The sequence below is a fragment of the Phaethon aethereus genome, assembly GCF_964289735.1.
Source record: "Phaethon aethereus genome assembly, chromosome: 9".
Taxonomy (NCBI): Eukaryota; Metazoa; Chordata; class Aves; order Phaethontiformes; family Phaethontidae; genus Phaethon; species Phaethon aethereus.
Window position 1 is genome coordinate 23,463,203 of NC_138585.1, and position 144,179 is coordinate 23,607,381.

Genomic DNA, 144,179 nt, shown 5'->3' on the forward strand with positions numbered 1-144,179 from the left:
TGTTCTATGTAATGAAAGAAAAATCCAGAAGTTGGCAAGAAGCTCAAAGTGCGGAGGCTTAGGGTACTAAAGAAACTAATACATATTTTTAAATAACTATTATTTTTCTTGAAAGCATTAGTATCTGAAAAACCAGTGAAGTCAAGCTTTCTCAGTTTCTAGAAGGAAAAGCCCCACCTTTACGCCTTTTATTAACATTTCTTTCATACCTACTATAGAGCAGAAAACAAAAGAAAAAAAGAAAAATTTTAATTTCAAAAGATTCAATTGTAATTGGAAATTTTTTAATTTACAAAAAAGCTCCAATGTTTTCTTCTTCCAGCATGGCAAGCAAATGCTGGCTCTAGAACTCTTTGGACTGATAATGAATTGTTAAATAGAAAATACTGAAAAGATCAGCTCGACTTCACACAATGTAATTATGGGAAAAATTCACGCTGGTAAATCACTTATGATGATCAATCATCTATCACTGTGGCAATTTTGAGTATTACCTTACAGATGAAAAGCTGCCTTTACTTTCCCCAGTTTGAAAACAAGTAATTCTCACTGAATCCCAAAGTATTATTGACCTGGAAGAATTCGGAGTTTTTTTCATGTACTTTTGTACCTGGATGTGCAATTGAAAGCAAAATAAGGATCACCACATATATTTTAACAGACAGTGTTAAAAGGTATAGAGTCCTCACGACGGCATTTACAAATAGACAGAAAGTGGTCACTCTAAATGAAGAGTTTCATATTTTTCATTGAGAAAAACACCAGTAGAAATAAATGCATGTTTTCATTGGTTAGGAAAATCTAAAAATGTATACCTGTCTATTTATTTATATATATGTATATCTTCAGCTGGACCTGTCTGGGAAATAGAAGTCTGTAGTGAATACCTTTTCTTATCACACAGAAACTGCTCACAAGTCATTAAAAACCACAACACCCTGTTTGAAGGACGCAGTCATGCTTCCTCTTCCAATTTCTATTTTCCTTTTCCATTTTTTGAAGACTTCAAGATCTGTAGCTTCAATTCCTTTATCATCATCTCTAACTTTTCTCTTGCCTCTCGTTCTTGTCTCAGTTCATCTTGAAGCTCTTGTCTATCTGCCTCTGCATGGTCCAATCTTTGTCTCAGTTCTGCTAGCTGTAAAATAGAGAGGAGAGACAGAGCAAATTTTAGCAAACTTATTTGTAAACATCAACTATTCGTTTCAAGATGCCACTGATGACCACCCTATGCATCAGATAAAAATATTTCAGTTCACTGGTATTTACCAGCCCATCTTCTACGGTTATCAAGAATTATGCAGTTACCTACTACCTCAATAAGCATCATACTATAATAAAAAAATAGGAAAGTCTAATTTTTAAATATATATAAATTGTAGTTATATGAACTGTCACACTAGACCATTTCAATAACACATATCATCTGTTAGGACAACTGTGAGGATGTCTGCATCAGACATTTCAAAAATCCCAGAATAAATAGCATTTTTTAATTTCCCAGGTCCATTTCTCTTACCTGACAAAAATATTACGTCTTCATTTCAAAGCCTGAATGCATTTCTAGAACAAACAAAACCACCAACACTGTTTTCTGATATCCTTTAGTATAAATGAAAGAGAATTACCAGAAATGAGATTCAGAAAATCTTGAGCATAACTGCCTATGCATTTATGTGTGTCTTCAAATATGAGTGTAAGCCCCGCCCCCCCCCAGTTTTTCGTGAAGTATCTTGTGTTTAACACAGAAATTAAATACATTTTTCATCTCTGGAGTACAGTAAAACTCAACCTTGCTAGAGTGTCATCAGAATTTATTTACTGTGAGATCTGGAAATGTCTGACGAATTTTTCAAGTGCAAGAAAGTTATTGTCAAATTGCTTATGTGTATGCTACCAGCAGTTAAAACAGGGAGGAGACTGGAATTCAGTTATCTTCTCTACCATTGATTTAAGGGGTTATTTCTTATAAAACGACCTCACAATCTAAAAAATCCATCTGCCTTCATAATGATAGGTATCCATCTGACCTGAATCATCACCAAGCACACATCTCACTGAAAATGAGGAAAACAGCTCAGGAGAATGAAAGAAGCAGGAGCATACAGGATCCCTGGCGTTCGCCAACTGCGATAAAATGCCCTGGGCAAAGGAATTGCCGTGCTGATTTTAGAGAAACACCACATTCAGTAGACCTTCATCTCCACTTGTACAGTCAGAAATATTTAAACAGTTCTTAGAATAATCAGAAAGATTTAAGTGGTTCTTAGACAGCAATATTTTACTTGCAAATTAATGCAAGTCTTCTGACTCTACTACTTGGACTAAGTGAACTGGTGCAGTACGGTAATGCCCACTGCCTGCATGTTACAGCACGTGCTACATAAACACGTCTCTCGTTCGGTTTTGACTTCCAGCTCTAAGGAAAGGTTCCAGCACTGGTGATACTGCCCTGTTGTGACTGACAGGGTAAAGCAACAATTAAACTAGACAATTCAATAAAGAAGTCAAAAAGGGAGAGAAGACACTTAGTGCTTCTTCAGGCAGGCCTAGAAAGAACAGACATTTAAACAAGTTCCAAATCCCAAATCATGTTTAATGTACAAAGAGGGTTCCTCCCGGTCCACAGTTCTCAGCCTGGGCAACTGACATCAGATTAAAGCTTTTTTTAAATGCCGTATACACAGCTTGGGGAAGTTACCTGTTGCCAGGACCTCTGTTTAACTCGGGTACTTCTGACAACTGCTTGGAACCTAGGGTCCAAAATCTATTGTGAGATGCGATAAATGGAGAAAAAGGTTCAAATCATTATGTTGTATATATCTGCAAATAGCTCTACCGCACAGGCATTAACAGAGTAAACTTTCATGCAAGGAATGTATTTATGTTTTTCAAGTCTAACTTCAAAAGAAACAATCAACCAGTCTCCTTGGGGAGCAATCAATGTTTTTTACCCTCTAGAGAAAGCAAGCCGTACCAGCCATATAAAACACACTATACATGATTATCTTCATAAATTAGAACATGTTGTTACTTGCAGTAATAGGGCTTGTACCAGATGTTTAGTAAATCAGACCTTAGTCAGAGAGGATTATTTCTGGCAGCAAAGGCTAGCAATCTGTGGAGTGGGATGTCATGAAATTAAATTCATGAGAAGGATTTATGATACTAGTCTCTGCCCTACTCTCCAAAAATACCAAAACCTGTCTCTCAAGTACTGCCTGTTTCTTAGTTTGAGACACTAAGAACAGGAAATATATACAGCTATGATCAAATGACCACAAAGCTTTACTGAGCTTAAGTTTCAGCTTTTGTTTGCTTTAAAAAAACACGTGAAGACTAGTTTTCTGTGACACAGTACAAAATACATCAATATACATTTAATCATAACTGCAACTGATTTTGAAAAGCAGCATTCCAAGCATTCATGTCATTTTTCCCACTGGAATGACATGAATAACCTCCAACAATGAAGAAAGCAATAGTAGAAGTTAAAAAGAAACAAAAAATATTGCCACAGGTTTTGACGTATGAACTCAAGAAGCAGGAACGGAAGACAAAAATATGATTTTCATTTCCAAGGAAACTCTTGACCAAATGCTTTCACAGAGCACAGAAGGGAGGGGGTGATCAGATGGTGCGGAAGATTCTAGCACCAAGGAATAGAAAAAGCAGCAAAGTATGCTACTAACCTGACAAAAAAGGTGGTTGAGAGGTTTGGATTTTTTTTTTTTTTTTTTTTACATAAAAGGAAGAAAAAGATGAATACCTTGTTTCTATAACTAACACTTGACAGGTGAAGTATTTCTGTAAGTTGCATTCTACCTCAGTTTCAATCAAGGGACAGGGAAGTAAATATTGCTGTCACCGTGACCTATTTTGGTATTAGTCTACGGTATCAGAACACACGGAAAAGATGAAACCTTAAGGTGGCTACGCAATAGCTTCACAATTTGCTGATACACTAAATACAGTTTGGTTTGAAACAAACTTTCCCTTCTCACCTGTGCTGCATATTCAGCTTCTTTGTCTTTTTCTAAATTGGAGTCACAGCTACATTTCTGCTTCATCACTTGGTCCAGTTTCTTCTCCAAGTCTCTCTGCTCAAAATAAAATTCTTCCATTCTTTGAGCATGCTCTGTTTGCAAACATTCAAGTTCTTTTTGTAAATTCTGCTGATCTTCAGTTAATTCCTTCATAGCTTTAGAGTTGCTTAACATTTCCACTTCCTGTCAAGAAAAATCAGGATCACATACACCTTGGTTCTAAGACCAGAAAAGTAAAAAACTGAATTTAAACGTGCATCTTGAAACAATGAGGCAAAAAAGAGCACATTTATCTACTGATAACAACAGCCTGATAACAGTATTTGTCTACTTATCAACGGTAGTCTTGAATTCTGTAACAAGCATTTAAAATATGCAGAAATTATTTATACTTCCAGGTACATGGAGCTTCCAGAATCAGATTCACAACTTTCAGCAGCGAACCTCAGAGAGCAGCAGCACTGATTTACTAAAATATACTTTGAAGATGAAAGATGTATATTATCAGAAAACAAGGATAAATGTGCTTGATTTCTTTTTCCACTAGCATTTTGATATTTTTTAAAGTCTGAATTATTATCTTTTTAACTTATCTACAAGCTTTACCTCTAACAGCAGAGCAACTTAAAAGTAGCAGCTCTAGGGCCCTATATAAGCTTGTAGATTCTGAGCTTAAGGTTAAATAAAATAAAATAAAAAATTAGGTCTGGTCTATGAATGTAAGAAGCAAAACAGTATTTATCTTAATGCAGAAAACAGAAATGAGGCAAAATCACAAGTGAACACCAGCTTCTCATGTCATCCATTATTAAAAAAGATGAATAAAATCCCCCTAAAAACAAGGGCTTATATCAATTAGAAATAAGAAGGCAGTGTTCTTTTTTATGCAGTGATAAGATCATTCCTAGAATACTGATGTCTGCATCTTCAAAATCCCCAAACATGAGAAATTTTAGAGGACTTAAACTCTATTTGCCAAAATACTTAAATGTTTGGAAAACATTTTAAAGTGAAAGTAGTTTTCATTTGGATAAAATAGAAGGAGCTGCCTGAACATAGTAGTTGCAAACTGAAAATACACCAATTATTAGTGGACTCGAACCTAATAAGCATAAAGATATTAAAGATTTGGTGTCTGGATTCAAGCTGGGGGCGGGAGGTGGAATTATCTGTGTGTTTTGATGTTTCTAAATGAATGTAATCTGTGATATTGATTCTAGAACCAACAAGCTAGCATCAGTTTTCTGATGACAAAAGTGAAATGCACTCAGATTGGCAATGTACCATTTGAAGCTGCTGTTTCCTCCGCAAGATAGTATTCAGTTTTTCTTGCTGTTTGATGTAGGTTTTCATTACTTCTTCCATGATCCTTCCCTTGTCGTCTTCACAACTGATGTCTTTCATGAGAGTCGGGGACAAGGTTCGCACATCATTCCCTACTTCAACACGGCTAGAGTCTCTAGTGATTCTGGAAGAAATACGTTCAGATTTTCCACCTCTTGCAGAACGAGTTGACACAGGTGGATCTATAAAGAAAGGAAGAACACAGCATAATAATCACAGAAAATTAAACATCCAGAGTGAAAAAAAAAAAAAGGCAAAGAAAATAAAAGCTTATAAAAATGTCAAAACAATTTTTGGAAAACTGAAGTGACATGACAAAATACTAGCTTGGTCTTGGGCTTTCCAAAATTATATAGTTAAATATTGGAAAGACTTCAACGTAATTTCTACTACTCACCTAAACATTTATGCTGCTCCACAGCAGTTTTCAAGTCAATTTTTTCCTGTTCTTCAAGAGAAAGCTCTGGATAGGAGGCAGCTTTTTTGTGCTTTCCACTACTGAGCTTCTTCTCTGACTGTCCAGGTGAGGATTTAATTATTTCCGAAGCTTTGACTGTTGTTTTTGCAACATCCTTATATTGTGATGCAAGAGATACATTTGGAGCAACCACTTTATCACACATATAAAGGTAGTAACTGAAACAGTAGAACAGTAAAATTAAGAATGAAAGGTAAGGCATAATAAACGATGACTGGTAGAGAGCAGTAAGTTTAATTTAACATGATTTCAAACTGTAAAAGTTTTAATGAAAAATAAGCATGTCCTTTCTAAATTTTTCCTATGCAAAAGAAAATCCTAATGACCCACTTAATCTTTACTGAGTAGATTATCTAGATAAAGTTTTGAGGCTATCAAACAAGAGGATTTTTCAAACATGGCTCGTTAAAAAAATCATATAAAGTCTTTATTTAAATACAAAGAGTGAAATCAGAATGCCACTGAATCCAGACTCTAGCATTTTCATAATCCTTATATTAGCAATGGAGGATGAGGGAAGAGATCCGTGTAGTGGGAATGAACATATCACTCTTTAAATAGCAAAGCTGTGTACTGACAGTGCTGGGGCATGTCTGAGACCAATGTCGGACCTTCTTTCCCACATATATTGACCAATCTGTTCGGATTGTCACAGCTCCTAGGAGCATCCTGCTGTACCGCCCTAACTTAACCACTCAGCTTTTGTCTGGTACAGAGGGAATCGAGTGCCAAATGTGTTAAGGTCAGTGACAGGAAATGGAAATCAGTGTCACGATGCTGGACTCAACATCGCTGCCTTTAACACCTTCCTCTCTCCTAGTTCTGAAGGAAGGCGTCAATGGAAACAGCAAACCGAGGGACCATCACAGAAGGTCCAGCATTCATGTGTTCGCGTGGGAACTAGTTTGGTGGGTGCGTGTTGCTTTAATGCAACGCTGCTAGGCAGAAGTCTGATCTCACCCATACATGGCGAATGCATAACCACACGGGAATGAGGGTAAGAGGTACGTCAAGAAAAACTGTTTCCCTCATCCATGCAGATGACAAACTTTGTACTATGTTAAGGAAATGCACTTGGTTTCTAAAACCAGGAAACTAATCAAGAGACAGTTCAGCTGTAGCCATTGTTCCAGTGTGGAATAAAGCCTTCAAACACCTTTTACAAGTCTTTTTCTAAAGGAAACGAAGTTGCACTCATGGTAAACAGGCCCTATGCAGCTTTCCACATGCACGCATTATGTTGTTAATAGGAAAAATTAAAAAACTTCTGTCATATCTACTCTGAAAAGGGAAACTGTAATTACATGTCAACTGTATTGCTACTGAACTCTCATAGATCACAGCTCGAGTCCCACACCAACAATCACTCATAAGCAGTTCACTACTATTTACACCAAGAAATGCATAAAAAGTCAGGGTTCAGCTATTCTTATGCAATCCCTTGGAGTCCTCCTAACAGTTCAGGTTGCAAGTACTTTTTTTTTCAGTTGAAATTATCTTTAAATAGCCAAAAGTATTTAACCTGTACTTATGGTGCTTATAGTTCTGGACAGGAAATTCAGTTACCTGGGATGGAAAAAGGAGGGTGCCTGAGAATCAGTTTCTGCTTCTTGCTTGATAACTGGATACCACTGTGATAATTCCAGGCTCTGCTGTGAATCTGCCTAAAGAAAAGGTAATAAATTGGTAACTTGACAGGTACATGTTATTCACATTTTCATAAACACTCCTCAGTGGAATGGCATTTTTTACACCACTAGTACAGACACACAAAGGTGGGTAGCACCAGACAAACTGGGGTACTGGAAAATGGAGAGTCTTTGGCAGAGATACGGGGTGATGCAAGCAACAGAAGTTTCTTCCATCTCCACTCTCCTATTACGGGCAAAGTAGCAAGGAATTTAAAAGAAAGTCTCTTCACAAACATATACAAAAGCTCTGCTGAGTTTCCACAACTCTGCCAGAGGCATGCTGCAAATGCTTGGGAGAAACAGAAAGCAGAAACTAGGGTTCCCTAAAGGCTGTAGGAGCCTTTTGCAATAAAGTACCCATATCATAGTAAGCACCTGTTAGATATTTAATTATGAAATAAAACCTGTGAATAAAATGGAACAATTATTGGTGTTCCAGAGACAGAACTTTCATTAGTTGTCATGAATTTTTATTACTGAAGTGGGCAAAGCTGCTGCAGTAACATGACTACTCTATTCTCTTTGCAGTAACAAACAAAATTAAGTCAGGTGCATCAGCATATATAATCTTAAAAAACTTCTCTGCATTTTGTATTTGGATAGCAATTCCTGTTCTGTTTGTCTCAAGAAACGTTTTTGGAATTACTCTTCAGTCAAAGTTACAGGTGATAGTTTGTGCTCCACTGCAAAGTTATTATTAATTTCAAGTGAAAGATGTCTTCTCATATATTTAAACAAGACTCATAGCTAAGAAATTGATTCTTAATTTCATTGTATTAAAATAGCCTTGGGAAGCAGATTTTCAGGTAAGGTGTGGTTGGTTGACCCCAGCCAGCAGCCAAGCAGCCATGCAGCCGCTCCCTCACCACCTCCAGCAGCAAGAAAACCAAAAAGGACAAAAAGGACAAAAGCAAGAAAGCTCACGGGTCAAGATAAAGACAGTTTAGCAGATGATGGAAAGAGAAAAAAAAAACAAGCGAAGTGAAGGGTATCGCTCCCCACCTCCCACAGGCACCTCCAAACAATGTCCACCCTGGATGCCAGAAGCCCATTTCTTCCCCTTCTACCCCGGTTTTTATTGCCGAGCATGGCATTATAAAGCACCAAGTATCTCTTTGGCCCCTGACAGCCTCTTGCCCACCCCCAGCCTACTCGCCGCAGGGGCTGAGCACCACACGGAGAAAGCCTTGACACTGCAGAAGCACCCTTCAGCAGCAGCCAAAACACTGGTGTTACCAACCCTGTTTTAGCCACAAATCCAAAACTTAGCACCAGCCAGGCCGCTACGAAGAAAGTTAACACCATTCCGGGCAGACCTGGTACCTTTGGAAATTTGCTCATTTAAAAAAAAAACAACTTTAAAGCTAAAAAAAAAATTCCTACTGTACCAAAGGCTTCACCTAGCCTTCCAAGAGCTTCACAATTTCTCGTGTACAAGATACATCATCAGAAAAGTTCATATTTACACACCCTGAATAAACTGTCGCAAAACTTAATCTCTGGCAGTGAAGAGAGTACCCAGCTACACACGTGTGGCTTGTGCCAAGGTCTGCAGAATCGAATGCCACTTGACCATGAGAGAGACCAAATCCCACCTACAATATCCTGCTCGAAACTTCCAGCCCACTAAATTCAGCTCTAGCAATTAAACTGAAATTTTCCTCCAACCCTGCAGTTCCTCAAATCAGTTCCAATGCAGACAGAAAGGAAGGAGGGCACAAGGAAGCTAAGCTCCAGAATAGTAAATTCATAATCAAACCTTTAAATAGTAAAGACTTGAAATACAGCAAACAATCTCTAGAAAAACAGCTTCATCCTGACACCTGTCAAGTTTTTTCTACTTATTCAGATCATTCCAATAACTGAAATAATGTACATATAGTCTTCTACTTACATTACAGCTAGTACACAGTAATCCAATTTTAACGTCTGAATCACATCTTGTACATGTTTTAGGACTCATATTTTAACAAGTTTATATATTTACATATTAAATTATATATCAAGTAATCCGTATTTGCAAGTTATTAGGCCAGATTTTTGCATTCCCACCTATTTCAAATGGAAACCAACTGTACTGTCTACCCATTACTGTGCATTTTGCAAACGAATTACGTAACTCGCAATCAGATTTTCACTTCGGAAAGAAAATGACAGATAATCGTAAATGAACATGAAGTCTTTTTCTAACATGATTCCTTCCTCATCATCTAGGTTAATAAAACAGAGATAAAGCATCTACTTCAATATATACATATGTATTTCATTACCTAACAATCTGTTTAGTTTAGATGCTCTTTAATTCTATAAATGCGATATATCCAAGTAAACTTAAAATTGAATGACTTCTACCTAAACTGTTTGAAAGGGCTACATGAAAAAGGTGTCATATTTTTCTTCTAAAGCTATTTGTACACAGCTGTTCTTTAAGAAAAAAAAAAAGTAGTGGTTTCAGCCTAATAATTAAGCAGGTTGTTTTAGCAGAGATGGCATTTATAAAAATACTCAGAATAAATGCTAACTCTCCACATTGCCTGTTTTCCCCCACACATGGTGACGAACTCAAGGAAGTGGTTTGAGAAGCAAGACAAAGTTTTAGTGCAGAGCAATTATTAGAAACTGTCGCAAAGTCAAAGGGAACGAGGATCTGGCAGCGCGGAGATCAGCAGAGACTTAGTGACAGCCGTTCCCGTGCAGAGCGGGTGGATGTTACACTGCAGAGTCCAGAACTCAACAGAAAATGAGAACTTTGGTGGCAACCAAATACACACCTTGCAGCTTTCTTATGAGCACCGAGAACAGAGCGCCATTAACCTTGTGAGCACAGCAGATGAGGGCCTGCATTGTCTGCTCTTAAAATACTGCAAGCAAAAGTATACGTGCACTGTGAGGTGAATAAACTCAGAGTGAAATGCCGAGGAGAAAGGGAAGGCACAGGACCTAGGATGCTCCAAAGACTAGGGGATTTAATTCATAATTTATTATTACCAGACGGACAAAGACCTAGCCAAGGGCAACTGTTCTTCCCGAGTCCTCCAAGATAACCTCAAAGATGCGTCGGCACTTGTGACAACTGACTCAGCAAAGGTGGTAAGAAAGTGACAGAACAGCAAATGGAACATCCTGCAAATAAATTTCCCTGGGAGCCTAAGAAAAGGTGATGCCTACACATTGTACCCAATACCTCTCTCACACCATGAACATGAGGGAAAGCGGACTGAAGCAGCCCAGGACTTCCCCAAGACAAGGAAACAGAGGCTGTGTTCCAACATTCCCCTTTAAAATCTTCTAATCTTTTGTGCTTTCCAGATGAATATCCATGAGACAAAAAACAGAAAGAAGAACCCTCCCTACATTTTGTCTTTGTTCAAGCTTTCACAGAGTTTACCTCTCATTCTGATTTCATATGCAGCTTTGTAAGAAAGAACTATACAGATCTGCAACGGAAGACTCCAGAAAGAGTTTTTGTATTTCATTTGCACTGCTTCAGTTCAAATTAGCATTACTGCTTATTTCAGCTGTTTTTTTTTTCATCTGTACACATGAAACTGAAAGATCTCACAGTCTGAAGTCTGCTACCGTGAAAAGGGAAGAAGTATTATAGGTTTGAGTATGGAAGACTATTTCCACTGACGCATCCACCATACTATAGGCGATTACCTACACCGGCACAGCAAGGATAAAGACCGCCATGTCTTCAGATTAAAAGCGAAGTCTCCTTGCTATGAACTTCAACTACGAAGTTGCATCTTGCAACTAATTCTTGGAAGCCTGCCATATTGCAGACTTTTGCGGAAATTTTCTGCTAAAATCCCTTACTGTGGGCTGGCACAACTGTAAAAATACCTGTTACCACAGTAAGCCTTTCTGCAATACTGACCTTTCAGGAGTTTATGCTGGAAGTTGTCAACTTACAACACACCTTTTTGGGCTCAAGCACCTGGACTACTCTTGCTGTTGTTTTGAAATCCACCACAAACATCCAACAAAATGGATATATAATCAAACCTCTAGCCATCAAACAGACATACAAATGAAAATACACACAGTCATGGGGTAGGACCCATTTAAGAACCTCTTAACCAAAATATTGTACCTTCTGTGAACAGAAACATCTATGATGTTCAGTATTTAGCTGGTACTTGTCTTCTTATTTAAAGTAGAAGGTCTCTAAGGGACAAATAAGCTCTGTATTTTTGAACCACTGCGCAGACTTGCAGCAGTATTTTAGGAAAAAATACAACATCTATTATTAACCATTGTCAAGATACTGGCCTAGAGCTCATTACCTGGGCTGCTTAAAACCCCCTCTTTTTGACATACTTCTCTGTACAACTGGTTTAAACAGAAAGCTATTGCTGAACAAGCAAACTTTGGGCTTCTAAATATCAATGCACGCAAAATCATGAGATGGGTGGTTAGCAAACCAGGTCACCACACACAGCACGTGTGTGTGCTGGAGTAAAAATAACAAATGAAGAATCAATTTGTGATACTGGATTTTCAAGCTCCTTTCTGCTCTGCTCAGCTGCTGCAACGTACACCACATAAAACATACTCAAAAGTCAAATGGGAGAATGAAAATCTCCACAATAGCTCTGAATCTTCCAGAGACCGCATACTTCAGAACAGAACAAGAACCAACAAAGCCAAACGAGCCCGAATGAAGTTAGTTCAGCCCAAAGAAATTACCGCACCTTTTAATGAGAAATGTATTTTCATGGTGAAGCTCTCTCACAAATCTAACTTAGGCTTGATTTGACAAGCATTCCCATTTAAAAAAGGCAAGCAACGCACTTCCAAAACAAGTATTCACGTGTGAGCACAAAGAGATTTGGGAGTTTTACAAGAGTAGGTGAACTTACTTTGGACCGAGTTCTTTTCTGATTTTTCTCGCTAAATTTCTCCTTCATTGCCTCCAAGAGATGCTTCAGTTCCCGCTCCTCCGACGTCCCTAAGTATTTTTGGTTAATATGCAGGTAGCAATGCCACTTGGCCGATTCAAACCCCCAGTGGCAGGTCCTCTTGTCCGGGGATCTGTGTGAATGCATCACAAACGTCTGGGGTGAGAACATACCGTAGCACTCCAAACACTGGATGCACGGGTCATCTGGTGCAAGGTAGAACTGAGGTGCAAACAACCCCTGGCACTTGCCCAGGCATTCGTGCTCTACTTCAAAGGCACTGCCAGACTCTTTCAGTTGGGCCAAGGTGTTCTTACCAGGGAGAAAACTGCCATTTTGTGGAAAAGTGCGAGGACGTAGTAAAGCATTGCATAGTCTCTGAGCATCAGTCAGCGTAATTAGCCCACAGGACGGAGCATTAAATGGAAGAATTCCCAAAACCTTCAGAATATGAAGCTGGTCAGAAGTGCACCTTGAGCAGTATATATACAGTTCGTCACACACCGTATTGATCTGTTGCAATGAAAAGTCTCGGAGAACCGAATTCAACACCTGAGGCAGGCAAAGTCTTTTTTCTCCTCCGACTTTAAAACAAGAGATGGATTCCCCTTCCAGTATCGTCTGGGTGAGTTCTGTGGAGCTGTCCGGAGGAATGAGCAGCGGACCAGAGAGTATTTGCGGCGATGGAAGAGGCAAGAAGACGGTGGGTGACATACTTTCCTGGGAATAACGAGCTGAAAAAGCTGCCGGTCCACCCAGTGAGCTCTGGCTGCTTAAGTGGAACTGCGCCAAGGTGTGTTTCAAACCTGGATTTAAATTCAAAGGCTCAGATAGTGAAGTACTATTTGGCTTGGCGGTTTCCCCATCAGCCTCCACAGGAGTTTCGTCATACTCGTCCAAGTTTTCCTTCTTTATTGTTGGCAATTTATTTATTACAACTCGTACTTTGCTATTTACAGGCATCTCTGTCATTGCTTTTTTTAATGGAGGACTCCCATCCTCCTGGAACCCACTCCTTTTTTGGTCTGAACCGAGACCCAGAGGGAAGTTTATTTGTGGGCCTTCCATTGCTAAGTACCAGAACTTTAATTACATGAGTCTTGAATGCGCATTTTCCTGCTTGTTCATACAAAAAACAATTTCAGGTGATCTTGATTACTTCAGGCACACTAAGTTTTGCGCTCCTTTCAGTAACGTTACTTCTTCAGCCTCCAACAGTAAAAACTGTAACCCATTCTGCAGGTAATACTATAAAATTAATAACAGAGAGGTTACACAAATTTTTCTTTTATAGTTATTTGTTCAATTTTCTCGTATAAAAAACCCACTGCAGTATTTACGCAAAAGGTTTTTCTTCATACCCCACCTAGGATTTTACACAGTAGTCTTATACAGCAATTTAGTAAAAAATGACGAGTTGATGCAAGAGTGTCCATCCTTGATCTTTTTTTTTCCTTTCAAAAATATACTGTCTTTTCAAGAAAGTCTCTACTTAAAGTAGAAAAATGGTCCCCATTTGAAGAACGCCAGTCTCAATGCAACCTATCCAAAACGTAGTTTAAGCTGTACGAAAATTTTATTCAGCGCTTTCAGCTCTTGGCGATCAAACGCAATCTTAACGGCTTGCTTTACCGTGCTGCCAACTTTATGATTTCACCACCGCCACGAGCGTTACTATGGCAGTTTGCAAATAAAGCCCCGAATTACAGGCTGATCCAAAACTGAGCGTCCCCGGAGAGTCACCTTTAGCGCAGACATCACCGGTGCGTGTCAGGATTTTCCCACCCCGAGTTATTACTCAGAGAGGCGAGATCCAGGCCACCGGCTACAGGCATGTCTTGTGCGACCGCAGGGCTCTGCCCGCTGGCCTGCGGAAAGAGGAAGAGGCCAGTCACCAGCGATCCCGAGCGCGAGCTCGCCGTGCCAACGGAGGGGTACGCTTCCCGGTTAACCGGGAACGCCGCCGAGCCGGGAGCTTCCCTCGGAAGCCGTCGGCCCCGTTACAGCCCCCGGCAGCCGGGCGAAGCTGGCAGCGGCGGCTGCTGCCTGACGGCCGGGGAAGGACGGGCCCGCCGGGGAGCGCAGGGCCGCCCCGGCCGGGCCCCGGCCCCTCGCGCCGCAGGCGCCGCTCGCCCCCCCGCGCCGGGACTCGCTCCGCCCCGCCGGCCCCGCTCCGGGCAGCGCTCGGCCCCTCCCGCGCCCGCCGCCGGTCTCGCCCCTCCGCCTCCGCAGGGCCGCCGCCCGCCCCCGCTCTCGCCGCCGCCCCCGCGTTACGCCCGCCCGCACCCCCCCCTCCAGCCCGCCGCCGCCGCCGCCGCCGCCGCTCCCTCTCCGCCGGGGGACGGCGCGCCCCTCCCCCCCCGCTCAGCCCCATCCCCCTCAGGCGCTCCCCCCCCCCCCAAGCCCCCTCCGCCCGCCCCCCCGGTAACTCCCCGGGCTCCTCACCCGGCGCCGCGGGGGCTCCGGCAGCCCGGGGAGCGGAACAGGCGCCGCGCGCGCACCGCCCACCCGTGACCTCACTGCGGAGACGGCGGCGGCGGCGGCGACAGCCACGGAGACGGCGGCGGCGCGCGGGCACGAACCCGCCGGCGGCGCGCGCCGCCCCCGCCCCCTGCCGCCGCCGCAGCCCCGCCCACTGTCTGGGGCAGCGGCGGGAGCGGCCGCCCCTCCCCCGCCCGCCTCAGCGCCGGGAAAGCCTCCCCTCCCCCAGCCCTGCCCTCCCGCCGGCCGGAAAAGGGGGAGGGAGACACGGCGGGGGGAAGAAAAAGACAAAAGTGGTATTTCTGCTCGTCCGCCGCCGCCTCCCCTCAGCCCACCCGGTCAGGCCCAGCCCCGCGCCGCGCCCCCACCGTCAGCGCCCGCCGGGGCGTGCGGGGCCGCGAGGGGCGGCCGGCTGCGGCGGGGAGCCCCGGGCGGCGCCGCTGCTGGGGCGGGGAGGCGAGAGCAGCCATGGCAGAAGGGGAGAAGGAGCCACGCGGGAGCGCGGGCAGCAGCCAGGGCGGGCGAGGAGGCCCCGACGCTGGCAGGGAGCCGTCAGGCGTACCGCTCCCCTGGGGCGCGGCGGGCGTCCCTCCTCAGCCGGGGTCCCCGCTCAGACATCCCACTACCAGGGGACGGGGAGACGTGGAGAAGGCAGGTGAGCCTGATGGTGTCTGTCCCCAGAGCGGTTTCACAGACCTTTCCTTCCAGCCGTCGTGAGGCACCGGGAGCGAGGAGATGCAGAAGCGCAGGAGACGGTGCCAAAGTCAGTCATGGGGCCCGGCTGGGATGCGGCACGATCGCTTCCGCGAAGAGGGGTTAACGTGAGGGGGTTCTCCTGCTTCAGGCTTGTTGCTGGCAGGGGCACATGCTCTTCAGGGACTGCTTAGTCTTTGTACAGCTAGTTTAAATATTACAAGTTTCTTCAGTCTGCAAGGAGCCTAAAGCTTTCTGGTTTACATCGTCTTTCTACAGACAGTGCTTCAGCTGAGATTAAGGCACAATCCAATTTGCCGTTGCTTTTCACCCCGTAGCTACATATTTTGATGCAACATGAGTGTAAAAGCGTAGCACGTGAAAATGGGGCGGTTGTACCACCACCAAGCACTGCTTAACAGGGACCAGCACTGCCCTGGGCCAGTGGGCTCCCTTCCGTGTCATGTCCTAATGCCACGGCGGAAGGATTAGCAAACAAAACCCGCCTGGCTGCTGAGCAGAGGGGTTTGATAGGCTTTAATTCGTGACTTCACACCTCCAATATGCTGAGATTTCCTCTGGGCTGGCAGGGCTTACCGATGGAGTGGCCCTCGAGAGTCACTGCAAAGCTGCTTCGCGAGTCACCTTGTTACTCGCTCGTAAAACACCGCATCAGTTGCAGCATCTACAACAACGGCTACACTACCTACATTTCCTTCTGATGACAGCTGGGCAAGGAATGAGTGATCTGGCATTATTGATGTTATTTTGCATGCAGGTTTTGCCCTTGCTGTTAACCTTAGATGGTCACAGCTGTAGCTAGGAGCTATCCTCCTCTGTTTGCACAGCAGCTAGTGCAATCTTTGGGACCTGCGGTGCTTTATATTGCAAAAATAATAAATTGCTGACAGTTTAAGTAGTAGAATAGGGTTTAGAATAGCTGTATAAATAGCAGTGCTATTCACTATAGCTATAGCTTTTAGCGGTAACTCCGTGATCACAAAGACAATAATGGCTATATTTATTTTTTAAAACCTAAAGAAAACCACTTGACCTTTCTGTTATTAAAGAACTCGGGTAGAGATGAAGGAATCATAAAACTGAAACAAAGCACAACCTCGATTTTTACATTCAGCAGAATGTGTCATAGGACAAGGATCATTGTTTTACTGTTGCCATATTGCAGCACTGTAAGGCAGACAGCTTTCCTACAAAGGAAGGGGTACCAAAAAGAAGCCTTCATTTTGTTGAGGGATGTAAACCTCCAAATGAAATTGGGTGTTCTTTCTTGCAGCTGTTTGAAATAGATATTTCATAGAATGCCGACAGAAAATCGTAACTTCTCTTTTCACAGGCTAGAGAAAACAGAGAAGGGAGGGAAGGCACAAATTCCTTCCATTCCATGTATGCCAAAGCAGGGCTAACAGTTTTGCAAAAATTGGAACCAAGATTTAATCTTGTGAAAGAACACAGGTATTGGAGAAATGCATCCCCCTGCCCAATACTCTACTAATTGTCCTTTTCCATCATCATTTTATTCCTCTACTTTTATCGTAAATCACTAAATGCTTCCTCAGGGAGCATTTATCATTATAATGGAAGGGCATTTTTCCTTACTTCTTTATTTCCATTCTAGCTCCTTTTGCCAGACTTCACCTGTGTAACTACTCCCCAGCAGCAGAATACCAGCAGAAACACACAGGTACAAAACCATCAGGCTCTATGCATTATTGAAGTTTCATGAACTGAAGGATGATCAGGACCAACACCTATTTCCCAGCCACTTGAGGTTCACCACAAATCAGATTTGTGCAATCAAGGAAATTTCACAGAGGTTGGACCATAAACCTACTCCTGTCTCATCTTTGCCTCCGACAGCATTTGATCTAATTTGGCAACACACTGGTTAATAAATACCGGTCATTCCACCTCAATATGCAGTTTACTATCTAGGCTTGTTTCAAAGCAGGGAAGTATTAGAAACACATTTAATTTAATTCCAGCATTGTGCAGCAATGGTACTTTTCATAAACGCTCTTCTTTAGCCTGCAGCAACACAACTACACAGGACTCTGCAAGCATCATCTCACTCTGGCTGCTACATCAAATTCTTCTGCAGCATTTACAGCCTTAGACCAAAAAAAAAAAAAAAATTCTTCATTTAATGATTCTGCAGGATTTTTATAAATACTAGTATTTTTCCTCCATTTACAGTTAAGCAAACATGAGGCAAAGCAGGCATCAGGGTACAATTGCAATCTCTAGCCTTGCATGAAAATGGAAACAGCATTTGTACAGGGCAGGGAGATTCAGGAAAGTGATGGAGAACATGCAAAAGTGCTGTCGTGTTTGATCTCAATTGTCTGTTTAATTCTTTATTCTTCTGCAATGAAATGTTTGAGGGTAGGAGAAGAAAAAGCTTTATGAGGAAGTAAACACGTTTGTGAAGAATACTAACACTCTGTACTTGCTTATTAAGCAGATAAAAAGTTTGCTTAAAAGCCACACCAATATAGCAGAATAAAACAAGATTTCTGAATCTGAAAGGCATGGACCAGCGATACAACTGTCCAGACATTCTGGATTTCTGTCTTCTCCATCCTCTAGGAGTTTGGGATCTGATAAAAAAAAATTCTCTTCAAATACCATTCAGTGAAACACATTATGTCATGTTTCCATTTTAAATTTACTGAAGAAAATGCAAGTTATATAAACACCAGAGCTGGACTGATCGATGGACGTAATGACAGCAATGGATGTAGGCAGATATTACATCTTTTATTAGAGCTCCTGATGTCATGGAAGCTTAGGAATTCGGTGACATTTTTTAATTTGGGTTTTTCAAGTTCTGCTGCACATTTTTCATTTCAGGATGCAAATTCTGGTAACTATTGTGCTGTAATGATAGTGTTGCTATAGAGCTACAATAATCAGGCAATGTAAGACAAAGTTTGTAGGTAGAAGATTGTCTAAAAAAAGATAACTCTGCCTCCAGCTTCTACTGTAGACTGTGAAAGGCAGTTCCAAAGACACTGTGCAACTAAAATGTGAGTTGCAGAGGTCTGTAAGATAGTGCAATTTATTATAACAGAGCACAGGAGGAATCTTTCTTTTATTAACTCCTCTGAATTTTCAAGAAGTGCTGAAGCTCTTCGGAAGCTTACAAAATTAACATTTTAGGGTGTCTTAAAATGCAGTTCACAAACACCACCTTCATTGCTTGGTTTCAACACCTTAGGTTTAACACCAAGGCAGCCTGTACAGAATTTTTGTCTTTACTCTCTTAACTTTTCTTCTTGTAGTGACTTATTTTAAAAATAAACGTTTACTTTACAATTAAACAGACTACAGAAGTTTCATTTTCAGCTAAAATTTTAAAAAGTGAGGGAGATGTAATAATATATGGGAAACCAAGCAGCTCCCTAGAAAGTACATAATTTTTTATTTGATGTATTTCTAAGATAATACCGAGCAGGACACGCTCACAAACACAGACCTAGAAAAATATCATGAACCAAAGAAAGGGTGTTTAGAAAAAGAGTAAGTCCCATCCTCCCCACACACACATATCCCTTTCTATTCCTTGGGGGACACCTTTGGCAGTCGCTGGGGTCAACAGCTCTTCCACTCGCACACTGGGAAGAGGGGCAAGTGAGACAAACTAATCTGCATTTCTAAGTGCAAATAAAAATAAATCCTTTGAAACTACTGCATATAAAGTGCCAAATATATTAAAATAAAATGATCTTTCAGTTGAGCCGGTTAACAAAGTTGTTTGTCAAACTGCTAAGCGTGTAAAGAACTTACTCATAAAGCTGTGACAAAGATTCAAGCTGCATATTTATGAACAAAGGGGGTTTTCTACAGAAAGAAGCACTTAAAAAAAACAAGTTTCCATATACACAGTTTCTAAAAGATGCTAAAGTGCACAATTTAACACTGAGCAGAGAACAAAAATTGTGCATTTTCTTCTCTGAAGATATTAGCTTGAGCATTTTAAAGAAAAAATTTCGTGTTAGTGGTGATTTTTAAAGGTAAGTTGTTATACTTAAGACCACTCTTGTGAAGCCTGCTATGACAGATTAAGCAACACAGACAAGATACTCTATTAGAGATACTATAAGATCTCTAATCAGGTAAAGTACAAAAAGTTGGTAAGTTTTGGCATGCACCGCATCATACGGGACAAGTTAATTTGGACACAGTTCTGTACAAAACACTACAGCTAATGAAGAACCCGAGCTATGACTTCAGTTTCTACGTCTAAAACCACAGTCAAAATTCAGCTGTTCGGCTCGATGCTCCACCACCCAGCGCAAGAGGGATATAAGCCCAGACACTTTGTTCCAGCTTCGAAGTAAAATGTGGACACAACAGATTTCTGGTTCGATTTATACCTGAAAAAGCCCACTTCCCACAAAAGCCGAACAGATCCAGGAGGCAGATGCTTCTCTGCCTTTAATCGCTGGTGATTAAATACATAATGGTAAGGTCACATATTTCAAGTATGCAGTTCAGATCCCTTTATCATAAGCAGAAAAAAGAAGTCTTTAAAAAATAAGCAAACACTATTTGAAATCTTCTTTAAAAAAAATAAAGCAAGATACGGTAAATGCCCTTCTTCTGAAAGGTGCTCCAATCCCCAACTCCCTCTTCCCAGGAAAACAACATTAATCTGTAGGCAATTTCAGATACCCTTCTTGCTTAAACTACTTATGCCATCCATCATGAAGTGAGGACGCATGCCTAGCAGTTAAGGTATCAAGTATATATAGGTTATAGAAGCTATTAGTTTCTTTTATAGAGCGTCTTAACATAAACAATTGCTCAGACTGAGCAGAGAGCAGTTGGCCACCAAACTGAACAGAAATAAGAAGGGTGCGTGGGGGGAGGTTAAGCATTTAAGATATGCAACCATCTGTAGCATTTGCTTAGGACTGCCAATACATACTTGTAATACAAGCCAGATTGCAAGAGGAAATCTCTTTTAAAATACAGATACACAGACACTGAAATACAGATATATTAAAATACTGCATCTGTAGCAGGGTATGAGGCAATTACCTTTGTCTTCTGTGTCAGAAATCTGAGAGAATGTGGAGGAGGAGTTGAAGAAACAAAGGAAGAAAGCACGCAGAAGTGAGCACACCAGACGAGAGTGTTGCTCTGAACTCCACATCCCCAGCTCTAGCAGCTGAGATGACGTCTTAGCAGTTCCAGCTGAAAGAGGTCCCTGGCCAAGGAAGCTAGAGTTGCATTTCATATTTTCCTTGAAGATTTCTGTATCTGCACAGCTGATTGAAGCCTTACTACTTACTCGTTTCATCGCTGGTGTTGGAATGAAAGACAGAACCTACAAGGACCCTTTTTTGCCGCAGGGCGCGATGAACGCAAGGCTGGCGAACCGCACTGGAGAGGCACCTGCACTGGAAGACACACTTGGGGAACACAGGCTGAAGGAGGTACTTCTCAGGTTGCTATGGTCCATCCCAGTGCTATCTTCTAGAAGAAATTAGGTTAGAACATCGCTCCTGTGAGACCTGGACCATTAAGGGTCAGACACAATCCCAAGCAAAGCCCCACATTTTGCAGCACTTGTTTTTGAGGTTAAACACACAGAGGCCCAATATAAATGTTTTATTTAAAGTAAAAAGTGTGCACAAATAAAGGGAATGATTACACAACAACATTCAAGACCATATTCCATATGAAACAGGAGAACAGTAGTGACAATATTAACTAACAGAGCACCCATAAGAATCCAACTCGTATACAAAGGGAGGTTACTCCACATGAACACATCATGCTTCCGATGCAGACACTTTCTCCAGAAAACAAAGCCTACTGCACTGGACTATTTACACCCAATGTCCCTTCTGAATATTTATGACAGTCGCTATATGCTTAACAATGAATAATTGTTAATAACATGGCACTTTGGAGAAAATTAAGAATGGATTTACAGTCATTTAAGATGTTTGTCACTTAGAAACATTCTTAATGGTTAGGTACGTAAAAAGAAAAAGTATCTTTTCTGTGACATTATCTATTAAAAAAAAAACACCTTTTGCTTTAAGTACAAAAGACCATGTTTTACTCCATTACTCTTCTACGATAAATAGCAGAAATGCCCTTCCTTACATAAAGCCATTTTACTTAATACCCCATATGAAATTAAGTCACTTTAGAGACAAGGCTTTTCTTGTTTGCTTTAAATAACTTCCAAGTTTAATATCAGTTAAGTCCTGATGTCTAAACTAGTCATGTGGGTGTAGAAGTCAGAGGCCAAACAATTAATCACAATTTTAAACCTACAGGTAAGCAGTTCACCTGACATGAACTAAACATGATGAAGTTATTAGCTGCTCTTTAGAAGTAGGTTTACTCCAATATTTTACATTTGAAAACATACAACTTGAATTCAAGGGAACCTGGTTTTTAAAAGTGCGGAGGTTCAATGCTTCCCTGAAACTGCGGCCCCTCCCATCACTTCCCAGTTTTGAAAACTCAGCCCAATACTTTAGAGTTTCCCATTTTTTCTTTTTGCAAAGAAAAATATGAACTAAATACCACACCATGACACGACTGTGTATTTGTGCAATCTCTCTCCTTGAGGCTAACGTGAAAGTGAAAAAAAACATACACTGGAAGATTTGTGCTATGAATTTAGTGTTGCCGTACAAGGATTTTCAAGGAGAGACACTGACCAAGCAGAAGTCTTACTAAAAGCTTCAGATAAAGTTTGCTAACTTGTGCTTACAGATGCTTAGATCTGCTTTCAGTAACACTTTGCTTACCTCACAGCTCTTACTTACATAACACAGATTCTTTTCTTCAATGTCTCTCAATCCCTTTTCCCCAAAATAAAAAGTGGTACATTTGGCATTTCTTCAGCCTCAGACATTCAAAACTATTCCTTAAACATTAAAAATAAGAATTATCTGTGCTATACATTACACTGTTTACTAACATGAAATGTAAGAATCACACCTCCCAAAAGTCCTAGTTTGTACCGTTCGTTCCATTTATTCCAATTCCTTTACCATTAGCTTCCGAGTCTGCTACCAACATTTAAGGTTTGATTGTGATTACAAATCTGTAAGTGGAGAAGTTAAGGGAGTCATTGTGGACAGCACCTCTTTCTTTCCTAGACATGCTTTTTCCACTGGCGAAGTGGAACGCATTTCCAACAGTATGGCAGTAAGATTAAAAAAAAGGAAACAATGCCCGTATCTAGGCCATAGCTGTAACGTATGCGGTTCTGGTACAGTTAAGACAGCAAGTGTAAAAGCAATAAATAATAGTAGGAGGTTCTACACCTGTCAATATTAGCCGCCCGTTACTGCTAAATTACACTCTACAGATTTTAACTTTTCAAAGTATTAATAGAATTCCATTTATTTAAACTGACACTTTATACCATGTACAACCCTCGCTGAAAGGGACAGGCTCAGAAAGGCACTCTGTGTATCAATGTACAATTCCTAGTGTATAATTTCAGAGCAAAGTCTATTGATTCTAATATTGAGTTAATCATCTCCTTTAGGATAGGATCAATACACCCCGTTTAAGCAGCCATTCTTGACCTATTCAGTTTAAAGATCTGCTCTCCCTGCTGTCATTTCAGTCTGAAGGACAGTAACATAGCTCTAAGTCTAGGAGAACAGGGAAATCAGAGAGAAGCAATTTAAAACTACAGAAGTCATAAGGTCTTAACTTGTCTTGCTGGAAAAATGGAAGTCCTTTAATTATATTTTATTACATACCCTAATGCAATTTGTATTCTTAAAGCAGTAAGAAAACTTTCCTTTATCAGAACGCTGTATTGGCAGGGTATACAGCCAGGCCCCCTCTCTCAGTCAGGAACCCCAGAGATCAACTTCTATATTAAAATTCAAGTTTGGCAAGACTGTTGGAAAGTTTGACATTTTAAATCTGGCAGCCAAAGGTTCAGCGTAACAACTGTCCTGGACAACAATTAATATAAAAAGAAAATTAGGGAGTAATTCACACTAGGTGGTAAGGTGTTCAGTTACTCATTTTATGCAAGTGCATCCAAATGAAGAGATGTTTATCCATGCAGAAACAGACAGAGTAACAATTGGCACAGTCCAGAAATAGAGAATTCAGACACATTCCTCAGCTGACATCAGAAGAGGATTTATATATTCAAAGCCTTCAAATTCAGACTGGTCAATCTTCTTCACAATATCACTATTAAGATAAAAAAAACAAACAGTCATTAGTTCAGAAAAATTAAAAAGGCAATGATATTAACTGATAGTTTGTCTTAAAATTTAGACCTGTACAGAAGATTGCAATTGAGAACATTTCCTGTCTCTTTTTTGTCCCTCTCTATCCTTACAGTTACCACTGTTTTCTTCCTAGCCTCTATAATGGTAGCAGAACACAAAACCACCCAGAAGCAGTGACTGGGCTGCTCCCATGCACATATTCTCCCTACAAAGCAAATCTGCAAGGTTTGCAGTTTTAAAACTTTCCCAAAACAGCCAGTTTTGTAAAAAACTGAAAACATTAGGATGTGATAGAGACTGCACCGGCATCAGCAACTTTTCTAAGTTTTTATTTGTACATTATGCATTTAGAAAGGGATGAAGGAGGAAGTTGGATCTCAGACCTAATTAAGGTGCACAGATAACATTTAATATTCACTGTTCGTATTTACATACAACATGAACATGATACAAAACCCTAGAAAAAGTCCTAAAACACAAACAGCAGTGACTCAGTCAAACTAGAAAGGCCCTTCCCTTCTCATCCCAAACCAGGGCCCCTCAGGAGTCAGGAACCAAAAATCCACTACCAAAATCAAATGCATTATCAGGCATTTTAATCACTACTTTTCAGCCAGGGTAATTTCACTTGACTACTAACAACTTAAAATACCCAAACAGGCCAAAGAAAGCATATTCTCTTGTTCAGAACACCCAAGATAAATTTAATCTAAATCCAACATTCATGGCTTAAACTAATGCAAAAATAAACCGCTTGACAAAACAGGTCTTTTCCTTCACACGTTCATTTCTTGCAGATGATACCACTAAAACTTGTAAAATAGCACTTATTCATCTTTCCCTGAACTAAGATTCTTTATAGCAACTTTCCTACTGCTAGCTGATTTTTTTATCATGCCAGAGTACAATACTCAATCCAGCCATACAAAGTCTACTATGAGGACACATAACAGAATTTTCTCCAAAGTAACACAAGAAAATGTTGTTTACTGCTTTACGTATACTCTATGCACTGCAACTACAGCTATTAAATGAAGTTTTATAACTCCTTCACTAACTTATCAGAACCTCTTAAATTCTATATTACTTACTCATCATCTGGAGTGAGCTGCACAGGTTCATTGGTGAATTGGGAATCAAAGTTATCCAGACCAAATTCTCCAGATATATTTGGTTTAAATGGAGGCACCACTTGCTTTTGCTCCATCTAAGAATAAACGCACTTAGTGATACCAAGAATGAGTTACAACCTGTTGAATGATTTTTAAACGAGGCTGGAAATTACTGTTAAGTTTCTTTGGTATACTTTCTACAATCGTTCTATTAATCTACTGTACTTGACGTGTGTAAAAGGGTTAAAAGATTCTGTATCATCATTATGGTGCATCGTAAGTTAAGAGCTTAAGATTTTTGAAGTATTTATGTCATCTCTCATGCTCAAAACAAGTTGTGAAGCCACTACCATATACAAAGAAAATAAGCCAGGCCAGCAGGCATCCACATACCAGATCCCAATCAACATTGCGAAAGAAGGGATGTCCCTGGATATCTGCAAATCCTGTTTGAGGATGGCAGCCTAAACGTTCCTTTGGATCCTGTGCAAGGAAGAAAATATTTCTAAATGGGTGCCATGGGCTATGCATGAGTTAAATACAAATGTTACTAATTCATTGAAAAATGACACACCAGAGTTACAACGGGCACTGAAGAACTAAGTTAACATTATTTACATTGGAAACTGTTCCAATTTACTGTCTGAAATAGGTGAGAACATATGGAAGCCTTTAACAGAGCTTTATAAACACCCATGCCATCTTTCTTCATTTTTATTCAAACCTGTTTGGAAAGAATTTGATTATTCCCTCCATCCCACCCCTCCCTGAGCAGACTGAGTATGCCTGGCAATCACACTGGGGTAGTAACTGCAGGTAAATATGGTGGAAAGAAGGTTATTTTAACAAGATAATTCCACCTCCACGTATGCATATGCACACACTACCAAGGAGTTACGACAGAAGTAGTATTCTTGGACAGTAATACTTTCTTAGAACAATTTAACCAAATCTGTTTTCTCCAATACCTCTTTTTCTCCCACTCATGCCACACTAAATTAAGACCAGCACGTGCTTGGACTAGTCCACTATCACATATGCACCTTTTGACTCTCAGGCTAGTTAGTTACCAGCAAACACTGAACACGTACCACTTCTGCACTTCCCTGAATGAAGTCATCAGGAGTTGTCAAAGTGATTTGCTAAGCTGCTTCTCTAAGAACCAAAATAAATCTGTTAAGTTTGTCCAATTCTCTGGATTAAAGAAATCACTTGAAGCATTTCTATGCCTTTAATCTGAAATTTACTCATGATCCCAGCCTGACAATCTGGAGCGTCAGGTTTTAAGCATCTAGAATAGGTCTCCCAGCCCCACTGAAATTCTGCTTTAGGCTTACACCTTCTCTATCCTGTTTCTGTATATGGCAGACAAAGTACATCTGCTACACATCAATTAGTCAATAGGTTTAAAAAAAAAAAAAACAGCTACTCATAAGAAGTTTTAAATAGTCCTCTTTATCTCTTACTTTGTTGAGGAAACTCTTTAGAACACCTGCTGCTTTAACAGAAAGGGATCGGGGAATTCGGATCTGTTTTTCCAAAATTACTGCAAGAAAAAAAGGACTGTATCAGCCTCTGCATCTTTAAAAGTTAGATTGAAAGTAAGTAGAAACAAAGCACTGAAGTGTAGGAATACTAATGGTACTTACCTTGGAAAAGATAATCTTCTGTGTTCTGATCAGGATTGTCAGAACTCCCAACAATATCAAATGGTGACCTGCCCGCCATCATTTCAAACATAAGTACACCAAGCGCCCACCAGTCTACACTGAAGCCTAGAATTCAAAGGAGAAGACACCACTGAAGATATTTTGGAGAAAAAACCTACCAACGCTTTTGGGGCCAAAAGACAGACATGTTTTGAGAAAAGAATTAGTTCAAAAATTTAAGTATTGCCAGACTTTCTGATTATCTGAATAAGAGAGAGGTAACAATTGTACTAGACATTACTTGGTTCATTATGTGTGCAACAGGAGGGAATGCTGTACAAAGAAAAGGAAATGTAAAAAAGTTTAAAGGTTGGTGTTAGGACCTTAACAAAGGTTTAGATAATATTTAAGCTTAGTCATTACTAACCAACAGCGCATTATCCACGGCAGGGGATAAGGACAAGGAGGAAGTATGTGATTCTTAATAGCAGCAAGACAGTCATTTATGGAGCTAAGCATATCTATTCTATTATTCACTGCTAAAGAAAAAATTCCAGTAGCTAGGCTGGGACTGATATAGTCTGGTTGGCCTAGAAAGTTTGTGATAAGAAAGATGTGAAGCCAGTCTGAAAGAGACATTCAACTAAAATAAGATTGTAGATTTTAAAAATATTTATACTTTTTTAAAAATAGGAACTAATTGTAGAAACTGTTATAGCCTTAAGGGAAGAAAACAGATCAAAAAGATCTGCTTGGCACAGTACTGGAAGCTTAGGAAGAAAGGATAAGTGATAGGACACATACAGAGTAAGCGTTCTATACTCTCTTAATGTCTCTTGCTTCAGGAATTTTGTGGACTTCCTGAACAAGCAATTGCATAGACAATTTTATTTTTAACACTGAGATTTGTGAAAGAGATGCCTACTATCCAGGCCCTTGGCAATGCATTCATATCTAATACTATCATTGCTGCCAAATATAAAGCTCCAAAACCGAACACAATTCAAGACTGCAAGTGTATCATTAGCAGTACCTGAAATAGTTACAAACAATAATAAATTTGGGAGACTCAAGCTATTTTTCAAGACTGATAAAAAGAATTTAAGATGTGGAAGGCAAGGTATCTCATTTGCTTGGTGTGATGCTTTCCATCCTCTGAAGAGTGTTTGTTTTTTCAGACAGGATTTTGAATTAAGATTGATCACATGTCTAATGGAGATTTATACTTTTCACTGCTAAACAACTTGAGTAAGTAGTAAGAGACAAGGTGAAAGTTATATGGTAGCAGTGAAAAATTCAACTTACCATAATCCTCTCCCCGGAGAATTTCAGGCGCAATATAGTTTGGAGTTCCACAGAACGTACTGGTTGTATCACCAGGCCTCAGACCCTCCTTTAAGAAAACATGGGAAGAAAATACTTTACAATTAACCAAAGATCCCACAATCCTCCCTCTGCTAAGAACTTCATTTTGAGTTAATTTAAGCATCCTGAATAAACTGCTTTCGTTTTAGTAAAAATATACTTAAATCTCTATGTAAATGAATACAAACCACTACTTGTTTCAGAAGAAACAGAAGTAGGTTGCATCTAGAGTCTCAAAAGGATGGCATGTACCTATTGACGACAACATCTTTTAAGGTTTTAGCTAGTAAACTCCACCACACCTCCAACAATAGGCAAATGGGAGTAACTCGGGCACGGTGCAACAGCTTATATGACTGGGGTGTTGTAATGGACAGATATGAGCTTTTCAGAGAAGGGCATGGGATGCAGAACGGGGGGGTTACCCAAAGAAGTTGTGCAGTCTTCACCCTTGGAAGTTTTCAAGGTCAAACTGAATAAAGCCCTTTGTAACCTGGCCTGATCTTCTAGCTTACCCTGCTTTGAGTGCGAGGGTGGATTAGATTTCCTGAGGCCCTTTCCAACCTGTATTATTTCATGCTTTTCAGTTGCTTAGATCTATTTTAAATGTTATAGTTTTGGCTAATAGATTAGCATAATGGCAATTCCATGGCAAAGTCAAACCTGTGGCTCCAGCATCTTTGTAGTGACAAAGTTTTTCTAGAGAAAATGGAAGTGTCATAGAATCCAAATGGGAGCAGAAGGGACTGCTACATTTCAACCTCTTGCTCTCTTTGAAATCAAGCTATCTGGACTATTTCAGCCTACCCCTCCTAGTCAAGTTGATAGAGCAGCTTTATAAAAACACAAACTGTACATATAATGTAGTCTGTACACTTGGGCTGTATACTCATGTCACTTCTACAAATGGAGAAAAGAGAAACACCAATCTGCACTGTGCATAAATGAATACCTTGAGATTTCACATTTTTAAGTCTCTTCATCCTTTAATTTATGACAATTTCTTAATTGTTGATTTTACTGCTTAGCAAGGAACTAGAGCTTACCTTGCACATGCCATAATCTGTGAGTTTAATATGCCCTTCGGAATCTAGTAGCACATTATCCAGTTTTAAATCTCTGTAGATTATCCCTCGTTCATGTAAATAGTTCAACGCTAGACTGATTTCAGCGGAATAAAACCTAGTGTAGAAAGAGATACTGATGACTCAAGTATTCAAAACCCAAACCACCGTAACATAATCTTGGTAGTATGATACTTTTCTAAATATTATCCCAGGTATTCTATTATTTTTCACAGAGAAGTGGGTAAGTTGTTTATAATCATACAAACGTTTCTACCCACAGTCACTTCAAAAATTATTTTTAATTAATATTAATGTCTACTGAAGTCATCCCTTTCATCTCACCACCTGAGATGAAACATATGCACCAAGAACTCAGCATTTGCCTGGACAGTTAAAAAAAAAAACACAAAAGTGTTTTTCTAGATAAAAATTCAGATCAGACTGAATGCATTAGCATTACCCTAGATGACAACAATACCTAAGTGCTTCCTATTACAGTCCCTCCTTGAAACACAAATAAGGTAGCTTGCAGCATTAAAATGAGGATGCAGTTTAACATCTCTTAAATCCTTAACATCTGCAGAGGATTTGCTAGCTCATCATCATAATCTCTGCACTACTGCACTGTGTCAGAAAACCAACTGTTTTGATGCAAGAAATCTGGAATTAGACATACCTGGCATGCTCCTCCGGCAGCTTTCTCTGTCTCTGCATATGAAACATTAGATCTCCTCCATTTACATACTCTATAACAAAGAATAACCTGAAACACACAGGAGTTTGTTACAAATGATTGTATATGAGGCTGAAAGAGGTTTGAGATGTTACAGGTCTGTTATCAAACAATGTCAATTCAACTCCTCCCATCTCTCTGGTAATATGGCTGGTTTCACCATTTTCCCTTGCTTCGAATAAATGTCCAAATTTAAAAATTAAGTATACAAAGTCTCTCTAGACAATTCCTTTATTTCTAAAGGAAAGTAAGCTACTGCTTGTAGTTATTACGTATGTGACTATATAAACAGATTCACATCAGTTTCTATGCATAAACCAGAAAAAAAAAAAATTCTAATTTTCCTTCTTGATCCCTTTAATCTCCTTTGTGGTTAATACTATTAGTGTATTACAAATACTCTTTCTTCTCACTTCCCTCCCTTGTACCTTTTCAAACAGCAAGGATGTTCTTTGAATATACAATAACTACACTTTATATATACTGGAAATTATTACTGTATAGAATAATAATTTATTAGTCTACTGTAGTCTCTTCTCCTATATATAAACACACAGGAAAATAATAATTTTCATCTCTGTTACCCAGTTTTACTTTTTAAAATTCAGAAACTATTTTCCAAATCTTGCTCAGACACTCGTCTTCAGAGAGTCCCTGCAAGCTTGAAATAAATTTCCTCATTTTTCATACTTCTCATTTCTCTCCCTAAACCTTTTTTCCTCCCTTTCTAGGTTCTGTCTTCTACCTCCTATTCTTAAGCCTTTTTTGTTAGCTGTACCTCTCTTCCTGTCCAGAATCCTTCCCGTCATACCTATCACTATTTTACATTCTTTTGCATCTTCCCAATCTGAAAAGCTCAGATGATGAACATGGCCTTTTGCTCATAAAATGCTACAACGATTTACAGCACATTGACTTTTGCTACCTACCTAACACTTAATGCTTTAAAAAGGCCTTTGAGGTGCCTAACAGTATGAAATATTTTTTGAATAAGACTATCTTCTTATTATCTTATGACTTTTACCTGCTTTCTGTCTGGAAGCAAGAGTGTAGTCCAACAAGAAAGGGATGATTTGAAGCCTGTTCAAAGACGTGCTTCTCTGTCTGAACCCAATCAATGTCCTATTTATTTAAGAAAAGCGACATTCAGAAAAGGATTGTTGCAATTCTTAGGTCAAGTTATTCATGACAATTAGTGGAAAGGTATTTAAGTGTTTCGTCATCCTCATTTCACTTGCAAGAAATTAAGTATTATATAGTTCTCCAGTGTGAAGTAATACAATTTAGCATACTCATTTTTTTCCTGTCTTGAGTGTCCCATAGTTTTAGCCTCATTGTGTAATTACACTTGGGAATGAAGAAACACTCATCTATAAAAGATAAACTGGTGCACGCAAATGTGAAGTAGCACCAAGAAACGCAGAAGAAATCAATGGTAGACTGAGAAATAAATACAGAAGCTCTTGGATAGTAAACCACACTCACTCAGGTCTTTTCAGAGTAGCCTAAAGAAACACAAGGGAAATCTTCAGGAACAAGAGGTGTTTAGCAGTCTAATACTACAATTTCTGAGAAGCTTACACTAATCACTGTACAAGCTACAAAAATTATTAAGATGAAGGTCCAATCTAAAGAGCAATTAAAATAACATCGTAAGAGTTTCTCCTTTGTGACAAAAAACCCAAACTTGAACATATGAAAACCAAACTCCAGCCATTTCTTCTTCAGCCCAGCAAGCTAACATAATAGGAGACATGGAATACCGCTCCAAAAAAACGAAGCAAGCCAGGCTTATTAACTTGAATTCTGCAGGAGCACCGCTGCAGACAGTGCTAATCACAAAAGGAGACACTGACAACAGAGGCAACGAGGCTCATGACAGAAACCACTGGCACAGGAGGCCAGCGTTGAGCTACCACTCTGTCAATGAAGACCTCAAAACTGGTTATCTGTCTTAGAACCTTCTGTAGTATAGTATGTTTAAGAAACTGCATGTATAATTTTCAAATAGTGTCACAGACCCAGGAGTCTGGCTCCCACCTTTTGGCAGGTATTGAAGCTCTTTGGAAGAGTTGCCCGATTTATTGATAAAAAGCTTGCCCACCTCATCATCATTGACGAGCTCTTTCTTCACCACTTTCATTGCATAAATGCGTTCCGTTTTCTTCAGTCGAACAAGCAGTACTTTAGCATAACTGCCTCTTCCTATAACTCGGAGCAAATCAAAATCCTGAAGACCCAGACTGGAGGAAGCTTTGCCACTTTCTCTAGTGCTCATTGCCTTTTGATAAAGATAATCTGAATTTAGTAAGCAGGCTTGCCAATTGCAATAACCACAAAAGTTAGCATTCCATACAGAACAGCGAAATTAATATAAACAACGGATTCAATTAACACTTGTTTTTCTTAAAACTGCAGTGTCCTGGAAAGGAATGTGAGGGGAAAGGAAGGAGACAGAGAGACTTGGCAGATAAGAAACAAATGGAACAGGAGGAGTTTGGAATACTTTCTAAGTCAAAGCACATCTATACTTTCTAAGTCAAAGCACATCTCAACTCAAGGTTCAAAATAAAACAGCTTGCAAGCCATACATGCATACACCTGAGTGAGCAACCCAAACATGCTTTATGTACTAGTTTTCAGTTTGTAACAAGTTAAAATACTAAACTCTTGAAATTGAGAGACACAAAGTCTTTAAGATCTCTGAATGCAGTTAGTCTGGTTGCAATACTTTACCTCTTTTTCTTCACCAACATGGTCCAAGCTCTCATGACTTGAGGGATTGTACGGAATCACTAGAGGTGAAAGAAAAATGATTAGACCGATGCGATATAGCAGTATTTTCTTTGGCCTTAAAATTTCCGCACACAAGAGCTCAAAGAGGTACACGATTTAAATGCGTCTATTCTAAGGATTCAAAACTGTTGTTTGTTTGGGGTTTTATTTTTTTGGTTGGTGTTTTTTGGTTTTGTTTTGGCAGAGGGTGTTGTTTTGGTTTTTATAAGCCATCAGAATAATTCTTTTGCAGTACTGCATTAATAGTCAGTTATGGCTAATATAAACCCCTGTAATTACATTTGGATATCTCTTCAGATTAATCTTGACTCCACACAAAAAGAATCTGGTGCAAAACAGTGGCTTGTTTGGTTTTTAAACTGATCATTGTCTATACCCAAATTCAAATGTTAGGACCATCACTTGATTGCTACAAGAATGAACTTGTGTGGCTACCGATCCAGTAGAAACCCCGCTAATTCTGTTAAGGGGTTTTCCTGTTTGTTTGATTACAGCATTTAAAGTACACAGCTTACTGATGGAAAAATATGACAGACAGACTAAATTCTTCCTTTTTAGCCAAGTTTATCAAACTGGTAAGATATGGAAAACTAAGGAATTTTTATAGTTATATCCCCCTTAGCATTAAGAAGCTGATTTTTCTGGTTCTATGAAGACGTGTTTTAAAAATAATTTAAAGTTATTCTGTTTCCTTTTAAAACACAAAGTTCATGTTTCAGCAACTTACAGTACTTTAAAGAAAAAAATTATTGATCTTACCCGATTCTACATTATCTGGATGCACTGATGATGGATCCATAGGCATTATTGGTTCCTGAAAATATGCACAGAATTTTTGTAATAGACTGTCCAAGTCAAGAGACATTATTTTAGAGACAATAAAATAAATATCCCTGAGGAATATAATCTAGCTATTTTTAAACTTGATTAGTTAACATAGTTACTGCTCTAATCCATACACAATAAAAGAAACCATTGCAGTCCTTATTTTACCTATTTTCCAGAAATTACGACACATTTCCAGAAGCTGTGGAAGTGACAACTCAGTACAACAGAGAAAAGAAGTACAGCAGATGAGAAATGAGACAGAAAAGCTCAAGTACTTCAGCAGTACATATATTAGTCAAATTAATTCACAGAACACAGACTTTTAGCTGTCTGCTTTTAATATTAACCAAGGAGCAGTAATCATCTACATTTTACTAGGGACTTAAGAACTAAAAATGATTTAATTTCTCAGGAGAAAAGTCAAAATTTCTGCACTTCATCTTCCTTTTCTGTGAAATGGGAAAAGTCTAACAGACATTTAGAGGATTTATTTTACCCGTACCTCACTTTGAAGATACAAAATAGCACATGTGTGCGTATGCACTATGTAACAATATAGTGAAGGATGAGATAAATAACACTTGTATGTTTATATTTGCCACAAGAAAAAAATCAGATGTGAAAGTTAGACTCCCATCTTGCCACTAAACTGCCATTCTGCTAAGTGATTCCCTAACTTTCTTACAAAACGTCACAGTAACCATAAAGAATAATGTTTCATTTACTGTGATTATTCGCAGACTATAATTCAAAAGCCATTGGTATAAAATGGGCTTTTGTTTGATTGGTCGGTTGTTGTTATTTAAAGACAACTTTTCAGAGAAGTTTTACTTACTGGTTGTAGTGTATGACGGCCACATTCAATACTGACAAGTTTGTGACACTTCTTGTGAACAAGGAGTTTGCAATTGATGCATTTATATCCCTGGCGACCCAGGCCCCATATTCGGTCAGTGCAGATGGCACAATGAGCTCTCTAGAATGGTAAATCAACAAAACCGATTAAAGAGCAAAACTAAGCAATTAGAACTATTCCTCCACGTTTTCAATAACACAGAACATACGACAGGAGATCAGAAAGATCCCTACTGAACTTGCCACTATAACAAGAGTCTCCATCTGAAAACTTTAAGAACGAACAGGCAGATACAATACAGCGGGTAACAAAAATTAGAACTGAACAATAAGAAGCAACTGCCATACAGAAAGCGTGCACCTACACGGAAAGGCGCAGGCACAGCCAGCCTCTTCTGCTGCCAGAGGCCCAGGGAGACATGAGCCAACTCCAGGTCAACAGCATTGCAGCTGAATCAGCAGGCTGCAGTGCCCCAGCTAATTTGCTACGTGCCTCGTCATCTCTGTGTAGATGAGTCCTTATATTTGTACAGAGGAAGGCAGGAGAGCAAAGCTTCAACACGTTAGACCACTAAGTAACAGGAAAAGGGAAAATCACCACTCGCTGAAGGACATTCACAGAACAACTCAAAGGAACCATGAAAACAGGGTGTCTATGAAAGCAAGAGTGGAAAGTGATTAAACTATGGTGCCTTGACAGTCTTTGACCAGGAAGAGGTCAAAAAAAAAAAAAAAAAAAGAGCAGTAGAGAAGTTAAGATATGAAGGATGCTCAAGATGAAGTTTAGTGGAGACAATCTCAAGCATTAAGCACACAATACACTAAACTTGGAAAAGAAGGAAAGATTATTGAAGCTGTCAAGGAACCTGACTTACACAAATATTTTGGGTTTGGTTTTTGCTGTTGCTTTTTCTAAATACAACAGATAACCTTCTTTGTCCTTAGCTAATTATATTTGACCATTGTTTCCTGAAAATACTACAAATGGTTTGTTATTTTCAGTTGATTACATGCCATCATGTAATCATCAGTAACAGCAGGCTGTTTGGAGAAACATCTCAGTTTTTCATTTAAAAGTAATGAAAGAAAAGTCTGTGCATCGTAAGCGAGTTCAGACCTTTTTACTCCCAGAACTTAAAGAACTGAAAGTGTACTTTCAACTCATAGTCATCTAATGCCAATGTTCAATTTTACCCTCTGGGAAGATTTTAAGGGAACATGGGAGCATTTATATAATTTGTATCACGGTTTCAGAGTATATGTCAAGTGAATTGCAACCAATTTATTCTTCTTCTATTTTAAATTCCTGATAATGATTAAGTTTCCTGAAACTACAGGGTTACCAAAAGCTTACATACTATAGACAAACAACAAAAATGAGAATAAAACTACCTTAAAATTTTTCAAGGCAGTGACCTTGTAATTATGGAAGTAAGACATCCCTGTATCATGGTTTTAAGTACCCAACAAGAGTCTCACCCTGTTAAATCGTTTGGCTTGGAAAGTGTGACCATTTGCACAATAGAGCTTTCGCCACCGGCGGGCGCCTCGGCGATAAATGGATTCTAAGAGGAAAAACATATGATTATATCCATAAAAATATAAACACAGAACTATAACATCTTCTCATGGACATTTCTGTGTAGAGTGACTTGCAGAGCAAAGTGTCACTCCTGCACCTTAGAGAAACACAGAGTAGTGTTCCAAGTATCTTTTTCATTTTTTAAGTTTTGGAGAAAATTTTAAGTAGAATATCCCGATCAACTCAAAGTTAATTCTGCTTTTCCAAAGTTAAAAAGAACAGTGAGTCAAGAGAAGGAAAACTGCCCAAACAATACAAACACTTGTGTGCAAAGTATGCACCTACCTTACCTAAACTTGGGGAGGAGCTGTGGGGAAAGGGAAGGAGGAAAGAAGGTTAATTTCAGGAGCCCGCCCTGATTTATAAGATTGCTTGCGCAAATCCTCCAGTGTTTTAGATCCACAGCTGCCACTGATTTTGGTTTGGCTTGTTGGGTTTTTTTATGTGTTGGGTTTTTTTTTTAATTTTTTTTTTAATTTTTTTTTTTCATTATTAGAGGCATGTCAGGAACCAAAACTGAAAACTGTAATATACAAAACTACACTGAGTTGCAAATCTATTTCTGATTCAGTCTGCAACCTCATTTTTTCGGAAAAGCAGCATTACCCATACTGCCAAAGTTAACTTTTAAGCATGCACATTTACATTTGTCAGAGACTTGGATATCAAGCTGACAGATGTGCATGTGCATAACATACAAATACTCTTTTATAAAACTTTAAGGCAGAGGGAAAATTACTTCTTTAATGTCTAAGTACATTAGCTAACATAACTCAGAGGTTTTCAGAGAATACTCCTGATAGTACCCAAACCATTTAAAATGATTTAACCACAATCTCTAAATGGTCATACAACAAGTCATTACCACTGGTTACAAGTCTTTGTTCACATTAGTCAGCCAGCAATCTGGCAACTACCAAAAAGATAGGAATAGGATAAAAAACTGTCAAAAGAGGCAAAAGCAAGGAAAGCAGAGTGACATGGATAGCTAACAGGAACGTGAAATGCTTATTAACAATGATTCAGAAACGACAAACAACATTTAAGTTTAGCAAGACTTTCTATTCCTCTTAAATATTTAATTTGTAAAGATTTGCATTATTAATATTCATAAGTGTAGGATGCCAAACCATAGAATATCAACAGTCTTCTAAAACAGGAAATCTGAATTCCTGATTTTCTGTACTTCTTAATTAAAATGCCTACTTACTATCTTCTCCTGGACAAGGCATGCCAGGCCGCTCTGGTACACAAGGAAACACTGCAAGACAGACATTAACTTCCGATTAATTTTTATTTCGGACAGAAAAGAAATCTTTGGGTTAAATACAACACTTCTGAAAGGCATTCAACCATTTAGGAAGACAGCACAGACTGCATTTCAACAAAACCTTGTGTGCAAGAGCAGGTGAACTGAAAAGCTGCCACAAAACCCTTTGCTGGACCTAACGGTGATCTACATGAGAAATACAAGCCAAAGGCAGAATAAACCAAGTTACTTCCTGAAGAAAAGAACTAGAAAAAAGTCAAGAATATGGAATCTCATGTGACCAACCATCAGTATTAGGAAATTGTAATATAGTAAGTTTATAGTCAAGATTTCCAAACAGCTTCATATGATCTTGTCTACATTAGCCATTTTTTTTCAGTTTATTTAGCTTCAGTAACTGTCAGAGAGAAGTAAAACTGGGGAGAGAGCTCCCTGGTGCTGGTTTACTCAGAAGCTTATCAAACACAAAAAGAAATGGAGAAAGGGCAGACCAAAAAGCATACTGAAGTAACAGAAACAGTGAAAGATATATAGAAACAGATTACATTCTTCCACTTTTTTAAAGTCTTTGTGGGAAGCTGAAAAGCTGTCTCTTCCTTCCAAATGAGCTGATGGCGAATTAGATCTTTTTCACCCTTTTAGATAAGGGCCATGGCAAGACACAGTAGTGTAACACACCCACTAACACTGTTTACAATGATCCCTGCTTTTCTGCTATAATCTGTTAAACTGAAATCTATCTTCTACTTGTAAAATGTTACAAACAGTTAGAAGAATAGACTGCAGAAGCTACCAAAATAGGCATATAACCCTGAAAAATAAAAATTGAACAATTACACAAACAGGGGCATGATATTATTAGGTTGAAAACTGGTCTAGAGTACTTAATTTTAGAAAAGTCAAACTTTTGACTCATCAGGCATCACAAATAGAACTCATCAACTTTTTTTGCTAATATAGATGCTGCTCTAAAGCACTTATCAGTAACAAAGTGAAGGACACTGTACTATGTATCTTCAACCATTCATTGCCAACAAGCATACGAAGGCACTTAGGATGAAAGAATGAAAGACAGGGGCTGTCTTTCATCAGTAAGCTAACAGCAAAGTATTTTTTCCTCCCTTAATTTAATAATGAACATTGACAAAGTGCTGACAGATAAAAACACAGTGCATGGTCTGCAGCATCCTCTTGATGGAATGCTGCAACAGGCTTTAATTGAGGAAGCTGTGCAAAAGACACAGCTAACGCAAGGTAAAAGTTCTACTTCACAGGTACAAACGTGAGGAGTAATATAGTAAATTTCATCATACCATGAATTAGAAGCTCTGAATCTTTGTTTAGTTCATACAACCGAAAGGCCTCTTCTAACTCCAGCTGAGAAGAAACTGTACATGGATCCCCTGTAGAAAGAAAAAAGAACAAGACAAAACTCAATCCAGTTACTTTTGTGCCATTCAACAGCTCCCTCACAGTCGGTTCTAAAATAATTATTGTAGCAAACAGAACAATATTCTCAAGTCTATTTATTTTTAACACTCTTCAGAGAGTACATCTGAAAATACAGTCATATCAAATGCTTTCAGGGGGAAAAAAAAATTTAAAAGAGATATATTCCCAAAAGGCAAGCAGATCATAATCACAAAACCTCAGTGGTTTGGTCTGCTACAAGCATGGTTACTCAGTACAGGAGGTGCAGGTTATCTTCCTGCACCTAAAATCCTTCCAAAATTCCATTTTATTTCATGCATTTTTAATTAGAACTGAGTCAATTCTATTTTCAGAGCTGCTTCAATATTGCCAAGATTTTAATCAGGAGGTCCAAAAGCAGCTAGACCTCTAGTCTTTCCTCAAACCTCAACCAAGACATTGGAAAAATCATGCAACCTAAGTGAAAACACCCCATTTTTCTGATTTTTAACGACTACTTTCACATTCACAGGATTATTTGAAGCAAAACCCCTTAAAGAAAGGGCAGGAAAAAAGCGGGGGTTGGGTTTTGGTGGGTTTTTTTTTTTTTTTTCCTTGTTTATAAAGGAATTGCAGCTTTTGTTGACCATTTGAGATGGAGCAGATTATCATACAAACATTTGGTATGAATTTTAAAGTTTCTCTGACAAGACTGCATTGGATTGCTTTAACAAATCTCTGTTTCAGATGTAACAGTTTAGGACTGACTGAGGTCTCTTTGTAGATACCTACTTTATATTTCTAAAAAAACCAACATCTATCCACACAGGTATTTCAGAATCATTAAACAACACTTATTTACATCAGGGCAATTTTGGGATATAGGTAGGTCTAAAACCTAGCGACAAGGGTGGGCGAGGAACAAAGGAGATCAAGCTAAAGACCTGCTGTATTCAGGATCAGGAGCAAGTAGGACCTTAAATTCTAGTCTTGGTTCATAATCCTTCGAACACACAGTCTGTACTTTACCTGTTTCTCATGATTCATCTAAAGACTACATCTGATATTTTATCTCCTGTGTCTGTCAGCGTTTGGAAACAGCTGTAAAGACTGAAAAGAACAGCCATGCAGCAAAACATTTTCTTTGGTGTCTGATGCAGGCTAGTAATAATATTTAGAGAATTATCCCCCTAAAAGAAGAAATCTTGTTCAAAATAATACTACAACTGAAGCATGTTTAAAGCAATGTTGAATCTGAATCATCACTGCCCCAAAGAAAGAAAATACTTCTGGTTATTAGTTCAACTATTTTCCCCCCTCAACCTACACAAGCTGTTCTGTGCAAGAACATGGGATCTATCTCTGCCTGCTCATACTCTAGCATGTGCTCACAACAAGCTTCTTCCTAGTCAAAATCCCATATAGCAAGCCTACTGTCATATGACATTTCCAATTTTTAACAGAAATACTACTTTCTACACACTTAAGTGGTAAACTGGTTGTGGGTACCTGAACTGGAGGAAGGCAGAACAATTTTCATCTCAGCTGAACAGGATCAAATCCAAAAGTTTTACTGCTTTGAATCTTCAGTCAACAGCGTTGTTTGAAAGCTAACTAGCAACAGTCTATTAACTATTCCCTTTTTGTTTTGTACTACAAGATATCAAAATTAATACGGGCACTGCTAAGGCTTTTCCATAGAACCATACACCTAGCAGGCAGGGGGCTATTTAAAACTCACCCTACAAAAGTTTTTCCAGTTAATTTGATTTGTTTCTAATGCATCCATTCTTTTCTATTGCTACAATAGTAACAGATTTAAACTGTCCATTTGCAGCATTCTGTCTTCATTCTCTTCTGCATGTCATAATCCTCAAAACTATTCTTTTAAGCCAGCTGTAGTAATTTTTCACCATACTGCCTCCCCACTACAATCAGCCTATCTGGACACCAACCTGGCCACCCACTGCATAAACTCACACAGTACAGAGCACAGAGGAAAGAGAAGGAACAACTAAATTTATTCAGACTCACTATGAGAATCAACAAACCAGTTTTTCTTCATTTGTTTCTGACACCTGTGCAAACAGTTTTGTGTTTCTTTTTGGCAGAAGGAGCCTCTCCAGAACATATACCGCGCTTCAAACTAGGAACAGAAGGTTTATAGACATTAGTAGGAAGCTTCAGAATTAACAACTTAACTAACAATTACAACAGCACATAACCGATCCTCTCCAACACTGCTCTCAGATTCACAATTTCACTTCCAAATCTAAAAGGGGATAACAGAGGTCTTAATCCACAAAGTGTTTTTAGTGGTGACTAGGTATATAAAACAAATGAGCTACAAATACTCTTTCAACAAGATCAGACTAGTAAGAATTTTACAGCCATCTGAAGAAAGCATAGATAAAGTGTCAGGAAGAAGTTTACATTTGAACCATATAGCAAGAAACAACAGACTGAACACAAACAAGACTAGGTTCATCCTAAAGTACATTTCACAAGATGGAGGTAAGATGAACTGACTACATACAGATAAAATAGAAATTCGTGTAAAATCAAATCAAGTTAATTCTATTTTCCAGTTGAATCCAACCATTTTTTTAAAGTGATTCCACTCAACTGAAGTAGGTCTGCCTTTGTGTGCCATTACCATTACACAAAATGCTCTTGCATCCTGCAAAGGCTAAAAAGATATTTAGTAAATGACAAATCAAAACCTCAGCAACTACATAAGCCCACTTCAGTCACATACTGACTAAAGTGCTTGATCAGCTAAGTAGTGAAAAGATGGCCTGGATGCCATATCTTGTCTTACACTAGAGATGCTCGGACAGCAGTATAACAAGCATCAGTCCACAGTACGCACATTTCCTCATGCTACTATTAAAGAGTCAACTACAGTTTTAGTGAAGAGGATGCGATATGGGAATTTTCCAAGAAAGCAAATTATGAGTTTCTAGAAAGAATACCAACTGAAAACACAAAAGATTGGTGGAGAGAGGAAGAGTGGAGGCAGGGGTCTTGGCAAGAAGCCACGCATTGTAGATGCAAGAATTACTCATAATAAAGACGGGGGATTTTTTTCTTTAAACACACTCTTTATCACCAGATTAACTTTTTCTCTACTGACATTAAACTGGAAGTCAATGATTAAAGCAAACATGGATTGCTTGTGAAAATTGAATCCTATGTGAATACATGAAAAATCTTAGTTGAACAGCAGCATTCCTTTTTTTTTTTAATTTTTTAAACCTATCTCTAAAGAGCAGAAATTGAGACAGAACTGTTCCTTCAAGTAAACCACTGAATCTACACAACATTTTCTACAAATGTTTCATTAGAGATCTGTATTTCTTACTACGACCGACTCTCAGCTTTGGTCCGTGTTTAGCTTTAAGCTCTGAATAATCTGGCACTTGCCCAATTTTGAATGGGAACGCTGTGAGAAGGGGAGGAAACAGTTCTATAAGCACCATTTATGCTAATCACTGCATATAAATACTAATCACTGCTGACAAATCACTGCATATTATGGCCTTTTATGTATTGCATCAAGTACTTAGCATGCTAAAATAACTCAGCAGCTATTTCATAATTCAGACATCTCTTTGGTGTAGCTCAAAACCTATGTGTAGAATACACCAACTCCACAAAGAAAATAGGAACTACAAATAACCTTTTCAAAAAATTACTAACGCATGTATACAGCTCAGAAATGGACTATGTCTGTCAAGTAAAAGGGAGAACAGACTCTGAACTTTTTTCATCCAAGGTAAACTTTAACATGGATAATGTAAGCGCTAGAGATGACAAGAGTTCTAAGCCAAGGCTGTTACTACTGCACTTTGATGAAAAGCTACTTGGACAAGTAATTTCTCTTTTAATAGTTAGAAAAAGTTTTACTAATAGTTAGAAAAAGTTTTACTAATAGTCATGTGTTAAGAGATTTTAAGCTGATAAAGTAACAGCTGATACAAACACTCAAAATATAGTGGTTTTGGTTACACATACAACTCAACTATATATTAAATGATACAGGTATTGTAGATAAATACTGTAATTTGTATCATTTAAGATGAGTTTAAGTCTCAGAGATTTAAGACTTAAGGGGAACCATGAGCTTCTTCATCAGTATACTTTCAATTTCTGCCCTAAGAAATACTAACATTGAATTCACATTTTGATAACCACTGAGTATTAATTTATTTGGTTAAAAAAAAAAAATAATTGAGCTCTCCACACCAAGCCATTTGAAACAATGACCTTTCCATTAAGATAAACTTACAAAGGCATTAGATAACCATTCTTTTTAGAGTCAGATTTACTGTTTCTAAAAACGTATTTATAAAGTATGTTTTACAAGCTTATCTTATGAAGGCAGAGGGAAAGGAAAAGATGAACGGGGCAGAAGAGCTAGACAGCTGAGGAACATATTGATCAAATATTTATCATAAGACCAAGCATCAATTTACCTTCTTCATCAATCCATTTCATGGTGAAAAGCTGTTCATTGTCAAAGGAGCACATGTCTCGAACTTCACTGCACAATCCCTCAAACGAGATGGAAGGTTCAAAATACGTTATCATGATGTCCCTGAGCAAGAGAAAAATAAATTTGAGAAATGATACTGCAACACGTGGCATTTAATCATCACCTCTAATGTCTTCCATATACCGCTAACGTAAAACCCATCCCTGCTGCAGCGACCTAAAAATAGTAAAGCAATATTAGTAAACCATTAGCACATAAGTTCCCTTCCTGTAGCAAAGTCAGGCTCCAAGTGATTTTTATTACCAACTACTTGACTTTAATCCTCCAGGTATCTGCTTAAGAAAAATTAAGATTTAAATTCCCAAATAACTATCAAGTGAGTTGCAGCAGATATTAACCACACACAGAAATGAGATATACCAGTGGAAACCAAAGAATTAAATGCTGCAAAAATTTTGAAGAACTTTATTAATGGATTGCTGGTTCTGCTTGCTCTTTAACAGTGTTTTATTATTAGATATCAAAATGTTGTAAGAATGTATAAATCTTCTCCAACTAAATTTTGATTGTGTAGATGTTACAAAACATTAATGAAAATTATTAAATAGGTTTCCTAGCAGATTGGGGGGGGGGGGGGGATGTTCCAAATATTGAAAGTGTCTTTAAAAAGAGACCCAGCATGTTTCACTACAATGACAAGGAATGCAGACAGAGAAACATAAACTTAGAATTAAAATTTACTACTTTACTGTTATGCAGGATGGGTGTTTCTTTTATAACTAAGAGTTAGTTAATCTGGTGTTTTAAATATGTTAAAATAAAATACTGAGGCATTATCTTGGTATTCACTGGGCCTTAAAGGAGCACAGGTGACCCAGGGTTGCAGTCCTTTAAACAAAGGATTTCAGAGATGCAGTTCAGAGAAGGGTGGAGGGGTGAAAAGGTTGTTTACAACACTACACTTCACACATCTCCTCGTATAAGTCCAATGTTTGAGCTCTGAGCTTAATTTTCCCATAAAAGCCTCAGCGAGTTGGGATTTGTTTCAGCTGGTGCCAGCCGCCAGCACTATCAGAGGGGGAGGGATCAAAGCAAGAGACAAAATTCTTACCTGGTCAAAATTCGCATCAACACACCTACCAGACTGAAGTGTACATATGCAGCAAGTGAAACGTCTTTAAATCATCTTGTGCATGGGCAGAGTTTATCACGTAGGTGACTTAACACACTGTGGTCACTGAACCTGAACCACTTCCAGGAGTGGCAGAGAACACAGGTAATAAACATGCTTGCCTCAGGCTCCTTCAAGTTTAGCAGCATGAATACAATAAACTAGCAATTTCTAAGCACTCTAGAAGAACAGCTACCCTATTTCTGGCTTTATGAGCATGATTAGAGTTAGTTTGGTTAGGGGAAAGATTCCAGTAAATGGTTAGGATAGTGAAATGACACCTCTTCAATAATCTGAGTAAGACAGTCAAAAAGCTGCTACGTTACATGGTTGAAGAACTGCTCCTCTTCTTTCCACACCAGACAAAAATACAAGACGAAACAGTATTTGGACCCCAGTATTTAGTGACAGTCCACTACGCTGGGGCAAACAGGGCTTTGTTTGAAACGCCCGATTGCACCCATCCCACCAGGCAAAACTGTGTTCCCTCCCCTGCAGAGCTCTCCCTTTGCGTCCTCTCAAAATGCAGAAGCTGGGAGCCCAGTGCTCCAGAAGCTGAGGCAGATCTAACAGCACACTGCTGTTACAGACGCGCAGGCATCAACCAGAGCGAAACCCAGGAGGCTCTGTTAGGAAGCAAAGTCTTAACCTGTATTTCCTGTTTTTCAGGGAAGGAACTAAGGCACTGCTTACCTAGCAGCCACACTGATTTTGTGCTAAAGTTTACCATCCCATTTTAGCACAGATATAGTCACTTTGGAATATTTTCTTAAACAAAAAGTTAATTTCTGAAGAGTGCTGAGAAGTCAGAGTTAAGTATTTCAACTCCTGCAGTTTATTTTGTGATTGAACGAGCCAGTAATGGGAAAGGGTATGTTAAAAGAAGTGGCGACTACATGATTATTACTGTCAGACAAGCAAAAAGAGTTAGGGGACAAACAGTAATCTCAAGGGATTGTAATCAGTGATGCTCTAGCAAAAACTGAAGATTTAAAAAAAAAAATGTATATAGGCAAGAACTGTTCAGCGGGTTTTCAAATTTGATAATTCAAGTCCACTTAAAATAGATTTATCCATACTATTGTGAAGAGAAAAAGTCAAAATGTTAAGATGTACTGAAAAGTCTAGGAATCCTTCCCCATCTATTAAGTAAAAGCTGGTACCAATTAAAAAAAAAAAACCCTCTTCCTACATGTTGCTACCTTCAAGTAGCAAAATAGTTGCGCTTCAAATAAAAGGGGAGTTTCATTATTTTAGAATTTAAGCAAGCTCTCTAAATTATTACTCCAACAGGAGTAATTATTACCTCTAACAGGACATGCATCAGTCATTATATACATTTGGAATACATCTTACCACCTCTGTTATAACAAACACTAATCAGTCTTTCAGAGAACCCTAGCTAATATATATTTTTTTTTTAATATTAATAAATATGAATAAGGTTCTACAAACAGCATCTAGCACATTCCTAGGGATGTGCAGCCAGTCTTACAGAACACAGAAGCTGAAAGCTTACGGGTCTTTCTACAAGTTTATTTTGCCACTCCAACTACACTCATGACAGTGACATTTTTCTACCAAGACAGGTCTCACTTCCAAAGTGGTTTTGTTATCACACCTTCGCATTATATGGCGTTTTCAACACTCTTACACCTAACATTGCACTGATGAAGTTGTCATTAAGGAAAAAGCTGTATTCACTGAAGTTAAGACATAAAGTTAAACTCTACTGAGAAGAAATCTGGGATTTCAAACAAAAATCAGTAGGCCAAGTTAAAGAACAAAGGAAAGATAATGTGGACCCATAGTCTGCTGACTTGCCCGAAAAATACAAAATGCTTTCTTTCACTAAGATGTGGGAAAAAAATTCTTGACAAAAGCCCTTTCCTTCTGATGAAGATAAGCTTATGTACTGCTTTTAATAAGTATGTTTGTTCTAAGGCATAATATCCTTATTTGTCTCCTCATGACAGACACAGGGAATTAGAAGAAAATCTGAATGAAGCACATCCTTTGCACCACCACATTTGGATGTGCCAACTAACTTGCTATGGAAGCACCAGGATTTTTAGGATGTTTTAGTACTATCATTATAGGCCTTAATCAGGGACCTGGGAATAGCAAACATACATATAAACAAGAGAGTACTTGTCCTGAATTACTTTCAGTTAAAATGTTGTCATTTAGATCTTATGTAAATATTAATAACAAAATCCTTTATTAAAACAAATAAAAGCCCTGGCCTGCAAATTTAAGAACCAGTAAAAGATAAACCATAGGAAGATTAAGAAAATGCAAATGGTAAATCTAAACACAAACAGTAGAGAACAGATTTTAAATATCTCTAGAAGACCATGAACCTCATCACAATCTTCCCCACCTTTCCTCTGAGATCAAACAGCTTTTCTCATGCTTTTCTTTTACAGATCATCCAACAGTCACAACATCCTTTAAGGAAAAAAACCACCAACAAAACCCCAATGCCAATAGTTAGATGTAATTCAGTCTCTGTATCTCATTTTTCACTTCTGAGCTTAAACTTCCATGCGAGAACAATCCACTGTAAGAACAGAACTAGACTCCTTTAGATTCTTCCACCTGCAGCCTAATACAGCTATCATACTATGTATGTGGAAATACACAGATACATACATAACACATGGATTATCTACATATCCACATATTTATCACACACCTAGGTCAGTCATTAAGGCTTTTGATAATGTCTAATTATAGCTCACTGAAATTAACCCATACAAGACTCTTGGAGAATTCTGCTGTATCATTTCAGTACCCTGCGGTGCCGGCACTGCCATCCAGAACAGTTTGAAGCATCTCTTTCCCCAGTGAAAGTCTGAGGTCTCAAACTGCCAGCTCCTGCAATCTGTTTTTCTGGGAAAAAATGTATCATCAGAAAATTAAATCAATGTTGAAGCTGCAAGAAGGGGTGAAAACATGTTCATAGGCTTAAACCAAAGCCTTCTTAATCTGAACACTCTCCTATGTGGAATTTGATACTCAGACAACAAAAGACATTGAGCTGAAGAATTGACCCAGAGAGTGCTCAAGACAAAGAAAAGGATAAAGATAAAAGATAAAGGATGAGAGAACTCAGAAATTCTTAAGAAATTAATTTCCTGGAAATATTTATGGAGGTACATTTTGATTTTACAATTAAAGTTGAACTTTCTTCCTACTTTTCCCACTCACATAAATGTATTAAAAATTAAGAAAAGAAGCAAGTTTAACATGTATCATGAAAGGACTGTCGGGAGCATTTTTCATTTGAAACAAATCAAACTGAAGTTAGGAAAAGCATTGGTAACGTATGCCTTTAACTATATTAAAAGTCTAACCTACGTTACAGCCTACACAGTTAAAACAGTACAAGATCTATGTCAGGCACTGAAAGAATGCAAGCTAGCAGTTCTAATCATGACAGAAAAATGGTTCTTCAAGTTTGTTGTTTGCTTTTGTTTCTTTTTTTAAATCAGCAACATTCATTCTACAGGATTCCTAGTACACAAGCAGTATTATTCCTACCTGTTCTCTACTGCCACAGTGCAATCCTCCCCATATGTGTTAATGATCTAATAGAGTCTTGTACTGAACTGACAAAAATGTAAACTTTGATTATTAGAAAGCCAAATTGGTTGTAATTACAAACATTGTTCAGTGCCACACATTTGAAGCTGCTACACTTTGTTTACTGTGTCAACAAAAAAGTATGTAAACATTTGGTGTAATGGCATAAATTCCTAAGAACTCGCTTAGGGACCTCTATTACACTGCACAGATTAACAGTAACTCTTTAGAAGTGGAAAGACTATTTTCAGCATTTTAAACAACCAGCCCTATGAGAAAGATAAGTGTGGCTTACCTGAGAGAAGGAACTACCTGGATAAACTCAACCTAGTGCCCTAATTTCCAAGTCTGTGGGAATTCCCATCCTCTTATTTTCATGATCTCTGTTCATTTCAGGAAAATTTTCCTTCCGCACTTTACATATTTCATGAATTTAAGATAAAGAATTACCACTGCCCGGTTGAATGAAACAAAGACCCTTCAAAGAGTTCTCATGAAAGTCTTTGTCTTGGCTGAGAAAAGCAATTAGGCTCTTGGCCAGACTAAGGTGTTTTGGGGATTCAGGTTCGGCTCTTTGCTCTGAGTTGGTAAACGCAGTGTCTCAAGCCCCAGGCAAGTATTCCGATTATTGGATTCCCAATTGTTTCAAGAACAAATCTGTGCTTGATTTGTTTTTTTTTTCTGTGACCAGAAACTCCTTCTGGAAGCTGAAAAGACTTTCCTAGCAAGACTTTCACAGTAACTTCTACAACCCACTTCAATGCTTCTATTAAAACAAAATTGAGAGAGATTAACATTTCCTGATTAACACTATTTCACATTAAATCCTCTATCCAGCTCTAACCTTGAGACAGTTTATTTGACAAAAGGGGAAAATGCTGCCTTTGATATCAGAATTTAGATCCTCAGTCTCCAAGTCATTTCAGTATCAGTACAGGTAAAAGTGTTTTGCTTCGATATCCACTTCTTAATAGTGCTAATCGGAGAAGTGAGGATGAGACCTTCTGTTGTAAGAAACTGGAGAGAAGAATTTGTTTAGATCTCAAAACAAACCATGACTAAGGCATTCAGCTTGTTAGTTTGTTGGTATTCACAATGGTTAACCAACACCCTATATGACTCAGTGTCATTATTAAAAGTAAACTGATAATTGCATTAACAGATGAAAAGTCAATAGTTGAAACTCAAAAGAAATATTCCAGTGCCTGTGAAGTTATTACCTAATATTTAAAGTGTCATGAGCCAGCATTCCTGTAGCAGTTTTCTTCCTCACTCCCACAACCCTGAGCTGCACTCTCTGTGTTCTTGCACCACAGCCTCCCTGTGCTAAAGCAAGAATTCATGTGATTGCATTTGGAAACAATCAAGATTAAAACTGACCCAGAAGAAAAATATAAATGGTTTTAACTCAGAACAGTTCCCACTTCAGATCACTGAAGTGAGCCTGACCAAATGTACACTTCCGCCAGCTGATAGCCAGGGGCACCTCCATGTCCTTAAGAAATGATGGATTAAAGGGACTGTAAAACAAAGAGCTTCGAATTTCACTATTACTTTGACAGTGTTTCACACATCCTTTAAAGCCACAGATTGTGCCAGTCTCTACAGTACTTCTATAGACTTTTGTCAAGAAAAGCCCCAAAGCAGAGACAAGCCAGCAATCAAACATGGTAGCAAATACCAAATGCTCAGCATGGTTTCTGTACCTCTACTTAAAATTATAAAGCTAGAGATACCCCATAGTAAATACTGTAAATGCAATAAATCTTTTCTGGTACTTAACACAGATAACTGGAAGGAAGCTGTTGAGAGTATCATGTGTTCAATCTTAATCCAAAAATGCAATCTACATTTTTTTCTGCTTAGATCACCTCCTCTCAAACTTAATGGCCCAATGAACCATCATCGACCCTTGTGCTCAAACTTTTAAAAGATAGGTGCTGTAACTGTTACTATTTAATAGCGGGTTGTGAACCCAAAGCAGAACACTTCTTCGGCCTTCTATGGTCTTGTCGGAGACACACTAAATTAGACTAGCAACATTCAGTTTTTGACTGTGCAGACCTCTGGCGTATTTATTGTTTTTACAGTGGAAGTGTAACTGACCGTAGATGTGTCTTAGTCACTCGGTCCCTGGGAAACGGCCTAAAAATGGATGAAATCGGTCTGCACCCAAACACCTTCTTCCTTTAGACCCGAGTATCACTTAACACGCAGAGAGCAGGACCGAAGCCGGCGCCTGAACGTATGAATTCTGTATTAAGCACGCATTTTGGCACGCGTCCCCCAGTACAGCGTTACGCGGGAACGCGCGCTCGTTACCGACGGCAGCGGTACCGCACCTCGGGGCGCGCGGACAGCCGGCTGGCCAGGGCAGAGGAGGCCCCTCCGGTTCATCCGCGCTTACCGGTGACGGCAGCACAGGAGAAGGGAGGATGCGGCGGCGTTCCGCCCCACAGCCACCGGTCCCCGCTGAGCCCCAACACCCGCGAGGAGGCTCCTCCGAACCCACGTCCTGCCGGTTCTTCCCGGCTCGGAGCAGAACCTGAAAGCCATTTTAACCGCTCAGCTGCGGGGCTCCCCGCGCCCTGCTTTTGCCCCTCCTGGAGTAGAGCCTCCTGCAGCCCCAAGGCCGGGCACCCGCCACTCCCGAGGTACCGGGCAGGGCCGCGGCGCCAGCCCCACCGCCCCGAGCTGCCGCAAAGCTCTCCCCTCAGGCCGGCCGCCGCCTCTCCGCCTGCCGGGCCCCACCGCCCCTCCGCGCCCTCACTCACCCCTTGTAGTAGGCTTTCACCCGGACCTGGTGGGCGCTGTCCCCGCCGAGGCCGCCCCCTCCGCCGCCCGGCGCCGACATGGTGCTGTTGCCGCTGCTGTCCCGCTGCGTCGGCATCCCCCCCACCCCGCGGCGGGCAACCCCGCCTGGGGCGGCGGGCGGGCAGGCGGGCAAGGGGAGGGCTGCGGGAGCGGGAGGCGGCGGCGGCGGCTGCGCGACCCCCGCCCCACCCCGCCGCCTCGAGCGCGCCGCCGTCCCTCGAGCGCGCCTCGGTCCCGCCCCCTCCTCACGGCGCCAGCCTGGGGCGGGCGGGACCACGGGAGGACGGGGGAGCACCGAAGAAGGGGCAGGGGGAGAGCGCGGAGCCGCGCAGGACGGCGCAGGAGGGGAGCACGGACCCTCCCGAAGCGGGAAGGAGGAGCGGCTCCGGGAGCGGCCGGTCAGCGCTCTGCCGCTCGGGAAGGGCGGGCGCCACGCCTCAGATGCATCTCCTTCCCCCTGCGCGCTACGTGGGCTCTTCCCCACTGGACTCCAGCGCACACCTGTGGAGCGGAATGCTCCATTCCGAAGCGGAAGGGTGAAGGCAGCGGCGGCGCAGAGGCAGCCGCGATCCCTGCAGCGAAGCCTGGCGGAGCTGGTGGCTCCGGGTCAGGGAGGCCAGAAGCCACCCCGATGGCTCCTCTTCTCTCTTCCCGGCGCCCGGAGCGGGGGTATGCATCGCCGTCTCCCCACCACTTGGTACCGCCCGCCGCGAGGCATGCTGGGACTGCTGGGCGCCGGCAGGGCGGGAGCCCGAACCGGCGGGCAGCGGCTGGGCCTGCTCTGCTGAGCTGCCCGGCCTCTCGCGGGCTGCTGGGTTCCACCACAGCCGCAGGAGGAAAACCCGTCCTTTTACTTCGGTACAGATAGGTCTGTCCTTCTTTCTAAGGCTTAAAGAGCCAGAAAGGCCTGCAGCGGTGCCTGGTGGAGAGCAGCTCCTCCGGCTCTAAGCAGTGGAAGCGCAGCCTGCGGACCAGGCTCTCGAACGGGGCTGGGAGGTAGATTCAAACCCATCGCTACCACCTCAGCTTCAGGAAAAATAGTCTTGGAGGCGTCTAACCATGCTCCTTCGCAAATCCGCGCAGTGTGCGCTGCCCACAAGATGCTACATTCAGTTCAGGTGAAGCGTTCGTTACCATATATAAAATGTCTGATTTTAAGATATAAAGAAGGATGCTTTTTAACTAATGGGGGTAAAAGGGGATGGTTAACATAAGGTATTTTATTAAAGCTGTGTATCATAAGCCACCTTATCACTGCAAGTATTTCCATCCGGCTTTGCCTATTTAATAATACATCAATAGCTTCTTTGATAACATGTATTTACATTGCCCAACGCTTCCTGAAGAGATGGATGTTTCTGGCAATCCTAAGAAATAGGAAACCTTTCTTCTGTTAAAGTAAAAGCAATTCCTTTTTTCCTTAGCCCCCTCCACGCTCCAATCCACATCACATCTGGATGTCTCTATTTGAGCAGCATTGGAGTTCAGCTCTTCCGTGCTGTTACAGGCTGCTACGTGAGATCAGTACTTTCCAATCCACTCCCCTGGCTCTTTCTCATATTGGTGACAAAGTAACTTCAGGCCGTATGTGCTGTTTACCTTAGGTGTGGGATTTTTTTCATGTTACCTGACCTTCCTGAAGTGGTTGGGGGCAGGGGGGGGTGGGTGTTTCCCCCTCAGAAGAAAGCTATTTGCTCCACCAAGCTTCCAGAGTCTTGCATCCTTTTTTGTACATCAGGAAGTACCTTGCTGTATGTGAACTCACCAATATCTTGCACCAGAACTTCCAACATTTTTTTTTTATTTCCTAACAGATCTCCAGAAGTACTCCAGCATAAGTCTTTGTTTTCCCTACACCTCCTTTTTAACCTATGAAAATTCGTATTTTCCTCCAACTTAATCATCATATAATCTTTTACAGACACCAGGCATCCTCATTAGACCTGGTAAATTGTCTCTACTTATCACAGGCATTCCACCTGTGTTCAGTGTGACTGCTACACCCTTCAGCAGTATAAGCTCATATATAATGCTCTGGAAGGTATTTATAAAACACTTGCCAAGATTCTGTTCTTTACAAAGTACTTGTCTAGCAGCTGGTTGGGATAGTTATCTGGCATTTTTTGCCCCCCTTCATGTTCAGTTATCTATTGGTCAAACTGCATTATGTGAGAAAACAGCAAGACAACTGCAGAAAGAAGTATTGCTGAGCTACATTTTACTATTTGTTCCTATTGTTCTGTTACCAATTTTTAAACCAATTAATTTTCACTCACACAACTGGTTCTCTGTCAAATTATTTGAAGTGTCATAAGCCAGCACTTCTGTCCAATTTAGCCGCTTTCATCCTCTCGCTGCACCGACGCACTTTCTGTATCATTGGGAATACAAGCAACTTTGAAAATACTCGTATACCTTGTGTTATGACCCTATGTAATTCTAAGATAGGGAAGGTATTTCATCACAGGAAGACATCTCATGGGGAGGGCGATGAGCCAATTTTGTCAATATGGCCCACATAAGATTTGAATTAGGCGTATGTGGTATAGAGGCTACTTGTCTTTATGGATCTTGGGCTTTGCTCTTCTATGCCAGGTAACATGCAGCAGCTGCTAATTTCAGACAAGAATTAATGACTTAATTCAACCCTGATAGATTATGGCAAATTCAGGGGGAAGGTGGTCTTCCCCATAGCAGGGAAAGGCTCAGAGCCAACATTTCATAGGAGGGAACTGAAAGTTAAGCTAACAGGGCTAAAAGACTCTTCGGTTTCATATTCCTCAGAGAAGTTAAAAGTTCACCACCAGTGTCCTGGCTGGAGCTGCTGAGATCCTTGAGCAGCCCATGTGGAAGAGCACTACAGGGCAGGTATTTTCCTGATCTTAACCTCCCAGAAGCACTCACAAACCAACAGGTACCACCTCCTTCATTTTCCTACTGTACCTGAAGCATGAACTAAATAAAGCTTATTTGCCACAGGCCCTGGCAACATATAGCTCACCTATACTGCTGCCACAGTAAAATTAAAACAACTGTCCCTGCTGCCATGCTCAGCTAAACACACAGCACCACACCCCACTGTGGGCCCTGAGGGAGGCCAGACCCCTTATCCCAGCCAGCCTGCTGCTCCCCGCCACGACATTCCTGCATTAATGTGAAGCCAGCCGCTACCGCACCGCGACCCGATAGTTGCCCGGCGAGCTCCGCGGGGACGCCCAGGCCGGCGGCCGATAGCCCACGGCCCTACGCCGCACCTCACGACGACGCCACGCTCCAACGACAACATGGCGGCGGGAGCCGTCACGTGCCCGGCGCCGGCGGCGCCCAGGGCGCCTGCGCGGCACCTCCCCCTGAGGGAGGCGAGAAGATGGCGGAAGCGGAGTGAGCGGCTTGTCCGAGGCGAGTCTCCCGGCGGGACGCGCGGAGGAGGGGGAGCGGCAGCGGCAGGCCCCGGCCAGGCCGCGGCGGGGCGGGGCGCGTAGGCGGGGACCCGCGCCCTGACGGCGCCCCGGCGGCGGGCCGGCCCCTCCCGCCCACCTTTCCTCCCTCCCCGGCGGCGGCTGGCGCCTGCGGGGCCGCTGCGGGGGCGGCGGCGCTGGGCCGGAGCGCGGCCGCCCGCTGTGGCAGTGGGGCTGGGCCGGGTGATGCTGCGGACCGGTGTGAGGGGCTGAGGGGGCGGGTCAGCCCGGCGGGCCCGGCCTGCGGCGGGGAGCTCCGGCCGCGGCCGCCGAGGGGCCCTGCCGCTGCCTGCGGCGCAGCCCTGGACTCCCTCAGCGCGCCGGCGGGCCCGGGCAGCCCCCGGGCTGGTGTACGCTGGGTGCTGCTTCACGGGCAAGTTGTACTGGGGAACGTGACTTGTATTTCCACAGAGCATAGTTTTAAATTTACTTTTTTCTTTTTTCAAACAACAAAAACACAAAACCCCAAGGTTTGGACAAGGCTGGCCTATACTGTAGCTAGAGTGAAGGGAGAGGATTTATTTTGGAGTCTTCAGTCACATAAAAAATGCCTGTAGGGATTTGACTTGGAGGAAACTTTAATTTATATTCTGTGGTTTGTACCCTCGGAGTTGTAAGGAGAGGTCATGAATGGAAAGAATAAGAAAAAAATGTATATGTAAAAAAAACCCCAAACCCAAACAAAACAACAACAACTATTTTCAAATACTAGTTATGGTTGCAGATTGTCAGCAGTGTTCATTATTACCATGACATTTATCAAAAGTCAAACTTTCTAAAGCATGAGTAGTGACATGCATATCCACTGTGAAGGTAGTTCAACATTATTGGTATAGAATAGCAGGTATTTTTTTGCTTCACATATTTTCTTTGACCAAAAAATATAAAGAGATTGAAACTTTTGGATATTTACATTATGCACAGTGTAATTTGAAATTACATGGTGTCTCATACTGTTACTGCTTGAATAAATACTTATTTTCAACATAGTTTTCTGTTGTGCTTTGTATTTTTGGTTTGCTGAAATGCACAGTGGTTGTTTAAAGTCAGAGTTTAGTGCATTTTCTAAAACTTTGCATTACAGAGGTTATTTTGAATTAAAGTAAGTTGCTTACAGGCAATGACTTTGTAAGGTCTTAATCATACATTTTGTTAAATGAATTTTACTGTAAGTTAGGAATTTTGCATTTTTTCATATCGTTGAGTGCTCAATGAACAATTTCAGAAGATTATTTTCAACTGTATCTGAGACTTTTTTTATAACTAGAAGTTGTCTCTGCCTATATGGCATTGTAAAGTAAACGAAAGTGATGCTGTAAAGGCAGTCTGATTTTAAGTCTGTAATGTTTTTTATGCTTTCTATCATAAAACACCTAGCTGCTAAATTGTAATGGATTCTTGAGGTCCTTGCTAAAAACAACCACTCTTTATGTATCTCCTCCCTTAAAGATTGCACTTCTCACGTCAAGAGAGGAGAGTTTTCTAGCAAGTGTCATCTGTTGAAACACTTCACTGTTCCTTCAGCCGAAAGAGGGCACGCTATTTCTGCGTGTTAGCGCTGTGCTGCATGGTGTTTGCATTGCGGTAGGACTGAGCACTGGCAAGAAAGCATCTCATAGTGTCTCCAAGTGAGGTGTTAAAGGAAGACTGGAGATGCACCTCAGCACCAGGCCACGCTGAACAAAAATTTATGAGCTCTTTCCTCTTTTCCTTGTACGTCCATTGTGGGAACGACTTGGGCAACAACAAAATTATTTTTGAAAATGGGATGCTTTCAGCTAAAGGAGTAACAGCTCTCATGGGGTGAACTTCTGATGGAATAGCTAGTAGAGCAGGATACATTGCACATCTCACTAATAATACATCTAAAATGTGTCTGAGAACAAAGGAAATGAAACATCCAGTGTTGTTTTCTTAGGCTGATTTAGCTGGTTGCATAATGCTCTGCTAAAACTAGCCAGACAAGTTGTAGGTGTAAATATTCTGATGCGCTTTTAATGTCTTCTGGAGGAGACAGGACTTTTTTCAAGGTACTTTTCATTAGCATTATGTGAAATTAATGTAAAGTGGTTTTAGAAGTGGTGCTGGTTTTGTTGCAACTGAAGTGGTTAACCCGTGTACGTTACCTTGTGCTCTAATGTAAGTAGACAAATGGCATCAATAATGCACAACAGAGCTGAATTTTTAACCACAAAGCTGTGGTTTTTTCTTCAGTTCTAGTAGTAGGGAGCTCTGCTTTTAAAGCATGCTTTATTGCCATGAATTTTCTTTGATGGAAAAACATATGCAGATACACAATACAGTGATAGGCATGAGGTCCTTAGGTGACCACATGGTCATGTCATGACATCTATTAAAGTTTAGTTATTCCAAGTACTTGGGAGCTATGGCATCATGCGCAGTTCTCTGCTTGCAAAGTAGTCATGTTTTGGGAGGTGAAGGTAGCAGCCTGGCAGCACTGCATTCTGCTTTCAGCTGTGTGAGTTGAAACTTGTAATTATGTTCCTGTTTGATGCAGCGTCCAATGGGCGGTTTGTTAGGCACTTGGCAACGCTGCTTTTTTCCTAGTACGTTGCAATGCTCCCAACAATTATTTTTCTGAGCCCTTCTTTATGATAAGAAGGAAACACATCTTCTCCCCATCCATTTTTTTAATATCCTTTTAAAAGCAATGAAGAGCAACTATGCTACTTCCTGTTAATCATAATACTAATACTGAAAAAAAAATTAAATACCTGTCATATATTGAGATATGTGATTAATTTCAGTTTTAAAGAGGACGTTTTGGGAGAGAGACTGTACTCTGCAACAGAGGGAAGTCTCATAAGGCTGGGGAGGAATCATCAGAGATGCTTAAAGAGGTAGTTTCTTCCTTGACTCTTGCTATATTTTGTGAGGTGTTGCTGTAAAAAGTAAAAGCATTTTCCTTTACATCCTTTCCATCTCTTTCCAAATAGAGCATGCCACCAGTGATTTTTGCCAAGAACGTTTTGCTGAATGTACAGAACGGTCGGCCAGCAGTTTCAGTGCTATGCTGTGGGAAAGAGGGATGCGGCAGTACTCCTGTGTAGCTTGCTGGAAATCCTGCATGTATTCCTAAATTGGTCACCTGTTGCTATTCTTGATGGATCTTAGAAGTTTGTAACAACATCTCTCAACAAATTCCATCAAGTAATAGCAAATACTACAAACTTACCCATTTAAAAATTGTCCATTATTCTATCTCAGTGAAACGTAGATTTTTTTGCCTTTGAAATCGGCGTGTACTGGCCTTCTGTTTGTGAGCTGCTTTTATTTCAATTCTGCCAGGCTGGACGAACACTGCACAGCTATGGAGAATGAACCAAACACAACAACATGTTCTGCATCTACAACTACAATCACTACCACCTCCACTTCCCGGACACAGCTGCCGCAGATCTCTGTCTACAGCGGCTCTGACAGGCATGCCGTCCAGGTACTGGGCTATGAAATGTTCTTTCCTCTCCTGTACAGTCGTCTCAAATACAGGCATTGCACAATACTTTACACAAGATTAACTTTCCATTCTTAATTGCTGTTGTCTTTCTCAGTATCTTCCTTACTGGTTTTCAGAAGATACTGTTTACGGAAAGGTATCAGACCACTTACGAACAGTGCAGGGTACAGGCCTGCCCTTCAAATAAGGGAGGGGGAAATGCTATGCTAGAAAGTTTGTTTTTTTCACCATTCCCTAATAGTATGGATTATTAACATAATCATTTACAAAATAACTCAAAATAAAGCTGTTAGTTTAACCAACATTGACTACAGGAATCCAGAGGTATAGTGTGTGCGTAACTGCTGCTTTGGATCCAGCCCCCTCTTGCTGTTCTTTGAATTTGGTCTTCTCAAACTCTGTACGGTCTATTCCATTGGGTTTGATGATTGAGTCTCTCGCACTACCCTGATCTTTCAAAAAGCGGCACATTACATAGGACTGGCTCACAAGAACCTAAGAGGTGTGGATGTTGTGTTGTGAATTATGCTGTATTGTCAGCTGATTGTTAGGCTTTCCTTGAAAACGTGAATATATTTATGTTGACTATATTCGGTGACTTGGTTGAGAACAGTGATGGAGCAGGTTCAGTATTACATAATTGGTGTGAAAATAATTTATTTGGTTTTATTTCCTTGTAAAGGTTCATTTCAGCATCATGTCAGCATGGTGTGTACTTTGTAATTGTAATTAATTACCTACTGATTCATCACAGGTTATTCAGCAGGCCTTGCATCGTCCTCCTAGCTCAGCTGCTCAGTACCTCCAGCAGATGTATGCAGCCCAACAGCAGCATCTAATGCTGCAGACTGCTGCTTTGCAGCAGCAGCACTTAAGCAGTACCCAATTTCAGAGTCTGGCAACTGTACCACAGGTGAGAGTGAAGATTGCTGAAAAAGAATGGTGTACTATTTTTCTAGAGCAGGGCTACAATTCTAGAGCATTGTCAAACATAATAACAGCTTAAGTGCCTGAGCTTAATGCCTCACAATAATTCACTGTTATATTTTAATGACTTTGTTCTTTTAAATTGTATCTCCTTCCAAACTATTTGGAGGGGTTTGTCTGGTGTTATAGATGCTCCAGTAAGCAACCATTCCATGCTTTATTGCATACATTATAATGCATCATGTAAATCATCAAACAGTAATAAAATAAATATAAAAAAATAGAACACTTCAGTCTTCATCCTATGATTTTCTCTAAAAGTTGATGGGGAAAGCAGTGAATAGCAATGTATCCTAGTGAAATCAAATAAAAATAATGATCATCTGGTATCATAGCGTATTTTGCCACACATCTGGCTGAATTATAAGTTTTAAAAATTCAGTTTTAACCCTGAATGTGAAAATGTAGGAAGTAAATGACATTTTGTTTCTGAGGCACAGCTTTTAACATTAGCAAACACTGGAGGATACCCATTTTGAAAACTCAAGCCGTGGAAAGATTTCCTTTGACTTCAATTGACCTTGGATTGAGAATACTGTCTTGCAGAGATAGGTGATTGTTAATGATTTTACACATGGAAATGCTAAAAATGGAATTAAAGACTTCAGGGATATAGCTGTTTGTTGTCAGAACTGGGCCTGACTCTTCTGTGCTCCTGGCTTTTTCTTCTATACCTTTTCCATTAGATTGTGATAATACGTTGATTTGTCATTTTTGTAACGGGTTTGTGTGTGCATCTTTACCAAGACAGAGGAAAGAAAATCAGACTGGGGAAGGCTAGGGAGTTTTGGTATGCAGTCTGTTAATACAGAAATCTAAACCACTGTCCCTGTGTTCATCTGAAGGGCTGGAGTAGCGTACTGTTAGAGACACTAGATGTGCATACATAAATTATCATTCTAGAATATGGGCGTGTCTTTACAGCATTTATAGAGTTTGTTTTATTTTTAGAGGATTCTAATCATAATAAAAAATATGATGTGAGTTTTGATAATGACAGTTTTTAATGATGTCACATTTTAAGTTCTGAGCACCAAAGGTAGTGAGCTGATCTGTTAGCTCCATCATTAACAGTTTTATGGACTTTATCTCTGATAGTTGTTGTTCAAGTCTTGATCTGCAAGAATCTGAGTGCCTGAAATTGGGTAGGAATTCAAGGCATTTTAGCACCTTGCAGATAGTATTCCATAGTGTAGAGTGCACTTTGCTGAAAACTAATTCCATCGAGTAAAGCTTTTTAACTGTTAACTCAGAGAAGAGGTAATGGTAGAGAGGGATATTTCTGATGGTTTATGCAATAATATGAACATCACTTAAACACTTTTTTGATTTCATTATTTGACACGTATTCTTGCTATTTAGGCAAGCCTGTCAGGTGGGAGGCAATGTACTTCCCCCACTGGGAGTGTCACTCAGCAGTCAAGCATGTCGCAGACCTCGGTACGTAACTGAATGAAGCCCTCCATCCATTCTCAACCCCTTTTGGTTATTATATAACTGCTTGGAAAAACAGAAAAGATTTTAGTATTTAAATTTGTGTGGTTAAAATTAGTATTACAGAAACAGTAAATAGAAGTATGACGACTGTAGTAAGTGTAGGCTGCGCTTCCAGCGTCCGCCAGTCATCCTGATGTGTGCTGCCAGCCGCTATCATTGCTGGCCAGTGTTGGAGGCTTCCCCAGTCCCAGCCCACTCTTGGTGATCTGAGGGGCAGCTGCTCACTCCACAAGCGCTAGTGACTGTTCAGACCACCACAGGAGTCACTCCCTGAGGTTTCATCTCTTACATGATTTCTTACTGGATTTTTCACATCAGTTTCTTTGTTCGGAGCACTACTGTAGGTTAAAATCATAACTGTGTATCAGTGATTAAAGAGCACCAAACCTAAAGAATCCAAGTCAGTGCTCACATATATATATTAAACTGATTAAATGTTTCTAGCATTCATTCTTTTATTAATTATCATCTTTCATCATGCATGTTTTATGCACTTTCAATTACTTCATCCATATTCTAGGCATGTGCCCAGGTTTCAGTTATTAGCAGCTCTGTGTTCAGTTCATGCTGTATTTCTTTAAGCGGTATCTTCAGACATGTAATTTGCAGTCTCTTATGTACAGTTTACAGTTGTCTTGAGTAGGTCTTTGTTAGTCCTACAGACATCTTGCTTATTAATCATGCCCTCAAGCTGTTCATGACTTCAGTGTGTAGCTTCAGTAATTTAACTGTATATTTTTTAAGCTCTCATAGCATTGCTTTGGCTTACAGTTGTTACGAGCAAAAATCATTCATTAAATTTAGGAGGGGAAGCCTTTAAAGATGTCTGACGTTAAACTGACATAATAATTGGTCTGGGATTTTTCAAGGAAATCTTTTGAGTAAGTGATGAAAAAGAGCTGGGCACTTAACTCTGTTAGACTGATGAGAAAACAAAAGGAAAAAGAATGAAACCAAAACCACATCAGCATTTGTTTGAAAAGATGCTAAAGAGCAACTGTTCAGGAGCATTTAAGATGAAATTCTATAAAATTTTTGTTTCTGGTCATTTTTAAATGTGCATATGTAGAATGAGGAATCAAAGTCCACATACGGCAGCACAAGGAAGTGTCCTGATCAGTTTACATAACAAGCATAACAGAAGATATCAGTCCAGTCAGATAATATAAACATTTAAAGATGCTTAAATATTAAAATTCAGGTATTTTTCTTAAAATATTGCAAGCTCATGCTACATATTCTGTAAATGTGTATTTCTATGAGGTATATTTTTCAGACTTCATAGTATCATTGTTTATACTTGTAACTGCTTGTTATTATTTACTGCCAAATGGTTGCTTGCAGTTTAAGAATGAAAATGTCTTGCCAGAATCCAGTTTTGTGATGATTGGCTCAATATATTTTTGATATCTTTACAGTTCAGAGATTTCAACTGCCCCCGCCATTTTTGTCAAAGGCTTTCTGGCTTTAGACCCTAGGATGAATGAATTTCCATGACAGAAGCAATATTTTTGTTTCCTTAGATTAACCTCTCCACCTCTCCTACACCTGCACAGATAATAAGCCGTTCACAGACCTCCAACACCACCAGCAGCAGTATTACCCAACAGACTATGTTGCTGGGGAGCACCTCTCCAACCCTGAGTGCAAGCCAGGCTCAAATGTATCTACGAGCTCAAATGGTAAGTTTTGATTACAATTTGTAAGCTTGCTTTTGGTCTGTCTGTTGTCGTCATGTGTCGTCCCCCTCCCCAAATCTTAACCATTTCAGGTTTTATTTTGTTTTTATAAATTATTTATAAATGTTTTCCTTTAGTTTCAGATAGCATTGAGAATTTAGTCACTAATTTGTGAATATATATCTTCTGAAACACTGTAGACATCATAGAATGTTTGTTTCCTTGAATGTTTCCAGGGATGGGGCATCTACCACCTCTCTGGGCAACTTGTGCTAGTGTTTCACCACCCTCGTTGTGAAAAATTTCCTCCTTATATCTAGTCTAAATCTACCCTCTTTTGGTTTAAAACCATTACCCCTTGTCCTATCGCTACAGGCCCTGCTAAAAAGTCTGTCCCCATCTTTCTTATAAGCCCCTTTAAGTACTTTAAGGTCTCCATGGAGCCTTCTCTTCTCCAGGGTGAACAACCCCAACTCTCTCATCCGAAGTAAAAGGATTGCTGTAGCTTAGTTCTCTGGTGAAGATTGCTCAAGTGTTTTTAGCCTGGTCATACTACAACCATTAAATTGATCAAACATGGGAAAAATGGAAAAAGAGCACATGTCTTTTCTGGCTGTGTAGAAGGGCATACTGGAGTCTGTCAATATTCAGGGTAGATTGTTTTCCAATGCACTGGTAACAGTCAGAATTCTGACTCTTGATTAAAATTTTCTTCTATGTAATTAAGATTGTTCCTTGCATGATTGTCTCTAGAATTTGAGTTAGATACACAGATTTCCTTCTCTTTGGATTCATGTGAAACTCATTAGATTCTTGCAGTTTCCTGTCGATATGGCATTTCCATTTCCTAATGGGCAGCTTTGAAAAATCTGTTTAGTGATTTTCTTTTTTTTTTTTTTTTAAGGTAGTACTTTCTTTTGTGAGTTTCATATGAATTGAACTTCACAATCTGTGTGGGATTTCATAGAAATTATTGAAGTTATACATGAATGCTCAGGTACCAATCATACTTGGTAAAGGCCGAAGACACTGTTACAGCTTGTGTGAGTTAATGACCAGAGTTCCCTGGAGTGTTATGTTCAACTATATGAAACAGGAAGAATCGCTGTTATGCTGCACTGAGGTTCAGAGCCAATGGTCCATGACTGCAATGCTATAAAAAATTAGATGCAGGCATGAGTTCTTGCAAGAATTGCACCTCTGAAGAATGTTTGGGGAAAGTGATCCTTTGTTCTTTTTTCTGAGATTTTCCTTAGGCATGCACAGCAATGCCGTTATGCTATGCTGAGTTTTTTCTTTGGCTATTGTTGTTCTACATGTTTATTGAAAAAAGTAGTATGACTTAAAGATAAGGATTTACAGATCAAATGCCTGTTTATCCATTTCCCAGGGAAAGGATTTCTTGAGTCTCTCGTTTGTAAGAAAAGCTAGATGCTGAATGCATCTTATTTAACAGAATAGGAATTACGAATTCATTTCATGTCACTGCCTTTCAATATGCATTAACAATGTAAGAGCTGAAGCAATACGAGGATGAGGTGGTTCTTTTTTGTAGTAGCAATCTCTCTCACTGACATGGATTATTGATACAGTTTTCCTATTAATTCACACTAAATTTTCATCCAGACTCTCAGTGTCAAATGCCATGCTTACCTGAATAACTGCTTTACACCCCAGTTTCAAGAGAGAAACTTACCCTTATAGTTTCTGTTTAGAATTGTATTGCAAGATGATTTTGCTAGCTTCAGTAGTTCGAACGTCATACCTTTCTTTCAGTGTTTCTAACTTACATACTAGAAGTCATGTATTTTTCTTCATCACCAGGCTTTTCATTTTTTGTAAAAAGGTCAACTCTTACCTCAAGCTAGCTCTTAGTAACAGCTTCATCACTGGTTTGATTTAATTCCAGATAAATACCTTCAAGTTTCTTCTTAGCTGCTCCTTAGCGGTTCAGATCTCTTTAAAAATATGGAAGACTAACTAATGATCTCTCTTGAAAGCCTTCCGTAAAGCTTGTCTTTGCTATATTGTCTATAAAGAAATTAATGACAGTTAGCTATGCTGGAAGTTAGTAATTTCAGGTTGGTTGTATGATACCTGTTCTCACTATGAAACTTTAGTGTGGTTAAAGTTGATATAACAACTCTGCTTGTTAAATAACATTTTGACAGATTGGAAGATCTTCTAAGTTCTCTTTCTGTAGTAGTGTGAATACTGGGCTGCTCTCTGGACTTTTTTTGCCTTTGTTTCATTAGTTTGTATTATTGAAGGGAAAGTCCTCTTTGAAGTGCTTGTATGAAAGATGACAAGTGTATGTATATATGAGAGATACTTTTCTGACTATGTAGAAGAAATATTTTACATTATTATATTTATTTTACATTATTATCTTTTAAATTTATTTACTTAAACTACTATGAGAAATTGTTCTTGAGTAAGTTCATCTGAAGGTAAAAAAGAACCTGTACATCACTACCTGTAACCTATCTATCTCTCTTTAAAATACTGCATTTCTTTCACATATTTTCAAAGTTTCAGTCTGTTACCAGATTTTTTTTTCTCACTTAACAGCTTATTTTCACTCCTGCAACCACTGTGGCTGCTGTCCAGTCTGACATTCCTGTTGTCTCATCATCTTCCTCATCTTCCTGTCAGTCTGCAGCTACTCAGGTGAGCTTGTGTAAATTTATTAAAGATATGTCCAGTAGAGTGGGCCAAAACTGAGAAGTAAGGAAACATTGTGCTTAAGTTTTACTTGCTTATAAAAACTACTAATGAGTACTGGTTATGTACAACTTCAGCGTCTTCTGTTTACTATCATCCTACATTTAGAAGTGATCATGTTATATGTAAAATTAGCATCCTGGATATGACATTTCAGGTCTTCATAATTAGCTCTCACCTTTGTTACTTTGAATAACTTCATGTTAGCAGCTGAACTTGTATCACCTTTTCACTGCTCAACATACTTGCATATCTGGAAAAACATATGGCACAGCACAAATATGTACAGAACATATTTGTCACAGTCTTCTGCTGTGAAAAGCAAACATTTATCTAATGAATTAATGCTCTCATATAAGATCTTCTATCTTAGCAGTTTCTTTAAAAGCCTTTGGTAAACAGACCATGTTTAGAAATCTTTTAGAAAGTAAATTATACCAGTTGAATATTCTCTGACCCTATGTTTGTTGACTGGTTCAGACACTTCCAATAGATTCGTAGGTCACTGACTGTCCTTTACAAAAGTCATATTATTGCCTCTTCCCTAGTAGGGCACATGTGTCTGGGTGCTCACTAATTTGGTTCTTTGTTACAGTTTGTAGTACTGTACCACTTCTATTAGTCTGACAAGTAGTTGCTTTTTACTCAGTCTGCAGTGTTCCCTTTGGCCATGAGTGGACGTAGTTTCATCACAGGTAGGACAAGTTGGTCAATAAATTGTTTATTTGAGCCATACTATGGATTTGATCAACAGATGAATGTTATGTTTAGATGGAACTTGTTTTCATTGTGTTTACTAGGGCTTCCATGTGTTTTACTAGAACTGTTGTTCATATTGAAGCCAGCCTCATGTAAGAACTTCTGATGGTTGAGAGAATAGTTCTGTCTTCCTTTTGAGAATCAAGCTGTTGAGCTCTATTACTTGGCCCACTAGCTACTGCTAGTGATTTGAAACCTTGACTCTTCCCAGGCTTTTCCAAAAAGAGTTTGTTGTGAGTGGTATGCAAGTGTTGGGAGGTACTAGTCTTTGCCATTGTTTGTCCATCGTAGTAAATGTTCTTGTATTGGACTTAATGCAGTCAAAGTGAGATCTTCTGCCACTGACGGTTGAATTAGTGCTCTTTTCTTGACGGTGTTCCTAACTTGTTTTTTCCTTTTCTGGAGCTTTGCTTTCAGTTTGACTTGAATGCAGCTTTGCAACTCTTCATTTAAATATGTTTTCAGTTACTTTCTCAGCACATACTGAGCTCTCTTTCCTTCGTTTGAGTTTTCAGCAAAGCAAATGGCATGCTATGGGAGTGAGAGTCTAATGGGAACCATGCTTTCAGTATACTGTAGGCTGAACTGTGAGACCAGGGCTTTTATCACCAGGTCCTAATAAAAGGGCATGGTAAAGCCTTCCTACCATTGCTTCCAAAATTTCAGTTGACCTTTGGCTTCCCATGTTGAATAAATACCCCCTAACTGCAGAAGCAAAGTCGGAGTCTGTCATTAGAGTGTTTGTGGCACTATGCAGGTTTATTGTGATAGAGTTTGTTAGGTCACATATAATATCCTCATATATTTGAGGAACATAGTGTTCAAAAACACACAAGCAGGTACAGGTGTCTTCTTTCAGAATTTTAATCTTCAAGAGTGACTGTTAAAGTATCTTGATTTGCATAAGCTGTTAGCCTCTCACAGAAACATGAGAATAATCTCATCCCAGTTGTTTTATTTGCCCAGGCATCTGTTTATCTATAGACTTTTCTCCTTGTCTGCAGCCATTTTGATTGGACATATCACCAAAGAAGATCAATGTTTTCTTAGAACCTGGTTTGTCTTCTCTTTTATTAGTCCTCTAAAGAGCTGATTGGTGGAACTGATCATATGTAATAGCTTATTAGTAGCTGATCATCTGTGATTTGTTGTTCACAGATCTGCAAGAGCTTTTGCTTTTCACTTCATGAGTAGAACCTTGACTTGCTCAGTGCCTGTATTTATTTGCAGTGCCTCCCACTTTTTCTGAGAACTCTTTCTGTGCAAATTGAACAACCAAAGAAAAAAGTTAATTTATGTATGATAAATGTTGTCTGAGTCTGCTTCCTTTTTGACAGTGTGAAGACTTTAAAGATGTGTCACTGTTCTGAGATAATGGTAAATCGTTGAAGCTTGCCCTCCCTTCGCTTTTCCAGTAGGTATCTGAGGGGGCAGAGCTTGCTGGAATCCAGCTGTGTATTTATGAAGGATGTTGTTGAGCAAGCTCACAATGTTAAGTTCGTCAGTTGAGCCTTCATTGAAAAGACAGACTGCTTCTTCAGTGTGGGAGTTATCATGCCTCGTTATCCTTTGTCACCAGTGCCTCTCTTTCCTCCAGATTCTGCAGATCAACTTTGAAAGTGCAGAGAGATTACTGGACAGGCTAGCAGCTCTTTTTGCATTTGTATCTTTGCCTTGTATGTTCAAGGTAGAGATGCCAGTAAAGCGTATGACTTTACAGTCTTAATCCTTCTGTACCACAGGGTTGTAGAGGTCCACTTCGCACAAGTGGACCATTCCTCTCCCCTCTCAATGGTCAGTACTGCCCTATTGCCAGATGTTGTTAACCTTGGTTGTCTAGTAGTTTCTATAGCAGCAATGACATTGCAAAGATCCAGTGTCATCCGTAGTCAGTGATGCAATGGAAAAGCTTCAACACTGGTACACTTTATTTTTCTAGCCTTGTGATAAATATGTCCTTGGGGTTTCAGTCAGCTGAGTTTAGAGAAGTGTCTTTGTTTACCGTATAAGCAAACCTGAGCAAGTAGGGTAAAATTGGGTAGTAGGCAAAACTGGCAATGCCAGTTAATAAGAAAAAAAAGCATTTGTTTATATACATAGATGTGTATATTACACTTAGGCAAGGTGTTTGTGAAGGTACAGTGTAGTGATCTCACAGTATCGTCTTCCAAGTAGAAATATCAGCGAAACTCAGAAGTTCATCAGTGATTAGCAGTGTCTCAGTGGTGGACCTAACATGGCCTGTTAGGTGAACTGGCACTCCTTTCCTACTTACTCTTCTTCCCTTCTACTTTCATACTTTTTTTCTTTTCATATGCAGCACTCCCCCCCACCCTGTATGACCTGGACATCTCAGATTAGTTACCTTTTCTATTAAGGTGTGCTGAAGGTTGATTTGTATTCACAGAGATAGGATTAGCAGTAAATGCCTCATGCATGCCAATAAGGAAACAAATACCGTTGCCTTTGAAACAGGGTTTGGATGCATCCTGTGGTAACAAACTGAACTGTGAAAAGTAAAATGTCAACTGGCTGTTCATTACATAAGTGCTAACTGTTGAATGAGGAAGGGAGTATGTAATCAAAATAGTGGATGGTGGTAATAATTAGTCCTCTCTTTCATGTAAAGTATGATGTAAATTAGTGCTACAAGGGTACTCTTTATCCTTGAAAATAAAATTCTAGCTCAGCACATAGGATTGGAAAGCTGGGATCATTATGCATAGAATCTGGCTGTGGTATAACAGACATTAGTGAAACTAATCACTGACTGATTTACATTTCAGAAGGCAAACTTTTTGTTTCATGTGACATTGGAGGTGTCATGATAAACAGGTACATCAATATTGCTGTAGAAATAAAGGGCTCAGGTTTGTTAAGACATGGGTAACGTACTGCAGATTCTGGTCCCATTGACTACCCAAGGCTCTGGGTTATGTTAGTCTCTGCAAATATACCTAGAGACGACTGCACTTCTGCAGCATCTGTGTAAAAATAAAATTGCATTTGCTTAAGATGCTTTGTGTCATTCACTTTGAAGGTGCAATAAGAGGAAAAAAAGGCAAGTTTTAATTCAAATTAATGTAATGAACAATTTCCATTTCTTCTAAAAATTGAATAAGAAAAAAGACTTTCCTGTATTTTATCACTGAAGTAATTCAAGATCACTATTCTTCTCTAAATTTTGTGTCTTAAAAGATACTTTGATTTGCATATTTTTAACTTCTTATGTGTTTTGATCACATGGGATGAGAAGCATTACATAACATTTTTTTGCTATGTCCTTGCCTAGATGTTTGTCATAGATGTTTATATGGTTTGGCTTTTTGCACATGGTTTCACATTTTGCTCATTTCCCAGGTTCAGAACTTGACACTGCGCAGTCAGAAGTTGGGTGTGTTGTCAAGTTCACAGAATGGCCCACCAAAGAGCAGCAGTCAAACTCAGTCATTATCTCTGTGCCCTAATAAACCTGTAACCAGTTCCAAGGGCAGCCAACCAGATCCCTCAGAAAGCAATAGAAAAGGCGAGAGCCCATCTCCAGAGTGTCGGAGTACACCAGTCACACGGACATCAAGCATACATCACTTAATAACACCAGGTAGGATGAAAATGGAGCCACAAGAAAGTTATTTTAATTAAAGGTAATTTGTATGTTACAGTTCTGTCAGAGTCCAGTGCTCTCTGACCGGGTTCTGTTAGGTATTCCACATGAAGAGAGTTTAATGTTTAATAGTAAATTTATTTATTTGTTGATATTGGATGTTGATTTAGCAGAGTGATACAGCAATCTTCTCAAATCACAATGCAAGCACAATATAGCAATTGCAATACACAGCTGAATCACAATACAGATACGATTCTTATTACTGGTCTCTCTGTATGCTCATTGTCAGGACATGCCATCCCCAATCTTTGGGAAGCAATATGTGGGCTGAAACCACCTCAAGCCTCTTGCTCTCATCAAAATCTATTTTGTTGGTTGTTCATTTTTTTTACTGTCTTGTCTGTGTCATGATAATGTTTTTATATCAAGTACTTCTATAAATGCATAGGCAATAGTGCCCCAGAATCTTAGTATTTTGTATTATGAGATAAATCAAGATAAGCATACAGTTGGATAGATATGCATTTACAGTGCATGCATTGTATTTGCATTTTAGCTTCCTTATTTTGCAAGAGTAAGTGTAGTCTAGACAACTGGTGTGGGTTCTGCGGATTTAGCTTGGCTTAATGGCGTCTTTAAGAGAAGGAGTAAGACTGCAAGGCAGACCTGCTTGAGGTATTGCACCCTAATGCTCTTAGAACTTACTTCTGTAAGGAAAAAAAATCCGTCTTTACTAGCAGAATAAATAGAGAAGACTACATAAATGAGTTATTTCTCAAGTGGAAAAGACAAAGCAAGAAGAGGCTTGCATGTGGAGGAAAATGAGTGTGCATGTGCTCTAAGGAATTGCAAGTGAGTCACTGGTTTACCTAAAGGTGATGCGATACCTCTGGAAGCTGCACTATTTTTGGATTCACACATTTCAGTTTGTGTGTTCAAGTTCAGGCAAATACTTTGAAAGGTTTCCATTCATACTGGAATCTTGGAATTTTGTTTAGTCTTTTAAAATCACATCACCTAAACTTTAACTTAGCAGATATCAACAAATCCTGTTGATTGTGATGTGCTTATCTCTTCCATTCCAGTCTGCTTCAAAGCAAAGATTAAATCCATTTAAAGTTTCATGAAATTCTTAAATAAGAGAAAGTTGGGTCAGCAATAATCTTAGCACTAGCACCAAAAAGATGTTTAGATACTTTTATATATGAAGTACATATATGTGTGCATATATATGTAGAAAGCATGCCTGTGTTAATTTATTCATTGCTGCATTTTGCTTTGGAAATTGATAAATTCTCCTAACAAATTGTTCGTGTGTACTATATGCTGTCAAAGAAGGTATTTCCAAACATAGATCTGAAGGGTTGAGAAAGTTTGGTTGGTCTTACTTTAAAGTAGAAACTTCCTTTCTTTTAATATTTTTATAATGTACTCTGGACTTAAAGAAATAAATACTAATTGTCACTTTTCCCCCCCCCCCGCCATCGCAGCTTCATATTCTCCGTTGCAACCTCATTCTCTAGTAAAACATCAGCAGATCCCACTTCATTCACCACCTCCAAAGATTTCCCATCATCAGCTGATACTGCAACAGCAGCAGCAAGTCCAGCCAATTGCACTTCAGACTCCTTCGGGTCAGGAACCCCCTCCATCACAGCACTGTCTACCACTCCCAAGCCATGGTCTTCCTCCGGGTCCCAGCAGCGTCCAGTCTCATTGCTCACCTATTCACATCCATCCTCCACCTCTAACGCTATCTCCTACTCCATCCCAGTCAGCTCAGCAATCAGTAGTGGTATCCCCTCCACCTTCTCACTCCCCTAGTCAGTCACCCACAATAATTATTCATCCTCAAGCACTTATTCAGTCACAGGCAAACTCCCTCGTGCCAACAGCTCTTCAGGCAGAGCAGGCTGCGCCTCAGCAAACTACTGCCAATCCAGTTCGACCAATTGCACAGCCACTTAATCTTCCATCGCATCTTCCACTTCCGTCTTCCCCCACTGTACATATAGGGTCAGTAGATCAACCCAGCTTAGTTTCCCCAGGCCAACAGATCGTGTCCTCAACACCACACCAGCAATATTCAGCCTTGCAGTCCACACCTATACCTCTCGCAGCTCCTCCTCAGCTATCAACGTCTTCAACCCAGATTCAACAACTGCCACTGCAGTCTGTGCAGTCTTTACAAGTGCAGCCTGAAATTCTGTCCCAGGGCCAGGTTTTGGTTCAAAACACTCTGGTTTCTGAGGAAGAACTTCCTGCTGCAGAAGCTTTGGTCCAGCTGCCATTTCAAACTCTTCCACCACCACAGACTGTTGCAGTAAATCTTCAAGTGCAGCCATCGGTACCAATTGAAACTCCAGTGGTAAGTGGTAATTGCAGTCCTTTAACTTCAGCTTCTCTAAAGATCTGTAAGTCTGGCCCATTGACTTCAGAGGGAGTTAAACCAGGTGCTAGACAGAGGACCGGAAGAAATCTATTGATTACAGAAATGAGTTTTAAGAAAACAATAGACATTTTCCTCTGATACTGTTTTGGCTTTTTGTAATGGATCATCAGCCAAGAATATCAACCAAGAATCATGAAAGTGCAACTTTTTGACCTAAAATCTTACCTCTTAATGAAAATGCAGCATATTTAAAGTTAAAAAAACAAGTAATTATATGTCAACACTTATGTCAAAATGAATTTTGATAAATATACCATACAGACTGTAAGCTTTTACCTCTTAATACAATTATAATATAGTCAATTGAAATTTTGAGTGGGAGGATCATCTCTATACTAGGTGCAAAGGTGTATAGCAGATTATTAAGATAATAGAGTTCTGGATAATCAATTTTATACTAACATTGAAAAGACCCTCTTCATAAAAGAACAGGGGAATTTTTGATGCTGTCTTGGTGTTCCCCATCACTGCCATTTAATTTAGTTCATTAGTCTCAGACATCTGCAGTTTGTAACTGAAAGTTTCAGCTTTACTCACACTGAACTAAAATCATGTACAGAGAAATATCAGTGAAATAAAATGATATGCAAATAATACTGACATTTAGGATGGCATTGTTAGGCTTTCGTGGTAACATGCTAATAAGATTAACATGAGCAATAGAATCAACATCTCTTATAGGCTTTTTTCAGGCTATCCAACAGGTTAAGCAAGAAGGTGTGCTGTTTATTTTTAATTTATATTAAGAAGGTAATGATAATCTCAGCCGTCTGATATTTCATGTAGAAATTGGGCAAAAGAGTAGAAGCCAGGTTTGCCTTTGACAAGGTGTTGTTTTAAATCCTAATCTTCTTAGCTTTCTGTCAGCAATTCATGTAAATTTACTTTAACAGTTTTGAGATAAATACCTTATAATCTCTTATAACCACTAATGCTTGGTAGTCTTGGTATACTCTTCTGAAATACAGTTTGATTGCACTGCTCTATAAGATAGAGAACAATTTGCCGATCTGTCATTATGTTATAAAGCTTGCATTGTACAGAAGTATTTAAACAGCTACAAATGTGTGTGTAAATAAAAGTACAGTAAACTATAAAAATAAGACATTGAAAAAGTCAAGTTCTCTGGTCTGTTTGATAGGAGAAGTATGCCTCTATATTTTGCTATTTGTAACAAAATACTTTAATTTTGCTCTCATAGACAGTGTGATGTCCCCAGAGTTCATTGTTTTGTATGCAGTTTGGAAACTAGTATTTTATTAGGGGGTTAGCATATCTTAACATTTTAACTGGTAATTTATTTTAAAAACTGTATTTATGCAACTCTCTTAAGGTATTAAGATAGAATGGAAATCTCTCTAAAGCAATAGTTTGTTGGATGCAGATTTACCAAGTGGAGAATGTATGTGAAGAAGAGATGCCTGAGGAATCAGATTGTGTCCGTATGGCTAGAACACCTACACCACCCACTTTGTCTCCACCAGCCATAACCTTGGGGAATGGAGAGGCACTTAATTCAGAAGATCCTTTGTCAGGTGAGAGCATATGTCAAACAAAGGTAGTTGTTCTGCTTAGAAACTTCTACTAGTTATTGATGTTTTAAAATGGAAATCTGTGATTTTGATCTTTTCTATAATTTAGTGGTATCATTTTTTAAGTAAAAGAAAATATGAAATATATTAGAAACCCATGTGATAGAACAAATGATTCAGTCCCAAAGGTGTAGCTTATATATGTATTTGGATAACATGTAGCACGGAAAATGCATATTTGAGCTCTTTAGCATATACTTTTATACTAAAATCTTAACAGGAGTGTCAATCTCCAGTTAATCTTTAAGTGATAGCTTGTGATATGGGCAAAATATGCTCACTGATCTGGTGTGAAGACTGATTTTGCAGAATCAGGGTCAGCAATCAGAAGTTATGGTCGGAATGGTCGACTAGACTGTATGATTCTTTTTGGCACGATTTTTTTAATGTGCCACCGTAAGGAGCTGTTCTAATGCAAAACCTACCAAGGAAAATTTTTTTTCTTCAGTGAACTGTAAGATATACATGCCTGTATCAGTGGTTGTCCTGCAGACTAATGTAATTTCCCCGATGTGCTAAATATACAAATATATACTCTATATATAATATAGTGTGTGTGTATGTATATACTATACATATAACTGGGCACTTAGTGGCTTGATGTTGTATATACTTGTGACCCTGCAGGTTACTGAGGCTCAAAGCATCCCTAAGAAAGAGAAAATAAATTCTTTCTTTAGAAATACCTCAGCTGCTGTCTTGAGAATCCAATGATTGAAAATAGTGGTTTCTGCTTTTGACTTCTGTATTTGTGTAGGTAATTAGTGGCAAGTTGTGCTTATAGTTAGTAGGTACTGAGTAAAGGAAGATGTTTACATGAGAACTGTTTGTTTGTGGAGTAGTCTGTCAAGGAAAACTATATTGCTTTGAAGGTAAAATCCATAAACCATAGGGAAAGGCCTGTGTTACAGGTTGATGGGTGCAGAGCTGTGTCTGTTTATCACCTCTTATTTCTAGAATTCTGAGCCAACAGTTGGACATAAGTGATAAAAATATAACATACTTTGTTATTTTTTCAGAACATGCGGGACTACCTTCAGTGACATCATCAGTCAGTGCCTCAGTAATTAAATCTCCATCTGATCCTTCACATGCCTCTATTCCACCGCCACCTCTTTTGCTTCCAGCAGCAACAACAAGAAGCAACAGCACATCAATGCCCAATAGCATTCCTAGCCTAGAAAATAAACCTCCGCAGGCAATTGTTAAACCACAGATCCTGACCCATGTTATTGAAGGCTTTGTGATTCAGGAGGGGTTAGAGCCGTTCCCTGTAAGTGTAAAAGTTGCTATGAAATTTTTGCTACTAATAAGCAAACTATTTTTAAGGATGATGTTATTTGTGGCTAGTAGCTATTTAAATCTTGAATAATTTTTCAAATGTTGGTTTTGACCTTTTTTCCCTCTGATTGGTAACCTGTTTCTTACAGCGCTTCAGTATACTCGTATACTGTTGGTATTGTCTTATGTATATAATCGGAGTTCATGCTACTGTTCGGCTTGCCAGGGTCACTGGATGACAGGATACTAAATGAAAGCAGAGACACAGTTGAGTAGACAGGCTATATCCAGAGATAACTACAGAGAGTGATTTTAGGCTACCATTTGCAATACTTTTGGTTTACATTTGTCTGTCTCCTAGATACCTCAATTTAAGTGATATCTTAATTTAAACCTTTCAGATGAGTCTGTGTTAAAATTCTAAACTGTTAAAATTTCGTTATTTAAAGCACTGGTAAGCCCCTTACTGAGCTTGGTGTGATTGGTACTGTGTCTGGTAAGAATTACTGTTGAAAATTTTAAATCCACAAATGGACAGTTTAAAATCTATAAGCCTGCCTGCCTTGTTAACTAATTTAATGTGTGTCTCATTTTGCCATTCCTTCATTTCTCTAGAAATAATGTGTTTCTTCCTTTGTAAAACGTAATTGTAAACTCTGCAGAGCAGGAGTGAGTCTTTGTATTTGTTTGAGAAATGGTACTTAGAGCTTTGGCATTATATAATAATGAATTATTGACACAGAATAGAAACTGTGATTCTAGTCTCAGTTACAACTGCTAAGTCGCAAATACTATTTTCAGTTATTCATTGTTCAGTTACTCACTGTTGCTTTGCTTTTATTGCAATAGGTAAGTCGTTCATCTTTGCTGGTAGAACAGCCTGCAGAAAAAAGATTGCTAGTGGAGGGTCAAATCATGAGTGTTGTATGTGTTGAATCAGACTTGCAGAATACAAAACATGCAGACAACTCATCGGACACAGAGATAGAGGATATGATTGCAGAAGGTTTGTAGTTTTTGTTTACATATCCATTTTTCCCCCCTCAGTTCTGTATGTGTTACAGAATCCCATCCCATCTGTACTTCTGGAATCTTTCTCCAGTCTTTACACTATCTCTAACAGAAACTATTTTTAAATGGTTTTTACTAGCTACACATCATAACAGCAGTTGCTGTAGATGCACACGAACGTCAAGAAACTATGCATTTGTCCTTAGAATACAGTGGTCCCCAGCACAACTTGGGAGCTAAGTTGAGTTCCCCATGCAGTATCCGACACAATCATCATTATGGATTTTTTAGAACTCAGCAATCAACTATTTTGGATGTGTTACACCACTTTTACTGTTTGAGCCCGAATGTAGGTAGCCTCATGAGTGTTATGAAATGGAAATTAAACCATGGCCTGGCCCAGAAAAGCCAAGTTACTCTTTAACTCACATTTTTTATAAATTTATCCAAGATTTGAAAGTCCAGAATTTTTCAGCTCCCTCTGGATTTTTTCTTCCACAGCTTCAGCAATTGCACAGGAGCTCATTTTGGTGATCTGTTTAAATTTGTCATAATGCAACTCTTAGTTTCATTCTCTTAAAGTAGCTCTTTTCCCTCTTTCATATCAAAACCATAGTGAGCAGGGTAAGAAGGAACAAATACAGTGCCTGCTACTGCCACAGGTCTGCATCGGGGAAGTGACTGGAAAAAGTCAGGACAGTGTGTCCTGAGCAGTAGCAAGTGTCACCGTAGCTGTGCTTCAACTAATTCCTACTCCAGGCATTGTAAATTGTTACTTAATTAAAACAGTCCATCCCCCTGATCTTTCCTCACAGGAACTTTCAAGATAGCAACACCAATGGCAGTTTGTTACTGTGGTTTCTGCGTTGGTGAATGGTACTGAAGTGCGATAGGGAAGTTGTCTGCATCCGTTGTGTATCCCAGCAAACAAATTAGCTCAACATTCAGTCTTTTAAATTATTAGATTCTGATACATTATTTTTTACAGCAATTATTTATATTCATTACTGCTTATAAGTGTATTGGGTCAGACCCAAGTCAAGGATTGCAGACAACATAAAAAGCTTGCTTTAGAAAGCATTCTGAATTCAAGAAGAGGATTTGTTGATAGTGAAGTCAAGTAAACATGGTTGGAATTTTTGCTTACAGATGATTTATTTTACTGGTCAGGCAATATGTATTTCTGCTTAAAATTGAGAGTATATTTTTACTTGTAGCAGTGATTTTTAGTAGGAACTGGTTTAGCTTGGAAGCACATCACTGAAAGGAAATATCGATGGGTTGCAGTCCTCCGACATGTTGATATAACACCTGTGCAAAGAAGTCAGAAACTGTGGAAACAGTACCTGAAAATAAAACATAAAACAGGATTTCCTAAATTATGGCTGATTATATGATTGCATTTACTAGTATATCTCAGTATAGTCCAGAGCCTTTCTTCATTTTGCAGAAACAGCCTAGTTTAGACCACGGATATTTGAAGTGCCTTGCTTTGTAACTGTAACTTTCTTTTGATTACATTGTAATTAAGTTGTCTACATGGAAAAATGAAGAAACCATTTTTACAGAGTCCCATTTTTTACATATACAATATTATATTGTAAAATAATGTGAGGCCCGTACCTTATTCTTCACAAACTGTCACATAAGCATGGCAGACCAAATTTTAGAAGGCAAGCATCGGGCATATTAATAGTGGAGGGTTGCAGTGTGACTGGAAGTTTTCTGAAACTTTGTTTCATTTGATTTAAAGTTGCTGTTGGTTTTTTTTGTATTGTCTCCCAGTGAGGGTTCCATTTAACCAGTTCTTTGAGAGGGAAGTCCAGTGACATGAGAGCATCAAGCATAAGAGGCTTCAGGGGAAAAAAAAAAGGTCATCTGGTAAATTGTATGACTTGTTTGGCATTTTTTGGTTATTTTACAGCTCAGTTACACTGTTGCTGGAGTTACACTACTTTTCTACACACAAAATGAGACTTTTAGTGTGCTTAGTAAATTGCTATTAAATTTGCTTTCTTGATCACGAGTACAGCTTTTTTGTAATACCTTGTTTCACGCAATATATTTCCAACAAAATAAACTTGTTGCCATCTAGTGTATCTTCTAGAATACGTGAAGCTCTGTTTGCAATAGTTATTTTGCCCTTGATTTGTTACAGTAGATCTTAATTCACTTTTTAATAGCATTCCCTAAGAACTTTTCAATATTAACACTACGTTGTTTCTCAGATTTCAAACAGCTTGTTGGTTGTTTTATGGAATTACTCAAACATTCGTGTTTTTGCTTTTAGTTGTTGTTCCCCACAGCTGGTGTTAGGTTTATGTACACCGTGTGCAACTACTCATTAGATAAGCTAGTAGGATACATCCAGCATTGAGACACATCTCCATATGCAGAAGTTGAGCAAAGGAGATTTTCTGATACTAAACCAGGGTATGATTACATGTACAGTAGAAACTAATATGCAAAAGAAAAGGCTTATAGCATCAACCTTCGCTGCACAGTGTTGTCATTTTTTTCCACATAGCATGGCCTGGATTGAGAGTGAGGTTTTTTTATAGAGTGATTTATTTGAAGGATGCATCTCTGGTATTTAACTTCAGTTGCACAGTTGGTCAGATTTGGTGTGTTTCCAATTTCCAGTTTTTACTTCCTGTGTGATACCAACTTATTAAATTGGAGACTTGCAATATGATCATTTTCAGTCTGACACTGCTAGAGGTCAGTAATGTCTTTGAGTCCTGATACATTAGATATGTTATTCAAATACCCTCTTCAGTATTTTCAGCTCTTTCCTGCACTGGTGCTTTTTCGTTACCTTGTCAGTACAAAGGTTAGCGTTAGCAAGCAGTTTAGTAAGTTAACATCACTGTATCAGACATTTACAAATTCATAGTTAAAATCTTTCAATTAAGCTTTGATACTTGCATTTGCATCAGGTGGCATCAGAGCTTAACAAAGACTTTAGAACAAAAAGCTGCTTTGCAATTTTTGCAACTAATGTAAAATTAAAAGTACAAATGTGGAAGGTGAATAGCAAGAGGCAAAGTATATGAAATAGTGATGTGAGTAAATTAGAAACATGGGAGAAATGTGTGCTTGTTTAGTCCTCTGAACTTCTGAGCAATGCATTTTGTCTGTCATTGCAGCCATGTGGCATGCAGTTCTTTTACTTAACCTGAATGACCACAAAATGTTACATTTCAGTTTGTGCCAGTTTCACTCCTTCGCTCCTTACGATGTATTTCACAGATGGTGCATGGGGACAAGGGTGGGGTTTTTTCCATGCCAGAATTCAAGTTAGTTTGCAAATATGGTGCCATTATTCTAAACTATGTACAAACCATGCTCTATGCACGAAATATGCTTCTAGCAGAAGAGAGGATAGACTTTCAGCATGTGATGTTTATGCTGACTTGTTGCCTTGTACTGCCTTCTTCTGGGCTTTTCTATTTTTTCTTTCCTTGATGCTTCTCTCAGCTGGTTGTTTGAGTTCTTAACAAGGAGCAGGAAAAGTGCCTCCTCATCTTGCCAATAACAGAAAAATATTCTGTAACAGTAGACTGTAAATCGGCAGATGCTATAATCCTTTTCTTTCTTATATGCAGCTTGTCTTTTTCATAAATAAGATTCAATGTGTTACTTGCTTTCACAAGCGACTTTGGGTGTAGCAGTTGCTTATTCAAGCAAAGTATTTTAAATGCATTATGTCCTTACAGGAGAGCTTGAATTTAGACCATGGAATGCCCGATTCTCATAATGAACTCCTTATAAGCAATTCATGAAAACTGTAACACTTCTTTTTAATCTTTTTAATTGTTTGCTATGTGTGAGGGAATACTTGCTCATGGATGGCTTGATATTTAACAAAAAAGCTGATTAAGTTCATTGAGTAACTTAACTGAAGGTTCTGTAAGGTTCAGTTTGCTCAAGATCTTTTCTATATAGAGGGAAATCTACGGCTTGCTTAGTTTTGCATAATTTTCTGTTAATCAAAGTGTTTAATTAAATGTGTTAGATATTTGAAAATCTTGTACCTACCTGCTTGAGATGAGAAATTTGAACATCATTTTGTGTCACTGAATCCGACTTCTTTATGCTTCACTCTTTCCTTCAGAGGGACTGGATGAAATTGAAAATGATCTTCTGAAGTGTGAATTTTGTGGGAAAATGGGATATTCTGATAAGTTTCTACGGTCAAAAAGATTCTGCTCTACATCCTGTGCCAAAAGGTATCCACATCTAGTTATTGCTTATCATTATTTGGTTAATGGAATAGCAGGAAAATAGTATCTAACGTTGAAAAATAAAGAAACAGTAAAATATGACTGCCTTCTACCTGAATTTGCAGAGTATATGGGTACAAAGGACTATGGTAGATTATACTATATTTCAAGAAGATAGACAAAGGGAATTACAGTAAAATTGTGGACCTCTTTCCAGAGGGTGCTGTGAATGTTGTTGGGCTTGTGGGAAGGTAATAGGTATCATGGAAGAGAAATCCATTAAGGGTTACTAAGTGTTTGGAAATTGCTGCAGAGGTTCATGGGCCACAAATGGTTATATATCCCTCATATTCCTATTGTCTTCCCCTTGATGTTGGGCAATGTCAGAGAAAGAATGCTGGGCTAGGTGGGCTTTCTTACAGTTTTGTGTGATGCTAGGGAAAAAACCCCACTGAATTAATCTTGACATAATTGAAATGCTGCATAGACAAAAAATATTCATAAATGTTTTTAGCAATGGTGTAAAAAGTCTTTATTTGCACAGAGGAAAATAGAAATATCCATAAACATAAATAATTTAGTGTTTTCTAAAGCTTCTCCTTTCTTGAAAGTAGTGATGCTGTTTGCTTGTACATGGTTGGTAGAGGAAAACAGCTGGTTTCTGTTTCTCTTTGGGTTTAGTATGCTGCTTTTATTTTGTTTTAGTTAAGAGAGGAAGAATTCATAGTCAACATCTGAATGTAAAATCTTCCATCATTACAGCTGGAGAATTGATATTTAATCCCAGATGGTTTAGCAATGGGGAGTAGTTTCCATTTCTAATCTCCACTTAGTTCTTTTTTTGCATCAGTGTGCCTTGAGACCACCTTTCTCTTATGTCTGCTGCTTTTTTCATCCCCAGAGCGAGACATTTCCATTTTAAGTGGTTGGAATGTATATGTTTGATTCAGTACTTGTTGGGACATTACTAGTGAAATAATCTTTAAGAACGGCCTTTTGCCTCCATCCTCCTTTGACTGGGTGTCAGCTAGGTAGAGAAAATGGAAACAAAAGATACAATGTGACTTTAGGCTTTTAGTGGACATTTTAGAGAAGCAGGATTGGACTATGTGATAAAATGCAAAGGTATTTCTATCATGGAAAATCTTTAAGAATGGGAAAGACAGATATCTTCCAGGGATGATTGAGATGTATTTGATCTTGCATCAAGACAAGGGGTTTGAGCAAATGGCCTCCGATAAACCTTTCTCTTATATTTCTGTGACACCTGTTGTGGTTGTTGTCTTTGATTAGGCAGCATTCATGTAGACGGCAATGTAATTTTATTGTTACTTGACTGAATACAGTCCAAAAAACTATTAGTGTGTTATTGAATGTATCTTAATTCTTTAGGCACAGCCTTAGTTGCACTAAGAAATTTGGGCTGTTTACATCAGACAAGACCAGTCGCTGGAATCGGAAATCAGATAGCCAAAGCCTTGGGCGACGCGGGCGTCGACCGAGTGGCCCTGATGGGGCGTCACGAGATCATTTTCTTAGACAGGTCTGTGGAATATTTGCTTAAAACTATGACATTGTTTTGGGAATTACAAATAAAATATAATACTGTAGTGTATTTGTACTACATTTTCCAGCTTCCAATTACTTATCCATCTGCAGAAGAAGATATGGCTTCTCATGAAGATGCTGTTCCAACTGCCATGACCACCCGTCTGCGAAGACAGAGTGAAAGAGAAAGAGAACGTGAACTTAGGGAACTAAGAATTAGGAAAATGCCAGAGAGCATTGACTTGTTACCAGTGGTGCAAGCTGACCCATCAGTATGGACCGTTGATGAAGTTTGGGCCTTCATACATTCTTTGCCTGGTATGTGCAATAACTTGCTCCGTTTTTTTTTAACAGTAAAGCTCTTTGCTTTTTAGCATTGGTGTGATGAGGAGGTGGTGTGGCAACAGCACTAGTGTACTCGGTGATAGAAACTTGAATATGATTCATTTCCTCTTGCTTGTTCCTTCAGCACAAATCACGTGTTGATAGCACTAGTCCCACTTCTGCTGTTGCACCCCCGCTGATGGAGATTAGAGCAGCTCCTCCCTTCAGTCTGACTTCTCTCAAGAGGTCAGTAGAAAGATCAGACCCACTTCTTCTGTTTTACATTTCTTTCTTCTCTTCCCTTCTTACTTGCTGCGTATTCAGTAGAAGCAGCAAGAAGGGAGTTGTTTTCCTTTATACAAACGAAAAATTTGAAAGACCTGTCATGATATGTCATTAAAGAAGAATAAGAAATTTTATTCTATAAAGCTAAATTTTGGTTTGCATAGCTTTGCTCAGTAACTGAAATACAGAGAACTGTATGCATACAGACTCTGCATACTGCTAGACAGTCTGTTCTCAGGAAAAAAAATCTTGTTTCTCCTTATTTACAAACCTTTTCTTTAGCTCAATATTCACAGTTACCTTTATATCTTCTTCAGGTTATTTGACATTTATTTATTGTTTCCTAACTGTCATAAGCTTTCAAGTTTCTCTCCTCTCTCTTTCCCGAGGATGCCATTCTATCTGATCATACAGTGTAATCCTTCCAGGTAACAAGGCAGGTCTCCATAATACCAGTCGTACAAGAATTTTTATTGCTTACCCGTGTAACTCACATGTCAAAACATTGAAACCCAGTTTAAGTTTGTTCCTAATTTTCTATTTTAGAAATGCTAAACCATTTCCATTAGGCTAATAATGTGTAATCTTCATTGCTAAGTCATACACACGGGTTTTGACAGTTAATCTTTTATCTTTGCCTACTGGTCAGGCAAAGAATTGAGTAAGGGATGTCTTAAATTGGCAAAAGTCATCTTTCAGTACCTTTCTTCTGCTGGTTTATAAATTGCAATTCAGTTACACCATCTGCTTCTGGGAACCTGCAGTGATGTCTCTAAAAACAAGCAAACCTCCTTAGGTTTAAGACATGGTCATTCATATTTCTGTACTTCAGCTGTGTTATTGGAATCTGACCATATCGCTGCTGTTTTGAGTTACTATTTTTATAGATTTGAGGCTCTAGTTAATTCAATAACTTCCTGATCCTAGGTTCTGCAAAAGAATAAACGATAGCTTCTGTCCTAGAAAACTTGCAGTACCACATAGACACAATTCACTTGCAAGTATGAAAACAAAAATATTATTCTTAAAATGTGGTTTCCATTTTGAAACCATTCCTTGTAGAATATTTCACCAGCTGCTGGATCTGGATTTTTTTGTATTCTATAAACAAGGTAATCTTTGATTTTAAGCAAACTTTATATTTTTCTGCATTTAATGAAAATATATTATAATTACTCATTCCCATCCATATTAAGGCCTAGCATCACAATGACTTTTTAAAAAAAGTTCAATAGGTATTTAAAATGATATTCACAACCTGACAGAATTTTTATCCTTATATAGCTACATTCATACTTTTTGGCAATTTTGGGGTTTATTCTGTTCAAGCCACTCTCTTGAAAAAATATGTTTTCAATGCCGTCACAGTTGAATAATACAAGGAATAATATAATTGACTTTCATTATGCTATTTTGCAATATATACTTGGTGCAGTCCATGCGGACCATCTGCATGTTGTAGGAGATTGTGATTTGTCAGCTTTCAATAAACATTAGGGACATCTGTTTTGATTTAGCTTTCTACATAGAGTCTGTAGCTGAGCTCTAACTGTGGAGTCAAATGTCCTTGTCAGGCTTTCCCTGAATCCCTCTGGAGTCTTTTGAAGAAATGAAGATGGTAGGACACTTCCACTGTTGCTTATTTCTTTTTTGGGGAAAAGACAGCAACAGTTGGAGACCCAGCAGAGTTGTTCCTCCTTTCTTTCTTCAGCTGCAAGATTAATGGTCTTTCACCCACTTCCCATCCTTTTTTTTTAAGCAAAGTTATTACACAACAACCTATTGCGAAAGTGCTTAAGAATAACCAAATGTGCTTGGATGAGGGACCTGAAATACATCAACTTTCATCCTTTGCTTTTCCAAAATGACTTTGAAAAAAGGTATTTTAGGAAAAGTTGCATGGAAATGCTTCATGTCCTACTTAAAAAAAAAAGCCTGCAACAACAACCAGTTATCTATTTCAATAGGACCACTTTTGTTCCTAAATGTAAAACCTTGATCTCTTGATCTGTCAGATGCTTTGTAAATGCTGTGGTCTGACAATCATCATGTTGAGGTCTCAAGTCAGACATACAGTGATACCTTTCACAGAAATACTTAGTACTTGACTTATGGACATTTTTTCTGTTGTCAACATGTAAATAAGAACCTTTGTGATTATGTTAGAGCTCTTAAATCCTCCTGAGAACGGTGAGTTGTCTTAGGATTTTTCTTCATGTTACTGGCAGCATTATCTTCCCTTGGTAGCTGGAATGGGCAGCACCATTCCAGGACCTCTCTGACAACTCTGGGCTCCTGAAGAATGTTCTGTTATTGATTGTGGCACAGTTTGTAGCTGGGCTGCATCACTGTTCCAGAAATATTAAAAGTAAATGTTATGGAATGCATGCAAGCACTAAAACATGTTAATGGCTTTAGTGGCTATATAAATACTATTTGTGACAAACTAATTTGTTTTTTTCTCCAAAAGATGCCACTTTTAATTCCTTGTTACAATAAATAATGCCCAAGAACTGGGCATTTATCATGTATTAAAGTTGCATTGTTTTAAATGCTATGCAAAATAGTCCTTAGTCTTGATTAAAAGTTAGACAGCTGCTACAGAGTCACTGTTTTACTTTTGGGATTGTCGTTTATAGAGTTGTAACCTAAACAGCAGAGGTTTATCCTGAAACCAGAGGCTACAATAAAATTCCATAAGATGACCTTACTCTTTTCAAATTATCTTTTAATCTTTTCCTTTACTTAACAAAATGGCAGCTAATTGTTACATGAGGTCTGTTTAACAAATTGTTAAGAAAAAAAATTGTGCTTCATTCTTGGTGAAAAGCTAACCTTTTCCAACCTTTAATGTTATGACCACTACACAGTAACAATCAAATGAATTAAGGTTTGGATGTCGATACTTCCTTCCACATTTCCTTTCTATTTGTCTCTTACACATTTGTAAATCCATTAGGAAATTAGACTGTATTCTTCATAGAATTTAAATCCGAACACACGAGAGGACATGAAATTAGCCAGTTGCTCTCATCCAGGGTGGTAAAGGAGTTCTTCACAGTATTTTCATATCTCTAATAATATAACTTTAGAAAAGGGGAAAATATAACAATGCCAAAAAACAGGCTTAACCAAGGAATAATTAAAAGCAGGAGTGGAAGGTGGAGCGCAAATTAAAATGTGTCTGAAAGGCTCCGAGACAGATGGAGAGACCACTGATTGAGAACATAAATATATAAAAAACACAAAAAAACATGGCTATGGGGAAAGAAGCTTCAAATAAACAACTGACAATGAGGGCTCTTATTTATTTTGTTAGAAGACATTTGTTCGTATAACAGAGCTGCCACACAACCAGGCATAACTGACTATTTCTGCTTAACAGATGTCCAGAACATCTTTTGAGGAACCTTTTGTTTCCACAGTGCTCTTCAAGTGGAAAGGGCCCCTCAGTTACTTGGGACAGTCCAACCCATGAAAAGTCCCCTTTCTTACGCTGTAGGCCTTACTAACCTGAGGCTATGTTATTTCATGTTCAGAAAAGGAGTTTATCATTAAAAAAAAAAATCCACTAGCTTAAAGTTGTACTTGTCAAGTGACTTATTGCTGTGTATAGAATATTCACTCAGGTAACTGATGATAAATGTTTTTGTGAGACAGTTATGCTAAAGCCTATAAATCAAAATTCTGTTTACTTAACCCACTGGTGGTCACACACAGATGGAATTAACACCTTTTGGAAGTTGTAGGTAAGTGAATTTTCTCACTGAGTTGTACATAGCAGTAGAATATGCACATCTTCTTATTGCTGGAAAGAACCCGCTTGAATTATGCTCTTAATTGATATTTCTGTGCTATTTTGCCAGTCTCTTCCAATTGCGAGATCATGGTAATTGTTCCTCTTAATGAAATGAGAAAGCTGTCTTTGCTAGGAGTGGAAATTTCCAATGAGTAATCTTCCAGTAGTTACAGTGTGATTAGAAGCTGTAGTAAAAATTACTTTCAGATTATCTCACAAGTTCCCATCATATTATTGAACTCTTGCATATACCTTAGGTTCTACAAGCTAAAGGGATGAGCACTGGAAATTGTGTAACCGAAAAGCTCTAGTGTGGACAGGGTCATTGTATCTAAGAATGCACATTTCTAACCAGTAATTCTTTTTTCTTTTGCCTTGTAGGTTGTCAAGATATTGCAGATGAATTTAGAGCACAAGAAATTGATGGACAAGCTCTCCTTTTGTTGAAGGAGGATCACCTTATGAGTGCAATGAATATTAAGCTTGGACCTGCATTGAAAATCTGTGCACGTATCAATTCATTGAAAGAATCCTAAGGGGTGAACGTGAAGGTTTAAACAACAGCTTCTCAGTGACAGAACCGACAGTAATATGCCAACACCTTCACTGTGGCATGAGTGTTACTGTGATGTTTTGTTAAATATATGGGGTTTTCCCCACATAAAGACTTTAAAATGTTCCTTTGATTATACCAGGTAGTCCTCTTTAGTTTCCGACAATTAACAGGTTCATGGTAAAGCCTGAGTAATACTTTGAGTTGAAGTGGGAGTTCATGGGGAAAAAATGAAGTGAAATATGCTGTGATAGGTTAAATATTCCCCAACATGTACTTTATATTACAAGTTTAAGATTAACACCCCAGTACCCCCCCAATCTAAACACCATTTAAATTGTGTTGCTTTATTCTGAAAGATTTCTCCCACATACAACAGTTTTTGGACTGAAATAACAGAAGTGTCCACAGGCCCTGTGGAAGCACTAGTAACAGTAAAATGCCATGCATTTAGTTGTGCTCTCCAAGTTTCTTTTAGTCTTGAGCGAATTGTTTGTAAGGGGTAGGTTGGCAGCCTGTTTCCCGTGTGTAGGCTGACCCTTATCTCTGCCACTCTAGTATTTTCTTGAAGTCTGGAAATACTATAAACCATGTAGACGTCTCATCAAAATCCTCATCAGCAGGCTACTGAAATGCAGTGGCATGACACTCTTACCAGAGGTATCTGAAGCACATGTTACTTTACTCTTTGTATGCTGCTGTGCACTAAGAGGGCATTAAGTTGTGAGGTTTGCGGTTTCGCATGCTGCTAGTTAAACTAGACCAGCAGTTCTCAAATGAGGTTTCAGAGTGGATCCTGAGAAGGTGTGAGAACACTCAGGGTTCAAGTTCCCAAATGCCTACGCATGAGGGGCTGAAAACTGCAGCCAGAACTAGCTCATGTTGAGACAAATGTACTTTAAAGACAGGAGGTAGGGAAGGGATAGCATAGCTCAGATGCTTTTTTTCTTGGTACCTCTTCTAACTTGTCTTTCCCTGTAGTGCATTCCCGTTGCCTCACTGGAAGCTTCCAAGCACCTTTTATTTGTCCACTGGCTAGCGTGAGCTGGGCTTGCAGTAGTCTGAGGAAGGAGCATGGTGAGTTGCTCAATGAGGTCCTTTCAGAGCTCGGTGTAGGAGCAGCTGCTGCTGCAGTGAGGGAGCCTGGAGCTGCAGGTGGGCAGGAGGAGTAGCACCCCTAGGCCCCTCTGAGAGAAATCTCTCGGGGGCCCTGCTTTGTGCCTCTGGCAGGTGACTTTGACTTGGATGCTGCGGACCCAGGCAGTAGGATTTTAGTGTCTCCCTCTGTCTTCCCTCTCTCGCACTCTATGCGGAACAGATACATGTTTCCCCAGTTACTGACACACTCAGAAGCTGCTTGGGCTGTGAGGCAGCAGCGCCTTCTTGGCCTTTGCTTTGCCATCACCTGTGTACAGATGTTTGTGGATGTATTGTGTACCTTCTGTTCCCTCCCTTTTGCAGCTCCACTCCCCTTATGTACAGACCTAGATCCCTAAGCTCTTGTATAGAGAAAGAAGGGCATGTGTGCTGATACAGTCGTCATGTATATTTGAATTAAATATGTGTATGTGTCTGCAAATAATGTATTTTGTATTTTATGCAAATTAATGCATAATATATGATTGTGTAGGGATCATATTCAGGGGGACCCTAAAGTATTCCTGAAAAGAAGAGGAACTGATCTAAAGTTTGAGAACTGCTGACCTAGATGAAAAGGAGTCAATGCACATACACTGGCTGAAAGGAAGGTTTATGACAGGTAGATTAATATGTATATTATTTAACTGATGACCTTAAAGAGTAAATTGGGATTACAGAAGAATCTGTGCTTCATTTTCCTTTAATTAGAGTATTGCTTTTTTTCTATTAACAGACCTCCTACCGTTATCTTCCAGAAATCAACATTCGAATCATTGGTTTTAATTACAACAGTTTGAGCTTACTAACAGCAGATGTTACTAATATTTTTATTAACCACTGAAGCTCCACGTTAGGATGACCCATTGCTGTTATGTGCTAGTATGTGGTGAAAGCCCTTATCCAAATGGCACCAAAGGCTTTAGAGAATTCATTTATGTCTGGATTTATTTTGGAGGGAAGTTGCTAAGCACTTTCTAATTTGTTTTTTCTGTCTTCAGTTACTGTTGTCAAATAAACTTCTTAGTTGAAGGTTAAACGTTTGGCAATGTTCATTTGAAGGATATTCAAATGATGGAGACAACAGGTTCCCATTTGTAGCATTTCTGTAAGATACACCCTGTAGCATACCTGTAACATATGTTCTAAAGGATGCGTTCTGTTTTGATGAGCTAATTGAAGACTAAAGATATCTTAGATATTTATCCTTTGGCTTTTGTCTTAAAGTTTTATTATTTTTATACAAAAATTTCACTGGCTAATTTTTAATCTGTCTTCTGATTGTACTGTTCTTTGGCAATGTAAAAAGTAGGTATACGTAAATGTGATTTGGTAATGGCTTAAGGCATATTAGAAAATGTGGACTTACGAATCTTATTTAGACCTGCAGTTAATCACAAGTGTTGTTACATGCATGAGAATTTCATGGTTGTTTTAATTTTCCTTTATTAGACAGCTTTCAGGAGAACTTCTGCAGCTAGTGTTTATATACAGCTCTCGGACATAATCACTGGCAGATGCCAGGAGCTCAGAGTAGAACTGAGTAATGCACGTCTGTTCTGGTTCTTCTGGTACACTACATTTTCTGTGGTTTTGGGAGAGCCACAGATAGTGAGTTATGCTTTAAATATTCATGAGTGCAGCAACTAAGAATGTGGGCCTTATGCATATTGGAAGTTTATTCTCCTTCACTGATTTTGGCATTAAGCAAGCAGTTAAAAGCAGACGCAGCTATACTAACCTATACTGATAGAAATGCACATGTATAGGAGTGTTTGCCAGTATAGTTGTGTCAATAAAATCAGTTTTTAAAAAAAATCACACCTGTATGTGAAAGTAGACTGGAAAACTTCCAAGTGCGACTGAAGTCTACTTCAGAAGCTTTTGAATTTACTCAAAAAAGCAATATAGTAACTTGAAGTAATATTCCTCCAGAATCATTTTGCATACTAATCGCTTGTTTCTGTTCAGATGAGCGAGGTTTTCCCAGGCTTATACTACCATTTCCCATGGCTTTCCCCACAAATTAAGCTAGACCCTCTTGCAAAAGAGGAAATATTGCAGATTTTAATTAACATGTCTACAAGAAATCCTTTTCATTAGCTTTATTTCCTGGAGTTCTGTATTCTGACTGCTGCTGTTGTCGGCTACATCTCACAGTAATTGCTGCAATATTTCAAATCCTATAGAAAAGAATAAAGGACACTGTAGGATCTTAGCTCAAAAGAGAGATGTTGGATGGCTTTTTCCCTTCCTTCTTCTTCACTGGTCTCCATCCTACCCTACTCCCTAATGCAAACTCCAGCATTAGCTCAGGGCAAAACCTTCTTGCAGAGCACTGGGCTGAACATGACTGTCAGGATTTCATCCAGCAGGATTACAACTATTACACTTGTCTCAGCTTCAGAGTTTATTTGGGGTTTTAAAGAAATGCACCTGAATGGTCAAAATGGGTATGCAAGACTCCCCTGCTTAATCTGGTTCCTATCACTCAGCAACCCTGCTTTGCAGCAGAAACAGAGAGCTCCAGCAAGGAAGCTGGGCCACCTCCACTGACTGAAGTGCTCTGGGAGCTCTAGGCTGCTCCTTGTTCAAAAACAAGCATTGCCAATGAATTGCTAACTTCTCCCAGCCAACCCATGTTGCCTCACATTTGGCACATTCTTAAGACTTGATCACCTTGCTTATATAGAGAATGAAAAGTAACTGTCTTGTCAAGTTAAACTGTCAGTTGGCTTCGATCACCAGAGAATGTTTGAAGGTTTTTTAAACAGACCACACTGTAAATCCATCTTTACACATTAATCTGTCATGTTTTTTTCCAGAAACTAAGTTCTTGATGGAGGGTAAAAACCTTTGCTAGATTTGTGTCAATGAGGTATCTTAAACAGAAAGTTCATGTCCTGCAAGCATCCATTTCCTCATTCTTTCCTGTGAAAGCAGTTTTTTTCCCCTGACTTCTTTTGGGACAAATCACAGGTGGGAATCTAGCCTTTTGGATAGAACAGATGGAGTCCATCATAACTGCAGATACAGCAGCAAGAGGAAAGAAATAATGGGATAAAAATAAGTATTGGAGCAGGTTTATGATAGCTTTTGAATCACTTCTTTATCTCGATCTTAGCTGTAAGGAGATGTTCAGGTGTAAAACCATTTCTTACCTGTAACTTGAATGCAGGTTTATGTAGTGAGACTTTGCTGGGTGTAGTGTGTCGCTGACTGGCATACTGGTTAAAACTAATGCTTATTTCAGATGACTGCTCTCATTTTAATATCACAATATCAATGCAGAAACTTACAGCTCAGAAGCTTAAGGAATTTCGTACATATTGACAAATGGATAGCTCTAAATGATGAAAGAATTCCATGACAGCTGTACTGTGAGTCCCGGTTTTGCAAATAATTAGACATCCACATAATTTATAACATGAAGTTCTTCTGAGTTGTATTGAGACTATTAATATTAAAATTAAACACGTGTATAAAAGCTTGCAGGGTTATTTTCTTACCACTATTGCATAGAGATTTCCAGTTAGCATATATTTAGATACATAGTTGTCACTCACTAACCAGACTTTTACTCATGAATTGTTCTAGGCTGCAGATAATGACTCTACAAAAGAATCGATCTAGAATACTTTTTTTTAACATTCACCCAAATTAGTTTGTTAGAGGTGGAGAGAAACTAACATTTTAAAGCATTTTGTTTTGAATGTACTGTTTCTATTGAATGCTGAGTGGAACAGGTATGAACAGAGCTATAAATGTGTAATTTCAATGTAAGGTGTTAATAATTGCTCATAGTGAATTCATTTTTAAGTCACTCTTGCACAGTGAGCTGTAGTTTCAGACAGGAAATACTGTGAGGAGGCAGAAATTTAAACTCACTTAATGCTTAGGTCATTTAAGCTAAGCCTAAAGTAAGTTCATTTTAAAGGAACTTGCTGTTAGTCATAAGAATTTATTTGGACCCTATCAGTTTTATGTAGTTATATCCACTGGATGCCTTTGCAAATAGTGGCATTTAAAGAAGAGATGGTAAATATGATACAGATAAGTGCCTGCTCTGTAGATGCTACGTCTCATTTCTTTTTCAAGAAACTGTCCCTAACGAAGACTGAGCTGATGGACAGCCTGTACCCTGCAGTCAGAGCCTGGGACATGCATTGAGTACAAAAGCAGTTAGCACACATTACCCTAATCCGTATGAATCAGGCTGTTACTTTTTTACCATCTTCATACCTTCGGAGGAGCTCCGTCACCTGCCATTTTCCTCTCCATACAGATGTCTAAATGTGCTTTTTGCCCTGTTGGGTGTCAGCTGTGTTGGCTGGAGCATTTTGTGTCCTACTTGTCCCCGGGGTCTCATGGTCAGTACTTCCACATATATTCAAGGCCTCCATCCTAAGCTGCTGTGTAGGTTTGTGTAACCTCTAAATTAACGCTTATACACACCTGCTCATTCACTTGAAGGATGTGCTTATTATTTACTGATCTCTTACAGCTAAGTGGAAGGAAAAACCAAAATTCAAAGGTGTGGATATGCTTGTAATTGAAGGTATGTAGTAAGCCTATAGTCTAGCTTTTGTAGCTGTTCATGTAACTTTTCCAAAGCACAGTTGTAGGAGTCAGTGTTAGGAACAGATTTCAAGTTAAAAAAATTTAAGCTTCCAGCATGTATTAGCTTCCTGCTGAATTATCCAAAATGACTGTGTACTGTGAGGATCTAGGGAAAAGAAGATCTAAAGAGATTTTTCCATCTGGAAAGAATAATAATTTGAGCACAATTATACATTCATAGAATAGTGATCATAAATATCATCTAAATGCAATACGTAACACTTAAGGAGCATTTTAATTGTGTGTAAAAAGCACTGTGTTGCTGGGCAGAGTTGTTGAAAGGCTTGTAGTATTGTTTATAGGTACTAAGTCAGGGCATCTTTGCTGATTATGGGATTAGGCTAGAAGCACAAATATAATTGATTGACGAGGCATATCTGTGTTTTTGAAGACTCGTGTTCTCCACGACCTGGCCCGTGTACTGGCAGCCAGGATGTTGCCATCCCCTGGCAGCTTTTTGCAAAGTCGATGTTGGAAAGAACGGTGTGATATTCTGCACACCCAAGTTCATTTTTAAGTAATCTTTGTGTTATAGGGTTAGCAACCCAGTACTGATCAGGGAAGATCAGTGTAAAGAATGAAGGAGTCTAATAATGAGTGCCAAATACTTCTATTTAGAGTTGAAAACACATAGAAAATCTCATAAAAATCAATGTTGATTTTTAAGGGATTCCTTATATGCGGAAAGTACAGAAGTTCCTCATAAAGGGTTAACACTTTAGCAGCTGTTACCATTAGTATCAAATAATCCTATAAGAATTAAGGACTGTAAAGTATTTGAATGGTATAAGGCCACTAGTTGCTGGCACAGCACAAGAAGTAATGCACAGAGGAGATGACAGCAGTGGTTGTCTGTAGTTCTTATTCCGGGTATTACCACCCTCCTAGCATAGCTTCTCTCCTCTTTCTGTCTGGCAGAGAAACTGTCATCCTGTTCTAGAGAGTAAGTGGTTATGGTTGTATTGCTGGACTCGAGGTTCAGTGTTAGGACTTGCCAGAAGGACCCGATAAAAGAAAACACACAAGGAAGAGACTTGGTCCGTAGGAGGGTAATAGGATGAAGATCACAACTGGCATCTCCCTCCATAAGACATCAAGGATAAAAGTGGGCTTACAGAGAGCTACTATTAATGTATTTTAAAATAGTTATTTAGCAGGCTCAGACACCACAGTTGGATGTGATGTGAAGACCTGTAGTGCCGCTGTTACCTGTGCAGTGGGTGTAGCAACAGCCCAAAGGTTGATGCTCTTTGGCGCTTTTCCCCAAAGAGTATGGAAGAATGAATTTGATCATAATACCATGATGTACCATCAGTACATTAATATGTGCTACAGCTGCATGTTGTGGCTTCCTTGTAAAAAATAAAATATTAAAAACTTAAAATGCCTTTAGAAGCATAGCCGCAACTACAGGGATTCTGCAAGGTCAGGATGGATGGCATTGTGTAAACTTTAATTATGGGTTGAGAAGCTGAACCACACTGATAAACAAAATACATCAGCAGCCCTACCCAACTTCTCGCAGTTCCAGTTCTGTATACGTTAATGAATCAGAAGGGTGAGACCAACCACACAAACAGAAGCATCTGAAAGGTATGTTATTGAAAATAACTTTGCCTTCAGCTGGTGTTAAATGAATTTTAAATTAGGAATTTTCCCTTGCCTCCCGAGTTTATAGGCATTAGTTATTTCATGATCTTCTGAAATGCCTGGTGCATTACTAATATTTGAGATATTTGCTGGATTTTAAATGGAGTTAGGTTTTGTAAGTATTTTGTCAACCCCATTTCAGTGGGTGTCCAGTTTATAGAAAACCTGAAGAAATGCTGTGTCAAAAAGTGTGTTTAGACATGGTTTAGTCTGTAACATCTCACATGCTAAATAACAGCAATTACAATTTGAGAGAGCAGGGAGTGATTGCTTAGGGTTGTTTTTCAAGTTAACATTGTACGTGCTTTCCTACTTCTAACACTGCAATAGAATTTTCTTCAAATACATTTTCCAGCATAAAGGGTGAAATAATTTGTGGTGCCAAACACATGAAACTATGTTGCTAAGCATTGCCTCCTTTTATTGCACTAGTTTTAAAATTCAGTTTTTGATCATTTACTGTCCTTTTGATGGCCTTTTTAACAGATTTTTCCCCAAACCATTTTCTACTGCTTAAAAGTGCTCATGTCCTTTCAACTACATCACTGAAACCTCAAACAAATTTACCACAGACTGTGGGTGAAAGAAGCACTATGTGGCATGAAGTAATAAATCAGAATGATAATTGGACTTTGATATATTGCAGAAACATAAGATTAATATATGATTGAGATGTGATTGTGTATTCTTATGGAGTGATATACTGGAATAGCCTTTTATAAGAAATTTTAGCCCACGTAGCATTAAATTCTGCAATTAAATCTATGTCTATAATCAATATATAATAAATGATAACCCAACAATTAAATTTTACATTTGAAGAGCACACAGTGAATTATGTAAAAATATGATCTTCACTTTGTGAATCACTTTTTAAAAAAGCACTTTCCTATTAGCAACTAGCATGTGAAGGAATTTTAGATTTTCTCATTTGTTATGATCTGTAGAAGTGAAATTTCTTTAACCTGTCTGTTAATTGGTAAATTTATCATACAAATGCTGAAACAAAGCACCTTATATTATGCTGCTTAAACTTGCTTGTAATTGCACCTTTTGTTATCTGCAGATTTTTCTTAATGAATATCCTTGTGCGATATCGTTGTTCCCTGTGGGTCTGGGTGAATGATTAACCAACCTACAGCATCATTTACTTACATAGTTTCTATCTCCATACGACACTGTATTGTGAGTTCAGTGCTTCAGAAATAAACGCTACTTTCATTTGTCTGCTTTGGTTGTGCATCATTTATTTCTCTTCTACAAAATTAAATCAAGACCTCTGTAAAATTGTAAGGATTGGAAAATGAAGAATATTTTTGCTAGAAGCCTGACTAATTCTTCCCCTGCTGTAGTGGTCCCACTTCCAATTTAACCATTTTAATTTGAAGGTAATTTTGTCTTCAAAATAAATTATCTTTTAATTTAAGCCATTCTTTTACCTTGGGCATGTATTTATGTCTAGCAGCAAACATTGTTGCTTGTTGCTCTGACTGTCATTTAATTTTTAATATGTACATATATACATTAGAGGAGCAGTAGCAAAGAAATAATGAAACATCACTACCTTCCCTGTAGTTGTGGAAGCATTTTGCACTATTTTTGTACTATGTAAACAAAGTTTATATTTTTGTAGAGGCTTAGCTTTACATTAACTAAAACAATTTATTTCTTGTTAAACAGACAACAGCTGTTAACTTAAACTGACAAAAAGTCTAACAAGAAAATAACTTTCAAAAAAAAAATCACAGAAGTTGTTTGCACCTTTGACAGTGGGTTACCACATGTACATAACTGATAAAAGGGCTCCAGCTCTGATGACGACTTTATTGCGTTTTGTACTGTAAAACCTGAGATCATTCCATTTAAAGAAAGTGTAAAATTCTAGTAATCAACACAAGGTTTAACGGAAAACTTCTTTTTTTTTAGTAGCAGTCTTTTCTTAAACCTGTACTTTCAAGTTAAATTCTCTGAACCCAGCGTGGAAGTGCGCAGCGTGCCACGCTCTGGTGTAACATTCATTCCAACGTCCACCAATATTGTACTTTTTTACGTGGGTTGTAGCTCTGGAGATGTTTCCTTATATTATCTGTAAGGACACGGTCACAGAACACCAGAGCACAGGCTTCTGTTGCACAGCACTGATTTGCAGTCTCTTCAGTCAGCAGCTCATTAACAGATCACAATTACTGTGCCTGGCTTATCAGCTGGCTCTGTGTTTTCATTGTTAAATGGCATAAAGCAGAATTTCCAGCTGACAAATGGATCTGTAGACCACATCTCCTCTGTCAATTCAACATCGTGACAACGACACCAGTACACTACTGCGATGAGAAAGCTGTTGATGAAGTACAGCCAGGGGACATTCATCTCCACGTAGGCTGGAATCCGAGCACCGACAAACAAAATGGTAATTTGAAGAAGAACAAAAGGTGCCCAAGTGCCAAGAAAACAGATGAGGAGTCTGGTCAGCAGCTGCCACTTAAAGCAAGTGCCATTGTTGTTAGACACGTACGAGAACATCAGAACAGGATGGCTGGCAAAGGAAGCTACCCTGACAGACAGCAGCATGGTTAGAACTTCCCTCCGACAAGCCAGGAGAGCCATGCCTACGAGCAGCAGCATGGCACATGAGACCGAGTAGTTCTGCACGCTGGCATAGAGAGGACACTGATAAGGAGAAAAACGGTTCTGAATTTCTAGTTCTTCATAGATAGCAGGAACTTTCAGAATACAAAAAAACCCTGAAATCCATATAACAACCACAGCAAAGACATAAAGTAATCTTTGACCTCTTTTAGGAAATGTAGAGGTTTGGGCTATAGTCATGTAATAATCCAGACCAGCTGCAAGATACACTGGGTAATGCAAGATACCATAGGTAAGAGAAATTATCTGAGTGAACAGGCAAATGTGGTACTTCGTAAATCGTACACCCCAGAGTGCGAAGTCCTCAAAATAGAAAATGAAAAATATACTCATCAGCAGCGTGAAATCAAGAAGTGCCAGTGAAACACAAAAGTATCCCATAAAACTAACTTTCACATTTTTTTGCTTAACTTGCAACATGAAGAAATCAAGGAACACTTTTCCAAGCATAATCAGGAGCAACATGCAGCTCATTTCAAGAGGTTGGTTGAGCTGGGTGTAGTGGTACTGACCAGAACAATTTTCACAGAGTATGGCAGCCATCTTCCAATGATAAGAACCAGCAAAATAAGTATCACAGGGCACAGCCCTTCATATCTGGAAAAAAAAAAAAAAAGCTTTGCAGAAAGTGTATTGGGGGTACCTCTACCTATTAGTTCATTCTCATCGTAGCAACTACCAAGTTTACATCTGAATTTTCCAGGCTCCTTAATTAGGAGTAAATAGCTTCACTAACACATCATTGTCAAGAAGTGCATAAATTTTATCTTCTTCAAATTACATTGAGAGTTAAAAGGGTAACATAGACCTAAGTTACTTTTCTAGCTGCTTTCCTAAGGAAAAGTTCAGGAAATAAGGTTGACTGAGTTCCTTTAGGAAGCACGGGGCTCCTTCTGTCCAGTTGGGCAGAGGGATGGGTGTTTCAGAGCTCCTCTGTATTTTGAAGTAATTAGGTAACCACATAGGACAGAAATCGCAAAGGTCACAGGAGATGTTACAGTATGGCCCCAGTTCATTATGCTCATGGAATCTATACAGAATTGAGACTGCAGAAATATCCTGAAAGCAGAAAAACCATCAACCCAACTCATCCTTTTCAGGTGCTAAAATCCAAAGCACACGTGCTTCATTAGTTGGTTGGGCTTTTTTTGTTCATCCTTTAGCAATGTAAGAACTGCAACCATAGATACCTCAGAACAGCTGGTTTTCCTCTTGGATTTCTGTAAGTTTCCTTATGATAATTCTTTTCCTCATGTTAATTCCTAAGAAAAATGAACACAGGATGCCTCCGTGTGTGTCAGCAAGACATATTAGACAAAGCTGTACATGTTTTCTTCTCTCTTTTCCTAAAGAAGCAAGATGGTGTCAGCATTCTCAGTGGCAGCAGAGAGAAGCTGAGGAGCTGAGGCAGCTGTAAAAAGGAATTGCCTCTTAGGATCTCTGTTAACAGCGGTTCACTTGCATTTAAATAGACACCTACATTTTATTACCAGCTCGCCAGAGTTAGTGAACATTTGAGTTCATTCTGAAGAGTAGAATGAGAGGAACAACCAGAACTACTTGGCAGTGCAACCTGAGGTGTATCCACTAGCTACAACTGCACTCGGGTACAAGCCTACCTGGCTGCTTCACTATTCGTCTGCACAAGCACACTTCATCCTCTAAAACCGAATACATTTTACAGTACAACTTAAAAACAGCCTGCAGTGTGTGCCTTGTCTTCATACACCGGACGCTGCACTTGTGTATGCAGAAAGGAAGAAACCTGCATACAAAACCGGTCATACCATGTAAGCGATAACTCAATTTCGTATGACTAAAACGCAACATCCCCTGTGCACAGGTCAGGCGTTTCGTCTGCGGGCGCGGCCATGCACGCCTCTGCCTCGGCAGCCTTCTGCTGCCCGCGCTTCCACCTGCCCCGTCCCCGCGGGCAGCCCCCGGGCCTCTCCTCCTCCGGCGGGTTTCAGTTCCCCTCTGCAGGGCCCCGGTCCTCTGAGGGGACGCCCGCAGCTCCCGCGGCGGGTTCCCGCCCGGGCCGGCCCCTCATTCCCCCAGGAACCCACCTGTGGCGCCCGCCGCCCCTCTGCGCTCCTCCTCGGAGGCTGCTGCGCGCACCTTCCCCGGCCTCCCGCGCCGCCCGGCCCCCTCAGGCGGCGGCCATCTCCGCCCCTCCCCATCGCACGGGACGCGGGCGGGGTGGGGAAGGGAAGGGAAGCGAAGGGAAGGGCTGGGCTCGCCGGGCCGGGCCGGCCGCTCGGCGCCCGCCGGTTTCCCGCCGAGCCCGGGGCGCCTCAGCGCGCAGCCCCGGCCGGGCCGCGCCCGGCCCTTCCTCACGGCGGGCGGGCGGGGCGCGGCGCGGCGGCGAAGGCCTGGCGTTGAGGTAAAAATAACCACTTTGAGGAAAAGCGTTAAATATGTTGTGTTTAATCCCTCCCTCCACGCCCGCCCGCTGTGACGGAGGGAAGCGAAGCGGGCGGTGAACGCCTGTCGTTACCTGACCGGCGAGAGCAGGGCAGAGCAGGCCGCAGGAATCGCTACGTACGTGGCAGATAAACATTCTCCATTCCAAATGTGCACTGTGTGTGTGGAGAAAAAAGCAGTGAGGCGATGGCGGGGTGCTGAGGGCGCTTCAGTGGGTGTCAGTGGGAGCCCGGGCCCTCAGGACCGGGGGGTGATGGCGGCGACGTGGCCTGTGGCGGCCATCACGAGGTATTCCGTTTACGAAGCCCAGTGTTCATGCTATGCTCGCCCACCCAAGTTGGCTTTGGGACTCGTAGTCCTGTCGGTAAACTGTGACCGGTTTCACCCACGCAGGGTTAGTCACAACGAGCGGGGATGCTGATCCTCTCCCAGAGATGTCCCTGAAAGTACCCAGTGGCCTTCGGAAGACCTAGTTCCAGTTTCTTTCCTGGTTTTGCAGCTGGAAGAGCTCTTGGCACGGATCTCCTGTTCCCGTCCACAGAGCCCTGCATGGGGAAGCGCATGGCTTACCTTGGGGCACGATGGCACCTGAAAGGCCCTGGATTTGTGGGCTTTCACACGCACCTTACCGGTCCTGTACTGAACGCAGTATGCTTCTAAATTTGTGACAAATCACCTTTCTGCAGCGTATCAGTACTTTGATCATTGATGAAGCCATCAGACAAATGTGAATATTGCAGAATTCAGCCAGTGGCATGTTTGCAACACAGTTCAAATTTTTAACATCATGTAATGTTTTTATGGACCACTGCTGGTTTTGGTATACAACACAAAACTGTACAACCTTTTAGTACCGTCTATTTATTCTCTTCCACAGGGGAACTTCGTATTTGACTGGCAACTACATTCCGGTAATGATATAGTTGAAGGGCTATAGAGTAAATATTAAGGAATATTTTGCTGTGAATGTTTTTGTGGCAAAAAGATTTTTTTATAAATGGCACTCTGAATTCTGTCTTCCTCAGAGATTCTTAACCATTAAGTTTAGGAGGGAGGTTAGGGAATTTGTTAATTAACAAATTAACAATAATAATATTATTTGTTTTAAGATAATGATGAATTAAAGTAAATAATCCTGAAAGTATATATAAAACTTTCTAAATGGGTTGGATTTTTAGCTTGGCCACCCTGTAGCAATCTACTTAATAGAATTTAAAAATTAACAGTGACAGCTTTTTGCCTCTTCCGGATCAAACTACTAATTTAGTTTTCCATTTGCTGTTTTAGTTCCCACCTAGCAAGAGGTGTAGGATAGGAGCACATCCCACCACAGCCATGGTTTGCCGAGTGTCCTGAGCTGCACTTCTGAAGTTAAGTGGCAGTGGTGTCCCTATTGCTGCGTGCATGCGATATAGCTGTAACACTGTGACATCTTTACTTTTTCGCTTTATGTTTTTGGTAATTCAGGGCTAAATCTAATGAGAAACTTGGAAGCCCGTGAGTTAGATGCTGCAGCACCTGCCCTGTGCTGAACATCCCAGAGGCCAGTGCTGCCACTCCTCTGCCTCCACAGACAGTGAGGTTGCCCATCCCGGGATGCTTGTCCAAACTAGTTTACCACACAGGAGTTGCTAGTGTGAGTCACTAGATGATCTGGGAAAAGGTAGTGTCTAAAGTCCTGCCTTTCTCAAAAATTAGGTACTGGTGGGAGTAAGTGACATCTTTTAGATGCTTCCTGCACATTGGACTGCCTGAGAAATTTAGGCAGAACATCTGATTTCTGGGACCTAATTAGGAGAGCTAAACCTTTGTGAGCTTTTTGGATTTGTTATTTGTTACTCAATTTAACCTGCCTTTTGTTGGGTCTAAAACTCCATTGTTGATCATAGAGCAGCTACATTTTTAGTGTGTGTAGTGTCCATGGCAGGGGGGGAACATTTTTTATTGTCTTTCTGTGGCGGATCAATATGCAGTTTCTGTCTCAAACATTTCACGGTTCCGAGAAACCCACACCTTTTTTGGTACAACGGCTTGAACATGCCTTGATATGGAGTGGACCCCAGAAAAGACCGAGATATGGTGAGAGGAGACACCAAGGTCTGCAGCTGTGCCGTTGCCTAATTGAATCAGCCTGCGCAATGACCTGTTCCTGCAGAGCAGAGATACAGTGAGAGGAGACACCAAGGCCTGCAGATGTACCGTTGCCTGATTGAATCAGCCTGTTGCATATGCATGAAGTTTCTTGGAATCAGCCTGTTGTATATGCATGAAGTACGGAGATTGTGGGACTCAGACTGTATAAAAATGACACCATCAGAAGCAAAAAGGGGGACCCCCACCACCAAGGAGCATCAAGAGGACCAATGGGACGCCGCTGGATCCACTGGTGGTGATATCTTCTTTGCTGTCTTTCTTTCCCTCTCTCTTCTCTCTCTCTCTCTCTCTCTTTCTCTCTCCTCTCTTTGTCAAAGTGTAAAAGATGTGCTGTAGGAGACTTGTTTGTTTAGTTGAATTATTTAGTTAGAGTAGTTGCCATTGAGTCATTTATGTAACCTCATGCCTTGCATTTTGTATTATTAAATTGTTAAATTGGTTGGCTGGTGTCATTTCACCTTAATTCAGTCGAGGGAGAACACGAACTTGGTTGTTGGTCTCACGGGGAAGGAGGTCGTCCTAAACGACTCCTATCAGGCCGCGACACTTTCTTGCAGGGTAGATTGCAAATCCATGTTTTATCTGTGTGAACAAAAGTTGAGTGGCTGGTAGGACCTCTTCTGAAAGAAACTAACTCTCTGGAATTAAATTCAGATGTAGGGAGAAGGGGGTTTTGTTGGGTTTTTTTGTTTGTTCATTTGTTTTTTCCCCTCCCCTTCCCTGATTCATCTCAAGGATTATATAACTTCACGGGAAAAAAAGTGTTCTTTTTGTGGAAAAACAAGATAATTGGTATTATAGTCTGAAAAAATATGAGAGCTTAAAGTAATCTCAAGCAGCATTCACATTGGCAATGTTTACTTATCCAAACAGTATTACTAGGACTGTTGCACAAATTGCAAGGTAGTAAGAAAATGTTGACACCTGAGGTGGGTATTTTGCATTCTGAGCACCCAGTCCACAGCATGCTCCCACTCAAAAGTTTCTGAACGGTGATGCCCTCATTAGTAGGCCATTTTCTTCTTACTTCTAATCCAAAGCAGCGAAAGTGATTTTCCCAGTGGTAGCTAGGGATTTGCTTGGATGGTGTCTTTCTGACGTTTTTGTTTGTTTCCGATCACGGCTTGCTTCATGACTGCAGGAACTGCTGTACTGGCCTATGTGGGGAGATAGCCCAGTGGTGGAAATGAGCAACCAGGAGGAGAAGGGAAGAGTTTAAACCTTTTTTTCTGCTGATAAAAATCCTAATGAGTGTCTGACCTCCAGAATATACAGCACAGTGTGTCTGCTCCATGCTGGGCGAGCCTTCCAAGCGGTCTTCTCAGTTTGTGCTGCCCAAGTTACACCCTGAGTTAATGTTGGGACTGCTTCTTGGCTTCCCTTTCCCTCCACCAAGGCCCACTGCGGTGCTTGTTTGAAAGCTTGCTTATTACTCACTGATTATTCTCAAGTGATTGTTTTGTGTTTAGAGGCTGCGTTTATAGCCATGTGCGGCTATAGAAAGGTTTAAGAAATTAATTTATATTCGCAGGCAGGCAGCAGTGTGTGAAAATGAGACAGGGGACTGCCTCCTCCAGGAGGAAGGCACATGAAATGGTGCAGCAAGTCTCTTGCAAAAGCTGTTTGTGTATTCTTCAGATGATCGTGTTGAGGTTTTGTGTCCCCTGTGGTCACAAGATATTTGCATAGACACTTCCTTCTTTCTTCAAGACTGTTTCCTGCTGCTGGATGCTCATATTTTAGGTTCTGTTTTTAACTGTAACTCCTAAGCTTTTAGGATAAAAGGGAATGGAGCAAGAAAAAAAAACCTCTCTAATTTCAAATATGACTTGATCAGTTTCTGAAAGAAACAGTGAACGAAGTGTCCTCACAGAACAGGGATCGGTCTCTACCCTCTCCTTCCTCCTGTGATGGAGCTCAGCACTGCAGCTTCTGAAGTCACTGAGAAAGACCAGTAGAGAATAGTAGAATTTCTGCATGTTGCTTCTGCTTCACCCTCAGTGCTGCCTGATTTAGGGCCAGGAGGTTTCCATCAGACAGAGGCAGGTGTAGGTAATGGATATGACTAATTTACCATTATGTGAAGGAGCACAGGGTATGCTTCCTATGTAGTTAGCACTGCATCTTTACTTTTCCCCAGTTCTTCCTGTTTGGGACGTGTTGTGCTTTAGAAGCTGGTTGCTATCTTCCCCTTTATTCAGCTGAGCGGACGTAATAAATTTCAGCCCCATTTGTGTATTTCAAGGAATCTTACACTGACGTCTTGGACACCTCAAGCCGTGTGGGAGCAAGACAGGGAGATCAAATGCATATTTATGCATTTTGACGTCATGTGTGGGGAAAGCTATACACTGTGACGAGAACTCCTGGAAAAATTATTATGAGAAGCAATATCCTGAGCAGCAAGGAGCTGGGCTGTGACTCCGTGTGGAGATGAACAGCCATAACAGCCATGAGCAGAGCTGGCAGTAGACCGCGATGAGTGCAGAATGTTGCCTCTGGAATGCATTTGTACGTGGAGGTGGGTGCCAAGCTGGTACAGCTTTTCCTGTGTCCTCTTCTTTTTCCTGGATGTGCCTTTAACTGGGTGTTGCCTAGCTGAGTGCGTTTAATGCCCTATTAGATTTTATACTTCGTCAGCACAGGATTAGCAACCGGAGTTTTGCAATGGCTGATGAGCAAGCGTTTGTGGAGTTGTTGTTCCTGAAAGGCTGCATGTCTCAGAAAGACAGTATGGTGTTTATGAAGATTTTAATTTTTTAATAAAACACTTAACTATATTTTTTAAAGAAGAAAATGCTTGACCAGTGTCCCATTTACAAGATGTTTTCATTTACTTTTCATGAGTCTTTTAAAAGCACAATGTGCATTTGGATCTTGATTTGAATCTTTTGAGGTGCTTATCTTAAAAGTAACAGGTTTGTTCTTAGGAGGGTCTTGTTGAGAAGAAACTGTAAATAATTCCATAGTAATTTTAATTTGAAGGCATCTTCTTACAGCATTCTAACTCTGCTTGCTCAGTGAAAATCTAGTAAATGCACTATGTAGTTGGTGCCAGCCTTGATGCATTTTTTTGAAGTAGTGTTTCCTTGATTTGTATAATTGCAGCATCTTTCCACTGTACACTGTATTTTGCTTATCTTTGACACAAAGAATTTTTCAGGGAAGTAGAAGAAAGACAGAAAGTGCAAGGTTCTGAAAACTACATGACATGAACCAGTAATTTATAAAACCCAATTCATGGTTTGCTGTGGTCACTGTGACAAGAAACTAAAAAGTTAAGACTGAAGCCAACCTGGAGTGCAAGGTGTGATCCTACTCTCAATATGTTGCTCACAAACAACAAAACAGAGCTAGTAAACTTATGTAACCTTTTAGTGAATTACTACCTCCCGGTTGACTTCAATTTTAAACAAATTCTACGGTAGCACTTTCATTTAAACGGAAGCTAAAAAGGGGGGAAATGTAATTTCAGTCCCACCTTCAAGCTGAACAACTCGAAACTACATCTTCTGATTCCCAGCAAACAGCCTTTCTTAATTATTGGTTAAAAACTCATATGCCGTAAAGAGAAAGTAAGAATTTAGTGTTAGGCTAGTGAGAGTCGCTCAGGACTGTTCCCTACGTTTCATTTATTGACTAGTAAAGGTAAACTGCAAGAGTGAGCACCTACATCCTTTACTGGATCCAGGCTACAGAGTACTTTCAGGGATCATAAGCGTAGCCTTTTCTGTGTTTGGTTTCTGTTTTATGTGATGAGGATTAATGGAGGTTACCACCCGTAGAGAATACTTTGATCAACATCTAAAGCATGATCAGTGTTTACCAAGTACTGTTAGCTGTCTCTCGACTTGCACTGAAACCATTTGCATAGTGCTATTACTAACTCTAAACCAACTCCTTTCTCAAGTCTTTTATCATAAAACAATTGTCTTCCTGAGTGATCATTATTTTCACAGTAAAAAAAAAAAATGCATGGCAAAGCAAATGCCTACTGTGTCAGCCAGTTAAGTAATGGACTCTTTGTGGACACAAGCAGGAAATGTGCCTTTTGTTTTCCTGCACCTGTTGCTGTATTACAAATAAAATTATCCAATGTTTTATTAAATAAAATGAGAAGGCCTAATGAAATTGTACCAGCCATTACCAGGAAGTCTATTGAAAACATTCAGCAGCTGCTTCAGTCGCAGTTCATTTACACTGGTGGGATTGTTTTGTCCTTCTCCGTATTGCTCTCAGTGAGAAAGCTACAGTGCCGTGTCAGTGTACAGCAGAGCCTTGGCCCATTTCATAGCACTCCTCTAGCTCCCTTTGAAGTATTTGATCAGAATCAGTAATAAATCGTGCTCAGCAGTTAAGTACCTATGACTTGTAAAAGTTTGTTAGAAGTCAGTGGCCTGGGTCTTACAGCTACGTGTTTTGCAAACACCAGCTTATGTACCCTTAGAGAATGGCTGTAAAGCAGGTAAAGATCTACTGTATTATTCTGATTTTATAGAAAAGGATTGATCAGAGAGGTTGAAGAATCAAATCAGTCAACCCTTCTTATTAGACAAAATACCTAGGTAGGCTGAAGAACCCTCTGGAGTAAGCTGGGGGTCAAGCCTTGTTCCATGTAGTTAAAAATCACCACTCTTTCTCTAAAGGTCCTTAATAGAATTGATCTCTCTTGCTCTCTTCTGTATTTAAAAGTCAATGCATCTATCATACAGCTGTGCTGGCAGGTAGGTGGAGACTTTCACAGAACAGACTGTAGTTCCTAATGAGAGTAGCCTAATTTAAAAGAAAAGGTAACCCTAGCAATAATCGCTATGCTAAATTCTGAAGAGTAGATCTTACCTAAGAAGTTGCATCATAACTACTTGGGATACTGGAAAATGTTTGATAAAGACTTTCTGGTAAAAACAGTGTAATAGAGAATTTTGTTCAAACTTGCATGATTCCGGTATTTCTAGGTTTGGTTTTAAAAATGTATGTGAAGTAGCTGGATGAACCATCAGCCAGGCAGTAAGCGATAGACAGCAGCTGGGAAGTGGATAGCTACTATGCCTGTGGGCAGGACGCGGGGTCCCTAAGCATCTCCTGCTGGAGCGTTCCTTTCTGACCACCGAGTGGGAGCAGAAAAATGACCACCACAGCCTGTCTCCTGTCCTGTTTTTGCGATGTTACCAATTTGTGGATCTACTCTGAACTTAACCCAGTACAACTCCATAGAGAATTTAGACTCAAAGACGAGGAAATCAGGCAAATACAAGCTTTCTACAACTTAAAGAAATAATGTGTAGAATCTCTATGTATAGAACCTTCCTATCTGAAAAAATTCAGCACAAATCTGAAATTAGATGCTGCAGTGTGCCTCAAGCTTTTGCATCCCCAGTTTGGCCTGCGATGAGTAACGTCAAGCCAGGGATACCACTAGCTCTTCGGATCCTGTATTTTAATAAAGATCCACTTGCCTTTATCTCACAACCTGTCTTTTTGAGCCCATCCTACTGGTGCTCTCAGCCATCTTGAGATGGCCCTTCTCCCTTCCAGCACTAACTTGAGGAGGAGGAGGGAAAGAGGGAAATGAATCTGGATGTTAAAAGGACTCGGCTCTCCCTTAATAAGTAAGTTAAGGGCATGAGCATCTTTCCTAGGGTGCTTAAGGGCCAGCACCGTTTTAAAATCCGCAGTTGTTGCCATCGGATCCACGTACCAGGATTCTGCACCTCTCTGGCTTACACCTGTTCGGAGGTGACTGAACACCTCCCTGGTGCCTGGGGCTAAAGCCACGAGCTCCTCCAGCCCGGCTGGCCTGGCAATGCAGGGCACCTCGATCAGAATAAGGCAAATTTTGTGGACGGGGCAGAGGGGAGGGACACGTCCCCGTTATGAGGGGCTGGGCCCTGTCATCTACAGCCAGGCCCACAGGGACCGAGGGCTCATTTAGTCTCGGAGCAGCCCGTGATGGGGAAGCCAGTCTCCTGTCCTCTTCTGCCAACGGATCCAAGAGAGATTCTGATGGGCACTTCCAGCTGCTGCCAGTAAACAGCTGCAGCTGGAAGAGGATGTTTCTCTGTTGCCCAGTGCTTTTGGTGCCAACCATGAGGTTGTATCACTTTGCTATCCTTGTCACCCTGTCGGAAAATTATATTCTCGTACAAGCTGCAGCGCTGCGTTCAGATAAAGAAATATGCAAGCTTGTCAAAGAGTAATTTTTAATTATTTCTTAATAGCTAGAGAAAGAGCTGCCTTTGTTTAAGGACCTCAGAACACCACAAGTGAGCTGAGGTTATTGTATCCATACCAGAGCAGAGCATACTTGGCTGTAACATCTCCATTAAATGCTGATATGCATTAAACACTTGCTTGTGATTCACCAGTAATTATTTAATTAAAAAAAAAGTTAGGAATAATCAATTTTCTTGCAAAGAAAAATAATCAGAAAATTATACTGGTTATATAAAACACTGGGAGGAGTATTAGTAAGACTGCTCTAAGATTTTATGGCAGAAAGGACATTTTAATAGACTAGCTATTTAAATAACTTTCCCCTAAATACATATACATATATACATGTTCCCATAAGGTCACCCTAGACTCTGGAAATTAAAAACTCAAAATCAATAAGAACTTTGAAATACCAGATATAAAACTATCCTGATAAATAACTGAACGTGGCCGAGTACCTTTGTGATTTTCTTTGGACTGGAAGCGTTTGTCAGGATACCGTCAGTCCACTCACAATTTTACTATTACTGGCATATTGTAATTGCTTCCCTCATTATCTCATTCTAAAATAATTCAGAAATATTTGGGGAATATCTGTAGAAAATGCTAGATTACAGTAATGGGTCATGAAGTTCTTTCCTTAACCACTGAACAGCCCCAACCAGATCTTTCTTCACACTACTTCTGAAGGCTCAAGAGATGTTCACTGCAGGGAAGTGAAGAGCTTAAGGCCAATTCAACTTCTACAGCTGTGTGAGCTTGGAACTCAGTATTAAGGTGACAGTACAAATTTTTGATAGTTTTGAGAACCAGACACTTGCCCCCAGGCGGGGAGCACTGGTGTATCGCACACACCCACTCACCAGGAAGCAGATGGCAACATTACTATAAAGTATTTATTACATGACCATTTCAGCTTTATTTTCTCAGCAAGACCCTCAAGATGTTACTTCGCTTTTAGGAGGAAATGCACTTGAAACATAACTGAAATCCACTGCACTAATTTCTCCAAAACCTGGCAGCGGCTCAGCCACCTGCAGTGAATCGCTGCTGGACACGTTGCCAGCACGCACGTTGCGCCGTGTGCAGCGTATGGCGAGGCTCTCCCGAGCGCCAATTTGTAAATGGCTTCTGGAAGACATGTATGCAAAAGGTCAGCCACCCATGGGAACTGGCAGGAATCTAGCCTAACGAGCTGTGAGGATGTCTTCAGTCTGGAAAAGATGTTTCTAACTCTGCCCTTGCATGGTAAAAAGCAAGACTTACCAAGCAAGCTGCAGAACTCGCTCTTCAGGTCAGATGTACCATGAATTACAGCGCCAACGAGCTGAAGATTCTTGCACAGGACAAAATTGCTGCTCTGTTCTTAGCACTAGGCATGAAGATGTGAAATGCAAGCTCAAAGGAAACTAAGCAGCTGTATGAGCAGAGAGTGTCTTAAACCAGCTGCTGAAATGAGTGACGAGGCAGCTGCTGGTCAAGATGTTTCATCATCATATCATGCGTGTCACAGTGAGGGTCTGAAGACAGCGACAGGACTTCGTTAGCTATTTTAATCAGCAATAACACACAAGTGTCCAGAAGTCAATCCGTTTAGGTAATGGGTCCTTTAATTTTTAGCTATATTAATAAAAAAGTGATCCAATGTATCTGTTTCCTTTCAGAGTAAATATTCAGGAGATTTTAGAAGCAAATACACCGTATCCACAAACTGTTCATCAATGCCCCCATTACGATGTACATATTTGCACAATCTGAAAAATGAGCATCTTCATCCAAAATGCCAATGCTGGAGGGAAGGGGAAGCAATTCAGGATAGGAACACAAGTTCTCCAAGTCAGTCATTAAAATGTCAAGCTCAGCCTTATCTTCTCCGAGTGGGCTGGGGAGATGATCAAATCCGTAGTTACTGCTGAAGTCATCTAGAGGAATGATGCCAAGTCTAAACCTCTTCAACGCCTAGTTACCCAAAACATACAGTACAGCCTCCAAAACGTCCAGTAGAAAGGGATGCACAAGAGAAACTGCACAAACAACTCCAAGTTATTTATAAACAAAACAAATTATTAGTGGTCACTTCACATTAGCTTTGAGTTACCTCTATTTCTGAACAGATGGATACTCTCCTGCCTCTTCAGTTTAAAAAGTATTCCAGTTCCAGAATACAGAAAGTTTTAACATTAAGGCATACATACAGCTATGTTGTTTGCTTTCATTTAATAAAGATCAATTTACTCAAATACATGGAATGTTGGCACAAAACTAAAGCTCTTATGGAACAGCTACCAATCATACACAAATATTCTGTGAGGTCCTCTTGACTTGCATTTCTCCGATAGATACACCACAAAATGGCTTTCATAATACAAACTGAATGCTGGATCAAATCTCTAAATAATAAGTAGCAGTTAAAGTAAATGGTTTGCTTTATTTGTAAATTATGTACAGAATACATTATCTTTTTTTTTTTTAATTATGATGGAGCAGGAGAAAGAAAACAGCCATAATTTCCAAGCGGTGCTGCTTCCTTCACCTGCTGGAGATGACATCTTTCTCTGAACCAGATGTACAAAACCAGTTTGGATTTCCTCAGTTGCTGGCACACAGTCTGGAGAAACGGAGAACACTGCAGCCAAATTCAGCATTACCTGCTTTTGATATTTTCAGCAAAATACTTCTGCTAAAACTAGTTTTCTTAGGGAAGTTTTCACAACCTTTTGAAAATAAACTCAAGAAAAATGTCAAGAAAGCTGTGGGCTAAGAAGGGCTTTACTTAACTAGCTATCAAACGAGTATAACTAGGAGTAATCTGAGATTTGGTCATCCAATTTTTACCTGTTTTACAAAAGCAAGTTTGAGAAGCTAAACTAATCGACCAGTTATGCAAGTACCAGAAAACTATATTTTTCAGTATGTTTGAGGACAATCTGGGCAATCTATCAATCAATAGAAAACTTGTCAGATTGATAAAACTTCTGCAAATGGGTATTAATGATTAACATAGTACCAAGTAATCAAGTTAATGGTTAAACAAATGAAGGAACTAGATGTAAAACTATTTGGTAACATGTATATTTCAGCAAACAAAGATGCTACTGTATGGTTTGTGTTTTGGTGATCAGCCAACAAAGAAAATCCAACCATTTGCACATACTCAGTCCCAAACCCACAGTGAGTTATGATTTTTCATGTGAAGGCCTACTTTCGGTGTCTTCCTCCTCTTCCTCTTCACAATCTCCTTCATCTGTTTGCTGTTCCAGTTCCTCTTTTGTGATCATTTCAAAGTCGTTTCCATTTCCACTACTGTGCTGGGACCTGTCGTCTTCACGCCTGTCACTGTCAGTGTCTGAATGTCGCTCTCCTCCTGAGCCATCTGTTCCCGAGTTCCTCGTTGCCTCTGTTTTCCCATCGTCTTCTTCCTTCTTCTCACTATCCGATTTCTCCTCGCTGTCGTATTTTTGCTGCTTTTTGGATTCTGATTTTTCCTCTTTCTTTAAGTCTGCTTTTGGTCCTTTGTATTCGTGTGTGTACAGGGGCCTGAAGGAGTCAATGAATCCCACGTCTGCTGTAAGATTCGGCAGGAACCAGAAGTGATGCCTTCCTCCAGTGATGAGCCAGATGATAAGGAAAAGGATGCAGCGAGCTGTATTTAAAAAAAAAAAAAGGGGTATTTTGGGTTTTATATTATAAACATCCACACTGTACAACTATGGTGTGAGAAATATTCACTATTAACAGCCACCCTGGGGCAGGGAGAGGGGTGACCTGGGAGAAAGTCTCTCCCTCTGCAATAGCACTGTGGAATAGTTTGTTCTTACCACGCCTCCCACACACAGTAACCACGTATCTAAGCTATGGTTTAGCTCTTCCTCCCCTTCGCTGAAGAAATACAAGCCGAAAGAAACCTTAAAATCCTGTTCACACCATTCTCACTACTGACTCTGTTCCTATGTACAGTTCTGCGGTTTATTTGCACCTCCCACCCGCCCCCCCCCCCCCCGTTTTTTTAAAGGGAGGCAGTAAACAAACCTCCACTGTACAGGAAACACAAAGGGGTGACACAATCCGTGCTTGCTTGCTTTCTGTGGCACAGCTCTGACACCCAGTGGGCACGAGGGAAGTACAGACACGGAATTGGCCTGGCTGTTGCTAACGTCATGCTGGGAAGTGAGACGGTCACACACCTCAGACCACATCTAAGAACAAGTCCGCATCTCTGCCTGATAAAGTGAAGACAACTGACACTTACCAACGGCAAGGAGAAGAATACTGGCGACAAAACAGCCTGCACCTACACTGAGGTAATAAACACCAACGCGCATTTCTGCTGGCCAGAGCGGGAACAGAGTTGCAGCTATAACAGCAATCACTAAACAGAAAGATAAGGAGACAAGCATGAGAAGCATGGTCAGTTTTTCCTGGTACACCTATAAAGGTTCTAGGCTTACCATTTACTCCAGGTACCGGCTTAGCATAGAATGAGTTACTGACAGTATTTTAGGCCTTGACTAAAACCTTGTCTAGTCCCACTGCTCCTGTTGCACACTGGGAAGACAGACGCCACATTCAGCAACTCGAAGTGACTGTGCAACAGAGGCGAGAGAGCACCTCTGAGGAGAAGGCAGGGCAAACGGGGGAGCAGGGAGCTGCCTACAATCAGAGCAGCAGGGAACGGGCGCAACGAGCTGGGTGGAGGTGATGGTGGCCCCACGGACTGGTCAAAGGCCTGAATACAGCCCCAAGGGATGACACAGGCTCTTGGGAAAGGCAGGTCTCTCAGGGCGAGGAAGCTGGAAAGTACAGGTCAAGGGTGTTAGACTAGCAGTACAATGATCTGCCTGCTCACTGATGTCAGTTAACATCAATACTAATTTAGATTAGAAAAATAAACTGATAGGGCTTATCCTCCACAAATACAAGTTCTATGGTCAGAAAGGTATCATTCGTAGTTTAAAATAATTCCTTTAGCATCTTTCACATTTTTATATAAAACTCACATTTCCCTACTGGGCAACTTACTCGTTAGCTTAAAGCAACGGAAATAAAGAGCTTGCAAACTTGCGCAAGTTCAGACATTTGCTAAAGCACATTTCAGGTTTGGTTTTCTTTGTTTCACACATGTAGCTCCTCCATCCTGAGATCAAAATTCATATAATATGATCGGTATCAAATCATGCTGAAACCGAAGAGCAAAAGCTTTGTCCAGAAAAAAGACAAACCCCCCCGAAGACAGACAGGCCCCTTGATACTACGCCTACATTTACGATGCGCTCACTAGTATCTACTCACCGAGTACAAGTCCCATGGCAAAAGTTTTAAAGTGAACAGGGTCATAGATCCACACATATACCTACAATAGAAATAATCTTGTTTACACTTGGAAAACAAGCTCTCTGATAAATGATTTAATTTCTTCTCTCATCCAAATGCCTACTGCCATGCTGCAATGCTCGGTGCTGAACAAATGGCCCTGTGGTCAGTACCGTATCAGGGTGGAGGAGCAGGGAGAGGGGCCGCGTATCCCTACTTTGAACAGGACTTGAAACAGGTTTCTGCCAGTGAAAGAAGTGCCAAAGGAGACCAAGCACGGCAGGGCTGTGCGCCTGCACACCCACGCTGGCTGCCCTGGCTGTGCGCCGACTATTATCGGAGCCTCACGGCAGGAGGTCTAGGACAGCGCCACGCTGCTGAGGCAGGGCAGAACGCAGAGCTGGGCAGCGCGCTGGTTGGGCTGCAGGCTTCCAGCCAGGAGGGGAAGAAGGAAGGGAAGGAGTTTCCATACTGTGTAAGAAAACCAATGGACATTGCAGGCTGGATCTCTCAAACAATTACTTCATGGAAGAAGTTGTACCCAGAGCAACTTACAGGTGATCTAAAATGCTGGGGAAAACAATAAGACAGGAAAACTGACGGGGAAATGAAAGATTCAGGAGTATCACTGAATCACAGTTTGCTTTGTATCTTTCATTATTCATTAATGTTATACAGCACGAAGCCAAAAAACTTCTGTAAAGAAAAAATTTCTCAGGTCCACCACATGGAAACAAAAAGTACTTCTAGCTTTGAAAAGATTCCCTTAAGAGAAAGAAAAAGCCTGACTGAACATATGGAACAAAGCAACCAGCTGAAATGCTCAATTCATCTTAAGTCCCATTTGATGGCCTCAGATAAGCATAGCTGTACCCCGTGTTCCACACTGCACTGTTATCTAAATGTCTACAGTTGCAACACTACCGAATGTTTGTGCGAGAACCGTGGATCCATTTGAATCAGATTTGCTAAGCCATATTAAAAAAAACCCAAAAGTTTCTTGGTAAAGCACAGAACTTTCTGAACTAGAAAAATGGTATTTTTTTTGTTTGTTTTTCTTGCCAAACTACCCAGTTTGAATCTTAGCTACTGTTAACTATGAAAAGAAGCTGCTGGTTACTAGAAACCAGCAAACCCTCACAGCAAATGCGTGGACATGAACTACCAGGGGGCACCTTAGAGGCAGTAATCCAGTTTTGCAGTGTGATGCAACCTAATATTCCACTGCACAGTATCACAGAATCATTCAGGTTGGAAAAGACCTCTAAGATCATAAAGTCCAACCATCAATTCAACACCACCATGCCCCCTAAACCATGTCCTGGAGTGCCACATCTACAAGTTTTTTGAATACTTCCAGTGATGGTGACTCCACCACCTCCCTGGGCAGCCTGTTCCAATGTTTGACCATTCTCTCAGTAAAGAAATTTTTCCCAACATCCAGTCTAATCCTCCCCTGGTGCAACTTGAGGCCATTTCCTCTCGTTCTATCACTGCTTACTTGGGAGAAGAGACCAATACCCACCTCACTACAACCCCCTTTCAGGTAGTTGCAGAGAGCGATGAGGTCTCCCCTCAGCCTCCTCTTCTCCAGACTGAACAACCCCAGTTCCCTCAGCCGCTCCCCATATGACACGTGCTCCAGACCCCTCACCAGCTTCGTTGCCCTTCTCTGGACACGCTCCAGCACCTCAATGTCCTTCTTGTAGTGAGAGGCCGAAAACTGAACACGGGATTCGAAGTGCGGCCTCACCAGTGCCAAGTACAGGGGGACGATCACCTCGCTAGTCCTGCCAGCCACACTATTTCTGATACAGGCCAGGATGCTGATGGTGCTACTTCTCACAGGGCATGAAAGGTGTGTAGCTCTCCTGCCAGTCAACTGTTCTGTGAGCCCAAACTGAAGCTCACATAATGGTTTGGGTTGGAACGGACCTTTAAAGGCCATCCAGTCCAACCCCCTGCAGTAAGCAGGGACATCTTCAACTAGATCAGGTTGCTCAGAGCCCCATCCAACCTGACCTGGAATGTTTCCAGGGATGGGGCATCTACCACCTCCCTGGGCAACCTGGCCCAGGGTTTCACCACCCTCACTGTGAAAAACTTCTTCCTTAGATCTAGTCTAAATCTGCCCTCTTTTAGTTTAAAACCATTACCCCTTGTCCTACTGCAACAGGCCCTGCTAAACGGTCTGTCCCCATCTTTCTTAATAAGCCTCCTTTAAGCATTGCCAGGCTGCACTAACGTCTCCCTGGAGCCTTCTCTGCTCCAGGCTTAACAACCCCAAATCTTTCAGCCTGTCCTCACAGGAGAGGGGTTCCATCCATCTGAGCATTTTGGTGGCCTCCTCTGGACCTGCTCCAACAGGTCCATGTCTTTTCTGTGTTGAGGGCTCCAGAGCTGGATGCAGCACTGCTGGTGAGGTCTCACCAGAGTGGAGCAAAGGGGCAGAATCACCTCCCTTGATCGTAACTGGTGACTGGGCAATAAGATAGTGTGTCATATTCAGTGTTTATAAGTGAAAAATAATGAAGAAAAGGGAAAAAACAGCTGTAATGTAAATCACAAGGGTTGGCTCTAAATTAGCTACTACTTAACAAAAAAGATCTTGGGAGTTGCAGTTCTTATAAAATGTCTGCTCATTAATAAACAAAAAAGTAAACAATGTTAAGACAAAAGCAAATACTGTTAATAGTGCAAATACAGCACTGCACCCTCATTCTGAATGCTGCATGCCTTTCTGGTTACTCCATGTAAAAGACAACAGGGAGGATCAGAGGTAACTGTCATTCTCTGTGAAGTGGGATGAAAGAGAGCAAGGCAGGTGGTAAAAGAACTGACTGAGTAAAACAAGAGAAACATAACAGAAGTACTTTTTCCACACAAGTGATTTATTTACAGCATTCACTGCTATATGCTTTATAATCAGAGGTATACGAGAATCTTAAGGGAGGTTCCAGTACAGCGACGCACAGCATCAACACAGAGCACAGTATAATTTTGCTGAAGTAAAGACTTACCACTTATCCCAAAGCTTAAAAGCACAAATATGACTCTGTACATTACAGAGCTCTTAAGGATTTAAATTCTTTGTCTTCCAGGAGAGCAAAGTACAGAGAAGTATTTAAGACCACAGTTTCAGTGGTAAAGCCAGGATGAGAATTCAGGAATGCCTAAGCATCGCTCAGATCACAAAGTCAGGCAGCCTCTGGACTGCAGGTATTTTTTTATTTCCCCTCCTGTGATTGAACATCATGTTCTAAAAGGCCTGTGTTTTGTGTAGCCATATTGCAGCATGATGACAGCCATAGGATAATTTGGGTTGGAAGAGACCTCGGGAGGTGTTTGGTCCACCCTCCTGTTCAAAGCGGGGTCAGTTGGGAGGCCTGCCTAGGTCACTCTCGCAGTACTTAAAGGGGGCTTATAAGAAAGATTGGGACAGACTTTTTAGCAGATCCTGTTGCAATAGGACAAGGGGTAATGGTTTTAAACTAAAAGAGGGCAGATTTCGACTAGATCTAAGGAAGAAATTTTTCACAGTGAGGGTGGTGAAACCCCGGCCCAGGTTGCCCAGAGAGGTGGTAGGTGCCCCATCTCTGGAGACATTCCAGGTCAGGCTGGACGGGGCTCTGAGCAACCTGCTCTAGTTGAAGATGTTGCTGCTCACTGCAAGGGAGTTGGACTAGATGACCTTTAAAGGTCCCTTCCAACCCAAACCATTCTGTGATTCTATTCAGGGCCTTTCCCAGTGCAGTCTGGAAAGCCTCTGAGCACGGAGGCCTGCTCCAACACCCCAGTGCGCCCTGAGGACAAATACCTCGCCTCACGGCCACTAACACTACCACTGGCAATTAAGTTTTCTTTTAGATTTTTTTTTAAGTTACCATCCTACATTTATCCCCCTCTCATCTCCTTGCAAATAACTAAAGATCTGATGTTTCAGTATCAGCTGTCACATTGCCATTAATTTTTCTTTCAACAGGGCAAGAAAGAGTCTGCAGAAATCCAGTAAATTAAGCTATTACCTGACAATAGTTCACTGACACTAAAAGTTAGAAAGTACCCATAAATCTTACCTCATTTCCATCCAAGAAAACTTGGTCTTCATGTGGCTCAAGTTTAAATTTCCTCTTAGTTTCTTTTTTCTTGGGTGTTCCTGGGGTCTCATCCTGAGGACAAACAGAAATTATATATATATTAAAAAAATAAAAAATATTAAGAGGGTCTTAAGTTCTAATATTTGAATATATTGAGACTGGTAGCTTTTCACAAACTTAAGATCATGTTCAACTTTTTTTTTTTTTTTTTAAATGAACATGCTTTATTTCTTCCTGTTCTCATTTATTACCAACTGTGTACCTGAAAAAAAAAGGAAAATTGTAAGGAAAGGGAAATTTTATTTTTAGTTAATGTCTAAGGACTAGACTATGACTTCAGGGTTACATTAGGGCTTTAAATGCATAGCAAAGCTCTGCTGATATTAACAGAAAGTCTGCACAAAGATCAAAATCACTAACTTCATTAGAACTATTTGGTCCCTGCGTGCCCTATATATCACATGGGTGTCCTTGCAGAATCAGTTTCCACCTGTTCATTCTCTACCCTCCTCGGTCTCTTCTTCAGTCTTGTGCTTCCTCTTCCATGCCTCTCATTTCCTTTTCGTTGCTTGAAATTAACTTTCTAATTTTTGTCCTGTATTGTTGTTCCGAGTTACTACCCACTAGCTTATATAATCTACTAAAATACCAGTTCAATAATTAATTATTAGTTTAAAAATTAACATTACATTTAATAATGTAACACTCCAGATGACAGGGAACTGGAGGAGCTCGTAACTTTCATAATCAGCATTTTAAAGCACCTCAAGAGTTTAGTTATCTTACACTGGCTTCTATGTTTAGAGTGCCAGAACAACTGTTTTGTTTGTGTCAGCCATATAGCTTTCTTCTGAGATTTAGACCTTTGTACACGTAGACTATAGCTCTCACTAAATGTGCCACTGGTCTACTAAATGTGCCATTATGGCACTGAGGAGTGTCTGAATGCAAATAACTTTTGAGCATGGTCCTACCAACTAACTCTCACTGGATTCATATCATTGTATGTAGAAGAAAAAACACATCCCGTCATCAAGTTCCTCCTGGAAATTCCTAACAATTTAGTTTAGGAATTCTGTTCTGCTAATAAAAGAAATCAGGAATGAAAACATGAAGACACATATGAAAACCTGTACACTAATAAAAGTTTCAACTTTAAAGAAACCAAAGCAGAAGCCAGTGCACACTAGGCATTACACAGATTAGTAATGGAGCTGCCATATACAACAACAGCCCACTATTACAGACCTGTTTACAAGCACCAAGTACGAAGTATTACATTCCAAACTCTCTTACTAGCAAACATTGCAAAATTGTTTTTGTTTTACATGTGCAGTTGCACTGTTTTGAGATGTTTGGTCCCATGCACGTGTCACTCTATGCTAAGGTATGCTTGTACAAAGCATCATTGCCCGCTGCAGCTGAACACAAGTAGGTTTTGATTAACTCAGTCCACACTGGAAGACAATGAGGTACACAGAGGCCCAACTGCAGCGTCTTTTTTGACCTAGATCAAAATCAGAACAACTCCAAAGTTTAAAAAAAACCCCCACAACAACCCAACATATTTCAGATATGAAAACAGGCAAAAAAAGGTATGTCACATTTTAGAACAACCAACCGTACTGTTAAGACTACATTGGCTTAACAATCAGTTAATGTATTCTCTTTTACAGGTTTGTCTCTTCTCTTGCAGATAGTACTTACCTTCTTACACTCCTCTTTTTCACCATCCTTTTTCTTTTCCTTTTCTTTCTCCTTCTTAGTTTTTTCATCTTTGCCACTTTCTTTCTTGCTCTTTTTCTCCTCTTCTTTCCCACTCTCAGCCTTTCCTTTTTCCTTTTCTTTCTTTGTATCCTTATCAGGTTTCATTTTCATCACTTTTAATGCACGATGAAAGAACTGTTTTTTCAGGAGTCTTAAAATGAAAAAAGTTAAATGATACATTTAAGTGTGGCTGTGATAATAATACTTACATGCAGTTATGTTATTAGATACCATTCTAGATTGTCTATCTAATATAATCATGAATAGCAAGACTGAAAGTCAGAGGTCACCATCATCTGCTCTATTAACAAATAAATACACCAGACCTAATTATCCTGTCTCTCACCTATTTGGCTTTTTTTTTTTTTTTTAGTATCTGTTCAAAACTGGGTAAAAAACATACTTTTCTGGGGCAGCATTTTGCATAGATATAAATGAATACGCAAGACGTAGGATGGAGGAAGCCACCAGGTCAATTTATTTATCACTCCCATTAATACAACTCCATCCAATATTTATTTTCATGTTCATGTCAATATATTTCATAGCAAAAATAAGAAAGTGGACATATGGCTTATCAAGTTCCTTTGTAAGAGATGCACAATGAGTAAAATCACCCTGTTGGAACTGTGGTACATCTGCAAGCATTCCAACCATGGCAGCTACAAACACACCTTAGAGCAAGTATGTATTTGGCCAGCAGGGCACTGGGCAGTAGTATTTAGTAGTCTGATGGTTGTCACCAGTAGGTAATGTCCTTGAAAGGATCACAGCCAGATTCAGAACAGGAAAAGCAGGGCAGAATACTGCTCCTCAGACTGAGAGCAAGCAGTGGGGTGTGAAATCCGAGCACCCGCTCACACTGAAAAGCCTGGTCCTATGCTTCAGGTAGATAAGATTTGTCCTTGGTTTCTTTCACCTCTTGCTGCAGACCAAATCCTAATGCTGGACTGCTTGTTGAATTAGGAAAACTCACTAAAGAGAAGTCATTCTACCAATTAACCTCATGTGCATGCTGACTATCGAGCGGCTGTTTCTGGTATACGAAAAAAACAACTTTCTTCAGACAGTTGTTGACATGGATTCTCTTTCTAGTAACAGAAAATCAGTTGTTTGAGAGAAACTACTTTACTTCACAGATGGAAGTTTAGGGGGCTCAGGTATTAAGCAGCCCACAGGACAGGTCTAGCCTGCAGGACAGCTCTTTCACTTGCAGGAGCTACCTCTGTCTCTGGTGGAATATAAAAAGATGGGACTGTGCAAGACCTACTGCCATGAGTATGGAGCCATGGTATCAGTGTGGCCAACAGCCAGGTCCTCAAGTGGGACAGACCTTTGCTTCACTAATGAAATCCAGACTGCCTGCTAATTCCTGACCTGTTAGCCCTCTACAGATCTGCTGAACAAGGCATTATTGATGTAGCTTATTTGTGACAAATCCCCTCAAAAGAAAACTCACTGAACTTAGATCAATATATAAGTGTACTGAAAGACCTTATGTACTGGAACAGTGTTATGAATTCACTTTGGTAACTTGTTTTAAATATGCAACTGATTAGTGCAATTGACCCAGGATGAAGGAGCAGGATCTGGTATTTGTTTTTTGTTTGACAGGGCAGGTAAAACAAGCAATAGCCACCCCAGGAGAGTTTAGGTACTTGGTTTTAGTGTGAATAAGAACCTAAGCAGCCTCTTCATACTGAAGGGATTATTTCTGTATTAACATATTCCTCCATCCCTTCTAAAAGGCAAAGGAAGTAGACTGTGCTAACGTTTAAAACTCCAAAAACAGCTTCAGTGGCCAAAGGTGGCCTTAGCATTATTAGCAATATAGAAGTGAGCAAGAGAAACCAAACTGCAGACATGGTATGGTGCCAAATGGATCATCAGGGCACCAAATGATACTGGTGGTAAAAATCAGTGCCAGAAAACACAGGCTTGAACTGATTTTCTTTGCACACTACACATGCATTCTTTAGGCTGCTGGACCTGAGGACTTAACCAACTGTCATCTCATCCAGTGTTTTAGTAACTGAAGAGCAAATGCACAGGCTCTTACCTCAGTCCAAAGACTCTGGAAGGGAAAATATTTTTCTGCTTGCATTAAAATAACTTTTTTTTCCTAAACTTTCTCGAAGTAATCAGCAAATGGATTAAAGTTCAAACATCGAATCAGCCCTGCCTCAACCCTGGAACCGGGAGGGGGAAAAAGCTCATCTTTCTGAATGGCCAGAAAAAAAAAAAAGACTAAATATTAGCCATTTTCTTCATTTCTAAGTAGCTTTCGCAGAGCTCTCCAAGTGTAGACAGTCCTCCTAACCCTATGTGTCTGCCCCAAATGAGGTATAGTCAGAATATGCCATTCACCTAAACAAAGCACGTAAGAGTACACTAAGCAGCAGGGAGATACCATTTGAGAAGCCTAAAATGAACCTCAAAGTCCAGCTTCTGCCATGATGGCAGACGAGGTCCACAGGAAGGAGACATTTGAGAGCTGTAACCCTACTAACTTAAAAGAACTATAAAATTTAGGAAAATCATTTTGTTCATCTTGCTGCCCAAAGCAGCATAATGAAAGCACGAGAGAGTTTTGAGAACAAAGATGAAGAAACTCCATTGTTTCCACCCCCAAACACAGTAATAAAAATACAATCACCATTTTTACATGAAAGCACAAAGATTTTAGAATGCACAAAGCCTACGTAAAATTGGTTCCTAAACAACTAAGACATCTTGACAACTATACTCATTCATAACAGGGATGAATTAGGCTAGGTCATACCTGTTGCAGTAATCAACTACAGACTCTCGGGTTGTAAACAAAGCCTCTTCTCCTTTCTTTGCCTTTGCCCATTTAGAATCCAGGAGGCAATCCACAGCTTTTGAGGCTAGATGGAAAAATGGGATTAAAAGTACATTAAAATTAATGACATTTCTTTTAACATTTAGTCTACATTCCTTGAACCAAACGAGCCAGTCAGTCAGTTCTGGTGATGGTCCACATTTTCTCAATCTTTAAAGCAAGACTAGCCACTATTCTGAAATACAGCACTCTTGACAACTAATCACAGAGTGAAAAGTTTATTGTCTTTACTTCAGGCTGGTAAGATTAATTTTACAGCTATTTAATGCCTAGGTAAGATTTCAAAACCAAACTTATCAAAAGATCAGTACTTATTAGAGAAACCACTAATAATAAAAACAAAACAGGCCCCCCTCCTCCCAAGCACAATGCTAGAAGAACAAAGTTTCATTCTCTGGTTAAAAGTAATCCTACCAATAAAATAATCAACTCGATGGCCCATCATGTTGGTGGATTTTGTTGGGCAGTTGAAACGTAAGTATTTAGCAACAGCCTTCTCCTCTTTGAACGGCTCACCGACCTCCTACAATAGTAAAAGTACAAAATTAACACAGTTTTAAACACATGGGAAAGACACTCATTTGGGCTCAAAAATCAAAGTCCTCATTATTTTATGGCAATATATAAATAACAAATAAAATGTAAAAGATGTGAAAATAGGTCAAGTGATTTCTCCCAAGAACTTTCTGTCTACGTAAAGCAAAAAAGTATTCCTTACGAACTCCACTAACAGCTCTGTAAAAAGAGCAAACTAAACGAGGAACTAAGGGCACATGGAAAGCTGCTTAAGGCACACAAGCTTGGATGAAAACAGTTGTGAAGCTGAGAGCAAAGAAAAACAACAGACTGAGGAATGAGCATGTATGAAATGACAGCAATGCAGGCATATTGACAGAATACAAAGCAGATTGAATTTCATGTGAAAGAGGTGAAAACCATGTTGAAAAGAAGTTGAAAGATTTGGCTAGAAAATTTCACTGCATGACTACAAAATTACTTCAACCTCAGAGTACCATTGAGGAGATTCTTACAACCTAGAGATGAGGAACATCACCATGAAGCACAGCAGGATGACATACATGAATGTCAAAACAGCTGTTTAGGAAAAGGTAGCCCTTAGTCTGCACGCATTCATCAATTCTGTACATTTATCATTTTCCAGAGAGGTAGCAGAATTCAAAGGTTTGTAAGACAGAAGGATGGAGACAGGCATTTTCACTGTGCAAAATTAAGACCTAATATTTGTAAGCAGGAAAGGAAGACCCTTCTAATGTTCCCGCTTCACAAAAACATACCTGAAACAAAACACATGGCATATTACACTTGACTCATGCAAACTTCCTCAAGAATTCCTTTCTGTAAGAGTGCTTTTAATCAGTAAGGCTTAATTCTCCAAATCCCCTTGCTACTCGCAGATCAAGAACAGAGAAACACTGGGACATCTTTTCAGACGGCCAGTACCTTTTCTGTACCTATTCTTCTCGTGGTGGCCAAAGAAATCAATTGCAGAAGCCACAAAACAGATTGGATTCTAAATATTACTGTAAATCACCAAAGATTCTATTTAAAGACATTATATTTTTAAAGGTCAATAAACACACACAACCTCCACTACCACTTTTAAGATGTGTAATCATAATATCGCAAGAGGCATGTTAAGTGGAAATGCAAGGTCAAATAGATGTTGTTACACCAGAATAAAAGCTTCAGATGGTGAGAGTTGTTAATTTTCAACAGTTTGCACAGCTAACTTTCAAAATCAACTGGTTAATGAATTAACCTTCTAAATGGGATTGTTGCTTTTCCTATCTGAGGACAATTTTAAAGAGAAAAATATAGACATAAGATACCCAAATGACCAAAAGCACTCCGTAGTTTGTTAGTTCTAAGATTACTGACCTTTTTTTAAAGCCTAAATTCTTTACGTGTATACAGAAATATGCTCTCATACTCACCAGTTACAGTTTTAAAAACATGTGCCTAAATTAAGCCAGATGATCCTAACAGTCGTCATATAGATTAACTTAACTCTTTCTCCATGTTCAGTCCTTTTTTTTTTTCCCCCAATTTTAAAAATCTGTGTAACTCATGGAAAACTATTCACTAACTGACAGTGCATGTATGCACATAATTTACATACTGTGGTTGGGTGTCCCCTTATATGGTACAGTTGTACCAGTAATTGTAAATCACTGATGATACTACCAAGTTTGGTACCAAAACAGGTCTGGTTTAGTAACAACAAAATGAGTTACAATGCATTTAAAGAAAATGAGTGAATGTGTACCATCGTTATCGTATGGCATGTGTGCTAAGGTACCATGGAGACTGATGACTACATGCAGCAACTGAGCTTCAAAATAATGCTTTTTTAATCTTTCCTACCAGCAAATTAAACTTAGAACAACAACTCACAGGGCCAATGTTCTTCTTCACAGCACAGACTGTAAAACAGTCAGAGAAGCTACAGATATTCGCATCAGTGTTAATTCCTCTGCTAGGATTTTTTTGTTTCTTCGCAAAATATTTATGATTCTGATAGGTCATGTGATGCACTGTACAGGCAGTGGCTGGCACCAGGAGATTTTTTTTTATTCCTCCTTAATATCCATTGCTTTGTCCTTTTCTGTGGGATAGTTTCGTAACATCCCAAACAAAAAAAGCTTCCCTGTGAAAGGGACTGCCACAGTTTAACTGAGCTCATTCTGAGAGAGTTTCCCCTGCAATTTAAGCACCATTTTTCATCCTATTTTCATCCCTTTATTTGCAGAGCCAGGCCTCTGTTAACATATTAAAACAGATGACCGACAGAAAATAATATTACAATTTCATCATAAAATCAACAAAAATACTGAAAATTTCAGTATCCTAAGCACAACTTTTTAAAAGATGCAGTTCAACTGATCTTTATGTTCAGTTGTAAAAATACCCAAAGCCCAGGCATTTTAAGCCTCTTTATATGTTTATGAAAAGATTATACAAATGAATCAAGGGGCAGTTCTTAATAAAATATAAAGCTTTAAAACAGATGAGACAGCCTTAAAAAGTGTATGAACACTTTCTGATATTTAAAGTTTGCTTTTATAGGAAAGACAGAAAGATTCAAGAAACAGGCAATATATTTCTGGAATGTTGTAAATTGTCTTCTCAATTAAAATTCTATAATTAAACTGTTTTCAATTAATAAAAACAATAGGATAGTGTCAACCTTCCAAATCCTTCTGCTCTAGATTTTGTTTTAGACCCTTGCATCTACTTTAATTTTATATATCAAAAAATGCATGTTGTCACTAGACAGCATGTAAAATTTAGAGATTTATGAGCCCTGATATTTTACAAACTCTGGAAGAATGCCACTAAAAATAACTATCAAACCCAATTTCTTACTTATCTAGACAGAAGAACTCCATCTACAGGAAAAGCAGTGCTCAGTATACCTACTTACTAGAAATGCACTAACATTTTTAAATTTTTAAGAACAATTCTCAAGCATTACTATCAAAATTCATAAAACAATGCTGAGATTTTCAAACCCAGGCACCTTCCTGACCCACTGAAGTGAAAGGAAAACCCTAATCAAATTCACTTTTTACCATTATCTCCCAAATCAAAGAACAGCATCATGCATTCTGAACTTCCTTCAATACACTGATGCGGTTCCTAGGTAATTCAACCTCCAGCTGGGCCTGCAGCAGCAGAGGCCTGTATACATTAAAAATAAACATATCTGAACCGATCTACTGAAACTATTGTGTTCATGAGCTTCCTTCTCCCTCTCACCTCTACCTAAGTATGACTTATTCAGGTTCTCTTACTCCTTGGAACCACTCAATGGATGTCAAAAGGCCAGAGCATATTTGTGGTTTGAAATTTCACTCTTCCTTCTTTTTTTTGCCTTTGCATCACAGTTGCAAGACAACAGGCATGACCCAAGACAGGATGATCTCCTTCCACAACACTGTAATGTAAACAGGTTTTCTGGAAAATCAGAACAGACTAAATTATGACCCTCACTAATAAGACAAGTTTTTTCATGTGCAGACTAACGCCTTACAAGGATTTATCTTCCTCTGTTTTAAAGGGGTCATCAAAATGCCTTGATTTCAATAACATGAATATCTAGTTTATTTCTTTGCTCCTACACCTGAGAACTTAAGATTTTTCAGAACATCGTCCCTCACAGAAGACTTCTGAAGCCTAATAGTTTATACAGTTTTAGATAAGGAAAAGAAAAAATTTAAGCACATTTGTCATGTGCAGCCTGTTTTTCAAGCTGAGACGCTACATCAAAAATGACACTATGTCAACCCATGTTCCATTCCTCATACCTCTCCTCATATTAAGGACACAACAACTGCATTAGTGTTATCTTCTCTGAAGATGGTCTGAGCACATGAAAGCTTGGGCTGAACCACAAGATTATCTTTTTCCTTTCCCTGACTCTCAGGACCTTAGACTAGAAGACGGTCTGTGGCAGGAGAGTGGGGACTCCTCATCCATCTGTGGAGACATTTATACTTTGCCTAAAATAAATCAAGGTGCAGTAGGACAGAGAAAAAGCACACGAATTAGCTTAGATAGATCACTGGTTGGGAGTGGGTCAGGGGGAAACAAATACGTTAGGGTCTTAGGACTTGCTTTAAGAACGCCATCTATATTTGCCTCATTGATTAATAAACATAAAATTGTCCAACTCCTGCACTGATGACCAGTACATGGATTGCCTGAGGTCTCTTACAAGAAACTGTGGCAGAGCCATGCAGAGAAACCAGTTCTTCTGGATTACTGTGGCTGTCTGCTAGCCACAAGACATTAACTTTTCCTTACAGAAAAAGATAAAGATTTTTTTGTCCTATACATATCCTATAGAAACAAAGTATTTGTTTTCTTCCTTCTTTCTTTTCAGCCATCACTGATTTTTTTGAGCAAAGGCTGTAAACATACAGAGTTCTAAAGCACATGCCAAGGAAGCAATTTACAGTACTTTGAAGTTCTCTTCTAACCCTAGGCCAGTTGTTTCGACTTTTTCCCTTCCCACCTCCAAAAACATAACTCAGATTTTCAAAAGACAGTGATTCTTGTTTTACTAGCAAGTGGGGCTCCTACTTTTAATTCCTAGCTTTCTGTGCTTTTCCCCCCCTTGATCTTTGTTTCTTCCTCCTCTATCACCTGATACCACTCACTTTTGAAAAAGTTACTTAGCCACTCATTGTTATCATCCCACTCAGCTTTACTAGAATTTATGAGAAAATAAAGACAAATGGGCAAGCTGGATTAAAATCTGCATTACTGGAAAACCATTGCATTGTAATTTCCGAAGATCCCTTCCGTACTCTTCACAAAAAAACTGTAGATCAGGAAGCAACAATGCAGCTGTTCCACATTTTCCTTCCAGCAGAGCCCAGATCAAGACATGACAGAACTGTAGGCTACAACAGTTAATATTGACTAGTAGATGCCCACCAGGACAATCTCAAAGCTTGAATCCAGTGACTCAAGAGAAAAAAGTCGTCAACAAAGAAGGTACACATCATTAATGGCATGTACGTGGCATTGATGCCACCTCAGCCATCAATTTGCACTGAGACATTTGCTTAAGAACTGTTTTCTCTATTTATAACAACATTATTTATTTGCATTAACATTTCTAGAGTAGAGAAGACAGCACTAAGGGGCTACGCAAGTGATATTAATTGCAATGCAAAGATAAACAAAACTTCACATGGGCAGAATAAAACCGTGCACAATGGAATCCAGCCAGTACAATGTAATTAAAACTTAATGCCTACTTAACAGTCAAATTGCAGACCTGCCAACAAATTGCCACGTGTTGCCCAGCTGAATGCTGTCAAAGTAACCAACTATGAAGATTTTGTGTTTAAGCAGCTATTTCAGGATATGTATGGAACTGTATTTTTTTTTCCAAGAGATGAAATGGCTTTGATCAGGTCACTGGAGTAACAGGTGTTCAAAGACATCCCCCATCTTCTGTCTAAAAGAAAAGATACTAAGCTAGCCATTCGACAACATATGTTGCTTTTCTTTTAGTAAGTTCTTTATATACAGAAAGCGTTCTTGATTTCAGAAATTTGAATCCTGTGGGGGCCCACTGGCTCGAGCAATCTGCATCCTACAGACCAGTCTCGGTTCACTACTGCATGTCTGAAGTAATCTCCATGTTAATTACAGTTAAACTACAATCAGGAATGACACTTTGAAAACTTTACCTGTAAAACACCTTTACTCAAACTCCTGAAGTCAAGATTTCTGCATCTTCCATAACTTTGAGCGTGTTGCCGGAGGAAGAGCCTAAGCTGTGCAATACAGATTAGGCAATGGGTCTTTTTATGAAAATGCATTCTGTAACACACATCCTTCCTGTTACTACTGCCGATGGAAAACGCAAAAAGTAGGCTTGACAGAACTTTGAACTATTTTACTGAGACTTTTTTCATGTCTCATCTCATGCTAAGCTAGCTGACCTAACTACCATGATTCCAAACTTGATAGTAGACATAAAATCCTATAAAAATTATTCAGAACCCAGTTTCTGTACATACAGTATTTGTAATTGAACTGTATTACATCAGCCTCTTCCACAGCTAAATAGACCATCTCCTGCTAAGAACCTTACTCTTGTCAAGAAATACAGCTCTACTTAATGACAACAGGGTATTCAAACGTCAGACTTGCATACAGTCTGATAAATAGTCTCTTTATTAAGGGGTACAGATGACCCTAAAATAAGTACACACTTCTAAAGCACTTGAAATGCCTACAAATAAACATTCCACACTTCATTTTAAAAGAAGAAACTTGCAGCATTATCCTGAAACATGATCATCTTACTATAACTATGCCAATAAAGTTAAAAAAGCTTAAAAAAACCCCCACACAAAACAAAACCAACTACCAAGAAAAGTATGTTTTTGTTTTATTCACTGACCAATTAAGAACACCCTCTGGGCATTCAACAGTATTCTTTGTTCCTCGTCTTGCCTTTCCATTGTTGTTGACATACACTGGGGAACTACAAAGACACAACAGACATTTATCTGCATAATTATATCACAAATTTAGGCCACAATCTTAAACCTTAAGTGTTAACACACATCCATCGATTTAATTGCTAACAATCCGGGAAATACTTTTACTGCAAAGTGGCTGGCATGTGCTTAAGTGCTTGCAAGACCACAGACTTGAGTAGTAAACATTAAATTACATTTAATTTGGTTTTGATGGATGCTTTATCGAGCTGGTGTCATCCTTGGTAAGGGACAGTCTATGATGATTAAGAAAAGAGCATAATTCTGTAATGTTTTATGATAATTCACTGAATGTCTGTGATTTATAAGGCTTGTTTAACAAGATTCTGATTAATTACTCTTTGAATTCCACCCCTCCTCCCCCAGTAATTTAAATTAAAAGGGAAAAAAGGAACCATTACAATCTCCATCTTCTTGGGGGAAGGGAAAGTGGGCTGGGAAGGGAAAGGAAGAGAAAGGAGAGAGGTCAGCCAAGCAGAAGGATGACATATGAAGTGTACGTTGTTGAAGGGCTCTATGATTCCTCTTGTTAATATTATCTCCACATAACAGCAGAGCAAGAAATCAAAAAACAAACATTACTTAGGGTTAGGGTTAATAACATGTAACAGCAACAAGCATTACAGCAACTGATACTGTAACTATGCCCAAAACATGCACTAAAAAACTCCGTAAAACTCACTGTTAGAATTACATATTGGAAAGTCCAGACTTCCAGGTAAGTGAAAATACCTCAGGAGCCTTAATTTTGCATTTAAGTGTACCATCTAATTATCACGACATTTTATCATCATCTCAAAGCTGATTAGGTCTATTTTTAGAGGCAGTTGTTTGTTTACGTTTTCTAAAAACAAATATCCTTTCCTCACCACATCATTTCCTGGCTGGGGCACGTTTGTTTTTAAGATGCTTATACCATCTGCCCTATGTCTATTGCTTACGAATCACTGGAACGGACACGCTCTGGGCGAAGGTGGGTGCTCGCCTGGGCATTCTGAACGTTCTTCTTACCTCACGGAACTATTGTTCGACATTGGTAACGCGTGAGATCCTAAGTATAACATGGCGATTAAAACCAAGTAACCGCTCGAAATCTCACGCTCTGGTCACCGAGAAAGACGATGTACTTTTGAGGACGCAGACCCGAAAGGACTGCACGGCCGGACCAGCGGGATGTCCCGCCGGCCGCCCCTCAGCCCTCTACCGCGGCGGGCTCCAGCTTTTCTTAATATTTACTAGGATTTACGAATTTGCTAGAAAATTCTGAGGAAAACCTGTCGCCCGGTGCCAGCCCGGGCTTTTACCGAGCTCCACCGAGCTCCGGTGCGGCGCTCCTCCCCACGCTCCCGGCACCTACGGGGCTCCCGCTGTCCCGGCGGCGGCCGCGACGGGGTCGCTTCCCTCAGCTCCTCGCAACGGCGCGGCGTCGGGGCGGGGAGGCCGCAGAAGCAGGGGGGAAGCCACTCTGAGGGGCCGCGAGGCCGCCCGGTGGAGCCGGGCCGCCCTGAGGACTGGGAGGGGGAGCTGCCGCCTGGGGAGGGGGCGCGGGCCGGGAGGGAGGGAGAGGCTCGGCTACCTGGATCCGCTTCCTGTGCCTCCGCCGCTCCGCCATGTTGTCCCCGTCTGCTCCGCCGGTGACGTGGGCCGGGGGGTGGGGGCGGTGGCGGCCTCGCGAGAGGAGGCGGGAGCCGGCGGAGGGGCGGGAAGGCTGCGCCCCCTCGGCCCTTCACCGCGGCCGGCGCCTCAGCCCCCGTGCCGGAGGGTGGTGGGCTCTGAGGGAAAGCCGGCTCGCAGGATCCCTGCCCTGGCTCTCCGCTCTGGTGGGCCGCCCCGGTTCAGAGGCATCGCGAGCCGAGGCGCCGGGCTGGGCCCCCGTCGGGCTGTCAGTCCCCTCTGCAGCAGATTAGTTAATGAGAAACTCCCCGCGGGGGGAGATGCAGCCTCTCCTGCTCCTGTGCCCGGGCCTCACCCCGCGCTGCTCAGGCCCCAGCGTCTAAAGTCCAACTGCCAAATCGCTACCGAGGCCTGTCGCCGCCCGGTTCCCTCGCAGGCAGCCGGGGTGTGCGTCGGGGCCTACCCAAGGCAGGAGGCAGCAACCCAGCCGTGTCCTGGCCACCTTCACCCCCAGGCTGGGCCCATCGGCGCTCAGAGGGGCCACTTGGTATCTGAAGAGGTAGCCCATCCCGCCAGAATAAAGGTGCTCCAGCTCTTTGGCAGTAAAAATCTATGTTCAGTTTTGATAGTCCTAAACATGATGCTAGGCCTTAAAGACCCTTGACGTAACAGGCCTTTGTTAGTTGTTACCTATTTAAACATGCTCTGATTGCATGGACCTCCTTGTATACCTACAGAATTAGATTCAGGAAACAGCCTATATAGAGAAACGTGGCCGTTTGTCGGAGGTTGTCCTGCATGCTTTCACCATGAGGTCACTCAATTTAGCAAAGCATATAATGGTTTATCCTGGCTCCATGTTTCCAAACCACACCCTGGCACTTTGAGATGGAAAAGTATGTGCAGTGCTGTATCATCTTGTCCAGTCCTTTCAAATCTTGTTGCCCCTTCCTGTTCCTGTGATTTTTGGAACCTCTCAGATTGAAAACTAGGTAATTAAAAACCTAAAATTGTTTCCAGCAGCATATTTACCCCTGAGTCACTGTGCCAATTTTTGTGCTTTTTCTGTTATGACATCTTTTCTTTTGAATGTTTTTCTCTTGCTGTTGCTGGGCAGAAAATCTATACAAGTTACAAATTAAGCTGACTGGCTGCAGACTGAATGAACTATAAAAGTATAATTCCAAAGATAAATCGTAGGTATAGGGAATTAAAGTTTTTATAGTTACAACAAAACAAAGCCTTGGTAAAAGTCAGCAAACGGCATTTATTCAAGAAATACATTTTAAGTTTGGCAATCATTTTAACAGTTATTTCATGTGCTTAACTGCAGTAACATAAAAGCACATCTGAAATGGAGGCTTTCTAGCAGAAGTTTTAGTCATCTGTAACTTACAGCTTGCTAATGATACATAATGCCTGCAGTAAGGGTTTTAGCATGGCGTAGCTCAGAGCCCCTCTACTGTCCCTGCATAGGCACATGCTGAACTTCAGCTGGGAAAATCCTCCCTGCTCTATGGGAGAGGCTCTTTAGAACCACTCTCCTGTCTGCTTGCTGCCCTCATTGTGAAAAACGTAATTGTCGCATGACAGGTCTTATTCCAGATTATCATCTCTCTATATCTCTACTTTCGGGGTCTTTTAAGATTTTACTTCCCATATGCCTTCTGCATCTTGGAATCTCAGATTCATAAAGCCACCTTTAATGCTTAGCTGTTCATTTTGCATTTTTTTGGCATGGTATATTATCTGCAATTCCTCAAGCTATTTGCTGCCAGAAAAGCACCTTGGATTTCTGGACAACTTCTGGACAGAACTTTTAATTCATCTGAAGTTGGAGAAACACTAACTTGCAGGAGCTCTTCCCAGGACAGCTGGGGATGGAGCAGCAGATTGATGTGCAGCGCAGGGAGCAAGCTGATCGCTTCAAGCAGATCTGTGGAAAGGACCAAGGGATGGAAAGTGAGCCAGGGAATGTGTCCTCTAGTGTGAGGCACTGGGTGGTAAGCTTCCTACTATTATGGAGTACAGAGCCTGTCAAGACTGAATCTTACATGGGACAAGCTTATTTGCAGTCATTGGTATGGCAGGAGAACAGGAGAGAAGGAAGTGTCTGAATCTCAAGAAAGCCCAGGAGTGGAAGTGAAGGTTCAAACCACTTGCATTTAAGGTTAGTGTCTATGTCAACTGCAGGGCAGGCTGCAAAAGGAGCATTTCAGAACCAAACCATGGAGTAAAGTCACAGCCCCTTAAATGCCAACTGCCATTTTGATTAGAGTAGGGTTTCAGAATCATGATCACTTAAATTACTGTTGTGAAGGATATTGCATGCAAGCAGAGTGGTTTCCTTTTCCAACCGAAGCCAAACCAATGGCATTTCGTTAGCCTCTTTTACCTCTTCCTTCTCCGCGTCTTTACCCCAACAGTGTGATCTAATACGGTAGTATGGATGCTGGAAACTTAGTTTAAAAAACAGCTGGACACATTCATAAGACAAAAGTGCATCATGAGCTATTAAATATAAAAATTACGTCTGGTCATCTGCATAATAAGTCCCTGGAGATAAAGGGAGTATTCTGAGATGTTTGCTTTGTTCTTCCACTCTGCTTTAGATCTTTGATCCTCTCTTAGCCTGTGAGACAAGACACTGAGTTAGGTGGTCTTCTTTCTGGTACATTCTTTCTTATACCTTTATATTCACTTATTCCTGGCAATTTATTGGCATTTGTGCTGTTGGTAATCTCGTTGTTTTGGGCTCAGTGTCAGTCATCCTGGATCCATAAGATGATGTGGTGCTACCACTATGTCATGGTTAATATGTGTCAGAAGGGCAAGGCTACACATTGGCAATTGAATTACTGGCAAGTATGTCACAAATTATCTCCAGACTCACACTCCCATCTGCAATACAGAAATTGAAGTGATACTAGAAGTCTGAGCAAGTGTCTGTTCTGCTGAACAAACCATTCATTTTTAAGAACCTTATCCACCAGACCCATGGTTAATCATTCTGGCTTTGGGGGAAGAGAGGGGAGAACAGAAATCACAATTACCTCAACTGTTATGTTGATGGGCAGGAAGGCAGGCAGGAGAGAAGGTAGGAAGGAAGGAAGGAAAGAGCTTTCATAAAGAGATCCAAGGATAGGCAAATTCCCTAGCAATATGTTAGGAGCCATTTCCTTGCTCATCCACAGATGGCAGCATGCAGGCTATGGAGTGACCTCCCATTTAATCCATTCAGTTTCACCATTGAATATGGGTTCAAAATATAAGGAGTGTGGGCCTTGTACTGTACAGCAACACATACTTTCAAGGCAGGTTTAGCTAAAATCCACCCACAAATACACGAGTCATTACTCAGAAGCACACTCCAGTGTAGACATACCCTGAGTCACTTCCATCTCAGAAGCTTATAATATTTAGTTAGCCACTTAGCTTTTAATTTAGCAGAACAACAAAGATTCATTACACAGATATACAGAATTATCTTTCACTAAGAAACTTCATAAATACTTTGACTCTTGCAAGTTCCTTTCATTTCTATACACTCAGGATTATTTGATACATACAATTTACAAAAAACATAGTTGACCTAAGGATTAATTTCCCCTGATTCTGGGCTTTCTGTAATTAATTTCATCTATTTCAAATACCAGCTTTGCTCATTGCAAGAATATATTTTTAATTTAGCCATAACTGGTGAACTCTAATAAAGACATGATGCAGAGCAGCATATAGCTCTTCCTAAAGACCACCACCAATTCTGCTGGTCCAGCAGACCATGCTGGAGTCAGTGGGGATGTACCTGGATACATAAATATGTTAAATGGAAGATACAGCAATCCATTTTTTTTAAGAACCAGCTGAGGTTTTGGGGAGAGAAAAAAAAAAAAGGCTTGCTTGTATCTCTATTTTTTTGGCAGTGGCAGGAGGGGAGGAGAAGAATGGTAGTATTTAAGGATATGGCATTAGGAAAAACAGATTGTTATTATTTTATAAAATCATAACCTTGTTGTTATGACTACAAGTGTTTGAGTTAAAAATATCTGTTATATAAAAATGTGATTGTTGAGTTTACACCTCTCCAATTAATAGATTCAACCAGAAGTCAGCGATTGCTTCACAGACCATCTTTCAATGCAGACTGTTTACAGACTGCTGGAGGCCCATGAATCACAGACTGAGCAGCACTCCTCTCTAGCAGAGCTGTTTGAACCCCGTAACTGAAAGGTAATCAGCAAAGATGGAAAACAGATTGGCTTGATGCTTTCTTTTTTCCCCTTCGTCAGCAGTGCTTTTTCTGTTTGCTCTTTTGGTTGATTGATTTTTATTTCAGTAATTCACACATGCAGATTCCACATATATGTGGTTTTAAATTTTGACAAAGCAAAACATTTATTCATGTCTTCATTGTGCTATAGGAAAAAATACTAGTTTATTCTCTGTACAACATGTATGTCTTTTCTACAGTCTAGGTAAAAGACTTTGCATCCTCACCAACAGAGAAATTGTTGGTTCAAGAAGAACATGTGGACAGTAGCAGAACTAATGTCTGTCTGGAAGAATACAGACTTAGCTAAACTTGGCAATGGGACAAAGAAAAGGACTACATAAAGGCCAAGTCAACAGAATAATTCTTGTGGCCTCAGTATAGGTGATAGTAGGAGCAAAGCCTTCCCAAAGAAAGGAGATACACAAATGCAAAGGCAGAAAGCAACCCCCTCCCCAAATAAAAAAACCCCAAACAAACAAAAAAGGAGAGGGGTGAGTTTATACTGAAATTGCCATAGCAATACAGGTGTAGGTATTTATTATAACATGAAAGGCTTAGTCAAAACCAAGGAAGCTTCACAGGTAGCAGAACCCTGATGAAAACTCAGCCTCACAGAGCTGACTTGTTGTTTTCCAAAGAACAATAATGGGCTTAAATAGGACATTTATTATGCCATTATCAGAGCAAGGTACCAAAACAATAGCTGTATCTAGTTTTGGTGCTTCTCTGTAAAATGTCTGATGTTGAAGGTGATTCAGAACACTACATGACCAATCAACATTATATTAGGGTATTTGGAAAGTCTAAAATCTGAGAAGTGTCTACTTAGTTTAAAAAATAGAGATGATTTTAAAAACTGGAGGGGATTGTTTTTTCTGTTTCACACTCAAAGGATAAATTAACATTCTGAAAACTATTTTGTGGAGGATTCACAATTGTATAAGGTCTTAGAATCCTAAGGTTTGTAAAGTCCATATATGGATATGAGTCAGTCTGAAATACCATCTCCTTGTGGACCTAGCTGCCTGTTCTTGTTTTCATGTGCTTGATTAGAATGACTGCCTGACTTGGACCAGGTGGGAATTCTACCTAACTGTTGTACGTTCATAGCATTTTTTTGAGATTTTTCACCTGGGGAATAGAGCAGATAATCATCTGTTTAGGTCTGTATGAATATGTATTCCACATCATCATCATATGCAGCAATCATGAGGTCAGAAACACAGGTTGTGGTAGAAAGGACAAGACATTTCTTCTTTTTCAGGACTTTCCTAAATGTTCTATAGTACAGAACTATTTTGTTACATGTTTGCTATACTTTTTATTTATCTTGTCTTTAACCTTGGTGCTATAAAAAAACTGAAATGGAAGTCCCTGTCCCTAGGACCCTACACATTTAGTGCAGGTACAGACAAAATCAGATACTTCTACAACATCTCATAAAAAACATTCTCTTCTTCATTAACTGCATCACTATTACAGACTAATACAGCAATAGATGTTTGGTGAAACATTTCTAATGATGCCACACATATTAAAGTACATCATCTGTATCCCATTGTGATTTTAGTGGCACAGCAGAGAAAATGAATGCAGTGGTGGCATAGGTACCAGAAAGTCATTAAGTAGCACAGTTCTGCCACCTCTCTTACATGCTTGTAATTACTAGCTACACCCCTTTTCAGCTGGAATAAACATTAAAAGTCAAAAAAGAACATGTAGCTGCTGAGAATCAGTAAGGCCTCAATGTTTACATATAAACATAATTCCTGAAAACACATCAAAATCTGAAAATATGCATCTGTCTACTGATTGTATGTCTCTTAATTTTGACCTTTTTATTCTCTCGGAAGTGTTTGTGGGAGAGGAAACATTCATTACCAGTGGTATTTCCTTCAGTAGAAATATAATTGATTATATCCATTTAGGTAAATCCCTTTCCTTCCTATTTCACTCTACGGCTGTAGGCAGTCCAGGCCTTACTGCATTTTGGCTGCTCCGGCACATCTCCCTCCCAGTACAGGAAGCCATGAAGTCATTTTTGTCGTTTTGGGAAGAAGAGCCCAGTATGTGCAAAGGATCATATGGTTTTTTTAATTGCAGAAGTAGACTGCAGGCTGCAGACTGCAAAGTTTGCATCCCAGCTTTCTCTGCTTTTGGTGTTGTTCATGTCTGAGCCATTTACAAAAATAGTTACCCTCTTCAGAACCAGATTTCAGTTTTTCTTCCCTGTCATATGGGATTTCAAGTCAAGCTCCTCAGCTGTAACCTTCGAAAAAACAGTTCAGTTTCTTCATGTCATTGCTCTTAACAAGCCACCTGAACTTCAAGTGTGCCGCGCTGGGCTGTGGAGGGGTAGTAGATAACCTCTTGTAGCTTTGCAGCGACATCTCGTGGCGTCATTGACCTGGAAACGTATCAGAGATTCCTCCTCCAAGGTGGAGAAGGTCTCATGTGGATTAAGTAAAATATTTCGTACAATGAGGAGGTAGGATGCCATTTGAAAACCAATTCGTTAACTGTGTTTAATTAGGTAAGTGTCATTGTCAACATGATCGTCAATTGTACAAAAAAATAAGTTAGAAATTGTTTCAGATGCTAAACAGAATTAGTGTCCCTGATTTTTTTTTTTATTTTAACAAGCACTTTTACTATATAAAAATATTTTCTTTTTCGCTCATGATATATGAACAAGCTACATTAAAAAATTACAATAGTTAAATCTACTGTAAAAGTAAACCATTTTTCTGCTGTAATTAATCTGAGTTGTTACGTGTTAAAATAGCAGGTAAAAGCATTTCAGACAGAGTATGATTTTTTACACAGACAATTGTGTTTCGTCTAAAATCTGGAAAAGTAAACATTTACATTACCAAATTCAACATAAAGCTCTCCAAGCTGCCTTACTAAGTTTTAAAGCAATGAAAAAATGTAGAAATGTTAATGATGAGAACAGAGGTTAACACTTTTTGAAATTCATTGAGACAAAGTGAATAACAAACTAATTGCCAGTCCAAGATTAATATTGCTGTTGTACTCCTTTTAGACTGACTTATGGAGTTATATTTAAACTTTCCAGCTTTAGGTTATAATTTTGCTTTTTTTTTGAACACTATTGAGTATTCAGTAAATAGTTCCTTGTATGAAAAATACTCACAGATGGTGTATAAGACATAATCCAAACTCTTGGGAAAGACTCCCATTATGTCACCAGATCACAGATGTGAAGGTCAGCACTTCACTTAGGAGGGGATTACTTCAGGGTCTGTCTGCAACTTTGGAGTATTTTGCTGCATAGCGTACCATGCTTTTGTGTTGGGCCTTACTGTATTTTATCGATTAGTCCTGAAATTGTACACTCCAGTTACAGTATTTGGAGATACATGCACAGAGCCCAAAACTGCCTTAACTAGTGGCAGTGGCAGTTTTCAATGAAAGCAGAATCAGGCTCTACTCCTTTTACAGAAAGACTTTGATAGTTCAGAAAAGGAGTACTGCGGATATTTGCCCTTCTGAAGGCTGCAAAGTTTGGACAATATAGTAGGATGAACATCTTAAGTTGCTGTTGCAAACATCTAGTCACATACTAGCTAGTGCACAAATATACCAAAGATATAAAATAATTTATCTCAGGCTAAAGTAAAAGGACAGGTGCCCACAGTCTAAAATATGAGAATACTCCCTCTCCTCATGTTTCGACACTCACTGTCTAAAAGGCAGTGTACCTCTTGGTTTTTAAGTACTTGAGGCCACACAAACTAAACTAAGGGGAGAGAATCTAAAGTAGCGATACAGCAGATCCATAATCTATCAACCCTCAAGTTATAGAACTTAATTTTATCAAAAATATTTTTGTGTCCTTTCAAGTAAAGAAGTGTTCTTGCAAGCAGGAAAGTAGAAGTATACTGACTTCCAAAGCCTAAGTGGAAGACCAGTGTGTGACCAAACCCCTAAAGAGGGAACAAAGATAATTCACCCAGGAATCACAATAAAATGCTGGGGATTTACCCCTAGCTAAAAACTCTATTTTGTAGTTCTTGTTTGCTGTGAGGTAATGAATTGTCAGTAACAGAAGTGAGGGGGAACCATATTTTTGTGGAGAAAAGGGAACTTTGAGGCTAAAAGTGATGGCCTGTTCCAAAATGAAGAACACTGAGTGTGCTGCTGAGTGAAGGGCTTTCCATGGCTTGCCCAGGTGAGCTGAGGGGATGGGTGCTGTGGCAGAGGTTGGCAGGAACTGGGTGGCTTTGAGCCTGGGGCCTGCAGAAAATTTACTGTCCCAGTGACCGGTCTTTGTGGCCGAGTCTGCTGATGCTTCCTCCTAACCTCAGCTCAGCTGTGCAATCACACAAAGCAAATTCAAACCCCGTCGATAAGAATGCCTCAGAATAATTAAAATTTCTGTTATGCATAGTATTTTCATATCCAGGGTTTAATCCATGTATCTCATCTACACCCTGTATACCCTTCCCAGGCACTTAGGCTTAGTTTTAGAATAGCAACTCAAATTGCTGAGTTTAGGGTATATTTCTCTATATTCTGCAGGTAATTCCATACTCTCTCAATGAATTCCATATAAATTTTCTGTATAAATTTTGTTCAATAGAAGCAGAAGTCAGCTGTGTGTGGAAACTTTTCCTTGTAGTTTCTCAGCAGGAACACACTGTAAGACAGACCACGCACTCCCAGTCTCTGGCAGATTTCAGTGATCACGCTGGGCTTTAATGAAAAATTAAATTTAGCTGTTAACTGTACTGGTTAACTGTACTGGTATTCTTTTCAATGAATTGCACTTGAAAGTAATTGCACTAGCATGTAGTTGCCTTTTAAAAATGCTTTTCAGGTACCATACTTCCTCATTGCTGCATTTGCAGCTTATTTCATTCACCCCAGCCATACAGAGGTTTCAGGCTGTAGCTATCTTCTCAAACACTTTCTGACTAGAGGTTCCTGTATTATTAAAAACATTTTATGTCCTGGACTCAGCTCAACTTTTCTGAAAAGTGATCATCTGGAAGTCAGCCTGAGATCCAGCTGTGTCACATGGATTTTCCCTGCTTTCTGAGATGATCTGTTCCACTGCTTTTGAAGTTTCTGGGTCCTGAGAGCAGGGGCTATCCAGCGTATCGCCACTGCTATTGCAGTGAAGAGGGGAGGCTATGTCGGAGGGCTGATCTGAGGCTTTGCCTGGAGCAGGTGTCAGGGGCACGGACAGAGGAAGGTTCATCATGTAGAACACATTGCCCAGACGTCGGGACACCTTTAAAGACAAAAGCACAATTGCAGCAATCGCTTCTTGACATAGTGTTAAAGCCAGTAAACATCAAGGCTGACTATCATGTAGCAATGCCAGGGATACCCAGGAGATCCCAAGCATCTCAAAAGGTTATCAGTGGTTAGCAAAAGTGGAAAAAATCTCTTCCATTTTGCCTCTCAGATTTTTCTACACCCAGGTTCTTGTGGAAGGAGCTTGGCAATACTCAGGTTGGGAAACCGCCCAGTGTGCTGGGCCTGACAGCAGGCTCCGCTTGCTCTCTTCTGGGTGCTGTAGCACCCATGGGACAGAGGAGAGGCAAACTGCCAGCCAGGAGCGGGGAAGGTGGTTTTAATGAGAGAAGAGTGAGAGAGAGCAAGGGGTTAAAGAAAAGGAAAAGAACCAGGCAGAAACACACAGAGAGTTGATATTACTGGATGAAATTAAAAGTGGAAAACTCTAAACATAAGAGGGACAGCCTGTCTGTGAAACATGTAGGATTATATTCCAAGAAAGGCTGTAGAAACCTCTACTTGGTATGTTTTAAAAGCCGGGTTGGAGCAAAAGCAAGTATGTATCAGAGCAGTTCTTACAAGCTGGGAAGGGAAAAGAGGAGTGAAACTGAGTTAATTCATCAACAACTTCCGTTTCCTTTTCCAACCTCAGCCTAGTCTCCAGTGTTGTTTTATCTTGCTCCACTTGAAGTGTCTCTCAAACTCTCAGTCCTGACCACCCCTTAGTGTCTCCCTGCATACTCTTGTAACACGCAGAGAAGCAAAAGCAAACTATGCTGGAGTAATTGCTTCTAATATTATGCTAGTTACATAATCAGTGAGAAAAAATGTGTTTTAGTTTGGAAAAATTTCATCCTGTTAGCTTCTGACTCTTTCACATCTCTGTGACTTGCTGTCTTGGCATACATGTAATGATCATACCTGAGAGCGGATTTTCAATGCTGGTCCGAGTTTTAATCCCATTGTATCCAGGAGATGTTCCTCTGTTAGCAGTGGGAGGGTTTCTCCATCAATAGCGTGGTCTTTAAATATCTTATGAAATGATAAAACACATCACCGTGTGCTAAAACAGACTTCACTGGTTTTTTTTATGCTTAATCCTGAGGTGTAGATGATAAAAGGAGGACATAATAACGTTACTTGTTTACCTTTGTATTTATCTCCTAACTGCAGCATGAGGTCTCTTGTTCGGGTGTGTGGGTATAAGCATATTTGCCTGTAGCTTATCTACTTGTTCTTGCAAGTGGGAACTTTGTAATGTTTCAATGTTACTTAGTTTTGGGGTTTTTTTTAGGAAGTGAGTAGTATTGGTCTTCTTAAGGCTTTATTAGGAATATGCAAGATTTCAACCTCCTTGCTGGCATTTCCAATGATATTTCATTTTTCAAATGGAAAGATGCCTCTTAAGAGCTCAGGGGTAGTAGGTGGGTAATACCAAGAATGCAAAATTGTGTAAAAATTACGCAGGGCATGTGGAGTGAAAAAATTAAGATACTTTTCTTACACTGTTGTTTTCCTGCTGGTCCTCCTGGTATGTGTCATGACCAATGACCCCAGATTGCAGCAGAAGCGCATGTAACCTCTCAGAAAATGGACTGCATTTCCCCTTAAGAAGCAAGTGGCTTCATATGTTGAAGCACAATGTTTCATTGAGTTATTATGTTGTGTTCTGTTTGTAACTTTGTGACAACCAGTTAACCTCTAGCATTTACATTTCTTTAATGACCTTTAAGTCTAGATGGTCCTAAAGGCCTGAAAATTTGATGAATGTTTATAATCACCTGGGCATAATCTGAACAGCCTGGGAGGCTAACGATGAAGTTGTACACATCATCAACAGTCCACTTGCGAATATCTTCGATGGAAGAAATGTCTTCTCCATTCAGGATCAGGCCATGTGCTCCTTTGCAGGGGAAACACAAATGTTATGTTTGTAGAACTTTGCTGGCAAATCAAGAGGAAACAATTGCTAATATGAGAATTTTTACACTTTTCCAGAACGACATATATTAACAGCAATGTGTAGTCACAGACAGATAGAGGAGTCCTAGACACCAAAGTCACCAGATAGTCAGTAGTAGCTGATTCTGCAGCGTTTTCTTTTGGTGGCTTTTGTTTACTGCTGCCACTATACGTACCAGCCACTACACATACAAATCATACTGCAGTACTTTCTATAATGAGTACATTATTCAATGCTTTTGATTCCTTGGACTTTACTGTTATTTTGACTAATATTTCAGTAGAGCAGAACCAAGCCTTTGCTAGGCCATAGTGCGTACTGTGAGTTAGAAGGACATAGAGAAAAGTTATGGGCAGAAGAGAGAGGCTAGCTCACAATTTCATTCATCAATTTTGTTTATTTTAATTGAAATTCCTTTTGCAGACAGGAACTGAATATTTAATGTGTTTTAGAGACATGGTTTAGTGGTGGACTTGGCAGTGTTAGGTTTATGGTTGGGCTCTCTGATCTTAACGGTCCTTTCCAACCTAAATGATTCTATGATTCTATATTTTTCAGTGATACAGTATGTCTTTGGTAGATGATCCTGGACAAACACCCCAGCCTGTTCACACTTCAGGTAATGGGAAGTTATACAGGGCTCATCCACTGGCACTGGTGCATTTATCAAGAGCTGCAAAGCTTTAGAAACAATTATTCTTGCACAGTGTCTGGAGAGGCCTGTGTCTTACTCTCTGTTATTGGGGAGGTCAAGTCTCAGGGACAAGTTTGTTCTAAATGAGTGCAGCTTCTAAGGGGATTCCTTGTCCTGTTTGACAAACACAGGGTTGATGATCAGCATATTGCATGCTGCTATGTTTCCCCCTGACCACCAGAAGGAGAGGAGAGAATGTAACATGTTGAACAGAATGCTGAAACCTCCATTATGCCAGCAAGCAGCACATTTTGCAGGTAGGGAAAACCACTCTTTACCTTTGCTGACTTGGATTTACCAAGTTATTATTAGTTGCAGCATATGAATTCTACATTTAGTTGCCATGACTTTCATCATACCAAACATTTGCTTAAAACAGAGGGAAGAAATAAGAGACCAAATAAGTAAAAATAAATAGTATCAACATGCCACTTTAACTGTAATCAGGAGACTTGACAAACCTGAAGGTAGCAATGGGTTGCTGGGTAGTGGAAATCCATATGGTAATGCTGAGAATGGGATTGCAGAAGGGTACATGTACTTGTCATCAAAAGCAGCACAGGAGCTATTAGATTCCTTCTCATTTGTGCTGCTGCAGCTGTTGGTTTCAGTAGACATTTCATGAGTAGCACAGTTTTTTCTCAAGCCCTGTTCAAACTCTTTACAGCTTTTGGCAACTGCAGATGGCTCAGTCTGGTTTTTGCTTTGTTCATGTTTGTTTAGTGTCTCCACCCCTGCTTCTTTCTTGTCGTCTTTCTCATCATCTGCTGCAGCTGAAGCAGGGTCTGTAGTTTTGTCATCAGTTTGGTTCTTTGTGCCATTGGCACTACAGTCTGCAGTTTTCTGATTTCCAGCTCTTCTCCCCGGTCGACGTGCCCTCTCCTTTTGCAAAGTGCTGACTGGAGGGTATGGGCTGGTTGCCACAAGCATAGTGTTGCCATGAATTTCATCAAGGGTGGTACGATGAACATGTAAGTCACTGGGAAGATGGCCTTCAGGTAGTCTGTGCCTACCACGGAAAGTGATGGGGCTAGCTGGCATTCCATGGTAAAGGAAAGGTGCTTCCAGGCCCAGTAGCCCTTTCCGATGAGCTTTCTCCATTTCTTTTTGCTGAAAAATAGCACTCATCTCCATTTCCATTCTGAGAGACACACAGAACACAAGCGGTTAGGGCTGTGCAGTTCCTTCATCATCTCTTTTTTTTCAGTAGCAGATTAAAACTCAGAGAATTGAATAGGCAAGAGTACTGCTTTTCTTCTCTCTCCTCTATATTGCTATATGTGAGAGGTCACAAATTGCAGATGGAATGGCAAACCTGGCTATATTTAATGTGCTGCCAGATACATACAGTAAACTAAAATGAAGGAGAAATATATCTTCCGTGTGATGCCTCTGGATGATAGTTCAGACATAAAAAGTGTTATTTGTATATTGGCAATCCAGGCATTATAACAGTGATTATGCTCCCTTGGGATTTGGAAAATTGTTTCCAGGGTCGTAAGGGTCAAAGACTAAAGCAAATAAGTGATTTACATTACTGATCAGAAAATTATACTGAAAACTGGAAAAAGACATGATATTGTAAGTAATAAAGAACTAGAATTATATTATCTATGGAACTTGCACATACATTCAGGGTAACCTAATGTAAGTAAGTCTCTTGAGTAACTCTCCATAGTGCCTGGCACCTGAGCATGACTCCAAGGGTGTGAAAAGGTGAGATCCTGGTGGTAAGTGTTCAACCGATCTCCCTCCTGGTTGATAAAGCCAATGCTCCAGGGTCTTTGCCAGCTTCCTGCCCCTGGCATAGCAAGTAGGAGGGCTTACAAGTGAGATATAAAGAATACAAGGAGTAGTATGTGTCTCCATTGTACCAACCTTTGCTGGCATCAGTTTTCTCTGGAGTGAAGCTAGTGATCAAACAGAAAGCTATAGCTCCTAGAGATCCACAGCTTCAGCTGGAGCTGAGAGATGGGAGAAATGAGACAATCTACCAGACACAAACCAGAAATGGTTTGTGCTGTCCTTACTTTAAGGACCTTTCAGTCCTTCCACATTCTTCTTTGGAAAAGGGCTTGTGAGGGCAGCCAAGTCTTTAAAGTGCCCTAAAATAGCTTTCCTAACACTGCAATGAGGATAACAAGTCAGAGAGCACCTGACTTTTAGGACACTTCTCATTGATGTAACATTGTCAAGAAAACAGTGTGGGCAAAATGTATCTCTATTCAAACAATTGTTGCATGGAGGAATTAGTTGATCACTCCTTAACATTCAGGGCTTTTTCTCTGCTCTCTTTTCATCTTTGCAACAACCTCCAAATTACTGATTTTCTGCTTTCAGAGATGCAGTGGAAGTGTTTTGTCTATGTACCATGTCCTTGTACATCTTGCCCAATTGTCATCGCTCACACACAACCCAAGGTGGAGATAACAGCAAAGACCATTACATTCCAGACTACTCCTCCAGATAAGATAGCCTGCTCCTCTGAGAACCAGCAGACAGGGAATCACTGAGCTTTGGTATGAGGCAGAGTCTGTTGGATAACAAGGA

The 144,179-nt window shown here is 40.1% G+C and overlaps 7 protein-coding genes across 7 annotated transcripts in view; 1 reads left to right on the top strand and 6 right to left on the bottom strand.

The window, feature by feature from the left end:
• Window positions 1–976: 976 nt before the first annotated feature.
• SKIL (SKI like proto-oncogene) lies at window positions 977–13,531 on the bottom strand (the record flags this gene model as incomplete). Its single annotated transcript, XM_082003337.1, has 6 exons — window positions 977–1,138; window positions 4,005–4,229; window positions 5,331–5,572; window positions 5,788–6,026; window positions 7,435–7,532; window positions 12,425–13,531. 6 exons carry the CDS (start codon window positions 13,529–13,531, stop codon window positions 977–979), a joined length of 2,073 nt encoding a protein of 690 aa, XP_081859463.1.
• A 10,161-nt stretch (window positions 13,532–23,692) lies between these two features.
• Window positions 23,693–50,706, bottom strand: PRKCI (protein kinase C iota; the record flags this gene model as incomplete). Its single annotated transcript, XM_082003724.1, has 18 exons — window positions 23,693–23,851; window positions 24,984–25,099; window positions 25,398–25,487; window positions 26,471–26,550; window positions 26,654–26,779; window positions 27,959–28,046; window positions 29,065–29,200; window positions 29,762–29,848; window positions 30,843–30,940; window positions 31,923–32,099; window positions 32,555–32,613; window positions 33,374–33,428; window positions 34,278–34,418; window positions 35,777–35,862; window positions 37,090–37,140; window positions 38,463–38,552; window positions 43,038–43,159; window positions 50,591–50,706. The coding sequence occupies 18 exons, from the start codon at window positions 50,704–50,706 to the stop codon at window positions 23,764–23,766; spliced, it is 1,806 nt and encodes a 601-aa protein (XP_081859850.1). The 3' UTR covers window positions 23,693–23,763.
• A 6,692-nt stretch (window positions 50,707–57,398) lies between these two features.
• On the top strand, window positions 57,399–85,873 carry PHC3 (polyhomeotic homolog 3; the record flags this gene model as incomplete). Its single annotated transcript, XM_082003338.1, has 14 exons — window positions 57,399–57,545; window positions 58,321–58,479; window positions 59,916–59,993; window positions 61,574–61,732; window positions 64,301–64,399; window positions 68,573–68,813; window positions 70,310–71,187; window positions 72,656–72,806; window positions 73,883–74,136; window positions 74,994–75,150; window positions 79,273–79,387; window positions 80,774–80,924; window positions 81,016–81,247; window positions 85,719–85,873. Exons 1-14 carry the CDS (start codon window positions 57,420–57,422, stop codon window positions 85,871–85,873), a joined length of 2,955 nt encoding a protein of 984 aa, XP_081859464.1. The 5' UTR covers window positions 57,399–57,419.
• Window positions 65,474–66,988, bottom strand: LOC309408093 (A-kinase anchor protein 4-like; the record flags this gene model as incomplete). Its single annotated transcript, XM_082003823.1, is given in 7 exon segments — window positions 65,474–65,645; window positions 66,175–66,293; window positions 66,609–66,643; window positions 66,646–66,770; window positions 66,772–66,824; window positions 66,830–66,934; window positions 66,938–66,988. Coding segments are annotated over 7 exon segments (660 nt in total).
• A 9,593-nt stretch (window positions 85,874–95,466) lies between the features above and the next one.
• Window positions 95,467–97,015, bottom strand: GPR160 (G protein-coupled receptor 160; the record flags this gene model as incomplete). Its single annotated transcript, XM_082003392.1, has 1 exon — window positions 95,467–97,015. The coding sequence occupies exon 1, from the start codon at window positions 96,484–96,486 to the stop codon at window positions 95,467–95,469; it is 1,020 nt and encodes a 339-aa protein (XP_081859518.1). The 5' UTR covers window positions 96,487–97,015.
• A 12,895-nt stretch (window positions 97,016–109,910) lies between these two features.
• On the bottom strand, window positions 109,911–129,429 carry SEC62 (SEC62 homolog, preprotein translocation factor; the record flags this gene model as incomplete). Its single annotated transcript, XM_082003888.1, has 8 exons — window positions 109,911–110,377; window positions 110,984–111,103; window positions 112,024–112,084; window positions 116,121–116,213; window positions 117,849–118,059; window positions 120,691–120,796; window positions 121,186–121,294; window positions 129,394–129,429. 8 exons carry the CDS (start codon window positions 129,427–129,429, stop codon window positions 109,911–109,913), a joined length of 1,203 nt encoding a protein of 400 aa, XP_081860014.1.
• A 9,262-nt stretch (window positions 129,430–138,691) lies between these two features.
• The window catches only part of SAMD7 (sterile alpha motif domain containing 7), a gene marked incomplete at both ends in the record, with an annotated part of 9,057 nt that continues 3,569 nt past the window's right edge, over window positions 138,692–144,179 (bottom strand). Inside the window, 4 exons of the mRNA XM_082003652.1 lie at window positions 138,692–138,964; window positions 139,894–140,004; window positions 140,754–140,875; window positions 142,091–142,770. Of these exons, the coding sequence (XP_081859778.1) occupies window positions 138,692–138,964; window positions 139,894–140,004; window positions 140,754–140,875; window positions 142,091–142,770 (1,186 nt within the window). The remainder of the gene's footprint in view (window positions 138,965–139,893; window positions 140,005–140,753; window positions 140,876–142,090; window positions 142,771–144,179) is intronic.